The sequence below is a fragment of the Haliotis asinina genome, chromosome 10, assembly GCF_037392515.1.
Source record: "Haliotis asinina isolate JCU_RB_2024 chromosome 10, JCU_Hal_asi_v2, whole genome shotgun sequence".
Taxonomy (NCBI): domain Eukaryota; kingdom Metazoa; phylum Mollusca; class Gastropoda; order Lepetellida; family Haliotidae; genus Haliotis; species Haliotis asinina.
In genome coordinates this window covers 39328763-39472941 of record NC_090289.1, presented here as the reverse complement: position 1 = coordinate 39472941, position 144179 = coordinate 39328763, and the positions used below count along the sequence as shown (strand labels likewise).

At 39.4% G+C, this 144179-nt stretch overlaps 4 protein-coding genes and 1 pseudogene across 5 annotated transcripts; 1 reads left to right on the top strand and 4 right to left on the bottom strand.

Annotated features, from left to right (window-relative positions):
• Positions 1–28109: 28109 nt before the first annotated feature.
• LOC137298683 (complement C1q tumor necrosis factor-related protein 3-like) lies at positions 28110–30900 on the bottom strand (annotated as a pseudogene).
• Positions 30901–32483: 1583 nt separating this feature from the next.
• Positions 32484–35253, bottom strand: LOC137298682 (uncharacterized). The gene is made up of 2 exons (XM_067830964.1): positions 34980–35253; positions 32484–32887 (listed from the first exon to the last, which is right to left on the bottom strand). The coding sequence occupies exons 1-2, from the start codon at positions 35197–35199 to the stop codon at positions 32484–32486; spliced, it is 624 nt and encodes a 207-aa protein (XP_067687065.1). The 5' UTR covers positions 35200–35253.
• Positions 35254–43149: 7896 nt separating this feature from the next.
• On the bottom strand, positions 43150–45851 carry LOC137298681 (complement C1q-like protein 3). The gene is made up of 2 exons (XM_067830963.1): positions 45632–45851; positions 43150–43553 (listed from the first exon to the last, which is right to left on the bottom strand). Exons 1-2 carry the CDS (start codon positions 45849–45851, stop codon positions 43150–43152), a joined length of 624 nt encoding a protein of 207 aa, XP_067687064.1.
• A 9139-nt stretch (positions 45852–54990) lies between these two features.
• Positions 54991–58479, bottom strand: LOC137298495 (caprin-2-like). Its single transcript, XM_067830783.1, has 2 exons — positions 58220–58479; positions 54991–55460 (listed from the first exon to the last, which is right to left on the bottom strand). Exons 1-2 carry the CDS (start codon positions 58437–58439, stop codon positions 55057–55059), a joined length of 624 nt encoding a protein of 207 aa, XP_067686884.1. The 5' UTR covers positions 58440–58479; the 3' UTR covers positions 54991–55056.
• A 10114-nt stretch (positions 58480–68593) lies between these two features.
• On the top strand, positions 68594–142252 carry LOC137298147 (cys-loop ligand-gated ion channel-like). 2 transcript variants are annotated; one of them, XM_067830260.1, is made up of 10 exons: positions 68594–68636; positions 74000–74480; positions 117961–118089; positions 123794–123991; positions 129982–130239; positions 130998–131153; positions 132089–132268; positions 132890–132937; positions 135126–135187; positions 139595–142252. In XM_067830260.1, exons 2-9 carry the CDS (start codon positions 74292–74294, stop codon positions 135144–135146), a joined length of 1179 nt encoding a protein of 392 aa, XP_067686361.1. In that variant the 5' UTR covers positions 68594–68636; positions 74000–74291; the 3' UTR covers positions 135147–135187; positions 139595–142252. The 2 variants fall into 2 exon arrangements, with proteins under 2 accessions (XP_067686361.1, XP_067686360.1); XM_067830259.1 differs by lacking the exon at positions 135126–135187.
• The last annotated feature ends 1927 nt before the right edge of the window (positions 142253–144179 follow it).

The following is a 144179-nucleotide window of genomic DNA, read 5'->3' as shown; positions in this document are numbered from 1 at the left end:
GGTGTAGCCAGCTGAAATTGCTGAAATACTGCCAAAGCGCCGAAACTCCCAGCTCACTCACTCACTCACTCACTCATTCACTCACTCAATGTCAACAGTGCATCCAAAGTCTTGACGTTGAATTCCTTCAATAGTTCAATAATAGTTCAACAAGGACCTGTGTATTATCTGAAACTTCAACGTCAGTGAATCGTCAGTCTTTATTATCTAACGAAACAGATTCTATCTTGTAATAGCAGGAAAGGTAGTATGAACGGAAAATTCATCATAACATCCTCGGTTTGAGAAGTAGCCCAGTCCCATCCAGCCGGCGGCACACAGCCGTAAATTCTTCCATATGAATCAGTGTGTGTTTCCTGACATCGGACCAATACATATATCTTGCCACTGTCAAGGCTATCCGGGACGTTTCCCGTTTTAATTTGACTTGAGCAGTTGACTTGTCTTTACGTGTATTTTGCTGGGTGTTCTTCCTTACATCGGTACAATGTGTGAAGCCCGTTTCTGGTGTACCCCTCCGTGATAATGCTGAGATTTCGCATATCTCAGATATTTTTAACTCCTAATAAAAAGTATGATTAATTGAATTGACAGATATCATTTCCCTCCCTGAACAGAATATATGGTAAGTTGGTTGATTGTTCAAAGCTGCTCTCCAGCTATCTCACGGTGGTCTGTAAATGATCGAGTTTGGAACAGACAATCCACTGATCAAAACCTGAGCTTCGATTTTGGCAAATGGGACAAAATGACATGTGTTCAGCCAAGTCGCCTCTTACGCCAAACGAGACATATTCAAAGCGGGATCTTTGCGGGTCATATGTGATAAGTAGCATATTACGTAGGGATTAATATAATAAGCTGTTCACATTCACAAGGGACTACATTTGAACGTTTTGTTGAAATTTATTCATTGGAATGCGAGGTAAACCTTATATTTTTAGTGTGGTTACAATCATCATTTTCAATCCCATAATAACTAAAGTTTCTGTAATTACAACGAAAATAAGATAAAACAGTCTAAAGAAGTAAACAAACACGTCTAGTGGTCTCTCGTGTGTGTAAACAAATGTGGAGTCGCCCGTAAAAGTCATGACTGCACATAAACTCACAACATTAATTGATTAGCGGCGCTCTTGTATCTCGATCAATGCCACTGTCAGTCGCACCCTCTCGCGTCCTCCCACACAAACGTACTACTGCTAACCATGCCTACCGTGGGTTCTTAAGTAGGGGTAAAAAAACACTTAGTCTGAACACAATAGCCTTGAAATCGTCTTCATTCGAGGTTGTCGGCTGTGTTTTCAGGACCAATTTTTCGGTGGAGTCTTGAACATAAACCTCGAATCTCGACAAGTGGGATTTCCAAGCCGAGATGAACAGGCGTCACTGGCATCCTGCGCAAAGTGTCGCAGTGTTGTTTACAGTAACTCGTCCTCCGATTAAGCTCTACTATTTGAGACGTACAGATCCCTGTTATTCACCTTCATCTTTCCTGTCGTGAGTGCCGCTGATAATTAAATGCTCCCTATTATCTTCTTCTTTGTGAACACTTCTCAACATGACGACTAGCCCGACAGTGATAGCCGACTGACGTTCAGTCAAGATTTAGGTCACGTAGTCAAGTTCAAAATATTTACACTTCACAAGTGTTTAGATGAAATACATTATTGTATTTGGAACCAAATCCTCAATTGAAAAGAATAAAAGTTTGATTTCGACTTGATTCTGTCTTATTTTGTTATTTTCTTGATGAGTTATAGGAAATATATTGTCTCTACGCCGCGTACGTTTCCTGGAGTGAGGCGTTTGACAAATATCATGTACTGATCCGCGTTCTGCGGTTCTATATATAGGAAAGCAAAATATTGCTTTATTTTAACGATATTTTCATTTTTTAGAAGGTGGGTAATTAATAGGATACAAAACTCGTTCCCCTTTCATATCAACTTTATGTCCCTCGTGAAATATGTGGCACCCGTGAAGAGCCACCTCCTCGTGGTGGGCGCTGGGTAACGCTAAGAGTTCTTGAAACCCCCCGTGTGGACCCGGGTCGACTACGAGGGTTGGCTGAAAAGTTCTCAGCCTGAGTGGTTTTTCCCCACCAGGTAGAGACAGGTGTTTGCCACCAATGAGGACAAGAACTACAAACGTACTAATAGTTTTATCTCAACTACAGCTCTTTTGGTAAACCTACCCTCTGAAATCATCAGAAATGGACAAAACTGAATACAGGGCAGTCATCAAGTACTTGCAAAAGAAAGGGATGTCCCCAACACAGATACATGCTACCATGGTCTCCACTCTAGGGGATGATGCGCCTTCATTTTCCACAGTAAAGAAGTGGGCTGCAGAATTTAAGCGTGGCAGACAAAGCCTTGATGATGACCCACGCTCAGGAAGGCCTTCAACAGCAACCACTCCAGAAAACATCACGCGAGTGCTCGATATGTTGATGGATGATCGCCGATTGACTACTCGACATATTGCTAGTGTAGTGGGCATCTCTCATGAGAGGGTTGAGCATATTATCACCAACGAATTAGGAATGACTAAAGTTTCTGCAAGATGGGTGCCAAAGCTCTTGACAGCAGAACAGAAACGTGTCAGGTTCCAGACGTCCCTTGACAATTTGCGTCGTTTTGAAGCAGATCCCGGTGATCCGTTTGTAACCATGGATGAGACCTGGATGCATCACTTTCAACCAGAAACAAAACTACAGTCAAAACAGTGGAAGCATCCTGATTCACCAGCTCCGAAGAAAGCCAAGTCTGTTCCTTCAGCTGGAAAGGTGATGGCATCAGTCTTTTGGGATTCCAGGGGTATTCTGCTCATTGATTATCTTGAAAAAGGTCATACTATCAACGGCAGATACTATGCTGATCTACTGAACCAGTTGCGAGAAGCAATCAAAGCCAAATGACGAGGGATGATCGCTAAAGGTGTCCTCTTCCACCAAGACAATGCGCCTGTTCACAAATCGGTGGTGGCCATGTCAACAATCCGCGATTGTGGCTTTGAACTCATTGACCATCCTCCTTATTCACCTGATTTGGCTCCTTCTGACTTCCACCTGTTCCCCAAAATGACAAAGGAACTCGCCGGTCGCCATTTTGCAAGTAATGATGACGTCATTTCCGCTGTGACTGATTTTTTTAGGGTAGCTGAAGAAGATTTCTTCCTGACCGGGATTCGGGCCTTGCAGCATCGCTGGCAAAAGTGTATGAACTTGGAAGGGGACTATGTAGAAAAATAAATTACAAACGTGGACTTTGTAACTTTTTTTCCACAGTGAGGCTTAGAACTTTTCAGCCAACCCTCGTAGGTGCATAGCACCTCATTGCTGGTCGCAAGGATCGACCGAACTGGGCAACCTGTTTGCCGTGGGTTGCGCCCCGTGTCGGTGGAGGAAGGGATCCTGGTGGTTGAGGGCAATAGGACCTTGAAACCATTTTCGTGTTGCCTAACACACCACTTTGGCCCTGACTTTACCTAGACGGGTGGTAGAACTGGTCCGGTTGGTGACGATTTTTGCACATTATACTTGTTATTGGGTTTTGCCAATTATGATTTACTTTGTGTACCTTTCTGATTATTGTACATTGTACTTGTTATTCGGCATTGGCAATTCTGATATCTACTGTGCACCTTATTGGTTATATTATGCTGCCTAGAGTCCTAGAGGCGGTGCCTGATGATCCAATCTGGTAAACCTTTTTTGTAATGGCTTTACTTGAGTATACTCCCCTGGTATCCCCGGTGTCGCATGTTGGAGATCCACAGGCGTAAGGCACCGTCCTTGTTGACACTCCGTGGTGGGTGGGGACCTAGAGGAATGAATCAAAATCACTACAACCATGAAACCCCCAATGAAAAAACGTTCACACGAATCTCATGATTTGTATGATACCGATGAACCGCGAACGCCTCCTGTGACAATTGAAAATTGGCCCAGAATTTTTATTATCACTTCAGCCGACGGTAATCCACTGAAACTAAATCCTTTTGCTGTGAAAAGGCTATTCAAGGAATCACTGACGATGTTGAAGATGCCAAAAGGTTGCGTAGTGGGTGTCTATTGATAAAACGTAGACGACAAAAGCAAGCTGTTAGTCTCCTTTCTATTAAGACCCTGGCAAATATTCCAGTGGTGGTTCCCCCGCATCGGTACCTGAACAGCTGTAAAGGGATAGTGCGTGATAATGGTCGTCTCTTTGCTGACATGACAGAGGATGACCTTTTGGAAGAACTGAAAAGCCAACATGTTGTAGCTGTGAAACGCATTTCTTCAAAACGGCATGGTGAAATCCTTAAGACCAACACATACCTTTTCACGTTTGGTCTTCCGAAAATTCCTAATTCAATTAAAGCAGGATATTGTAGTATCAAAGTGGATATGTGCATTCCTAATCCACTGAGATGCTACAAGTGTCAACGCTTTGGCCATGGATCCAGCACATGTACTAAACCAGCCGCTTGCCATTGTTGTGGTGGTAGTTGTGCAAATAGTAGCGAGTGTAGGAAAAATGCTTCATGTGTTAATTGCGGCGGTGATCATATGTCATCTTCAAAGGAATGCCTAACATGGAAGCGTGAGTCAAAAATAATTAAAATCAAATATGAAAGGAACATCTCATTTCAAGATGAGAAAAAGATTGTTCTAGATGAAGAACAATCCACACACATTTCCTATTCTGCAGCAGTGTCACGATCAACTTCACAGTCTTTTCAGTACCCTGCTCGTCAGCATCTTTCATGTAAAGCTGTAGGATGTCAAACAGTTTACACATGGACAACAACAGAGTCTCCTCAACGAATCCTCACTACCAATTCAACTGTTATCGTCGAATCTACCTCCTCTCGAACGACAAGTCAAAACGTACTGCCATCTCAGCCATCTCAGTCAACGTCATCAGAAACAAATGGAAAACACGTTACAACAAGCAAAACCAAACCCAGGACGGAATCGACCCAAAAGTCACGATCCCCAATTAATCCCCACAAAAGGTGATGTCTTCGCACATATTACAGTAGAACTGTAGAGGATTACGAAACAATTTTACAGACTTACAGCTTTCGGTTCAGAATTTGAGACCATCTGCTCTATGTTTACAAGAGACGTATCTGAAATCCACAGATACATTCGATTTAAAGAATTATGACTTATCATCGGCATTCTTCAACTGGTGATAGGGCCACTGGAGGCACTTCTATTTTGGTGAGTAGGGGCACGATTCATAGTCCTATTTCACTTGGTACCCATCTTCAAGCTGTGTCTGTCCGCGTGGCTCTACTCTATATCCCACAAACAACCTCTATACAGCAACGTGATATTCAAATGCTTTATGACCAGCTGCCAAAACCTTGCATTATCATGGGTGAATTCAATGGCCGTAACCCACTTTTGGGTAGTAACACCACAAACGCAAAAGGAAAGATACCTGAGGATTTCTTTTCCAATAATGAGTTGTGTACTTTCAATGATGGTTCTAAAATATATCTTCTCCCGGCAACTGGCTCCTGCTCTTCTCTGAATCTCTCGGTTGTGGAGTCTACTTTATATAAAGAATGTGAATGGTCAGTCTACGATGACCTTTGTGGAAGTGACCATCCGTCTCTGGATGTTTCTGATACTGTACAAGGTTTTTTTCTGACGAATTGACTATGATTGCTGAAGATTGTATTCCAAAGTCCTCTGTGGTTCCACATATTCGCAAACCATGGCTTAACAGTGATTGCAAGCAAGCTAGAAAGGCCAGGAAGAAGGCGAAAAGATATTTCCGACGACATCCATAACTTAAAACAATTTAAGATTTCAAATGCCAAGGCTCGTCGCACATTTAAAATAAATTAACGCCAGTCTTGGCAAAATTATGTTTCTAACATTAACACACGAACACCTCTTTCTAAGGTATGGAATATGGTGCAGAAGATTAAAGGCAAAGGGTCTAACAGTTGTGTTTACCATCTTCAGGAGGGTGATACTCTTCCAACAGATAAATCTGACATTGCTAATAAGATTGGTAAAACGTTAGCTAAAAATTCCTCTTCGTCCAATTATTTACCAACCTTTCAGAAATTTAAGGATCAGCAAGAAGAAAAGATAATTCAGACAACGGGGAAGATTATAATGAGGTCTTTTCTATTCATCAACTCCATACAGCTCTTGGGCAAGCTCATGACACTGCTTCAGGGCTTGATAATATCCATTATCAGCTTCTTAAACATCTACCTAAATCGTGTTTAGAAACATTGCGGAATATATTTGACAATATTTGGACTTCTGGGAATTTCCCATCGTCATGGCGAAAATCCATTGTCATTCCTATTCCTAAACCGGACTGGGATCACTCAGATCCATGTCATTACAGACCAATATCCTTAACTAGCTGTGTGTTGAAGACAATGGAACGTATGGTTAATAATCGTGTACCTGGAAACCAACAACCTTATCACTGACATTCAATGTGGTTTCCGCAAAACTCGAAGTACCATTGACCATTTAGTACGTTTAGAATCTTTCCTTAAAAATTCCATGATAAATAAACAACATGCTGTATCGATATTTTTCGATCCTGAATAGGCATACGATACGACATGGAAGTACGGCATTTTGAAAGATCTTCATGATTTTGGTTTAAGGGGTCGCCTACCCCAATACATATCACAGTTTTTAGAAGACAGACAGTTTCAAGTCCGAGTGGGTACAACCCTATCTGATCATTACAAACAGGATCAGGGAGCTCCACAAGGCAGTATTTTGTCTGTCACCTTATTTAATATCAACATCAACAGTTTATCCAAGGTTTCACGTGAATCAATCGATGGACCACTTTGTGCGGATGATTTTAATATTTCTTGTCGCGGTAAGAATATGCATACCATTGAACGGCAACTGCAGATGTGCTTAAACAAAATAGATAAATGATGTCTTGAAAACGGCTTTATATTTTCTAAATCCAAAACTAATTGTATACATTTCTGCCGTAAATATAAACCTCAGAACTGTTTTTAAATGGCACTCCCATCAAAGTTGTCAAGGAGGCCAAATTCTTGGGTCTGATTTTCGACTCCCATTTAACCTTTCTTCCGCATATCAAATCCTTAAAACCTAAATGCCCGAAGGCACTTGATTTATTGAAAGTTGTGTCTAATTTAAAGTGGGGAGGGGATGAAACTACCCTTCTACACCTATATAGATCACTTGTCCGTTCGAAGCTTGATTATGGCTCAGTTGTATATAGGGAGTTTTTCGAAACGCCCTAGACCACTCCTCCTAAAAGTCACAAGTGAAAAAATAATTGCTCTGAAATGTCGTGACAAAATGAAAATGGAGGGATATGGAATTTCTTGTGATCTCACTCACTATCTAAGAAAAACCATCTCCGATCTCAAGCAGCAGAATAAACATGGTTATTAGAAGAAGGGCAAGTTGATCGTGGTCGACCGTCGCCCGGCTGGGGGTACACAGGATGAAAGGAACAACGAGCCTACACATGAGGAGGAGGACACGCCTTCCAGGGGGGGGATTCACCCCTTCGGACCATAGTGACGGCAACTCCACACGGACATAGGGGTGGGGCCGACCCATGACACTACGCCCGGATGTAAACACTGTGATAAACTGTCTTTTTTTGGAATATAGCAGGATTTCAGAATAAAAGTGGTGATAATAATTTTCCAGCATTTCTCAAAAATTATAATATCATTGGTCTTTCAGAAACCTGAACTGTAGGATTTGATTACTCATCAATATTTCATGATTATAAGTGTTATTGTGTTGACGCTGTGAAAACTTCCATTACAGGCAGACCTTCTGGTGGTGTTGTGCTTCTAATCAGATCCAACTTAATCAAATATGTGAAATTTGATAAAAGCACTGATAATACTGTTTTTTTACTACTAGATAAGTCCATGTTTGGCTTTGATAAAGATGTCCTTTTGTCAACTGTGTATGTTAATCCACCTGGTTCATCATGGTATAACCATAAACCATTCTCTTGCGGATTGTCATTTTATTTTGAAATCCCTATTGTGTGATTTGGAAGATCCATATGTTATCATAGGTGGTGACTTTAATGCAAGAACAGGACAACCTGACAGTGTTGAAGATAGTGGTAGTATCGCTGAAATCATTGGAGATGAACACTTTAGTATAGAGTCTGACATAATAAATACAACACGTAAATGATGTGACAACATTGTTAATGAATCAGGCAAGAAACGTCTAAGATGGTGTGCTGCTTTAAACCTGTTCATTATGAATGGCCGTTGTGGACAGGATGAACTTGGCGATTTTACATTTATAAGTCATTCTGGAAGGAGTGTCATTGACTATGTTATTGCCTCACCGTTTGTACTCCAAAACTGTAAGCAATTCGGCATTCCCTCTCGTGCAGAGTGTGATCACCTACCGTTATCTTGCCAATTTCAACCACGTGATATCCATGTAGAAAACATGCATGATGAAGAAGCAGGCACAGCTCGTGCTAATCAATATCGTTATGTCTGGAATGATAGCAAAGCTGAACTCTTTCGTGAATATCTATTGTCAGAAAAAAATGTAAAAAAGATGACTGATTGTTTAGATCTCATGTTTGATAATGTTTTTGATGCTGTTGAACTATTTTCTACTGCGATTTGTGAAGCTGGTATATGTATGGAACGTAAAGTTTCTCCTGGTTTTACCACTTCTAAACCATGGCATGACTCTGAATGTCGCTATTATCGCGCTGAGAGGGAAAGGCTTTTACGTGTCTTCAGAAGATGTAGAGATGATGAGTCCCTGAGAGATTATTTAAATATGAAAAAATAAGTTTACGTCTGTCACGAGAAATAAGCAACGCTCCTACCACGATAAAGTCGTACAGGCTCTGAATGATAGCCTCAATAATAGCAAGACATATTGGAATGTCTTGAAAAGGTTTCCTAATCCGGCCCGTATTAGCCCCAATATTCCACTCCGGGAATGGTATGATTATTTTTCTGGTATTTTCATGGCTTCCAATTCTAATAATATAGATGAACCTTTTTATGCATCTGAGATTTGTGATGATAATGCTACATCTATTCTGGATTCCCCTATTTCAGTTGATGAAGTGTTAAAAGCAATTGATGCCCTTAAAAATTCGAAATCGGCTGGTGATGATAAGATAATTGCAGAGTTTTTCAAGCACTCGTGTGATGTGGTGGCCCCTATAATAACTACTCTCTTTAACATTCTATTTGATAAAGGTACTTTTCCTGAAAACTGGTCTGTCGGTATAATTGTTCCCATACATAAGAAGGGTGACGTAAATGATGTCTCCAAATCACTGTTCTCAGTGTTTTTAGTAGTTATACATTTCAATCATTAAGGAAAGGCTGCAATTTTGGTCTGATGCTATTGGTAACATTTCTGAGTCGCAAGCTGGATTTAGAGCTGGGTACTCCACTGTTGACAATGTTTTTATTTTATATAATATTGCAGAAAGAATTCTTTCCAAAAAACAAAAATTGTATGTTTTTTCGTAGACTTTTCCAAGGCTTTTGATAGGTCAAAGTTATGGTTGAATTTGAATAAAAAGGGTCTGTCTCCTAAAATGGCAAGGTCTATCAAGTCTGTTTATTATAGCGTCAAATCTTGTGTCAAAGCAAATATGTTTACAGAAAGGTTTAAGTGTAACACTGGTGTACGTCAAGGTTGTGTGCTAAGCCCATTTCTTTTTTCCATATTCATTAACGAGTTGGTAGAAAATAGTGAAGCCGTGTGTTATCCAGACATCCAAATGCACCCCGAGTTGACACAGTTATTTCTCCTACTTTTTGCTGATGATGTACATGTTGTCCTCTTCTCTGACACAATATATGTCTACAAAAGCGTTTAAATGTTTTAAATCAGCATTGTATTGATTATGACCTTACTATGAATTTAGATAAATAAAAAATCCTAGTATTTAGACACGGTGGCAAACTTTCAAAAAAAGAAAAATGGTTTCTTGGAGATATCCGCATTGATTGTGTATCTTCTTACAAGTATTTGGGTATTCAATTTTCGCAAACATTAGTTTGGTATAAATATTTTGATAACTCAGCTTTACAAGCTAAAAAGGCTTTGTTTATTATACTCAGATCTATTTCCAAATTGCAATCTTCTAATAGTCACTTCTTTTTTAAAATCTTTGATTCTAAAGTTATGCCTATTCTGCTTTATGGCGCTGAGGTATGGGGTCTAGACTGTGATCTCAGTTCTCCGATCGAGACTGTCCATACTTTGGCTTGTCAAAAAGTATTAGGTGTTAAAACTACCACCTCTAACCAGGTTGCTAGGGGGGAATGTGGAAGATTTCCTGTATATATCCTTGCGTATAAGCGCTGTACTAAATTTTGGCACAAGTTGTTGGAAATGCCATCATCACGTTTTCCCAGAAAATGTTATAATTTAATGTTATTGGATGTATCCAATGGTAAAACTAACTGGGCTGCAAAACTTAGAATGTTGTTATATAAGATGGGGTTTGGGTATGTGTGGGGAAGACAATGCATTAATAATATTGATGGATTTTTATAAGAATTCGTGATGAGGGCGCAAAATATGTACATCCAGGGTTGGTATGAATCCCTGTCATCAAGTTCTAAAAGTTATTCTTATTCACTATATAAACAAGTATTTAGACAAGAACTTTATTTACAGTGTATACAGGTGAAGAAATTCCGTTTTGCTCTTGGTCGCTTTCGTTGCAGTTCTCACCAGTTAGCCATTGAAAATGGTAGATATCATAATATACCTAGATATCTCAGATATTGTAATATGTGCTCAGGTAACCATATTGAAAATGAATACCACTTTCTCTTAATTTGTCCAGCTTATAATCATCTACGCACTCTTTATGTTCCTCAATATTATTATAACCCTCCTACTCTGTTTAAATTCAATGCATTGATGACTGTAGACAACCCAATGGGATTAAGAAATCTTGCAATGTATGTCTTTCATGCAAATGAACTGCATAAAAGCCGTTTGTTGGCTGCAAAATAACTCATACAATGCTATGTATTATGGGCCGATGGCCTACATACTCCTGAATAAAAGAGAGTTCTATATGGTGGAGCCTGCATAAGTAACCTAAAACTATTAGATTCTGTCCATCACCAAGGTCTAAGACTTTGCCTTGGGTCGTTTCGAACTTTACCTGTTGACAGCCTGTACGTCGAACCCGATGAACCATCTCTTGAGCAGCGACATATAAAATTAGCTCTACAGTATACGACAAAACTATATTCTAGTGAGTCAAACCCTGCATATAGCTGTGTCTTCAATCCTCTCTATGATGATTTATACAATAAGAAATCTTCTTTTGTTCCGCCTCCTGGTTTAAGAATAAAACCACTTATTTCTGCTGCCGGCTTTGAGCTGAGTAATATAGCCCATTCCCGTCTCCTTTCTTCTCCTCCTATTCATTTGTATTTTCATAATTACTCGTTCTCGTCACGATATGGCTGCAATATTGCCGATGTGACGTTAAATATTAACTCACTCACTCACACTTCTCCTCCTTGATAATTGGTTAGGCCCCAAGTGGACTTAACCTTGACCACATTTAAAAAATCAGAAGCTAATGAACTGCTGTATAAACAAGAATTTAATAAATAACGTACTATATATAATACATATAAATCTTTATTTAAAAATGGATCCAAGGATGGTGGCGATGTAGCTTGTGCCACTGTCATTGGATCCAGAACAATATCTTCCTGACTGCCTGATAACAACTCTATTTTCACGGCGGAAGCAAACGCCAGATTAACAGTCTTAAAATATACATATCAATAGGCATCCTAAGTGTAAACTATAATCTTTTCTGACTCTCTTTCTTGCCTTCAGGCTATTAAAATCGTATCATGTAAACATTCCACTTTTGATAGAAATTATTGAATTGTGTGATGATCTTGCTACTGGCAATACGACATCGTCTTCTGTTGGTTACCCAGCCATATAGGAATCTCTGGTAACACACTGGATGACCTTGTTGCTAAAGCAGCACTCAGCAAATCTGTGACACCATTTCTTATTCCTTACACTGATTATAAATCTACCATTAGATCTTATATCCGTTATCTGATGCAAAAATGTGGGACACCCAAGTGGGCATTAATAAATTACATGCAATAAAACCTTATATTGGTTATACCTACTTGGGTTGTCAGTCGAGATTTGAAGAGGCCATCCACAGGCAAAGTGTAGCGCAAAATGGGTTGCGCAGCAGAACGAAACTGACCAGTCTTCGTATATGCGAGCGAAGCGAGCGAAGCGAGCAAAGGTTGGCAACAGGTTAGGTAACTCTGAAAACACTTGTCGAGTCGCATGTCCTCCGCAAAGTTCGCAGATATGACAGTCGTCGTGCATATTAACCATGAATGAGGAGCAAAGGAACTGCATTGCTGTTGCTGAGGCAGGCCACAATCTCCTTATAACAGGACAATGCGGGACAGGAAAGACATTTACTTTGAGGTATGGATGTTTTGTTTTTAAATTTCAAGTCATCAAGTGGATTTGTCGTGAGGTGTCACGGTTTTCGTTTACAGTGAAAACGATCTTTTGCTTTGTAATAGAACTATTTTGTATTGATAAGAATTGATCAAGAAATGAAAAGAATAGCTTTTCGTCAAATCGGTACTTAGATCACATGGAACACTTTTTCTTAACAAGAAAAGAAATAAGTTTAATTTTACTTCATATTACGTACCAGCTGACGGCATCTGTCCCAGCGTATGGCCACATTTTACTGTGTTTGTATTTCCCTCAAAAATAACTACTTGCGCAATTACCTCCCTTGCATTCATCCACTCGCTACGTCAGGAGGAGCCTTTTTAGAATAACTGTTACTAAAATTCTAACAATAACCACACCATATCAGATAAATAATCTGGAACAGTTTAATGAGAAATTTGGGCAATATGATGTGTCCTCTTAATTTCTGCTTATTCTTGTTCCTTCATTCCGCTGAACCGGAAGCTGGCAGGGGTAATGGAGGCGAAGAACGCTCTGTGAGAGCACCAGCGGCGCTTAAAACGTTGATTGAAATATATTTCACGTGAGTAATTGTTAAGTATGAGGTTGGAAATCTGAGAGCACAACCCTGTGAGTAAATGTGTGTCTATATTTGATGGTGGCGATATTTTATTTTGACATGAAAAATATTTTTCGGACCGAAGCGAGGGAAGTTTGTTGCCAACCTTTGCTCGCTTCGCTCGCATATACGAAGACTGGTCAGTTTCGTTCTGCTGCGCAACCCATTTTGCGCTACACTTTGCCTGTGGGCCATCATGCGGCGATGTCGTATTGGCCATACAAGATATACTCATGAATACTTATTGAAAGGTGAGGATCCTCCGTTCTGCATCCCTTGTGATGCAATAATCACGGTCAAGCATATCTTTATTATTGTCCTCCTGAGAGGGTACGCAAGTCTCAAAACATTTGAAGACAAATTTAGCCTTTTTTGTTTTACTCGTAGTATGTCTGTCATTTTAATTTGTAACTAATCTTGCAGACAATCGCCAGCACCTGAGGGGATGATGTAAATCCAGCTAGGGTCCATGCAGGTAGCAGAAGTACTGTAAGTCCCCATGGCCTCTAGTAAGGTGATCTACCTGCCGTTATTGGTGATCTATAGCCTTTTTCATATTGTATTGTCTCAATAGTGATGTTAGCTTTAATATGTCACGCTAGTTTTAATTCTTATTGTGATACTCTAGTTGTTTTACTGCCCATCGTCGACAGGTCGACATAAATTGCTTTTTTTTTCTAAAATGTTCTCGTCACAATATGGCTGCAAAATTGCCAACGTGACGTTAAATATTAACTCACTCACTCACTCACTCACTCGTGAAATATGTTTGGTTTGTCACTTGGGACATAAACTAAAGCTGGTGACAAACCTAAAGTATGCCCCATGAAGTGAAATGTCAGCGCAGTGATTGGATTTAAAGTTGATTTGTTATATAAAAGTATATTGTTTTTCGACTCGTTATTTTAATCATAGCGAAGCGCACGTAGAATCTCCTAAACGTGCCCGCAAATCACTGCAGAAGACACTCAATTACAAACAGGAGAGCCGTTACGTAATCACACGCATGCGGATTTTCCATATTAAAACATCACAAAAGGCAACACAGTTCCATTATCTACGTTCTTTGTACTTTCAGTATAACGGCATCAGGTTATTCATCATTTTGTGAATATTGATATAACGTCATAAACGAGTTAAATACTCGGCATTATTTTTATGAAAGCACCCTGATTATTACGCGCGTTCTGGTTAGTTTGTCGTATTTTCTCACATACCAGGCAGCGAGACGGGGACGCCCCTTTCTGTATCCTCCAAGAGTAGAACCATTCATGACCCTCTTGTGTTATTCCGGGAGAGGCCGAATAGGGACTTGTGCTCCTCTGGAAGGATTTCATATTGGCGTAAGGACATCAGGACGACTTCAAACAGGACCGATAACTCTATGCCTGTTTCATTCCAATGATATTTAATATCACCAAAGTACTCATTTTTTGGATTGCTGTCTTTGTGCGTGTTTTTTTTTCTTCTTTTTTCGCTTATTTATTTCAAAGAATTAAACATCCGTGATACAGCTAAAAAGAAGGAGAAAAATGTTTTTCTTAAAGACATAAACATAATGCTATACTAAACGTATGAAACAAGACGTCGCAAACTATACTTGAAGTATGGAACTGACTGGATGTATCGTCCTAGGTTGCGACCTGTGGCACAAATGCAATTCCTCACCCACGAAAAATGTATTTTCCGAAGATCACCTTTTTAAACATGTTTATATTTTATAATTCATTATCACAAAACTATGTAAAACTGTCCATGCAAAACACAAAACTATGTAAAACACGACAATGACCTGTAACCTACAATGCACATAACCCTTTTACACTAAGTTAGAACAGGTCCGTCAGCAACCCACGCTTGCCATTAAAGGCGACTATATTATGCTTATCGTAAGAGGCGACTAACGGGATCGTGTTGTCCTCCTCGCTGACTTGGTTGACATACGTCATTGCATTATAGTTTCGCAGACTGATGCTCCTACAGTTGATCACTGGATTGTCTGGTCCAGACCCGACTACTTATTGACCACCGCCATGTAGCTGGACTATTGTTGAGTGCGGCATAAAACTAAACTCACTCATCCACTCACTTACCCTTCACAAAATGTCTCTCTATTCATTTCTCAAAAGAAATCATCATCTTCCCTTGATGACGCGTGTTATTTATTGCATAACAGTAATTTAGTCATGTTATCAATGTTTGACCTTTGTACTGTACACTAGAATTCCCTCACGGGTAAGAAGTATTATCAAAGTCACCGTGTCGTGGCATCTCTTCTGAGACGGTCAGTTTCTGGACTGGACTAAGGAAACAGCCATGGCAGACATTGTTCTGCCTCTTAATTGTATCGATTCCTTTCATTGTAGCAACTAAATATTTCCCTCCTGCTGATGTGACGTCTCACGCATCGGCCCTTTGAGGAAATGAGCGTTGCCCTCGTGAGTGAGTGAGTGAGTGAGTGAGTTGAGTTTTACGCAGCACTCAGCAATATTAACGCTATATGGCGGCGGGAACCGATGACATGTGTCAACCAAGTCAGCGAGCCGGACCACCCGATCCCGTCGGCTGCCTCTTACGACAAGTATAGTCGTCTTTTGTGGCAAGCATGGGGTGCTGAAAACCAGATCATCATGGACTGCGTTGCCCTGAAAGAGGGGTAATGTAACGACCCAAATTAAAACATCAGTATCACCAAACAGGCGACCTGCTGTCATGACTAACTTTAGATATTTGAAAACGTCAGGGACATTGTTCCCTAATGAAAGTCAAAGGTCTTTCCAGGTGTGTCGAGGGCATCGTGAAATCTCTCCTGAAATGGTCATTTTCTGGACTGGATTCAAGAATCAGCCGGCTAGGGAAGTACATCTTGTTCAACAAAATTAGCTACAACACATGTGCATCGTGCATCCGAGCATTATGCTCCTGCGGTGTGAGTTTACGAAATGAAAATAGCCTTGAACGATGTCATCCTAGAAGGGTACGCGTGAACACAAACCCATCAATAATGATGATTTGTGTTCTCCATTGACTTGTGGTTGTCTCCAATCCATTACACTTAACACACTGAACTGACGAGTAGACAGTAATGAGCCTAAAACAAATTCACTTTGTCATACATTTCCGTACGACATTGAGTATCGAAAGGATTGAGTTTAACCTGTGTTTAGCTTGTGCAACCATCGGAGTTGTTCGCAAGAAACCTTGACTCGTATGTGAACAATGGGCTGCCTTCTGAATGTCACCACCAAACTGACAATGTGACGATGATTCCCAGTTGGTCATGTCTCTGGATACCGGGTTGGAATGGGATGCTCCTTCTGCCGGGTGTGTACAGTTCTGCCACAAGTCGGTGTCACCCTTGGTACCTTATCGGAGCTGATATTGAAAGTAAGGTATCTGTTCTGAAATTTATGCTACCCGTGAAGAATCCCATGCTTGCCATATAAGGCGACTGTGCTTGTCGTAAGAGGCGACTAACGGGATCGGGTGGTCACTCGCTGACGTGGTCAACACAGGTCATCGGTGCCCAATTGCGCAGATCGATCCTCATACTGTTGAACACTGGATTGTCTGGTCCAGACTTGACTTTTTACAGACCTGTGCTATATAGCTGGAATATTGCTGAGTGCGGCGTAAAACTCAACTATATCTTTCTATTTCCTAGAAAGATGACTTTATGGAACATATATTATTTTGTAGCTACTGTTTAAAATCTGACTATGATTATGATTACTGGGCTTTTATTTGTATGCACTTTTTGTGTATCATGGGTATGTATCATGGATTTTTTAGTGTTCATAAATGTATACCAGAGGGGTAAACTAGCTCAGATTTATCTGATGGCACTTTCATTTGTTACGAGTGTGTATTTTCTGTATATTTCTGCTATTAATTAAGTAATTATTATCATTGGGTCACAACATTTAGTGTTTTGAATATCAAATATGATGGGTCACATTTCTGGTCAACACTTTTAGCATTCTGGTTTTCCGGAATTTATCTGCTCCTAGTTTTCTATGTGTCTACTTCCGGGAGACTTATTCGAGGGCATTCTGCAGTGTTGACGATGTTCGTTTGTGCCCGAACTTTCGGGAAATGACTTAGTAAATATATATATAAAGGCTGGTTGCCGTGCGGAGGGTGACACACACTCACACTCATTCATATTTGCTTGAGGTACTGACACGCTTACCCGTCAACGCCAGACCTACATTATCTGCTGTCGCACCGATCGCTATGTTGACATTCTGCCATGGTTGATTCTCTCTCACACTAAGACTTTGGTGAGTTTGCTATATTGTATTTTGTGACTCAGTGACTTAGATGTTGTCCCTCTTGAATTGTACCTGAAATCTGCATTGTTATATTGACTGGTGACTTTGTATACCTTGCTCTCGTTGCATAATAATAATATCTGAATATTTTAAACTGGTCTTTGTTCTCTTTTGCTGGTCCACAAGGAGATTTCTTACATTGTTGTCACGATAAATTCTTAACCGTAACAAATTTGAAACTAATAACAAAATATGATATGTATTTTCCAGAATCGCAGAAACTTGCTTAGTGGTTTGCATCATTAGACATTATTGATCGCAAATTCTCTCCCCTTATAAACTAGCGGTTAGGTACTTTGCGATGCGCTCACATCGTCACACAGAGAGCGAGAGTGTATATTGGCTCAAAATTTCCTTGCGGAGAAATCACTCTTCAGGTAGGAAATATTACGCTTCTTGTAAAATGTTCACAATGGTTTAATGACTTCTATTTCATTAATACTTGCAACTTATGGAATACTTCATTTCTCATTTCAAATGTCTTCACGTGCACGCTTTGAAGACTGTAGTGATCGAATTTGAGTAACTTTTGGAAGAGACCACTTATATATTAGGGTATATGCTTTATCGGGTGTTATCTAGGCACATTGAAGTGGTTTATCATTATATTAATGCTAATATTCTTTTCTGCTCATATTATTTTGTAGCATTACTGGTCTAAAGTATTATTTACATTATGTGGAGAGTACTGTTTCCCACATGGAAAAGTTCAATATTGAATTTTAGATTCGGTGTAAATCTTGGATTTCAGGTATGTTTACGTTTCATGTAAATATCTGATATTCATAGGTGCATATGTGTCTATTATGAAGACATAGTAGAACTATGTACAACTATGTACTTATGTACATTGTAGAACTATGTACTTATTTTCTGCATTTCATTCTTGCAGGATATGCCTTGAGGTCTACATTAAAAGGATATTATAAGACTTCGCATTTAGTCATTGTTCATTTCAAACAGTACCGATTCCTTTAATTGTACCAACTAAATCTCGGGGTTTTTTACTCGCATCGGCCTTGTCCCGGCGAGGAAAATCCCTGGTGTGGATTACATCTACACTGAATTATTTTCCGACGAGTCATACCATATCTTCCAACTTCGTTCAGTAGCATTTCATTCCACTGTAGTATTGTGTCAGCTAAGCAAGCAGGGAGGGCCTTTCCGTTTCAAGAGCGCGCGTGTGTCATGGCCCAGCAAGCATGCACACGTTAAACTTACATCTGAATCACGACTTTAAACGTGTAATAAATTGTGCAATATGTAATTTCATAATGAATTATTGTCATACATTAACAGTTATCTTTTCTATAAGTAAATATAATGCGACATATAATTTTGGCCAGGTATGCTTGAAAACGATATAAGAATCCATACCGAAACGTTGCCATTGTCCACTAAAGAAGTCCATCCATAAAGTCTTGTCATCTCAATACCGCCGACTTCTTGAATGACATTCAAACAAATCATTAGCCAGGAGAATATGGAACTATATCCAAAGTTGACTATACTCTCATACCATTGTTGTATACAGTAGACTGACTGGGAAATACGATTGTGTTCCTATTTAACTTGAAGCTCTGAAAAAACACTTAACTCGAAACACTCTGTTGTTAGTACAGTAACTTCATTCCAAACAAAATGAAAGAGAACTTTACTCCTGAAACCACCCCCAAGTTTGTTTTGTACAACTGTTATCTGTAAATCTATCTTAACATTCTCATCATGTTAACCATTATTCTAAGTCGGTACGCAATATGACGGATGTTTTCCTTTTGGTGTATATACCTCTTTGGTATATATTTTTCAGTGACACAAAGTAATATTGAAACATATGAAGTTGTCCTTATTTTTTAAATGTACTAACACATGTTAAAAGAAACAACTCCGGAAGTACCCATCACACCGTCGTGTAAGAAGTGCCATACCTGCGTCGCAAGGTGACGTAATCAATAACTGTTTCATAGAACGTCTTTTCTTACTGTAATCAATAAAATAGTGTAATCAATACTTCATTATTTGTTTGGATGGGTGTTTCCTAAAAACTACTCAAAAAAGAAACGCATAGGTAGTATTTTTCCAGGTAACTTTTCGAATTTGAATCATTGGTGTCTATATAATCAGTATATCTATGGTGGACGCTATCTGCAAACATTTCCGAGTTTGAATCCATTGTCATTGAGCACAACTAGCCTGAACGTATCGAAATCTGGTTTCCTCAATAAATGCAATAAATTGTGAACGTGAAGAAATGCATTTTGCACGCACATTCCATGCATCATTTCGGGGATTCAATGCTATTGAGACAGTTGACAATCTTACATTAGGTGTTAAAGTCATGCCTAGACTTACTGAGGCTCAGCACAACAATGCGATCGGTCATTTGGAGGCTGGGGAGTCTCAGTCTGCGATTGCAAGGCAACTGAATGTTTCACAGAGTACCATAGCAAGACTTTGGCATCGCTACCAGCAGCATGGGTCAACAAGTGATCACCACAAGTCAGGTCGACCCCGTGTGACCCCGCCCGCACAGGACAGGTTTATCCGGCTTTGACATTTGTGGAACAGGTTCACCAAAGCATCCTCCACAACATTGGCAGTGACAGGATGCAGAACAATTTCTGATCAGACTGGAAGGAATCGTTTACTGGTATTCGTTCAAAAAGACCTTTGCAAGGACCTGTCCTTACACGTCAACATCGGCAACAACACCAAATGTAAGATTGCCAACTGTCGCATCAGCATGGAAACCCCCCGACTTTTATTGGAAATGATGCATGGAATGTGCGTACAAAAGGAACCGCATGATTTTCTTCCCGTTCACAATTTATTGCATTTATTGAGGAAAACAGATTTTGATGCGTTTTGGCGAGTTGTCCTCAGTGACAATGGATTCAATTTCGGAAATGTTTGCAGACAGCGTTCACCATAGGTATACTGATTATGTAAACACCAGTGAATCAAATTCGAAACGTCACATGAAAAAATACTACCTATGCGTTTCCTTTCTTTTCTTTTTTTGCGTAGTTTATTACGCACGTACCATGGTTGATAATATCTAGTGAAACAACAAGGTGTTACAGTCTGATCAAACACTGATGCAAGTGCCACAGACACTTCTTCCCATTTTCATCATCATGACATCTGTTGCTCCATCTCACCTGTTCTCTTGTTATATGTGTTATTCCATCAACAACTATATTTGAAAAATAACTAGCTCGTACGAACTGCATCTGTTGCTAGATTCGCCCTATGTATATCGAATAGAATTAAACTACAACCAAAGCAAACAATAAACATAGAAAACGTATCAAAGTTATACAGTATGATTTATATAATTGTAAAAATGTGGTTATGTTTAAATGAAAACAGAACAGCCATGAAACGAACAAAGTAAAAATATACTATTAAAAAAGAACGCATAACCCATTGTTTTCTAACGAAATGTTGTGTATTCAGTCATAAGTAACAGAGTCAGAATTGATTTCAAATACTATTTTTACACTCGATTAGGTGAGTTCAATGTCTGCACAATGAGATCAAGAACATGAGTTTACTCCTTCACATTATTCGCCATCCTTAAATGGAATGTCAGTATCTGTTATGGCCACCACGTGCACGAATGACAGCTCTCACACACCGAGTCATGGAAAGTTTGAGTCTTTGGGGATCCCCTTTGCAAAAAGGCAGAACATTATTTCCGTCGCCATCCCATTGTGCATAATTTATATAAATCTAAAATTTTAAATGCTAAAGCGCGGCGTACTTTTAAACAGAACAAACGCCAATCTTGGCAAAATTATGTATCCAAAATAAATTCGCGGACACCCATGTCCAAGGTATGGAACATGGTCCAGAAAATCAAAGGTAAAGGTACAATATCTACTGTCCATCATCTTAAACATGGAGATCAATAACTTACTGATAAATTAGATATTGCGAATAAACTGGGCGAAACTCTCGCCAAACATTCTTCCTCTTCTAACCATTTACCTAAATTTCAGCAATATCAAAAACAACAAGAAAAGAAAACTATTAATTTCAATTCTGATAATGGGGAAGATTATAATGAAACGTTTTTTATTCATGAACTCCATACTGCTCTTGATCAAGCTCATGACACTGCTACTGGAGCTGATAACATCCATTATCAGCTCCTGAAGCACTTACTAGAATCCTGTTTAGAGATGCTCTTGTCAATTTTTGATGATATTTGGACTTCCGGGAAATTTCCTTCGCCATGGCGTGAGGCTATAGTAGTACCAGTACCTAAACCTGGACGTGATCATACGGATCCATCCAATTATCGTCCGATTTCATTAACTAGGTGTGTTTGCAAGACCATGGAACGCATGATAAAAAATCGACTTGTTTGGTACTTGGAAACAAATAACCTTATCACAGATATACAATGTGGTTTCCGTAAGAACAGAAGTACTGTCGATCATTTAGTGCGTTTAGAATCATTTGTGAAAAACGCGCTGATTAATAAACAACATGATGTGTCTATCTTTTTTTATCTTGAGAAGGCATATGACACAACCTGGAAGTATGGCATTCTGAGAGATTTACATGATTTCGGTTTGCGAGGTCATTTGCCTGAATTCATAGGCAAATTTTTAAATAACAGACAATTTCAAGTCCGCGTGGGTTCTATCCTGTCTGATCATTACAATCAGGATCAGGGTGTTCCAAAAGGCAGTATTTTGTCAGTCACACCATTTTAGTATAAAGATAAACAGTTTATCAAAAGTTGTAAACGATTCAATTGATGGATCGTTATTTGTGGATGATTTTAATATTTCTTGTCGTGGTAAAATATGCATACCTTTGAACGGCAACTACAGTTGTGTTTAAACAAGATTAATAAATGATGTCTTGAAACCGGCTTTAAATTTTCTAAATCGAAAACTAACTGTAATCATTTTTGTCGTCGTAAATATAAACCACATAAAGACCCCGAACTATCTCTAGATGGCACACCAATTAAAGTTGTGAAGGAGCTACGTTCTTGGGTCTCATTTTGACTCACACTTAACGATTTTATCGCATATTAAATCACTTCATTGTCTATGGTGGAGCCTGCAAAAGCAACTTAAAACTATTAGATTCAGTCCATCGTCAAGGTCTAAGACTTTGTCTTGGCTCCTTTAGAACTTCACCTGTTGACAGCCTGTATGTCGAGGCTGATGAACCATCTCTTGAGCAGCGACGTATAAAATAAGCTTTACAGTATGTAACAAAACTATATTCAAATGAGTCAAACCCTGCATATAACTGTGTTTTCAATCCCCTGTATGAGGATTTATACAATAAGAAATCTTCTCTTCTTCCGCCTCTTGGTTTAAGAATAAAACCACTTATTTCTGCTGCCAGCATTGAGCTGGAAAACATAGCTCCCTCCCGTCTTCTTTCTTCTCCTCCTTGACAATTGGTTAGGCCACAAGTTGACCTAACATTAACGACATTTAAAAAATCAGAAACGAATGAATTACAGTATAAACAAGAATATAATCAACTGAAACATAAATATAGCAATTATAAATCTTTATTTACAGATGGGTCCAAGGACGGTGGCGCAGTGGCTTTTGCCACTGTCATTGGATCCAGAACAATATCGTCTAGATTACCAGATAAGAGTTTCTTGTCTTCAGGCTATTAAAAATATCTCTTGTAAACATCCATGTTTAATTGAAATTATTGAATTGTATAATAATCTTGCCACTGGCCAATACGACACCGTCTTTTGTTGGTTACCCAGTCACGTAGGTATTTCCGGTAACGCAATGGCCGATCTTGCTACCAAGGCAGCACTCATCAAATCTGTGACACCACTTCTTATTCCATACTCTGATTATAAAACTAGCATTAGAACTTACATCCGTGATCTGATGCAGAAGAAGTGGGACACCCAAGTAGGTATAAATAAATTACATGAAATAAAACCGTATTTTGGTTACACTTACTTGGGTTGTCAGTCCAGATTTGAAGAGGTTATTGTACGACGATGTCGTATTGGCCATACTAGATATACTCATGTGTACCTTTTGAAAGGCGAGGATCCTCCGTTTTGTATCCCTTGTGATGAGTGCGTCACGGTCAAGCATATTCTGCTTGACTGTGTTGAATTCTCCATCACAAGGGATAAGTATTTTACAGTTAAAACAATGAAGGATCTTTGTACTAGCGTTAATTCATATTTAATTATTGGTTTTTTAAAAGAGATTGATTTTTGGTGGAATTTTGAATGTTATGTTGTGTAGATAGATGTATTTTAATGATTGGTAGTTTGGATTAGTAACTTGAATCGTTGGTGGCTGTACCCTCAAAGGGGGTTGAAGTATCGTAAAATTATTGTCCTCCTGAGAGGGTACGTACATTCACAGTAAATTTAAGTCTACCAGGATTTTTATCGTAGTATTCATGTGATTTTAATTTCGGCTAACGTTTCGTACAATCGCCAGCAGCTGAAGGGATGGTGTAAACCCAACTAGGGTCCATGTAGGTAGCAAAGGTACTGTAAGCCCCCATGGTTCCTAGTATGGTGATGTACCTTCTGTTGTTGGCGATCTATAGTCTGTTTTTATATTGTATTCTCTAAATAGTGCTATTAGTTTTAACTTTCCATGCTAGTTTTAATTGAAATTGTGATATTCTAGTTGTTTTACTGTCCTTCGTTGACGGGTTTTTATGATGTATATATGCTCTTTTTCATTGTTGAATGTTCTCGTCACGATATGGCTGAGATATTGCCGATGTGACGTTAAATATTAACTCACTCACTCACTTTTGTGATTGTTTGAAATGAATTCAATCAATCATTAAGCATACACTTATATATAAGCATCTATCTAAGTGCAGTATGTTGTCCCACCCACACACCAATGCATGTTTTTAGCTGCCGGTCTCCTGGAATAGGCACGCTCATGAGATTCAGTTTAAATGAAAATGTGAGTAAAAATTGGTCAATGTCTTTCTTAGCTGAGGGATGAGATATTTTTGAATGTGTATAGAGAGCTTATATAATCACTAGCATTCCCGTGTTTGCCACAAAACTATATATGCAACGTGGTTCACATATCGTTAATTCACCTAAGTTGGTCGGGATAAGTGGCCTAGTGATGAACACATTGGGAGAATGGGTTCACCCAGTAGTCAGTGTGGGCGCAAAGTAAATATGCCTAAATAATAGACTCAGCCTGAATGGCTTTTGTAGTTATGTGTAAGATTTTTAAGATCTATGTAAGATCTATGGTTCAAAAGCGGACCGATGAATTGCACAGTAACTCGACTACTAATAAACATAACATACTCAATGAAACATAATCTAATGACACAACACTCAATGACTATAATCTAAACATCACTCTGACAGTCTGATTCTGATTGGCCCTGTTTGGAGATGTCCTTTTAAACCAAATGCATTGGGACAAAGTCGAATATTTTTGTGGTTTCAGATAAGGTTTCTGGATAGCCCGTTGAAACTGGCCCAAGAATCTTTTTACTGTCTCACCATAGTCTTGATGTTTGTAATGCAAATTCTGGTTCTCTGAGAGATTACGATTAGTTCTGTGAAAAGACCTGTAATGCGTCAGAAGGGACGCCTTGAAGATATTCAACATAGAGATAAAAACAGTTTTAAATGGTGTTATACAGTGGCTTCCGTAGTTTGTAGAACTATATAATACGTACAGGAAAAGGTTTAATGTTCATCCATTTTAGAATCGGGTTTACTATGAATGTTTTCCCACAGAAGATTGGCCATGAGACGACGATGGTAATAGCCTAAATTCTTCGAAAGACTGGATAGCCCTTTCTGACGAATGTTGTGGCACTAGTTGCTGCCCGTCTGTGTTGATTTCTGAGATGTCTAAGTATGGCATCCCTTATTGAAAAGATCTGATTGCACATGGGACACGTTGTTGTTGGCTGCATGTACCGATTTCAAATACAATACAAATCAGACAATATCTTAGGCAATGGGTCAAAATGGGTCATTTCCTGAAAGCTCGAGCATATACGACCATCACCACTCACGTGGAATGCCCTCGGAAAGTCTTAGTGGTCTCGTGTTATTGTTTATCAAAAGGAGATACCTCCCAAGTACTTCCGGAAAAGCCTGCTGCCCAAATCCTACGAGTGCTGACCATCTATTATACGAAATGTGACCCATCATAATTATTATTCAAAACACTAAACGTTGTGTCCCAATAATAATTATTACTTAATTAATAACAAAATATACAGAAAATACACACTCGTTGTACAACATGAACCACAAAACCCATTAGTGAGAATTATCCTTTAAATCTTTAAATTTGGAATGTTAATGTCATACTTTGTTTATGCAGTACTTAAGTGGAAATGCATTTGAACACATAAAGTCTATTTACACTATATCATTACTCCATAGACCACCTATGGTTAGACCTCAACAACGTTTAAAGCCCCGTTCCCTCGGACACAAGCACACACAATCATGCACACTCACTGAAGAAAAGATATAATAAAGACAAAAATGTTATGTTTTGGTGTCGTTCACATTCCAAATTCGAGCAATAGTTTGCTTAGCATAAACCTTGAAACATTAATGTCGTGATCCTCTGCAAGGATGTGTTTTAACTTTCACGCGGACAAGTGTTCATTTCTGGCAAATAAACTGCGAATGACATCCCTCATGACCCTGATGTTAAAAGAATCTAACTTTGGATGCCTACCTTTTTGTACAAGGTTTTGTTTATTGGTTGCTGGTTTATATCTGACAATTTTTAGCACGATGTTCTTTTTCATTCCAAGAGCAAAAGTTGTACGTTTCATGTAATCTGACATCTTAATATAAAGTCTGCGTTCTGCTGTTTATTTTGTTGACAGTTACATAGACAGATTCTTTTATACAAATGCATAAAATCCGTGATGTACATTGTGATTATGTTGTCTGACAACTTGCAAAGTTTGAGATCGATTGGATCATTGGATGAAGAGTTATTTACAGGTCTGCCGTAGACATGTTGCAACAACCGTCGACTGAACGTACCTGTGTAGGTACAGACGGACCACAGAAAGGACGAACCAAGAAGTGGAAGACCGTTTACTGACGGCAATGTCATCAGTGGCGAATTCCCTTGATCAAAGTGTCGATACACGGTGGCTGGACATCTTCGGGCACCAGGTAACAGAACCTACAGGCCCTTCAAAGGACAGGTGTTGACCCTAAAGACAGACGTCACAGATTGCGATTGACCAGAAAACCTATAGAGGTCTGTTAGATATACACGTGTATACTATCGTAGAGATGAACGTTTGGCTGCTTATTGTTTCTAAGGGCCAATATTGTCGCATGTGGCGTGCCCGTGCCCAGTGCCTGTACTGATGCAAATAAACTATTTACAGGATGCAAAGTAGGGGCAATGGCCATTTATTTTGTGTAATTTGCACATGTCTGACACCTGCTGTTCGAATAAGCATTACCAGTCTATCTGTATGCATAATAATGTGTATGGGCCTTGCCTGACATAGGGCCAGTGTTCCTGCCTAGTCATTATGAAGGATATCCGAAGGGATACCGATTTTCATTTCATTTGAACACTTGACGTGGTTTCTCGTGTATTTGTGCAGGATGCAAACAGGCTACGATCATCTATTGGAAATACTACAGCTTGTCTGATCAAGTCAATACAACTGCACTACGTGACCGTATCACAAATTGTTGGGTCTGTTATTGTGAAGGGTTGCACCGTTGTCATTTTATTGTCGACATGTAACAGCCGAGACGAGGTTGCCGTTTAACATTCTCTTGTTCCCCTACTTAACAAAGGGGACCCGACCTGCCGTTTGTGCCAATTGGCATACCACGTCATGCATATGTAGAATAGCTCAGGTGAAGCTGAACAAGCTGTATGCATTTGTACTGCGTTACATTTAATAATTTGCAGTGACAAGATGTGTAAGAAATCCTCTCAGAACCAGCAAAATATAACACTTACAAGTCTAAAATATTCTGTAATATGCATTGACCAAAGAGCACGATACAAAGATTCAGTGGTTTCTAGTACAATGCAGCTGAGTCAAATCTAAAGTACTGGGTCACAAATATAATATCAAATCACCAAAGTCTTGGTATTCAGCGAGAAACGTAATCAATAACAATAAAAAATTACAGAAAATACACTCTCGTTACAACTGCTTCACTAAATCTGAAACCATACATGAGAACCAGAATCGTACATTCCACTCTTCTTTTAGCAGTAATATCTCACGAATATGAGTTTTGAGCATTCATTCATGTATAGCTACAGATTAAACTTTATGTCGTCTCGAACTATTTTAAATCAAGTCAATTGAGTGAGTGAATGAGTATGAGTTTATGTCGTTTTTCGCAATATTCCGGCAACATCACGGCGGGGGATACCAGAAATGGGCTTCATATATATTTCCCAAGTAGGGAATCGAACCCGTTGACAAGTTGACTCTTCACCCATCAGGATACACCACAGCCTCAGTCACCTTTTGACACTTTGTGGCATACAACGACGTAACTGTATTTAACAAACACCTTTTCATTCGTATTTTTTATGATACGCATGACTGAAAATAAAAAAGCTTAAAAAGAACTAAATCTGCAGTTCTTTATTCATGTATTCGAATCACTGTACAGAATACATCGAAATCCCGCATCCATTATTGGGCACGAATAAGTATTCCTCCATAACTTGAATATTTGTCTCCGCGGAGAGGAATGGTGGACGAACCGATTTGAGCATCCATCCAGACCTTGTCTCCTTGGCACAAGTAGGTAGTGGTGACGATAGATGCTACACCGAATAGCTGGTAATTGATATACCCACGACCAATCACCGTGTTTCCTTTGAAGTTGCGAATGGTCATGTAAGTAGTCGATCTTATCATCACATTTGCCCAGAAGACGTAGGTGCCAGACACGGGGGCTGTGAACATACCAGTGGTCTTGTTGTAAGCATTGCCCTTGTTGTAATCGACGGTGTCAAATGTAAGAGGTTTTTTGCAGTTTGTTGGATGTTTAACTGTAGAGACACACTGTAGGCCACATCAGTCACTTGAACCGCTAAAAACAAAGCATTTATGCTATTTAACCCATGCATTAGTTTATAACTTATTTCTACTTCATGCATGCTAAATACCAACATTGGATATATACTAAGATTACCTATATTCTATTCTAAAATATTTATCAGTTATATTTACAATAATGTCCACATTACACGAAATATACCTTCAAGCTGAAATAGTCAAATGTATCAGGAACAAACATTGATGAATTACTAGTGTTCGTTGTGACGTATCTTAGTCGAAGGAACATTATATTTGTTCAAGGACACTGGTACTGTTTACACAAACACATTCTTTAAAACTAGGGGATCAACAGCCCATGTTTTATGTAGCAAAAAAAGTGTTGATGACAACCTATTAAAGAACAAGTATGTTTTTAACTCTTGATCACATGAAAACAAGAAATCTCACCTCTCAATCGATCACGTCTGTATTCAAGTGTGAAGGCCATCGGGCTTAGAAATATTCATGCGAGAACTATTACTGAGCGTAATGTGATATTCTTCCACAAGACTACTTTTACATATGGTTCTAGTCCTCAGAACTGGATTAATGTTATGACATTTGCCTTCGTTTTCAGCCCTATTAACCATCCTCTAAATTCAAAGAGGCATTTGACTAATTAAAATCGACCTCTTCAAGATGATATTTTTCAGGTGTCAAAAGACGCTTGCCAATGAGTCCTCCATATGAACCACAATGTGATATATTTTCGAGTGTTGATCTCCATATTTTGCTCATAAAGACTGAGCGAGTTTTAAGGTAAGTATAAAGAAAACACGTTTCCAACAATTTGTGATAGACAGACAAAACCGAATTAAGGAGAAATACGTGTCTGATTTTCGAAGCTCATGTTAGAAAACCAATACTATCCATAATAACAGCAAATCATAAGCTTTCATGAAATCAGTCAAATTCATCAACAGAATTTTCAACCAAGACGTAATACAGCAAACAACGGAATTGTAAAAAACGGGACCATAGGCTCTAGCATTCCGGCGTTTCGAAATAATTTACAAGTAACCAGAAGTATTGTTCATATTCTCTGAATCCCCATACCTCCGAAGCACATACTAAATTCAAATTTCATTGTATTTGGATGTCGAACGCGTCAAGTGACAATGTTCCAATTTGTCTGAGGTTAACACTAAGTTCGCTTGATGGTTTTACCACGCCAAGAGAGGAGTCATTCCCATGCTAAAATTGCACGTCTTTAAATAACGTTTATTTTACATCTGTCCTTTTTTTCTAACAATAACTATAGCCAAAGTAACTTGTAAAACCCATGTGTTTCTGAACATGAGGCTAAAGTCGACATCGAAAATCATTAACGGGAACAAACATTCCATGTTTTCCAGTTAAAAAGGTTCCGTTTATGAACATGAAAAATAGCATTTGGTACACGCTTCGTTGTAGGGCATTTACAGTGAAGTGTGTGAAAAGCAATATTTACGGATGTTAACGTCCACACTATCCAGATGAACAATATATACCTTTTAATGTTTACATAATACGTTAAAAAAACAATGATCAATCAGCTAAAGCCTGCTTGACTTTCTGATATGTTGTTCATTATGTCTGGGCATTGTGTTAAACGTTCATTCAATATACTGCTATATGATTTCCTTAAGACTCTCAGTAATGAAATGACACTGCAAATACCTTAATTTTGAACGTTCCCCTTTTGGGCAAATAATAGTAATTTCTTTTCTCCATGAATCGGAAAAAAAGCTGACACTATTCAAAGATTGTTGACAAAATGACATTTCGCTCGCTCCAATGTTTATATCTCAACTGTTAAAACATTTTCATTTAAGGGCGACGTACAATTTTTTATCCGTTTCTCCGCAAATATGAGATTCCAATATATCAACATCGCTCATTTCGACAGTTACAGGAAACTTCAAGTCCGTAGTACAACTCTCTAGACTCATTCTGTGGATTTTATATTTGCATTTTCTACGTTTAAAAGGTTAACTTTGATGAGCTCATTCCAATCTTAGTGGAAACATGACTATACTTACCAAGGGGTCGTGTAATATTAGCGAGCAGTGCGTCCTTGTCCTGTAGGGTGGATTGTATTGTTTCCTGGTTTGATTTCATGGACCTCAGTTCTGTTGACAGATTTTCCACAGTCCGTTCCAGTTGAAGAATGTGGGTGAACAAAGTGCCCACAGAATGTGGGTGAGCAAAGTGCCCACAACAGAATTCTCTCTTTTGTTCAATTCAGGCAAGTTGCCGGCAAAGACAGCAAGAACAAACAGCGGCAACACAAGCAGACAAAGCATCATGATCACTGGTCATGGAACGTATAGTCCAACACCGAGCGGTACGTGTTTTATAACCTGGTTTCCTTTTGGCTTGTCAGTCATTTTTCTGATTTAGGGGCATTGTTGGTCGATCTGAGGGAGGGTTGTCTTCCAAGCTGTCTCTAAAATTCATGCATCCTACCTTTTAATGGGGTGGTGGTGAAGCCTGGTGGTTAAAGAGTTCGCTCATCACACCGAAGCCCATTTCTGGTGTCCCCTGACGTGATATTGTTGGCGTATTGGCGTATTGTTGGGCGTCACTCTTTTTAACTGTGGTATATCATGGCAAGCCTATTCATAAATAACATCTACATGTCACTGACACTCCTCTGTCAGCACTTCCATGATAACGTTATACTTCATTTGTCTATTTCCATAGTTCAGAGTAGAGTCGCCGTGAGGAAGCACGCCCACTTGCGAAAAATAACTCGAAAAACACAGGGGAATAGTATACAAATACTGAAGTTAGTAACAACCTGTGAATGCCAGGTTTGTATTAGAATACACACAAATATGGAAATAATAATAATTGTGAAGATTAGTTCATGCACAAGAGTTAACAAAGTTGAATCTCATCTGTTTGCACTGACAGTTATAATGCGTGTGTCATTGATTGTCATTTGATGAGAAACATGGGAGGTTGGTGATATTGTATCTAAACACGACCTGTACTCACGACCTGTACTCACTTAAGAAAATTTCTGTTGATACTGAACATATTTACCTTTTGGCAGCACCAATTTATATCACTGAAACATTATACTGCCATTTCCCAGCAAATTCATTTTATATCCAGTCTATATTGTACCCCTTTATTTTTACAGATAAGTAGTAAGCTACACATTATAGTTCTTTTAGATGTCGCCGGGATGATGGAAATATGTTGTTATTTGGAATAACCCGTAAAAGTCCGGCTTTAAATTGGTGTTCAGCAATTCACGCTTTTCGTAAGATGAACGGGAGTGTGATTCGACGATTTTCCAACACAAGTCTATGCGCTCTGTCAATGTTTTCCTAACTAGTGCTTGTTGTTGGGCGACCTGGACGGGGGTCATCGTCAAGACTCTCTCTACCATGTTTAAATTCATTGACCCATAGTTTGATGGTAGCAGATGAAGGGGAAGACTTCCCATAAACTGCTGAAAGCCTTTCTTCAATGTTCTTCGCCGAGTTTCCTTCAAGAACTCAAAACTTAATTACTGCTCCATACTCAATTTTATTCATTTTTACTGCCGTGAGGGGGGTCTCTTTCTGTCAATGTGAGCTGTTCAGTAATTTCTGAAAGTAGGAAACCAAAACTTATATATCACATCAGCTACACCCCAAGGGTCAATGTCGTACCATAGGCTGTGACACCTGGGTATGAGAAATGCTCATGGCTCAAAACTTATTGACATCCCCTCGTATGACTGTGATACTAACGTCAAATATCTAACCCCTACCTTTGAGAACAGGTTAAAAAATAGCACCCTTGCCCCTTGAAAAGCTTCCTCACTTTAACTTTGGTCAGTGACAGATTAAATGTTATTCACTTTTAAGCTGACAAAGAATGAAGGAACTGCATTAAACATACACATACTCATTAACTATTCTTCTGGATAACCATAATAAGGACATAAACAGAGTACAACGATATCACGGATCCATTAATGGGCACGAATAAGTGTTCCACCATAACTTGAATGTTTGCCTCCGCGGAGAGGCATGGTGGACGAAGCGAGATAAGCATCCATCCAAACCTTGTCTTCTTGGCTCAAGTAGGTAGTGGTGACGATAGATGCTACACCGTGTACATGGCCAGTGGTATACCCAAGACCGATCTCCGTGCCTCCTTTGATGATGCGAAGGGTCATGTCGCCAGTCGATCTTGACATCACATTTGCCCAGAAGACGTAGGTGCCAGACACGGGGGCTGTGAACATACCAGTGGCGCTGTTGTAAGCATTCCCTTCGTTGTAATCGACGGTGTCAAATGTGAAGGGTTCTTGACCACTCTGTAGGATGTTTGACTGTAGAGAGACGCTGTAGGCCACATCAGTCACTTGAGCCGCTTGAAAACAATTTGAAAACATTTATGCAATTTAACACATGTTTAGTTTATACTCGTGTATGATTACTTGTTTGTATTTCATGCACGGTAACTATCAGTATATACATATGAGGAGAGGGGTTAATACACAGGTAGACTATAACTCTTGAGCACCGTGTCGTGCGTAAGGTGACCATGGCACAATGGCCGCCAGGAGAAGGGAAACTGAGCTATCGCTACTTGAGTTAAAACGGAAAATAGTCACTATTATCTGTTGGCTAAACTGCCGGTGTTTCTGTCAGTGTTACGCCGAATCAATCGATTCGACATATTTTGGTCATTCACAATGTGTACATTTTCAGCTTGCATTTAAAGCTGCGAATAGTGTTGCTAGGGTATTTGTCAGTTGTGTTAAGCTTACAGTCCAAAACCGCAGTTGTAATTGTAAACATAAGGCATCTGGCGTAAGAAGTAGGACGTTTAATTGTAAATATACTCGGCACCATAAATGAAGGTCCAGGCATTGGAAACGTTATTTCTTAAACGTTGTAACATCTTCGTTTTTGCTTGAAATCTATACGCCTAAGTGTTTTACAAAACACATGCAATGTCATACTTTCACTCTTTAACGTCCGATATGTTCTGTTGTAAATGGCACATTTTTTATTCAGATTGTTGCTATAGAAATCCACCTGCCACCCAATGTCAATGATTTGTACGCGCAAGTCGCTCTGTCCATGTAAATTGGTGGACGATAAACATGCACTGAAACATTTTTACTGTCGTTCACTGGTCAGGAAACTGTTTGAAAACGCATCTGAAAATGAGACGCATTTTGACACTAGTTGAAAAAGGTCATTCTATATCCTTCTTGGGCACGTCCGCTATGATGTGAGTCAGAACGCTACTGGTAGAACAGACAGTGGCAGTAAATTGAAGCCAATGGGTATGTTGGATATCAGTGTCGACCAGTCACAACAGTCTGAAATGATAGGTACATGATTAACACTGTGTTACGTAACAGGTTCCTTAACGCAGCAGGACCCCCTTCCACAAAACTCTCATAAGCCTAAGATATCGTAACTTTTCTCGAGATTGGTTTCGTATACTCTTCACAGATGAAAGCGGATTCAGTTTCTCATCTCATGATGGTCGGCACAGGATTTATCATCGTAATGGTGAGTGAACCACAGACACAAATGTGGCCACGCATGACCAATTTGACGGGAATCGCTCACGGTTTGGGCAGGGATAACTCCCACCGAACGTTTTCCACTGTAGGTGGTCAGCGGTAATGTTACCGGATAGTGTTATCTGGACAGGATTCTGGATCCTATAGCAATACCATTCGTACAAGCCATGCGTGGCTTTTATACCTATCAAACAGCACCAGTGAATCTCACAGTACTCCGCTGAGCTCTAGTAGAGGAATGGAATGCGATTCCGCAAGCTTTCTTTATCAACATGATGAGGAGCATGAGAACAAGGTGCATCTGTGTCTTGAACGCGCAAGGAGAATACACAAGATATTGAATGACCGAGTGTTTCATGTTTGTCATTTTCAGTATAGTGGATTAATTAGTCTATACAACTGATGATTGCTCATGCTCTGTGAACCTTTTTCTCTGAATGTCACGATGTGTCACATTTGTGAACACATTACACAGAATGATGACACTCTTTCTTCTATCGTTTCTGAGAAACGCTACTTTACATGTGCTATATATCATTTGGCCCTTTATTAATGACGCCTAGTATATAACATTCTATTTACTTTTTACACATTGTGTAACAATTCATTAAGTAACATCTCTATGCGTTTTTTCCACAGCAAGTAAGGTTGTCCTCATTAGCTGACGATCAGCATAGGACTGCTAGTACAAATGCAGATATACATCAGTCTTTTAACGGGTGGTGGGGTAGCAAAGTGGTTTAAGCGTTCGCTCGTAACGCCGGAGATCCGGGTTTGATTTCCCACATAGATACAATGTATGAAGTTCATTTCTGATGTCACCTGGTGTAGCATTGCTGTAATATTGCTTAAAGCGTCGTAAAACCATATCCACTCAAACACTAATTAAATTCGACATAAAGTCGACATTTCGGTACTTACCAAGTGATAGAGAAATATTAGCGAGCAGAGTGGACTTCATTAATTCTTGCTTTGTTGCCATGGACTTTAGTTCTGTTGACAGACTAGCCACAGTCCGTTCCAGGTGAAGAATATGGGTGAACAAAGTGCCCACAACACAATTCTGTGTGTTGTCCAATTCAGGCATGTTGCTGGCACAGGCAGCAAGAACAAACAACGCTGACACAAGCAGTAAACGCATCCTGATCACTGGTCATGGAAAGTATATAGTACACAGCCTGGCGTGCTTTATAACCTCGTTTGAAAGTGCCAGTATTACATCTGATATCATTTGTCCGTTTTCACGTTGACGTACATCCGCTTGTATTTGTCTCTTCCTGTTTAGAGTTGAGTAGCCACTTAAAATATAATTATGAAGTATGTGTTTTCAAAACATGCACTTGTTACATAATTAACCCGACTTGCCATGTCAAGGTTCAAAGGAAACAAATATGAAGCACTTCCCCTATCCTTGTTTCAAAGATTCAGATTACCGCTTAGAATGATGACTTGTCTGCGGAGGGTTATTCCCTGGCGGTGTTATTCCACAGTGCTTGAACTTGTTTCTGTAGGGCGCAATCAAGTATTGTCGGAGTTTAGGAGCATATTGTCTACAGTAGGGGTTGTAGGGTAGCCCAGTAGCTAAAGCGTTCGCTATTCACTCTGAAGCCTTGGGTTCGATTCCCTTCATGGGTACAATGTGTGAAGCCCATTTCTGGTGTAACCCGCTGAAATTGCTGAAATATTGCTAAAGCGTCGAAACTCCCAGCTCACTCATTCACTCACTCACTCATTCACTCAATGTCTACAGTAAATCTAAGAGTCTTGACGTTGAATTCCTTCAATAGTTCATTAATGTAACAAGGATGTGTGTATTATCTCAAACTTCAACGTCAGCGAATGGTCAGTCTTCATTATCTCACGAAACAGATCACATCTTGTAATAGCAGGAAAGATAATATGAACAGGGCACAGGAAAATGCGTCATAACATCCTCGGTTTGAGAAGTAGGGCAGTCCCATCCAACCGGCGGCACACGTCGTTACATTTCCATATGAATCAGTGTGTCTGTTTCCTGACATCGGACAAATACATTTATCATGTGACTCTCAAGGCTATCCGAGACGATTCCCGTTTTCATTTGACTTGAACAGTTGACTTGTCTTCACGTGTATTTTGCTGGGTGTTCTTCCCTACATGCGTACAATATGTGAAGCCCATTTCTGGTATACCCCGCCGTGACAATACTGCGATTTCTTAAATCTCAGATATATTTAACTCCTAATAAAACATGTCAATATCATTTCCCTCCCTGAACAGAATATATGGTAAGTTGGTTTGTTGATCAACGATGCACTCCAGCTATCTCACGGCGGTCTGTAAATGATCGAGTGTGGAACAGACAATCCAGTGATCAAAACCTGAACTTCGATTTTGGCAAATGGGACAAAATGACATGTGTCAACCAAGTCGCCTCTTACGACTTATTCAAAAGGGGACTTTGCGGCTCATATCTGGTACGTGCTATTTTCCCGCAGGTGCTGTATTGTGTAATTTCCACGGTGTAATCTCCATTCTTAATATTCACAAGGGACTACATTTGAACGTTTTGTTGAAATCTATTCTTTCGAATTCGAGGCAAAACGTTTCGTAGCCAACGCCAGGTTTTGGAGATGACACAAGAAAGTTTAGACTTATCTCCTTTATATCTATTTGCATTCGCAAAACATCGGTAATTTAGTGTGGTTACAAGCATCATGTTCAATCCTATAATAACTCAAGTTTCTGTAATTAAAACGATAAGAAGATAAAACAATCTAAATAAATAAACAAATACGTCTAGTAGCTCTCCTCTGAGTGTAAACAAATAAAAGTTATTGATTTTTTGGTCACAATTGACGGACAATTGGTTGGAAGAGTTGTGAATATAATCAGAATGAATACCTTCAGCGTGTATGTTGTCAGGACTGCACAGAAACTCACAACACTAAAAGATATATCTTGATAACTGCCACTGTCAGCCGTATCCTCTCGCGTCCTTCCACACAAACGTATTGCCACAGCCATGCTTCGCGTGGGTTCTTATCCAGAGGTCAAAAGCACTTTAAGATTGAAATCGTCTTTATTCGAGGTTGTCGGCCCTGTTTTCAGGCCGACAGGAGTCTTGAACATAAACGTCGAATCTCGACAAGTCGGATTTCCAAGCCGAGATGAACAGGCGTCAATGGCATCCTGAGCAAAGCGTCGCCGTGATATTTTCAGTAAGTCGTCCTCCGATTAAGCTCAACTATTTCAGACATACAGATCCCTGTTATTCACATTCATCTTTGCTGTTGTGTGTGCCGCTCCTAATTAAATGCTCCCTATTATCTTCTTCTTTGTGAACACTTCTCAACATGACGGCTAGCTCGACAGTGATGGCCGACTGACGTTCAGGCAAGATTTAGGTCACGTAGTCAAGTTCAAAATATTTACCCTTCACAAGTGTTTTCATGAAGAACATTATTGCATTTGAAACCAAATCCTCAATACAAAAGAATTAAATTTTATTCCGACTTGATTCTGTCTTAATTTTCTATATTTTCTTGATAAGTTATAGGACATATATTGCCTCTACACAGCGTACGTTTCCTGGAGTGAAGCGGTTGACTTTCCAATCACCATTATGATGTATTAATCCGCGTTGTGCGGTTCTATATAGGAGAGCCAAATATTGCTTTATTTTAACGTTATTTCCAATTTTTAGAACATGGATAATAAATAAAATACAAAACGCGTTCCCCTTTCATATCAAGTTTATGTCCCTCGTGAAATAATTTTGGTTTGTCACGAACTTTAGCTAAAAGCTCGTGACAAACCAAAAGTTTTTCACTTGGGACATAGACTAAAGATCGTGACAAACCTAAAATATGTCCCATGAAGTGAAATGTCACCGCAGTGATTGGATTTAAAGCTGGTTACTTATATAAAATTGTATTGTTTTACGACTCGTTATTATAATCACATTTACTAAAAATGCCAGAAGCGCACAATCTTTAAAACATGCCCGCAAATCACCCGAGAAAACACTCAATTTCATATACGAGAGCCGTTACGTAATCAAACGCATGCGTGTATTTGAATCTCTCACCGCCCATGGCATTTTCCGTAGTAAAAACATCACAAGAGTCAACCCAAATCCATTATCTACGTTCTTTGCACTTTCGTATTTTCGCACATGCCAGGCATCGAGACGGGGACGAGTCATCTCATTTGTCACCATTCGCCCCCTTCCGTATCCTTCAAGAGTAGAACCATTCGTGACCGACTCGAGTTATTCTGGAACAAGCCGTATAGTGACTTGTGATCCCCTGGAAGAATTCCATATTGGCGTAAGGACATCAGGACGACTTCAAACAGGACCGATAACTCTATGTCTGTTTGAATCAAATGATGTTTAATGTCACGGAAGTACTCATATTTTGGATTGCTGTTTTTGTTTTTGCTTATTTATTTCAAAGAACTAAACATCCGTGATACAGCTAAAAAGAAGGAGAAAAATGTTTTTCTTAAAGACATAAACATAATGCTATACTAAACGTATGAAACGAGACGTCGCAAACTATACTTAAACTATGGAACTGACTGGATGTATCGTGGTAGGTTGCGACCTGTGGCAGAAATGTAATCCCTCACCCACGAAAAAAGAATTTTCCGAGGACCGCCTTTTTAAACATGTTTATATTTTCTAATTCATTATCACAAAACTATGTAAAACTCTCAATGTAAAAGGCAAAACTATATAGTTACAACACATGTGCATCGTGCATCCGAGCACTGTGCTCCTGCGATGTGAGTTTACAAAATGCAAATAGCCTTGAACGATGTCATCCTAGAAGCGTACGCGTAAACACAAACCCATCAATAATGATGCTTTGTGTTCTCCATTGACTTGTGATTGTCTCCAATCCATTACACTTACCACACCGAACTGACGAGGAGACAATAAGTCCTATGTAGGAGATAATGGGCCTAAAACAAATTCACTGTGTCATAAATTTCCGTACAACGTTGCATTTGAGTATCAAAAGTTTAGCCTGTGTCACCTTGTGCAACCATCGAAGTTGTTCACAAGACACCTTGAATCATATGTGGACAAAGGGCTGCCTTCTGAATGTCAGCACCAAACTGACATTGTGACGATGATGCCCATGGCCCATCAAAATATAGTTCTTTTTCCTGTGACTTCTCTTGTATCGGCCTTATATCCGGCGAGGAATATCCCTGGTGTTGAATACATCTACACTGAATTGTTTACCATACCATATCTTCCAACTTCAATTCCACCGGATCGTAATACTGTGTCAGCTAAGCAGGCAGCGAGGGTCTTTCCGTTTCAAGAGAGCACGTGTGAGTGTCATGACCCAGGAAGCATGCACACTTGAAACTTTAAAAGTGGAATATTAATTACGTAATATATAATCGGAATTTGCTTTGTCTGTTAGTCCGGTAGGTGAGGTTTCACTTGCCACAAGGCCGGTGCATGGCGTTCTGTACTCTTAGGTGAGACACACTTGACCTTGGAAGTGTATTTTTCTGCGCGACTCTCTGCTAATTCATTAATAATGTGTTTTTCATCAGTTCGTTATTTTCCATATTGTCTTTGGTGGGAAGTGTTTGCTGTACATCTTTCGGAAACAGGATTTTCATTTTCTAATGACATATTACTATCCTACTAACAAATCTTTGTTTCAAACGAGTTACTTTCACCACGCCACTGTCACCATAAGTCATAAAAATGTATTATTGTACAGCGGAGAAAAAATTGCCTAGGATGGCACGCGTCTGAAGAAATGATCTTTGAAATGATGTTGCTGACTTAAATGAATCATATCTAATGATAATTTATCGATATTACATACTGAATGTCATATTAAATATCATGATCAGCGCTTCCTGCTTCGTAACTTTAGGCCCTATAGAGCTGTGTGACATCTTTGCCATATTGACAATGCTATAGTGTGGCGTGGGGCATCCAGAGCTTATTGATAGCCTTGTATGGGACAGTATTGAAGACCCCATAACCGGTATGTAACTTTCAGTGTTGTCACACACCCTAGTGTATAGTACACAGTCCTGATCACTTAAAAGGACCCACGAATCCGTTGGTAACTGACCAGATGGTGGCCACAGGAATACGTGAAAACACCTAGTTGCGGGTACAGCAGCGTTCAGTAAACTTGGACAAAGTGCTGTGACTGTGTCTACCAGTCAACCCAGCTGGGGGTGGGTACCTCGTTAGGACGTTAAAGCCTCATTAACTCAGTGCGCCTGGTGGCTGCAAGAGTAGCATGTACCCATGAAGTTGAGATTGATAATATGACGTGCCCGTGCTGTTCACATTGACTTCCAGTAATCAAGGGAAAAACATCGGCGCTTCACAAATGTTAGTATAATAATTATGTAGAACCTCTGACTTGTGTAAGCAAATGTTTAAAAGAATAAACTTATAAAGCACGATTTTTTCCCACTACCTGTCCTCAATATCAACCGGTTATATCGATTATTTCCGAGTTTACGCTCTAAACTGGTTGGTGTGATGAAAAGAATCTATGATTCTTGAGCCCTAAGCCCTTCCACATTATATGGTTTCGTAACTAGTTAGGTTTGTGTTTAGGTCGGAGCACACTTTTACCATGTATGGATGGAAGAAAATCAAGAAATTTGTTTTAATGTGCATTTAACGTGTTTGCTATTTTAATGACGATACCATATCATGAGTGTTCTCTCGAAGAGGTTAGTTTATCCTTCCGCTCTGGTTCCGATCATAGCGAGTAACTGCAAGGCCAGAAAATTTGCTCACCTAATAAAATACCGAAAAAAATGTTAATGTTAAAAAGAAATTTGCATCAGATATCTATTTCGTCACCTATGTGTCCAGCTTTGAATTTAAGCTACACATGAAACTTATCAGAAGCTTTAATGCTACCTTCAGTGTCATGAATGGATAGCAGAAAATAAAACATGATTGTTTTTGTGTGTGTCCAGTTAGAAATATAATCAATAAAGAATAAAGTGTTGACACACTTTGACATGTTCATCTTGACCGACTATACAACTTACTTATTCCTCATCACTTTGTTACATGCATTATTTAACCCGTATTTATCTAGAGGGGTTGTTTATTCATTATTCTTCCCTCAAGGGTTAATATATCAAATCTTGTTCCCGATTAAGTTCGTTTGTTCCACCCGGTTCTGTAGTGGAGTCAAGGGGTCCAAGTGGATCCTGCGTACGATGTTGCAATGTGTGTCGTTTGGTGAGCCGCCATGGCCACTTTTGGTCCCCCACTGATGTTGTTCATAGGCATGACTAATATATTGCTATAAACATAAGATAGTTTGATCGTCTCAGTAGATGCGAGTTTATGCCATAAGGACAACATGTTGACATGAATTCTTATATTTAATATGGCTCTACCAAATTCGCCCTAAACCATAAAGTTTGGGCGGGGTTTTCTCAGACCACCACAAGATCATCAAGGTGGCGCTGAAGAAATGATCGTGGAAACATTGCCTACACAGACCATGTCTTTGAACTTCTCACATTGTCTTAAACTCGAAAACAGATTGACAGAAATGTGATTTACCATGGATAATGGCAATTTAATGTCCAATTCAATAAAATGTATAATGAAAAATAGACGTGAAAATGTATAAATAACTTTATTTTATTGTTATATGTGCCAAAATGAAAGAGCGTCCAATCCTGCTTTCTTTGTAATTTGTCAGAGTTTCCGAGTGGGGCGCGCCGCGTTCCATTCTGCCATAACATTTGCATACGAAGTACCGCGAAGTCTACGCTTATTGAACCGAGAAGCCTTCCCCGCCATTGAACCCCACAGACACCTCTTCCCATTTCCATCATCAAGGCATCTATCGCCCTATCTCACCTGTCCTTGTATGTGTTATTCCACCAATAACTGTATCTGAAAACAACCTCGGTCGTCAGAACTGCATCTGTTACTACGATGATATCTGTGCACGGTCTACTGACTCAGTCTATCAAAAACCTAGAATTTCCTATTGGAAACTTTTGAAAACAAAGTCACTTGTTATCAGAAATACGTCGTTACGATAACTCAATACATGTGCATGATTTACGAAACCATTGTATTAAAACACTAGATTCGTCCCATATATATCGAATCGAATTAAAATAAAACCAAAACAAACAATAAACATAGGAAACGTATCAAAGTGATACATTATGATATATATAACTGCAAGAGTGTGGTTATGTTTAAATGAAAACGGAATAGCCATGAAACTAACTAATTATATTAACTACCGGGCAAAAGAATGTCATCACTTTAAATGTATTAAAAAAGCTAGTACAAAAAACAGAAGGAGAAAAAATAGACTTTGGCACTGGAACGCTTCCGTAGATTACGTAGCTGTCCGAACATTTCATACAACTCATGCGCTTTTAAAAACGCGAAAAACGTAATTGTGCAACAGTGGTTTAAAAGCACGTGCACTATTGAACCAAAAATACCGATGTTGGACAGAAGAAGCTTACAGTAACCATAAAAGGTGTTTGTTAAATACAGTTACGTCGTTGTATGCCACAAAGTGTCAAAAGGTGACTGGGACAGTGGCGTATCCTGATGGTCAAAGCGTCCACTTGTCACGCCGAAGACTCGGCACTGGGTAAGTCTGTCTTCGCATTTAGTGCCGTTGGAATAGCGAAAGTCTAGTGATTAAAGCGTTGGCTCGTTTTCATAAAGACACGTTTCCCCACGTGGGTACAATGTATCAAGTCTATTTCTGGTTCACCCCTATGATGTTTTTGGAAAAGTGCTAAAAGCGGCGTACAACTATACTCACTCAGATGATCGGGGCCCGTTTGCATCCAGCACAAATACACGTGAAACCACAATCACTCGTTCAAAGTCGCATCATATATAAAGAAGTTGTTATCCATAAGGAATCTTACCCTCTTATTACTCACCAGCTTCTAATAATGACAAACAAACAAATCAAACACCTTTTCATTCCTATTTTTTACGATAAGCATGACTGAAAATAAAAAGCAGAACAAGAACTAAATCTGCATTTCTCTATTCATGTATTCGAAACACTGTACAGGATACATCGAAATCCCGGCTCCATTATTGGGCACGAATGAGTGTTCCGCCATAACTTGAACATTTGCTTCCGCGGAGAGGAAAGGTGGACGGAGCGGTACCAGCATCCATCCAAACCTGGTCTCCTTGGCCCAAGTAGGTAGTGGTGATGATGGATGCTACACCGTGCCCTTGGGTAGTGATATACCCACGAGCAATCATCGTGAGTTCTTTCATGATGCGGATGGTCATGTGAGTAGTCGATCTTATCATCACATTTGCCCAGAAGACGTAGGTGCCAGACACGGGGGCTGTGAACATACCAGTGGTCTTGTTGTAAGCATTGCCCTTGTTGTAATCGACGGTGTCAAATGTAAGAGGTTTTTGACCAATCTGCTGGATGTTTGACTGTAGAGACACGCTGTAGGCCACATCAGTCACTTGAGTCGCTAAAAACAAAGCATTTATGCACATGCATTAGTTTATGACTTGTTTGTATTTCGTGTATGCTAAATACCAACACTTTTGGTCAAGTGACACTGGGGACAACCTTCTTTTGCCCAGTAGTTTTATTTTGGCTTATGATATGGTTCCAATACTCACTATGCATGTATGCATGCATAACACCCTCGCACATCTTGTAGGATTATCTATATTCTATTCTAAAATAATTATCAGGTATATTCACAATAATGTCCACATTACACGAAACATACCCTCAAGCTGAAATAGTCAAATGTATCAGGGACAAATATTGATGAATTACTAGTGTTCGTTGTGACGTATCTTAGTCGAGGTAGCATTATATTTGTTCAAGGACACTGGTACTGTATACACAAACACACTCTTTAAAACTAGGGGATCAAAAGCAAAGAAAGCGTTGATGACAGCCTAAGCAAGAACACTTATGTTTTTAACTCTTCATTACATGAAAACAAGATATCTCATTGGCCGCTCTCAATCGATCAATTCTGTAGGCCATTGGGCTTATATTAATTAATTATACGACAACTATTACTGAGCGTAATGTGATATTCTTCCGCAAGACTACTTTGACATATAGGGCTAGTCCTCAGAACTGTATTTATCGTATGACATTTCCCTTCGTTGTATTTCAACCCTATTAACCATCCTCAAAATTTAAAGAGTCATTTGACTGAATAAATTCGACCTCTTCAAGAGGATATTTTCCAGGTGTCAAAAGACGCTTGAACCCTCCATATGAACCACAGAGTGACATATTTTCGAGTGTTGATCTGTTTTTAGCTTAAAAATATCGACTGAGCGAGTTTTAAAGTAAGGATAAACAAAACACGTTTCAAAACAATTTGTGATAGACAGACAAAACCGAATTAAGGAGAAATATGTAACAATCGAAGCCCATGTTAGAAAACCAATATTGTCCATAATTAACAGCAAATCGTACGGCTTAGTTGTAAAGAAACGGGAACTGACCTCATTGACCACAGGCTATAGCATTTGACGTTTCGAAATAATTTACAAGTTACCAGAAGTATTGTTCATATTCTCTAAATCCCCATACCTCCGAAGCACATACATTAATTCCTTGTATTTGGAAGTCGAGTATCTTAAAAATCACATCAAGTGACAATGTCCCAGTTTGTCTCAGGTTAACACTAAGTTTCCCTGGTGGTATGACGGCGCCAAGAGAGGTGTCTTTCCAGTGCTAAAATTGCACTTGAATACAAAACCTCGACGGTAAAGAACTATGGACTACATTTGAAAAACGGCCATTAAATAACGTTTATTGCACATCTACCCCTTTTTATAACGATAAGTATATCCAAATTGACTACTAAAACCTATGTTTCTGAATATGAGGCTATAGTCGACATCGAAAAGCAGTCCCGGAATTTCTAGTATTAGCGAGAACAATTGCATTCCATGAACATTAAAAATAGCATTGGGCCTCACGTACACGCTTCGTTGAAGGGCATTTAAAAGTGAAGTGTGGGAAAAGCAATATTTATTAATGGTAATGTCCACAAGATACAGATGAACCATATATGCCTTTTAATGTTTGTATAATACGTTAAAAAATAATCAGTCAACTAATGATTGACTTTCTGATATGTTGTTCATTATGTCTGGGCATTGTGTTAAACGTTCATTCAATATACTGCTATATGATTTACTTAAGACTCTTAATAGTGCCCCTTTAAATATCCCCCTTTTGTGCAAATTATATTAATCCCTTTTCTCCGGAAGAAAACTGACGCTATTCAAAGATTGTTGACGAAATGACATTTCGCACGCTCCAATGTTTTTATCTCAACTGTTAAAACATTTTCAATTCAGGGCGATGTACCACTTTTTATCCGTTTCTTCACAAATATGAGATTCCAATACGTCAACTTCGCTCATTTCGATAGTTACAGAAAACTTCAATTCTGTAGTGCAGCTCTCTAGACTTATTTTGTTGATTATATTTTTGCCTTTTTCTATGTTTAAAAAGTTAACTCTGATGAGTCCATTCCAATCTTAATGGAAACATGTCTATACTTACCAAGGTATCGTGTAATATTAGCGAGCAGTGCGTCCTTGTCCTGTAGGGTGGATTTCATGGACCTCAGTTCTGTTGACAGATTTTCCACAGTCCGTCCCAGTTGAAGAACGCGGTTGACCAAACTGCTCACAACACAATTCTCTCTTTTGTTCAATTCGGGCTCGTTGTCGGCACAGGCAGCAAGAACAAACATCGGCAACACAAGCAGATAACGCATCATGATCACTGGTCATGGAACGAAAAGTGCAACACCGAACCATACGTGTTTTATAACCTCGTTTGAGTGTGTAACTACAATATCATTCGCCCGTTTCCCAATGACATACATCCTGTATCATATGTTTTATCGCGGTGTCATTTGTCATTATCATCGATTTTCATAACGAAACAGCCCATCATAGATTTGTATTTTTATTAGTTTGTATATATGTGCGTTTGTTTTTAATGTTATGATTGTTTGTCTGGTTGTTATTCTATGTTTATTCATTTTTACGTTTTAGCTAGTCATTTTTATGGTTGAGGGATGTTGCTGGTCGACCTGAGGGAGGGCTATCTTCCAAGCTGTCTGTAATCTTTTGCATCCTAGCTTTGCATGGGGCGGTGGTGTAACCTGGTGGTTAAAGAGTTCGCTCATCACACCGAAGCCCATTTCTGGTGTTCCCTGTCGTGATAGTGTTGGAATATTGCTCGAGGCGGCGTGACATTAAACTCACGCACTCTTTTTAAGTGTGGTATATGATGGCAAGCCTATACATAAATAATATGTACCTGTGACTGATACTCCCCTGTCAGCACTTCCATGACAACGGTGTGTACTACATTTTGTCTATTTCCATAATACAGAGTAGAGTCGCCGTGAGGAAGCACGACCAGTTGTGAAAAATAACTCGAAAACCATAGGGGAATAGTAACAACCTGTGAATGCCAGGTTTGTATTGGAATACACACAAATATGGAAATAAAATTCTAGTCAGAATATTACTTTCTGAGGGCTGTGACTAAGCAAGTTTGTTGGCATCGATGGTGGCATGAGTACAACGCATGCGACTCGAACATTGTCTTCGAGTGATACTGCCGAGTTTATCGTGAGATTAGTTCATGCACAAGAGTTAACAAAGTTGAATCTCATCTGTTTTCACTGACAGTTTGCTTGAGACATGTTGCGCTTTCACACATGTTCATAGAGGTATAATTGTAACAGCATTGTCTCCCTTGTCTCACCGTACTACATTTTACCACATAAGGATGTCCCTTACAGTATTCCATCCTATCTCCCTTGTTCACCGTACTACATTTTACCACATAAGGATGTCCCTTACAGTATTCCATCCTATCTCCCTTGTTCACCGTACTACATTGTACCACATACGGATGTCCCTTACAGTATTCCATCCTATCTCCCTTGTTCACCGTACTACATTTTACCACATAAGGATGTCCCTTAAAGTATTCCATCCTATCTCCCTTGTTCACCGTACTACATTTTACCACATAAGGATGTCCCTTACAGTATTCCATCCTATCTCCCTTGTTCACCGTACTACATTTTACCACATAAGGATGTCCCTTACAGTATTCCATCCTATCTCCCTTGTTCACCGTACCACCTTTTATCACATGAAGAAGTCGCCTTTTTAACATTTAAGAAGTGGTGTAGTATGTGGAGGTCAGGCTCCATGACGTTTCACGTTTGACACGTGACGAAACGTCTTACCATTTACGTCAGTTTACACGTTAAAGATATTGACATGCGTATTTCTAGCTACTCATCCAAACTACAGCCATCATTGTCCATGAAGGTCAGGGCCAAATGTCTGACCATGAGTTCTTTTGTTTCCTGTGTTTCTGGGACCATGGATGAATGCTGCTTTATCTGAGGGGCAAATGAAAATACCTTTCAGTTGGTTTTTAACATGCGTTTGTCATTGATTGTCATTTGAAAAGTATGTGAGGTTGATGATATTGTATCTGAAACACGACCTGACTCGCGATATAAGTTGCCACTAAAGAATATTTCTGTTGATACTGAACATATTTACCTTCAGTCAACACCCATTTATTACACTGAAACATTATACTGCCGTTTCCCCGCAAATTCTTTTTACATCCATTCTTTATTGTACCCCTTTAGTTTTAGACATAATTATTAAGCTAGTGATTATATTTTTTTTAAATGTCGCCGGAATGATCCATGGTTAATGGAAATTCAAATTTAATGGCAGTTCTTTTATAATTTTAACAGCATAAAAACCTAACTCAGTATAGATTCTATTTAACCTCTGTCACGTTGTGTCAGAGTGAGTGAGTGAGTTAATATGTAACGTCACATTGGCAATATTGCAGCCATATCGTGACGAGAACATTCTTGGAAAAAGGAATTTATGCATATGGTAAAAACCTGTCAACGAACGAGAGTAAAACAACTAGAGTATCACAATGAGAATTAAAACTAGCGTGAAAAGGTAAAACCAATATCACTATTCGGACAGTACAATATAAAAACAGGCTATAGATCACCAACATCTGAAGGTAGATCACCATACTACAGGGGACTTACAGTACTTCTGCTACCTGCATGGTCCCTAGATGGATTTACACCATCCCTTCAGCTGCTGGCGATTGTATGCAAGATTCGCCACAAATTAAAATGACAGAAAGACTACGGCTTAAAAATGGAAGACTAAATTTGACTTCAAATGTTTTGGGACTTACGTACCCTCTCAGGAGGACAATTTTACAATACTTCAACCCCCCTCGAGGATACAGCCACTAACAATCTCAGTTACTAATTCATCTTCCAATCACGAAATACTTATTTATTTACATGTCAGTCAATAAATTCAATTCTTTTAAAAATGCAATAATTAAATGAGAACGTACGTTACTAAAAAGGTCCTTCATACTTCTTGATTTAAAATAATTCTCACTTTTGACGGAATATTCAATACAGTCAAGCAAAACATGCTTGACTGTGATTATTTCATCACAAGGGATGCAGAACGGAGGATCCTCACCTTTCAAAAGATATTCATGCGTATACCTGGTGTGGCCAATGCGGCATCGTCGTATAATGAGCTCTTCAAATCTGGACCGACAACCCAAGTAGGTGTAACTAACATATGCTTTTATTGCATGTAATTTATCAATACCTACTTGGGTGTCCCACTTCTTCTGCATCAGATCACGGATGTAAGATCTAATGGTAGCTTTATAATCAGTATAGGGAATATGAAGTGGTGTCACAGATTTGTTTAGCGCTACCTTAGCAGCAAGGTCAGCCAAAGTGTTACCAGAGATTCCAACATGGCTGGGTAACCAACAGAAGACGATGTCGTATTGGCCAGTCGCAAGATAATTAAAAAGTTCAATAATTTCTATTAAAATGGATGTTTACATGCTAGGTTTTTAATAGCCTGAAGGCACGAAAAAGAGTCAGAAAAGATTATGTATTGTTTATGTATAGGATGTCTTTCAATATATTTAAGAGATGTTAATATGGCGTTAGCTTCTGCTGTAAAAATAGAACTAATATCTGGTAATCTAGAAGATATTGTTCTGGATCCAATGACAGTGGCACAAGCCACTGCGCCACCGTCCTTGGACCCATCTGTAAATAAGGATTTATAATTGCTATATTTATGTTTCAATTGATTATATTCTTGTTTATATTGTAATTCATTCGTTTCTGATTTTTTAAATGTAGTTAATATTAGGTCGACTTGTGGCCTAACCAGTGCCAAGGAGGAGAAGAAAGAAGACGGGAAGGAGCTATGTTTTCCAGTCAATGTCGGTCGAAGAAAGAAAGGGTTTAATTCTGTGACCGAGGGGTGGAACAAGAGAAGACGTTTTGCTGTACAAGTCCTCGTAGAGAGGATTGAAAACACAGTTGTATGCAGGGTTAGATTCGTTAGAGTATAGCTTTGTTATATATTGTAAAGATATTTTTATACGGCGTTGTGTAAGAGATGGTTCAACGGCTCCAACATATAGACTGTCAACAGGAGAGGTTCTAAAGGACCCAAGACAAAGTCTTAGACCTTGATGATGAACAGAAGCTAATAATTTTAAGTTGCTGTTGCAGGCTCCACCATATACGATGGAGCCATAGTCAAGTTTAGAAAGGACAAGTGATCGATATAGATGGAGGAGGGTAGCTTGATCACCTCCCCATTTAGAATTTGATACCACTTTCAACAAATCAAGTGATTTCAGGCACTTAGTTTTCAGAGATTTAAGATGAGGCAGAAACGTTAGGTGTGAGTCAAAAATTAATCCCAAGAACTTGGCCTCCTTGACAGCTTTAATGGGAGTGCCATTTAGAGATAGTTCAGGGTCTTTATGTGGTTTGTATTTACGACAAAAATGTATGCAATTAGTTTTCGATTTAGAAAATTGAAAGCCGTTTTCAAGACAACATTTATTTATTTTGCTTAAACACAACGTTTAACTGCAACTGCCACTCTATGGTATTCATATTTTTACCACGGCAAGAAATATTAAAATCATCCCCAAATAACGAACCATCAATTGCATCATTTAAAACTTTCGATAAACTATTTATCTTTATACTAAAGAGTGTGACAGACAAAATACTGCCTTGTGGGACACCCTGATCCTGACTGTAATGATCAGACAGGGTAGAACCTACGCGGACTTGAAATTGTCTATCATTTAAAGAGTTGGCTATGAATTGAGGCAAACGACTTCGCAAACCGAAGCCATGTAAGTCTCTTAAAATACCATATTTCCAGGTTGTGTCATATGCTTTTTCTAGATCAAAAAGGATAGACACAGTGTGTTGTTTATTAATTAGTGCGTTTTTAACAAATGATTCCAAACGCACTAGGTGATCGACAGTACTTCTATTTTTACGGAAACCACACTGTATATCTGTTATGAGGTTATTAGTTTTCAAGTACCAAACAAGTCGATTATTTATCATGCGTTCCATGGTCTTGCAAACACAGCTAGTTAGTGAAATAGGTCAATAATTGGACGAATCGATATGACCACGTCCAGGTTTAGGTATTGGTACTACTATAGCGTCACGCCATGAAGACGGAAATTTACCTGAAGTCCAAATATCATCAAAAATAGATAATAGTGAATATAAACAGGACTCTGGTAAGTGCTTCAGGAGCTGATAATGGATGTTATCAGCTCCTGTAGCAGTGTCATGAGCTTGATCAAGAGCAGTATGGAGTTCATGAATAGAAAATGTTTCATTATAATCTTCTCTATTGTCTGAGTTGAAATTAATAGTTCTTTTTTCTTGTTGTCTTTTATACTGCTGGAACTTAGGTCAGAAGAGGAAGAGTGTTTAGCGAGAGTTTCACCCAGTGTATTTGCAATAACTGATTTATCAGTAAGTAACTGATCTCCATGTTTAAGGTGATGGACACTATATTTAGTACCTTTACCCTTAATCTTCTGGACCATGTTCCATACCTTGGACATGGGTGTCCGAGAATTTATTTTGGATACATAATTTTGCCAAGACTGTCGTTTGTTGTGTTTAAAAGTACGCCGCGTACTTTAGCATTTAAAATTTTGAATTTATTTAAATTATGCACCATAGGATGGCGACGGAAATCATGTTTGGCGTTTTTCCTTGCCTTCCTAGCTTTTCTGCATTCATCACTGAACCATGGTTTCAGGATATGTGGAACTGCAGAGGACTTTGGTATACACTCATCAGCTATGGAGTTCAGTTCATCAGAAAAGCATTTAATAGCACCAGGAACGTCAATAAAAAGTTCAACACACGTTTCATATAAAGCCCGGTTAGCCTTTTTAAAATTCTGCCTTGATGATGGAGGAACATCAGATGGAGATACAGATTTTAGTATAGTAGGAAAATGGTCACTTTCACAGAGGTCATCGTGGACTGACCATTCGAATTCATTTAGTAGTTCTGAATTTGTGACAAGTCGAGAGCAGAATAGGTTCCTGTACAACGATGTAAATATGTGAGTGAGTTAAGTTTTACGCCGCTTTTAGCAATATTCCAGCAATATCACGGCGAGGGACACCAGAAATGGGTTTCACACATTGTACCTATGTGGGGAATCGAACCCGGGTCTTCGGCGTGACGAGCGAACGCTTTAACCACTAGGCTACCCCACCGCCCCTGTAAATATGTATTGGAGCTATCATTATAAATACATAAATCATTATCTGAACAAATTTCCTCCAGTACTTTACCGTTACCATTTATTGTTGCACTACCCCAGATTGGGTTGTGCCTATTTAAATCTCCCATAATAATGCAGGGCTTTGGGAGTTGATCATATAGAGTTTGTGAAACGTTGAAGACGGAGAAACATAGAGAGAACAGAATGTAAACGCAACGTGCAAAGTTAGTCGCACTGCAACAGCCTGAAGATTAGTAGTAAGTGTAACTGGGCTATGGATAACGTTCTGTTTAACTAGAATGGAAGATCCTCCAGTGGCCCTGTCACCCTTAGGCGAAAAACAATCGTATGCACTGAACGTAAGTTAAGAACATCTGTCTCTTTCAAATATGTCTCCTGCAGACAGAACGCTGAGGGTGATAAATCTTGGATTAAAAGTTGTAATTCATGGAAATTAGTCCTTAGTCCCCTACAATTCTACTGTATAAAAGTATTATGATAAGCTATCTTTTGGGAGGATTTATTGAGGATATTCCCCGTACTTTTTTGGTGGGCGACAAGCTGTGTGCCCTAGAGCGGACGTTTTCAGTCACGTCCATGTCCTCAAGGGACCCATATTTGTTGTATAAATGGATTTTATTGTCTGACCCTTTGGGGGCTCTGCCACTAAGTTTTTTCAAAGAATCTGGCTTTGTACCTTTGCCTTTAGAGAGTTTAGATTTTGTAGGCTGAGATGATGTGTTAAGATCAGAGGATGTTTCACATTGGCTTTGAGATGTACTAGGAACTGATTCTGTTGTTTGGGTCGATATTGCAGGTGAGAATATCAGAGGATCAGTGGTCTGTCCCACTCTTATTTCACACCCCAATTACCTCATTAATTATTTCGAGGGGTCAAACTGTAATTAGCCTTTGGGATTTATTAGGTGTGAATTTGAGGCCTTGCGGACCATTTTACCATCACCCACCAGTTATCTCCCCTTGTGGATCTTTACAAATAATATTGTAAATGTCTTGTAACCCAGGTCAGGTTTCTCTGACAGCATACAGATGACGTTGTTGTTTTAACGGTTACTGCTTCTGACGGTGTTCTGGTGATAGAACCATAGCTCTCCTGATGTTCTGAGCTTTGAACTAGCTTCCGCAAAACTAACGTTTCGAGTGAATTTTATTCTATTTATCTCCATTTGATATTTCCAAACAGGACAACTTTTAGAGTAAGAGGAGTGGTCACCCGCACATTTTGTACATTTTTTAACATTGCTGTCACAATCTTCTGTTGTATGTGTCTTTTCGCCACAGTGAGCACATACAACAGACAATGTGCAAGTATTGACGCCATGACCGAACTTTTGACATTTAAAACACCTCAGAGGGTTTGGAATGTACGTGTCCACATTGATGTTACAATAACCTGCTTTAAGAGATTTTGGAGCAGTTGGTGAGGAAAAGGAGAACAGATAAGTATTGGTGTTTGTAACATCATCATTCTTCCGGATTTTGAAACGTTTTACATTGAGAACGCCCTGATCTTTCATCTCAGAGATGATGTCAAGCTCTGTCATATCCTCAAACAATCGGTCACGATCTCTGATGATTCCCTTGCTCGTATTGAGTGTTTTATGAGTTGTAACCGTGACTGGAACGCCAACAAACAATTCTGTGCTCATTAGGTTTGTGTCTTGTTGCCTTTTCCCACATTCAACCAACAAAGCACCGGAACGCAAACGTCTAATATTCTTGACATCACCTGTATACCCTTGGATATGGCAAAAGGGTTCAACTTTATATGGAGTCTTGTCAACAGTTTCAATTACATGAAATCGTGGCCAGTATTCATTGGACGTGGGCAGTCTTTGATCAGTATCAATTGGATCAGTGTCTAGTTGTCGTTTGGTTTTGGGGGGAAGTTTTCATAAGCCATGGTTAATTTTCAATAGTTAGTCACCCGAGGTGCCCACCCACCACGGAGTATCACAAGGATAATGCTACAAACAAGTGGGTCCCCAACTTGCAGCACCAAGGATACTCGGATGATATACTCCAGCAGAAGAGTTATTAATAACACATCTACCAGATTGGCCCATGAGCCACCGCCTTCTGGCATAAGACTCTAGGCAAAGTGCAAAACATCATACATCAAAATAAACATGTTTAGAGAACAATTCGGCCAAGATCACAAGTAACACATTTTCCAAACAGATTAGTGTAATGGCAAAAATCTAAGTCCATACACAGGGCTTGGCGTGACCAGCCGATTGATAGAATCGGGCCGATTCTACCACCCGTCTAGGTGAAGTAAGGGCCAAAGTGGTGTGTTGAGCAAAAAAAACACTGTTCAAGCTCCCATTGCCCTCAACCACCAGACTACCGTCCTCCACCGACACGGGACGCAACCCACGGCAAACAGGTTGCCCAATTTAGTCGCCTCTTACGACAAGCAATGGGGTGCTGTGGACACATTCTGTCCCGGGTCCACACGGGACTGTGTGTCAGAAGTGTGAAATGGCGTCTGTTTCGGTGATGGAAATATGTTGTTACTTGTGGAATAGCCCGTGAAAATTCGACTTTGAATTGGCCTTCAGCGACCAACGCTTGTCGTAAGATGCTACCAACGGGATCGGGTGGTCAAGCTCGCTGACTTGGTAAACGCATGTCATCGTATCCCATTTGTGTATGTCGTTGCTCATGGTGTTAATCACTGGATTGTCTGATCCGGGCTCGATTATTTACGGATCGCCACCACATATCTGGAATATTGCTGGGTGCGACGTTAAACAACAAATCAACCAAGCAACTAACTTGTATTACATGTGCAGGTTGTCCGGACCCTAGCCGGACGATTTTCCCAAAACAATACTAATTACTGCAAAGAAGTAGTAAATTAAGAAACATCACACAATTCAATGACAGAATGACTCATAATAGAAGAAGTAATAGAAATTGAGTCAATAATAAACATTTTCACCTGGCATCATCAGTGATCAAGTTTTAACTGACTGTGATACTTACTTCAAATATCTAACCCCTTTAATTGATAACAGGTGAAAACATAGCATCCTTTCCCCTTGTAAAGCATCCTAATTGTAACCTTGGTCGGTGACAGTATCTCCGATTAAATGTTATTCCTTTTTACGCTGATAAAAAATGAAGTAACTGCATTAAACATACACATACCCATTAACTATTCTACTGGATAACCATAATAAAAACAGCCACAAAAAATTAATTCAGGTTTTTATTTCGACATTGTTTACAGTGCACAGAATACATTAAAAAAAACCGGCTCCATTAACGGGCACGGATGAGTGTTCCGCCATAACTTGAATATTTCTCTCCGCGGAGAGGAATGATGGGCGAAGAGACATGAGCATTCATCCAAACCTGGTCTCCTAGGCCCAAGTAGGTAGTGGTGACGATGGATGCTACACCGTGTACATGGCCAGTGATATACCCACGACCAATCTCCGTGCTTCCTTTCATGATGCAGATGGTCATGTAAGTACTCGATCTTGTCATCACATTTGCCCAGAAGACGTAGGTGCCAGACACGGGGGCTGTGAACATACCAGTGCCCTTGTTGTAAGCATTGCCCTTGTTGTAATCGACGGTGTCAAATGTGAGAGGTTTTTGATCAATCTGCTGGATGTCTGACTGTAGAGACACGCTGTAGGTCACGTCAGGTGCTTGAGGCGCTTAAAAACAAAGCATTTCAGCTATTTAACACATGATTAGTTTATATGTCATTACTTGTTTATATTTCATGCACTGTAAATATCAATATATACACATGACGAGAGGGGTTAATACACATGTACAGACTGTTGGCACAATGGACTCCAGAAGAAGGGAAATTGAACATTCACTACGTGAGTTAAAGCGGAGATTAGAGTTATCTGTTAATTAAAGTGTCAGCGATTCTGTCAATATTACATTGAATCAATCGATGCGACATTTTTTTTGTCATTTACAATGTGTACATTTTCAACTTGCATTTCAAGCAACGAATAGTGTGTTTCAGAGTATTTGTCAGTTGTGTTAAGCTTTCAACCAAACACCACAATTCATGGTAAATTGAAAATATAAGGCACCTGAACAGAAATAAACAGTATTACGTGAAATTGTAAATATACTCGGCGTCATAAATGAAGGTTCAGGCATTGGAAACATTATTACCTACGAGTTGTAACATCTTCGTTTTTGCTTGAAATCTATGGAACAAAATGTCTTACCAACTTTCTTAACAGTATGGAAAAACACATGAAATGTCATAGTTTCGTTCTTTAACGTCCGATACCTTCTGTTGTAAATGGCATATTTTTTATTCAGATTCTTGATATGGAAATCCACCTGCAACCAAATGTCAGTGATTTGCACATGCAAGTCGCTCTATCCATGAACATTGGTGGACGTTAAACATGCATTGATACATTTTCACTGTCGTACACTGGGCAGGAAACTGTTTGAAATCGCAGCTAAAAATGAGACGCGTTTTGACACTAGCTGAAAAAGGTCAGACTACAGGTTTTTTGGACAGGTTGCTGTCCGCTATGATGTGAGTCAGAGCGCTACTGGTATAACCTAAGGTCTCGCAACCTTTCTTGCAGCATTCGTACCTCATATACTTAAGATCTGTAACCTTTCTCGTATCATTCGTACCTCATATATTTAAGATAGGAGGTACGAATGCTGCGAGAAAAGTTACGAGACCTTAGGCTTACGAGAGTTTCGTGAAACGGGGCCCCGATCTTCCAGCAGAACATTTCAATGTTAACAATGGAAGGTTGTCCAGGAGCACCGTTCGTCGCCAGCCAAACCCTTCTGTATGCCACCTGCAGTTCGTGAACCAATAACACCACGTCCTAGACAGGTGCACTTGACAATGGTTTCGTGTGTTCTTCCCAAATAAAAGCGGATTCAGATTTTCCTCTCATGGTGGTCAGCACAGAAGTTATCGTCCTAATGGGGAGCGAACCACAGATACAAATGTGTTCACGCATGACCGATTTGGCGGGTGTCGGTCACGGCTTGGACAGGTATAACTTCCACTGGACGCCGCAGAGCTCTAGTAGAGGAATGGAATGCGATTCCGCAAGCTTTCTTTATCAACATGACGAGGAGCATGAGAACAAGGTGCACCCGTGTCTTGAACGCACGAGGAGAATACACAAGATATTTAATGACCGAGCGTTCCATGTTTGTCATTTTCAATTTAGTGGGTTAGTCTACACAACTAATGTTTGCTCGTGCTGTGTGAACGTTTTTCTCTATATTTTCCCACAGCACATATTGCTGTCCTCATTACCTGGCCATCAGCATAGGACTGCTAATTCAAAAACAGGTTTTCCATGATTTGCGATATGGTAAGCTGCGTTTTGACATTGCCTCTTACCATGCATGTGGCACACGTTACCAACAGTCAGGTTACTTCATGCAGCATGTCAAGGGACCTATATATACATATTAGAAATTCACCAATATTTGCAGCAAAGAAGTCTCGTAAAAATGAAGATGTAAACACCAAACTTCAAATTTAAAACATTTGTCTGAAAACCACCATAAACCTAAACCTAACCAAATTAGAGAGACGGAGATTATTAACAGGTCATAGGTTCCCGTCTACATAAAATAAAATAATAAATACCACATAGTCAAACAAAACTGCAACGAAACAGAACCGCCCAAACACGCCCCATTACACTGCATGCACCAAAAACAAGATGGGAAGGTGCTCCAGAGGTAACTGGGCACAAACACTCACCTGACACTACGAATACGTCCAACTCCACTAAATAACACCCAAGATTTAAAGCCTTAGGTGTATTACTTATCAAATCTGGCCTTCTAGTTCGCATGGAATCCCTTACAACCAATATGTCTTTAAGTTAAAAAAATACAAAACATAAAAATATACAAAACAAGTACCAACCAAACCATCACGGAGTTCATCCCCTCACACCTTTGGCAAATTCCGAATTCAAACAAATTTCAATCACATTCAACGATAACGCTATTCGTCACGCGTGTGTGTCTTGTTGCCTCGTGTGACACGGGACTCAAACGCGCTGCACACCCTTGTCACATATTTATTACAACGTGTGTGTTAGAATGAACTTTTAGGCAATAGTGTACTTCTAGCAAATGAATCAGATGCTTTCTGATTAAAACGGACAGGTACCGATGGTTAGCACATGTTATAAGCACACGTCAACTATAGTAGCACATTGAATAAGTTTAGCTCTAATGAGTTCATTCAGTTCTAGGGGTGGTGGGGTAGCCAAGTGGTAAAAGCGTTCTGTCGTAACGCCGGAGGGCCGGGTTCGATTCCCCACATGAATACAATGTGTGAAGCCCCATTTCTGAGGTCACTCGCTGTAGCATTGCCTAAGGCACACTAAAACCATACTCACTCGAACACTAATTAGATTCTAAAAGTCGACATTTCGGTACTTACCAAGTGATAGAGAAATATTAGCAAGCAGAGCGGACTTCATTAATTCTTGTTTTGTTGCCATTGACTTCAGTTCTGTTGACAGACTAGCCACAGTCCGTTCCAGTTGAAGAATATGGGTGAACAAAGTGCCCACAACACAATTCTGTGTGTTGTCCAATTCAGGCATGTTGCTGGCACAGACAGCAAGAACAAACAGCGCCGACACAAGCAGTAAACGCATCCTGATCACTGGTCATGGAAAGTATACAGTACACAGCCGGGCGTGCTTTATAACCTTGTTTGAAAGTGCCAGTATTACATCTGATATCATTTGTCCGTTTTCACGTTGACGTGCATCCGCTTGTATTTGTATCTTCCTGTTTAAAGTAGAGTAGCCACTTGAAATATAATTATGAAGTGAGTGTTTTCAAAATATGCACTTGTGACATAATTAACCCGACTTGCTTTGCCAAGGTTCAAAGGAAACAAAAAAGAAGCACTCCCCCTATCCTTGTTTCAAAGATTCAGAGTACTTCTCAGAATGATGACTCGTCTAAGGAGGGTTGTTTTCTGGCGGTGTTATTCCAAAGTGCTTGAACATTGTTTTTCGTGACATTCAGCACGGCGCAATCAAGTATTGGCAGAGTTTAGGAGGATATCGTCTACAATAGGGGCGGTGGCGTAGCCTAGTGCCTAAAGCGTTCGCTCTTCAAGCTGAAGCCCTTGGTTCGATTCCCTACATGGGTACAATGTGTGAAGCCCATTTCTGGTGTAGCCCGCCGTGATACTGCTGAAATATTGCTAAAGCACCGAAACACCCAACTCACTCACTCAGTGTCTACAGTGCATCTAAAGTCTTGACGCTGAATTCCTTCAATAGTTCAATAACGTAACAAGGATTTGTGTATTATCTGAAACTTCAACGTTAGCGAATGGTCAGTCTTCATCATCTAACGAAACAGATCACATCTTGTAATAGCAGGAAAGGTAATATGAATGGGTCACTGAAAATTAGTCATAACACCATAATTGAGAGGTAGACCTATCCAACCGGAGACACGCCGTTAAATCTTCATATGAATCAGTGTGTCTGTTTCCTGACATCGGACAAATACATATATCATGTGACTGTCAAGGCTATCTGAAACGATTCCCGTTTTCATTTGACTTGAACAGTTGACTTGTCTTCACGTGTATTTTGCTAGGTGTTCTTCCCTACATGCGTACAATGTGTGAAGCCCATTTCTGGTGTACCCCGCCGTGATAATGCTGAGTTTTCGCATGTCTCAGATATTTTAACTCCTAATAGAACATATCAATAACTGGATTGAGAGATATCATTTCCCTCCCTGAACAGAATATATGGTAAGTTGGTTGTTCAAAGCAGCATTCCAGCTGTCTCACGGAGGTCTGTAAATGATCGAGTGTGGAACATACAATCCAGTGATCAAAACCTGAGCTTCGATTTTGGCAAATGGGACACAATGACATGTATACAGCCAAGTCGCCTCTTACGACAACGAGACATATTCAAAGCGGGATCTTTGCGGGTCATATGCAGTAAGTAGCATATTACGTAGGGATTAATATAATAAGCTGTTCACTGGTCACGAGAGTGGCTGGGAACATAAACAAACCTCGAGGGTACATCAACCCAAGGGCCCCGAAGCACCAGTGAACAATGTATTCATCTTACCAACACCTCAGTGTCAATTCTGAACTGTTTGAAGCATGGGTATCGGATCCTACGCTTCAGCCAACCTGTGTCAGTCAATCCATTGGAATCTCCCATCTTGCTATTTTCCCGCAGGTACTCTGTTGTGTAATTTCCGCGGTGTAATCTCCATTCTTAACATTCACAAGGGACTACATTTGAACGTTTTGTTGAAATTTATACATTGGAATGCTAGGCAAAACTTTTCATACCCAACGCCTCATGCGTGATTCAATGCTATTCGAGATAAAGAAGTATTACTACGAAGTACCGAATGAGTTGTCATTGGCAGCTTGTAGAGAGGCACATTGAAAATATTAGAAGGGCGTTAGTCAATCAGAAAAAGGCATTTATGTGTGAGGTAAGAACGAAAATAATTTTAAAACGTCGCTCCAATTTATCTGATTAATGTCAGAATATGTTTATCAAAGTTGCAAGCAAAAATCATAGCTTGACAGCGAATGCAAACTGAAAGAGAGTTCCAGAAAAGGGAAGCCACTCTTGTAGACTTGGAGTACATTTAGTTATAGAAGTACCATAAAAACGTCCATGGTCGATAAAAGCTGCCCGGCGTGAGATTTTCGAAAATTCGAAATAAGAATATATACCATTGATAAATGTTGGGGACATTCTTTTTGGCGAGCGTACCACTAGCTGATGTCACTGCACATGAGAAAAAGTAACGTAATATATAGCCATACAGGTTAAACATTTCCCAAGGAATGGAATGAATTGCCACATTTCCCCTAATTTCTCTTCATCATCTGTTTCCTCCCTGACTTTCAGTTATTTACATGTTATCCATCTTGAGCCACGACGATGTCCCTGGTTTCCATGTATGGACGCCGAGCTCTGATACCTGCTGCAGGTAGATGTCATATCTCTGAACGTCGACTGGTGACATGTCTTAGAGTCGTTGCCGCTGTTTCCGCTGCCGAGATGAACCGGTTGCGTAGATGAAGAGTGCGCAGATGACGGTCTTCCTCATTGTGGCCTGTCTCTGGTGCTGTCAGTCTGATAGTCTGTCGTAGAGAACCTGAAGCAAGTGTATCCATTTAAGTCTAGAAAATGTGGAAAGTCTAGATTCCCAGGACTTCATTTCATTATATTATATTTTTACTATGAAGTTTTTTACAGTAAAATATGTTCATTTCAGAGACTAGTTGTTAGTCTACCAGTCTGACTGTAACGTTGAAACGACCCGATGATGGTACCATATGTATAGTTCAGGGTCCTGGCTATATGGCTGTTCCTGGCCCCCATCTGCATCATACATATGTCCCTCTCTCTCTCTCTCTTGCGCTGTTAACCATGGCATAACTTCGGCTGTTTTCTGTCAGCTGGGATGTGTGGCCACCGATTCGCTACCTTTTTATATCATTTCTCGACAAGCATTTTGCAAATTCTCTTGGATGCCCATTTGCCATTTTTCTAAAATTCACTGCCTCCACATAGTCAACATGCTGCGATTGGGAAAATGATTAGTAAGTGCCTGGTCGGACTGTCTCGGCCTAAAATGACTGTACTAACTTGGATAACTTTACCAAAAAAAAAGTCAAAATAGAAAGTGTGATTCTAAATTTTAACTCACTCAAAATAGAAAGTGTTCCCAATAGTCTGTTTTGCAGTGAAAACGTACCGATGAATTTCACTTTCAACAACAGAGTAAATCGAATAAAATGAAATTAAGATTGCGAATCCTCAAAGTTTTACCTTTCCATAACATTCAAAACTCAGAATTGTATTCAGCATAGGATAAAATTTGTTTAACAAACGGTCATAGTTTCAAATCAGTATTATTGGTTTGTACCACAGAGAACAAGTAGGGTTCGTGTAAGATCACGTTTATAACGTGCCGCAAGTGTATTTGTTTCACTGTTCCAACTACTGCGCTTACACCCTGTACTACAAACTAAAAATAGCGATTTGAATCTAAACGACATAAGTAGTGGCTCATCATATCAACCTCTGGGTTCCCTGTTCTGGTTTCGACCACGTACATAGCTTTATATTGCGCTAGCATACCACAACATTCAACCAATCGCTGAATTACCTGATGTATGTCCCATGTGTTCAAGGGTTATATTTCGGTGCAATGTCCTCTTAACCCTCTGCCAGGTTTGCACGATGACATGTACAGACAGCCTTTAATAGGGACAAGTGATGTTGCTCGAATGACGGTAGACATTTGAAACAAATTATGTGTCTGCCGTCAGATCATCTATCTCAGACATACATAATCCAACACAAGCTGTCATATTGGCGCTAGGTAACATCGTATTACGTCATCCCACATGTGTTTCCATGACAACGTCACATCTATATGCAGAGGGCCAAAGATTAGTCGTTTAGTTCATCATCAAGTGGTCGGAGACTTACTAAACAGAGGTCAGAGGTTAGAATAACGCCATTGTGATTTGTAAGGTAATTTCTTAGGGCATGTTCCTTCTAGTTTCGGATCATGTGCACCATATATATCCAAAATATATTATGGACTTCTTTGTTCTCTCCCAGACAACGTTTCGGGATCATTGCAGATCACGTCACCTGATGAAGGGGTGTGTTGGAAAGAATATAGAAGGTTAAATCCATAGGATATCCTTGGGCAACTTTAGCGGTAATAGCACTGCAGTCACACACATACAAAATATGACGAGTATTGTCTGGTATATGGAGTGAGAGAGTGAGTTTAGTTTTACACCGCACTCAGCAATATTCCAGCTATATGGGGGCGGTGTGTACATAATCGAGTCTGGACCAGACAATCCAGTGACCAACAACATGAGTATCAGTCTGTGCAATTGGGAACTGATGACATGTGTCAACTAAGTCAAAGAGCCTGACCACCCGATCCCGTTAGTCGCCTCTGACGACAAGTATTGTCGCCTTTCATAGCAAACATGGCTTGCTGACGGCCTATTCTAACCCGGGACCTTCACGGGTTTCTATCATATGGAAGCAGGAGCATGCTTGGAATTGAGGGCTGTTGAGACATCTTTTGTGAATGTAAGCATCTCCAGGCACATATTTCTCTACATTACTTTCATATACCTTTCATAAAACTGGTTACAGCGTTTACTCGTCACGGCTAAAACACGGGTTCGATTTCCCACATGTGTACAATGTGTGAAACCCTTTTCTGGCGTCCCTCGTTGTGATATTCCTTGGATATTGTGAAAAGCGGCGTAACACCTCACTCACTCATTTACTACGATATGATGTTCAAATCGAAATATTTCTATAACTCACCCGGGTCGCGGTGGGCAAACGATATAAAGCACCAGGCTCGATATAAGGTGCCGGGATCGAGCCCACCCGAGACCGGGTGATAGAACTTGGTAGATAAACTTGGCTGCAGACTTTTTCAGTATTGTCACAACCTTTGTGTACAGAACATGGGTCACTGTGGTATTAATTTTAATTACATACCCATACCCTAGAAAATACTGAAACAATGTTCCCTTGATCCTCGAAAAGATTCCTTAATGTATTCTTGGTCATAATGTGTTACTCTATCTGATGATTGATTCAAATAACAGTTTACCGACTGTGGTTGTAGCTGTTATAATGTATCACCAGTAGTGATGAGAGACCCAATAATGTACCATTGACTGTGATAGTAAATCCAGTATTGTACCACTGGCTGTGATAGTAAATCCAATAATGTACCACTTGCTGTGACAGTAAATCCTATATTGTACCACTGGCTGTGATAGTAAATCCAATAATGTACCATTGACTGTGATAGTAAATCCAATAATGTACCACTGGCTGTGATAGTAAATCCAACAATCTACCACTGGCTGTGAAAGTAAAATCAATAATGTGCCACTGGCTGTGATTATAAATCCAATAATCTACTACTTGCTGTGACAGTAAATCCTATATTGTACCACTGGCTGTGATAGTAAATCCAATAATGTATCACTGACTGTGACAGTAAATCCAATAATCTACCACTGGCTGTGATAGTAAAATCAATAATGTGCCACTGGCTGTGATTATAAATCCAATAATCTACCACTGGTTGTGATAGTAAAATCAATAATGTGCCACTGGCTGTGATTATAAATCCAATAATCTACCACTTGCTGTGACAGTAAATCCTATATTGTACCACTGGCTGTGATAGTAAATCCAATAATGTATCACTGACTGAGAATGTACCACTGGCTGTGATAGTAAATCCAATAATGTATCACTGACTGAGAATGTACCACTGGCTGTGATTACAGATCCAATCATGTGCCACTGGGTATTATGTCTATCCAATCATGTGTTGACAGACCCATTCATGTATGACTGATTGTGATGATAGATGATAACTTTTCATAATGTACCACTGATTGTGATAGCATATCCTATTATGTAGGATTAGTCAGGGAGTACTCTGCTGGTCTATCTAGAAAATAGACCCATGAAGGTCCCGGGATAGAATAGGCCTTCAGCAACACATGCTTGCCGTAAAATGCGACTATGCTTGTCGTAAGAGACGACTAACGGGTGGTCAGGCTCTTTGACTTGGTTGACATATGTCATCGGTTCCCAATTGCGCAGACCGATGCTCATATTGTTGGTCACTGGATTGCCTGGTCCAGACTCGATTATTCACAGACCGCCCCCATATAGCTGGAATACTGCTGAGTGCGGCGTAAAACTAAACTCACTCACTCACTTTCTAGAAAATAGTTGTTAACATCATTATATGTTCCATATCGGGCCTTGGCATACAGGCAATATGCTTTGCCCAACGGCTGTGCAAATTATTTTATGTCCGATGTAAAATAGTACTAGCTATTACTTCAATACAAAAAAGCATGTTTCACCAATACGCCTGATATATTCCTTTTCCCACAATGCTTGTTTTCACATCAAATTAGTGGATGCCGAGCTTGCACTCCACAGGGAGAACCATGAGGATCCGGGTTAAAACTGATCTCCAGCGACCCATGCTTGTCGTCAGAGGTGACTAACTGGATCGGGTGGTCAGACTTGGTCGGTTCCCAGTTGCGTAGATCGATGCTCATGCTGTTGATCACTGGCTTGACTGATCCAGACTTATTTACAGACCGCCGCCATGTGCTAGAATATTGATGGGTGCGGCGTAAAACTAAACTCGCTCAGTCACTCATTCACTCACTCTACGGGGAGATGAACATGTACAGTTCCTCCCGAAACAATTCACATTTACATCTCTTTGATGCATATTATCCAAGTCAGGTAATTCACATGCGTACCATTACTCGTATTATCATTTCAAAGCGCCTCAACCAGACAAGGCACAACATCTGACGTAAATAAACGTAGAGACCTAAAATAATTAACCTTAAGTTAACCAAAGTCCATTTCTGAACATTCCCAACGCGTATCAAGGAAATTTGTTTTTGGGGAATGAGCTTCTGTTGTAGATACGCTGACACTGTCTCAGAGGTTATGTGATGCTATAAATGCATTCCATTTGAACTGAGGGACATACATTCATTCTGGCTAGTTATCGTAGACTCTGTGAAAGCCTGAAGCTAAGGGGTTGGCGCGGAGTCTGAATCAGTTCCCAGGACAGTTAACACGTAATATTTACTTTCTCTGTTATCGTCCTCAGTGTTGTAACGTACAAAATAACTTATTTTCAGCCATATCGATTTTACCATTTTCCAGTCTAGCAACTAATTATTGAGGTGAAGACTGCATATCAATCACTAAAACAATATATGTTCAGCTACTCTTTGGCGACTGCAGGGGATGGGGTTGGAGTAACGATCTTAACTAATGTATTCATGTGTCAAAGGTGCAGTATGCAAGGCTGGCTTTTGGAGTTGTTTTATGTCCCCACTGTACATGGTCACGTGATGAATACTTGCGCGGCCATCAGGATATGATCTGTCTGGCTCTGATACATCAGACGCTCCCCTGACTCTGTCTAACTTTGCCTGAGGGAGGATATGGTGTTAAATTATCTGTTGATGCATATTAGTCTGTAAATAAGAGAGTGTTGGCCAAGCAAACTAGTGCGTGATAACATGAACACCGACACTCATTCTATCGCACACTCCAGTTGCAAACTAATTCACCGTTAAAAATAGAACACAATGTGTAACTAAGGATATACTTTCGATACATTCGTCGCCAATGGGGCCGAAATGTCGGATTGCACACCAAACATATTTAAGGAATCTAATCGAAGTGCCATTGTGTCAGAGAACTCATTTCGGGAAACAAAATCATTCTGTCAGGCCTGATCTCGATATTATCCGAGCATCATTTCCGGTTTATTATAGTAAGAACCTTAATCTACTCTAAGAAAATGAACAACCGTTAGATTTATATCCCCATTAAACAGAGACTCTAAAATATCTATAGTTCATGCTCTGAACGTTAATGAAAAAAAGAATGGAACATAATACAGATTTGGTCTATCTGTTGTAAATTATTGAAAATATCATTAAATGGCTGCTCCACTGCAGCAAATGTTGTATGTTATGCTTCATCTACAGTTATCCGGATGAGATTGATGGCATGGTGGGGACCATGGGATTTCTGCTTGTTCCTGCTTGGAATGGAAGGGATGAGGTTCCCCGAGTCTGTTCCAAGGTTATGGTTCTTGTAGATTTGTGCAGCGACAGTCGCAGACAGATATCGATCTGCTATACAGGCCCGGGTCATGCAGGTTTCGATTCAGATGGACCAGACACTCAATCCTTGCTATTTCCAATTTTCTCTATTTTAGTCATTGTGCTGGAGAATCTTGTTCGACATTGATAAAGGTATCTGAAGTGAAAAGAATCACGCGGATTCCTGTGTCGGAACTGATAAATCCGAGTGAAATATTTACTTAATCGGTTGAAAGAATGTCGGCGTGCCCTAAGCGGCGGAGGAGAGTCCAACATTTCATTGATCACATTCTTTCTTATCGGAGATCTTCAGACTGAGAAACAGAAACTCATTATACGAAGCACAACGAGCATTTGTCCTCTTGTAAAGTCTTCTCTGTCAATTTATTTTATATTTGAAAATCCATCGTGATGTGATGATATGCGCTGAATAAGCAAACAAAAGAAAAACGTGTAAATACGGGAAACCCAAATAAGCCCGCTTGCCCAGGTATCCTTGAAATGATCATCTGAATTTGAAAAAGTGAAATTAATTCAATATTTATTCCAAATCCTGACATATTTTAAATCGGAAATGAGTGGTTAAGACATTTCCTGAACAAATGGCTATATGAGAGGTGGTTCCGTTTATATGTTGATACTCTCCCTAAAAATGGATCTGCAACCATCACGTAAGTAATAGATCGTAAAACATGGAGAAACAACAGCAAATATTTTAGCTTCCATTGTAACTATTGATGTTTTGGTTATATTATATGATGTTTATAAACAAAGCTTTCATCAGCTGCGCGTCCACAAAAACCGCTCTAATATATAATTATAAGGAAAATGTCACTGGGAATTAGCGCCAGTTGCCGCCAGTCATGCTTCTGTCAGTGACCTTGGTATTTGCATAATTGGAGCGTCCTGCATACCACAGACATTTTCTCGGATTTAGAAACAGTACCAACCCACGTGAAGTGTTCGTGTCTTAAAACGCTTAGACGTTCCTAAGCCTCTACTCACCGAAACAGTTAGTTTAAAACTTCACAAACTGCATGACGTCATATGTCAGTGGAAGCGGTGAACCACGTCAGTCATGTCACGTGATCAAAGAGTCGTCTGCTACACAGATCAAAATGGCGGCAGAGCGGTGGTGAAGAGTATGGAGCGACACGGAGCAGCTTGCAAATTAGGATCCCGTTGTCTTATTTTTGGCATATCTTTTCCTGGCTTTGCTTGGCGCGTGTCAGGTTTCCGAGTGGAGTTGCATCTCGCAAGCGATGCATGTGGGTTTTGACAATGCACAAGCATCTGAAGTGAGGAATCGGTGTGAGATGGAGTTAAGGATGAATATAACGGACTCTCCGTCACCTGAATAGCAATTACTGGTCTTTTACACCAGTGGTGCCGATTTCCTCTCCTTGATTGTTTAATCAATGATGCATGTGAGACTCGTACCAAACGTGAGTATATGGGTGCAGTGTTGTCGGAACCATCTCTTCCTTGTTTCCGGAATACAGCTTCCCAGCCCTTTTTCATTAAGCAACAACTATACATGACTTTGGGACGCGGCTTAACAGATGTACGATGTTTTATGTTCTAACTACATGTAACAATTTCTATTTTTCACGCAATGAAAAATATATCAACCACTTAACAAACGTTTCAAGATCAGGTTTTGGACGCTTGGACCGTTTCGAATATTCAGATGATGTGAGATGTAATTTTAATCATTACCGATTCAGTCGTTGAACACTGTGGGGATATTTCTTCAATGTTTCAAAGCTGCACATAAGTGTAAATCTATTTGAGTTACTGTGACTTGAGGATCAATCGTTGGATCTGATCGACATAAGACAGTTGTTTGAGCTGTCTCGAGAGTCTACGGGATAGCACCCGCGCCCAAACATCTCTCTAACACACCATCACGGATAAGTATTGAGAAAACAGAAGAGTTTAGCGTATGCGGAATATTTTGGAAGCACTTATCTGAAGGTAGAATGCTCTTGGAACCAGGCCAAAGAAGTTGATGGATTCTTGCTCCTCTAGTTGAAATTTACATTTCATACTTCAATCCATGCTTAACGTCCATTAAGAACTGTACACGACGAGATCTGGATTTCAAGGATTAAAGGTAGGACATGTTTTGGGAGCTTCCTGGAATACGTTGTATGGGGCAAGTAACTGTTCCGTCTAGCGTTTTGTAGTTATGTACATAAATGTTGCCTACGATACATGTCAGGTAGTCAGGCGGTTCTGATTTCATACGGAACACAGCGAGGATGTTGTTATATCGTGTGCAATTTTTGCGTGTATGAAGTCCTGCGTAACCTAACCGTAATTCATTCAACCTTTAAAATACAACCTGTAGAACCTACATTGATAAATATAACATAAGCATTCCTTTACCTGATTCTAGCTGTTTACTTTTGAAAACTGAAAATTTAAAATCTGGATAATATTTGGTACCGTAAATTCCTCGTTAATTGATACACGCGTTATGGTAAATGGCTTTCCACGATTCAGTTTGTGAAATTTATGGTATTTATTTGGTTTAGTTCATTTTCTCTATTTCATAATAAGTTTAGAATGTTTTTCTTCCTAACTAGCATTATTATCATAGTTTATAATTTGGTTGCGTTATTTTGAACATCTGTACTTAGTACGTTATTATGCAGGAAGCAAATGTATTGTAAGTCCCCATGGTCCCTAGTATGGTATCTACCTTCTGTCGTTGGTGATATATAGTCACGATATGGCTGAAATATTGCCGATGTGACGTTAAATAAAAACTCACTCACTCACTCACTCACTCACTAGTACGTTATTTGTATGTGAATTCGTTTCCATTCACATATGATTCAATCAGAATTCCTTGATAATATTTGCGAAACGTTTGTCTAATAACCCACGAAAACTTTCTTAGTCTATTTGTATGCTTCTGATTTCCGAATGTTATATTATAAACGGTTCAAATAATTATGCAACAATATCCTTTCAATTGACATATTCAGTTTTTAAATGAGCGTTATTAAGAAAATTAATTCAGTTTATCTGGAATCATACAAATATCCATTAAAAAGTAATTCATGTCTAAGACCGATAATATAAAACGAACAAACAAAGACTGACAAGAGAAAATTGATAATTTTCCATAACAAAATCCCTAATGTGGCTAATTTACCTGCAGTGGGAAGGGGTAAAAGAGCAAATATTGTAGCACCACCTGCATTTAATTACAACCTTTGGCCGAGGAGGAATAATTATCCCCAGTCCCCCGTGACCCCACTCGCGAAGTGGTTGTTACGTGCCGTCAGAGCTCAGAAATATGTGGGGTGATACTCTCTATATTCTTGCTTGGAGGATCATTAGATGTTTCGATTATACCCCTGGGATCTTGGGCGGCAAGGGACACCTGTTATATATTACTTTGGGAAGGCGGTTGGGTAGCCTAGAGGTTAAAGCGTTTCTTCGTCACACCCAAGATCCGGGTTCGATTCCCCACTATGTGGAGTCAATTTGTGATGTCCCCGGTGGATATTGCTAGAATATTGACAAAAGTTACGTAAAATAAAAACTCACGCATTCATTATTACTTTGATGTATTGCTTGCTTCTTCAACTGTTCCACGGTTGGATAAGGGCTAAATCACTGTTACTACTCACTATTGGTAAGCATTAGCCTTTGGGTTGCATTTGGTGAGCATTGCTCTTGGGTGTCCCCTGCTGTGATATTTGCTGGAATGTTGTTGTCTTGCAAGTCTAGTGACCCATAGCGATGTCTTCTGCTTGAATCGCGCTTGTGTAATGTATGTGAAGTTATGTCATTTAAACCTGGAAATGTATAATGTAACCTTGGTACATTCGTGACTGTGAACTTGTATTTTACTGTAATTTCCTTATTCTTTGTCTACAGTTTTGCCACAAATATATCCCAATTACTGATGGAGGCGTACGTTTTATTTTGTATTGCAAGTGATCTCTGGTGGGTTTACTTTTTCTTACGTTAATTTTGATGTTTCATTCAATCTGTGTTTTTTCACCAACCGAGATTCGCTAACATGTATGGAGCAAGCTGTTTCAGTCGGAATGACGCCACTTCTATCATAATGGCATGTTAGCGTTAATTATACCGAGACACACAATTATAGTACCCCAGTGTGATTCTGTATGGCAACAAAAGAAAATCAAATCTCCATGCTAGCAAGACGCTGTAACGCTAATGTAAATGTAAAACACCAGTGCAAAAAAAGCTAGTGTTGACAATCCCCAGAAACCGATTCCATTTGGTGTAAAGGGCACGATAGATGTGTATGTGTTATAAATGGGCCAGTGTTCACATGCACGATATTTGCACATGTGTTTCAGCAATTCGATGCATGATCCTCGAGCCGTTCATTTGCAGAGGCAGTTGGTTGACCTAACTTAGTGGAGAAATTCATCTTTGATGTAACTACACATATATCCATAAGATAGACATTCTGTGAGATTAGTATATGATAAACCCTGGGACACACTCAACAAAGATGGCACATCGAATCCCCCCTTAAAATATCTGTCCCAGTGTCACATGGTGGGCATCAGCATGCCAGATTGACAACAGCATGGAAGTACACTGGAAACATGCCAGATTGACAACAGCGTGGCAGTACACTAGAAACATGGCAGATTGAAAACAGTATAGCATAATGACAGTACATTTGTAGCATGGTACATTCAGTATAGCTGTGCATGGATTGCGCATTTATAGCATGACACAGTGACAGTACACTTGCAACATGGTAGATTGACAACAGCATGACATGATGACAGTGCATTTATAGAATGCCAAGTTGAAAACAACATAGCAGATTGACAGTACATTGGCAAAATGGCCGATTGAGAGTACATTTGTAAAATGATAAATTCACAACTCCATGGTAGTGCATTGATTGCGCAGTTATAGCATGACACAGTGACAGTACCCCTGCAACATGGCAGGTTGACAACAGCATGACATGATGACAGTGCATTTATAGAATGCCAAGTTGAAAACAACATAGCAGATTGACAGTACATTGGCAAAATGGCCGATTGAGAGTACATTTGTAAAATGATAAATTCACAACTCCATGGTAGTGCATTGATTGCGCAGTTATAGCATGACACAGTGACAGTACCCCTGCAACATGGCAGGTTGACAACAGCATGACATGATGACAGTGCATTTATAGAATGCCAAGTTGAAAACAACACAGCAGATTGACAGTACATTGTCAAAATGGCCGATTGAGAGTACATTGGCGAAATGGCAAATTGACAGTACATTTGTTAAACGGTAAATGCACAGCAGCATGGCAGTGATGCACTGATAGCGCATTTATAGCATGACTGATTGACAGTACATTTATAACATAGCAGATTATATATTGACAGTACACTGGAACAGGTGGTATTCAGTCGGTAACGGTTATGCATATATGAATAAATTAAGGAATTATGTTAAATCAGTGTTCATATCGTTTTCCATATTAAATATATTCGCATGTTTTAGTCATTGGTATTGGTCATTATCTTAATGGGAAATACATTCCACTGAAATAGTGAAAAAGGATAACTTTCATTCCTTTTTTGAAATAGTTCAAAAATGCAACTAAGACCTTTATCATTTGCTGTGAACGTTGAATACAAGTTATTTATGACTGCTTTACAAATTCAAACGTCAATGATCTGTTTATGATCTTTGTATGAATTTAAGCTAGACAGTAACTGAATAACATGACATACGTCTTTTGAAACGTTAACCCAAAACATAATAAAGGCGTTTTCTATGAGCAATTATATGAAAATGTAATGAGAGGTACCAACTGAGAAAACAATATTTGAATGGGATGAAAACGTGGTTTCAAATTGCTTCCCTGGCTGTAATTGCATTACAGAAAACACTTACATAATAACCTTACAGAGACCAATATTGTGCTGCCTGTAACCTGCCTCTTGAGAACCATATGGCTGACAGACCTTCTTTACTTTTTGTTAAAGAGGCGCTGTTGTTGCGTGTGATGAAAGCTGCTAAGGACCCTTATGCCTTCCAGGTGTGTAACGCACACACACTGCTATCTCCAACACTACACAATGTGTACAAACACACACCAGTCGAGATATCTCAGGAATCCCCCTGCTCCCAATGTGTAGTCTAACACATCTTTATCCGAGGACGCTACATTGGCGTGTATGGAAAATACGGAAGCATCCTATCCCCTGGATGGGATAATGTCATGAATGTACTGTTGCGAATATACTGAAACAATGTTAAGTCGCTACGTTGAGATTTCTTAGAATGTCCATGCAGTTTTCCAGGGCGTGCTTTAGTTCTGGCAAAACGACGTTGTGGTTGCATAGTGTGAATAATTCCTTTTCCTTTAGGCAGTTAATTCTGGAATTTACGTAATATTTGGAACATACATCCATAATAATAACGTTGAGTGAGTTTAATTTTACGTTTCTTGTAGCATTATTCCAGCAATACCACGGCAGGGGACACCAGAAATGGGCCCCAGGCCCTGTACCCACATGGGGAATCAAACCCGTGTATTCGGCGTAACGAGCGAACGCTTTAATCACAAGGCTGCCCCACTGCTCCTAATAATAGCATCTGTAATTGTCATTTGAATTATGTCTTCAAACTGTTTCGTACATTTGTCTTAAATCGGTGAAATAATAGAAGTATACACACTCGGAAAAAGCAGATAATTGATGTTACGTGTCTGTAGCGTCTCAGAGTAGCATTGAAAACTGAGCCTCTAAATGCACACAGACATATTGTAATTTCTCAGTATTCATTCTGAACCGGTGAGCATGATGTGGTATTTTACAGTTTTACAGATACTAGATGTTTTCCAGAATCTGTAACTTCCACGATTCCAAAGAATTGTAATTTGTAAATTGATAATTAGTTCCATTCATATAATTTTCGCCATATAAGTTTCATCATACATTTTTCACCAAAGCAGCACCTTTCACAAGAAGAGGAATCAGCTTCTACAGACAATGGGATTGATAGTCCTCAGTCGTTGGGCATTATTCTGCATTTATCTCAGATGCACGATATTCAGAACCTGTCGACGCAGTTAGCCATTAAACATTCATACTTCGCCGGCGTGTGACATTTCAAAAAGAGTTTTACTGTAAAATAAAATGTCACTGGTAACCCTATACGGAGACCTTTCTTTTTGGTCATAATGCATACGTGTTGCCATCTGAAATATCGGTGCGTTTTTGCTTGTGGTGTCGAGTTGTCACGGGAGAGACGCAATGTGAAAGCAGGGATTTCTTTGTATCGACGACTTATATGTAAGCATATTGTAGATGTACGTCTGAGATCGACTGTCGAGTGCATGTAAGGAACTTCCTTCTGTGTGCATACTCATGTCTTCCACGCTGGTTCATTGTCATCTATGGCTGTATGAATAATTCACAATCACTGTTTTCTTGATATTAATTATGTCGTATATTTCAGATTATACGCAAAACCTTTGTGATATGAAAATATCACTGGGAACGGGGATACTTTGAAGAACGACATACGAATAATACTCCTTTTATCTGTGAATAAGTGCATATTCAGTATATGGATACCGGGGATACAAGCTTCATATTTGACGTTGACCTTCGGATTCGTCCTTGAGCGGAAACTCGAATCAAAGCTGGCGACCATTGTGCAACGACATTGTAAGTCGGACGGTCACGTGACATCTCCTGACATCCAAATCGTCCGTGTATGTACGGCGTTGTACTTAGTAAGCACAGTCATGGCAAGCGTGGCCTATAACTTTATGACAGTGGATTCAAACGCCCACCACCGTCGTTACAGCAACTCCGGCCATGACACCGGCGTGAGCGTTGACGTTTTAAGCGAGACGTCATCAATACCAAGATCTGCCAAGAAACGAACCCGTAAGAAGTCTTCTGCTTCTGTTGTTCAAACCAACCACAAGAAGGTAAGCACGACCTGCATGTAAATAATGTTTGTGTGTGTGTTGGCGGGGGGGGGGGGGGTCCTTAAACAGTTGCATATTTGATTCGTTTGCAGCGTTCACACAACGTCATCGACGTCTAATCAGGAGCTAGTGTACGACGTTTGGAAACATCTGACTAGGACATACATGAACCTCAGGCACTGACACATCGTAGAATTGTATTTTCATTCTGTTCTAATTGTATTTTCATTCTGTGGTTGGATTAGTATCGTACTTGGTTATTAAAACTGCATGTTAATGTGGGTTTACATATTTGATGGACCTGCAAACATTTTATCATTAGTTGAGATTAAATCTAATGTTTTCTATTGCAGTCAAAAATAGTTTAAAACATTTATTGTGAACGACTTCCTGACTATTAGAACAACAACGACCAACAACCATACACACTTAGACCATGATCATGTCCTTCGTACAACGTTTCGGCTTTATTAGCAGGGCCTAGATTTTCGAAGCTCTCTTAGCGCTAAGATAGTCGTAGGTGCCATACATTAACATTAACTTACGACTATCATAGCGCCTAGAGAGTTTCAAAAATCTAAGCCCTGGACTATTGTAATGTTAAACTGCGATTTGGCTGGTGTGGTAATTTGTAAACATATACATTTTGTCAGATGCAATATTATGTAGAAAGTGTGGTGTAGCGACTTTGCAGGACCAGAAGTTTACTAACGGGCCTCTATGGCCAACATTCAACAATTACCCAGGTGTGCTCTAATGTCCTATGTCCTAGTTTCTCCCAGTATTCATTCCCGGTGTGTCATGTGTACAGTATTCTTCAGTGTGCATCTATTAGCTCTACAAGTACACCTTAAGATGTATTTTACCCTATATGTCCCACTATTTCCAACGCTATGTTCATCTCAAACTGGCTCGTTATTCCCCTGTGTGCATAAATTTGATTACATGTCTTGTGTTGTCTTTGTATCTGAAAATATCGGTTAAAAAAGTCTCCGGAATGTTTCTTTTTCTTAGAAATATATAAATTGAATGTTAAAAAAACCTTTCCTTAAAGCCGATTTCATGAATGCCAGTTTACCAGTCTAGCGCACTTAGTAAAAACTAGAATAACTGACAACGCCGATAAGTAGCTGTCCTACAGATGCCCTATTGTGACCCACTGAATCCGCTCATTCCATTTGATAGAAATGGCTGTCATATAGGACGTTGGTAGACCTGACCGGACGGAACTACGACACCGATTCCTCGGGAAGCTGTTCTCTGTTATATTTACCTGTATGAATTTCTCACGTTTTTCTGCCTTTTATACTATATGTTATATCTAATGAAGAGAGTGACACGAGTGAATCAATGGTCTAAGTAGCCGCAGATCACTGTGCACAGCTGCGTCCCTATGGGCGTGCCAGGATCCTTGGTCGTATGTTTGAAAATTGCCATTGACTTGACGAGCCATGGCATAACTGAAACAATGTTTAAAACGGCAGTAAACATTACTCTCTGTGATAACGTTTGAAATAATCTCAATCATGGAAGAACTGTGATTCATAAGGTTAAGAGCACCACATATGTATTCCTACTTGCATACAGTTTTGATCCTTTACGTCCTCAAGTTCAGTCACCAAAATTCATAGTAAGCACTAAAGCAATACTGACCTTGAGTCATCCTTGGCAACAGTTCAACATTTTTTTAAATTAACTTTGTATCGGTTGGTCAGTCGTCTACGGGACATGGTTACCTTCCTTAGACGTCTAAGGATCCATTCCTTGGGATCGAATCTCAGATTCACCCTGATGATGATCCTTTTTTTAACAGTATTAAAGACGTGCACGTGGGTTTTACTAAAGTTATTAATGTCCACGACTGCGATAACTTTGCTCTTATCTAACGTGTCGTGATATGACTGAAATATCGTTCACAGCGGCATTAAACCAAACTCACTCACTCACTCTCTTGTATATATATTAACCCTATCCTTTGAATAATTTCAGTTCTACGGTTTCTGCAGTTGTTGCGAAAATCGTCCCCTCACATGTTGCGTCAAGGTGTGTCACTAGTGATATTCCTCTCAATATAAATTATGTTTATGTTCAGTTGCGTCCCTTGCCTGTGTCAGGATCCGATGGTCGTAGTTGGATTCTACCTGATTTCGACCCATGGTCTGTTAGGACGATACCCTTAGCTAAGGGTTAACCAGTTTTGCAATCTTCTCCTTAACGATAAGACTCCGTGATAATATAGAATATAATGTTCAAATTAGCGTTAAAGCCCAACTCGCTCACTCGCTCACTCGCTCACTCACTCACTCACGGACATGTCAACTTCAGCCATCTGTCTTATATTTTATGTAATGAGACACAGGCAGTATTAGTGTATGCTGATTAATGTACGCTACACCTATGATATTATTTGTTTCCTGGAATATGGTAACTCTAAGAATAACCAGTCTCCGTGTGTTGAGATAAAAAGAACAGTTATCTTGCACTGAGGATGATATGAAAAATGATTACGTGCATGCTGCTGCTATTTTCGTTCTAGAGCATTAAAACATACAATGCTCTTGTTTCACCTCAGAAAAATCACTGCCATGTTTACAGCGTTTTCACAAGGAGGCTCTACCTTCTAGAAACAAAATGACACAATTCTGCATTGCACTGAAAACGGTCTTGGTTCTGAATTAACATTAGTGAATTAGTCATAGTATAGCATAACACGCCACGCCACGCCACGCCACGCCACGTCACGTCACGTCACGCCACGCCATCCCACGCCATGCCATGCTTGCATCGTACCATACAGGCATGTATCGTTTTGTATCGTTTTCTATGCAACGTATTGCCTTGCATCAGGTTCCAACAGATGGGGAATCGATAAAGTATACATTATGTTTTTATATTACGGGATATTTAAAATCCATGTACATATCAAGCAGTACCTCTTCAATGTAACTATGAATGTAATATAAAGATGCAATGTACTAAAATTTCGATATGCATCCCTTGATCTCTGCATTGAGAGTGGGTGATATACAAAATTCAGAGATCAGAACATTTATTTGAAAAGTGTAACAATCAAGCTATAGATATCACTAAAACCGCGTATGTCCATTTTACTCCACAACCATGTATTCCTACATACTACTTAGAGGACACAAGTATTCCCGCATCTGTAAAACAGTGAGGGTAGATTAACAAGACAAAACCGTGCATGCATACACGACACGCGTTGTGGTAATGAGCCCACTTTCTAAACAAAAGTTAAAATTACGTTCCACCTATCCACACGTACGATAGGTCTGTGGCCTGATTGGGATTGTGAATGCGTAAAATCGTAATACTCAGTTGTATGACCTGACCCCAGTTCGCCACAAGCCCAGGAAACACATACACCCAACAATGTCGCTGTACACACGCCATGAAGTTGTGCTGCCGAACCGCAACTCACGTGTGAAGGCCAGTTCAAGGTGCGTGTAGCTACCTCGTCTGTCTCACAGTGCCCGATCCACATTATTTCCCATACCATCTAGCCCTCCCTGCAGTGCTAAGCCGTAACTGAAGTCAAGTTTTTCTTTCTCAATTCACTGGCTCTCCCCAAGTCTTCTTATCAATTCAAATAGGTTTATTAGTTACTATCAAGATGTATGTGTATTCAGGGACAACGCGTAAGTCTAGCTGCTACGTAGCAATAGAAATGTAAGCCACGAAAACGCCACTGATCTGGCTTTTTGTGGTACAGTGCCCAAACGTTCTTTCCTATAAAAATAATCTTTATGTCATTGATCAAACCATTTGTTTAACTAAGGTAGCAAAAACTGTCAAGTATTTAAAAGTCAAATTAGATTGACTTCATCGGAGGTAACGCAAATTAACAAACATTGAAATTTCAAATGACCTGACTTCATCGATTACAACACAAACTGACATGCTTTAAGACTTCAAATTGGTATGACGTCATGTTTTACGACACAAATTTACAAGCGTTCAAAATTCAAATTGGCCTGTGTTTACTGATGGGAACAGTAAACACGAAATGCATTCAAACTACAAGTTAGACGTGTTCAAGGAATTACTCTAGTGCTCGTTTCCATTTGGTCCATTCTTTTCTGTTTATTCTATGAATGTTTGACACGATTTGGCAGCGTTACATTCCATTTCTCAAAGGTGTTCTTAGAAGCCAAGTTAATTGATAAGTGGGTCTGTTTATATTTAGCCTAGATGTGTATGCCTCCACAGAAACGGCAATAGGTGCCGACTAGCTGTTCACCTATAAACTCTTGTACCACGGGGGAATTCGTGCCTGCATCCGCGCGTCTGTGCAACGAGGCGTACCCTGATCTATCACACATGTAGGGAAGTTGGTGGTAGAGATGCCTTTATAAAATATATGCAAAAGATACCATCAGTAAAAAGTGTGCATCTACAGCTGATTATACCTATGAACGGCTGAAACGACAGTATGTTTATTTGGCGTTGTAAAAAACAATATTAAGGAGTTATAATTTTTGTATGTACCGTGTACCTTGGCAATACTCACGCTATCAGTTCTGATAAATGTAAGTTCAGTTTTGATACCCTTTTCATGCAGTAATCTGTTCTAAAATATTTTTATAATGTGGATGTTTGATAATATATCTTTCTTATGCCTAGAGCATTCTTCAGAATTTTAAAACGAAGAAGTTCGATAATTTTACCGAGGGCAGAGTTCGTCCACATACTGAGGCAGTGCCGAGTACATCAGACTTTGTAACCTTACAGTGAGATAATACCCACGAGCATCTGATCAGGGAAAACACTTACTGACATTAAACTGTGCTTAAGATAAAACGGACCCTTGTAAAAGTGGTGTAAAATTAGGCAGAACTGACGGCTGAGCATGATAGGAATATATCTGGTAGTGGAAGGAGCCAAGTCACTGATTTGACGTAAACAGGAAACGAGTGTATTCTGCGCAATCGCACGATCGTAAGCATAATTGTTCTGTATTTGTTTCCTCGATATTATACAAGCTGGTTTAATAATGCGATCCATGAGGTATACAGAACAGAACTGGACGTCCTCAGTACACCGCGCACCGTGTATATTTATTAGTATTACTATTAGACCATTAGCTATTTTGAAAGGGTTAGGGATGGGAAAGGATCACCAGCGCTACTGGCATCTTCCATTGCCCAGAAAGCTATATTTAAGTGATCTATTTGTGGTTCAATGCACTGTATGGTACTTGCCCTGTGTAACAAGCTTTTTTCGAATTGTGGGCTAGTTCGCCTAGAAAATAACTCACTGGTTCCTATTTCTAACACGTAACCCACGTTGCAGACATGTTCAATTGTGTATTGCACTGCTTTTCGTGAGCATAATTGGTGTCGGCGACTGACTGATGACCGACTGACAATGAGGAAGGGATGGCCATCCTGACTGACGTATATGAACGTCATTTGTGTTGGGGACTAACTCAACTGAAAGTGAGGAAGGGAGTGTCACCTTAACTGACGTATATGATCATCATTTGTGTTGGTGGCCAACTGATGACCAACTGAAATGATAAATATCATTTGTGAATTGTCTTCATGGGCCGATAATTGTCATCGACGAGTTAAGTATCTCGCTTAGGGTGCACAGCGTGCTGTCTTTTGTAATATTGCTGACTGGGATGCACATGTGCTGTGTGTTTTCAGTGTGTAAGAGATAACACTGACGTCCACCATTGACGCCACAGCACATGTATATACAAAGCGAGCGTCTGAATATATGAACTGTTATATATGTACATAAAAGTTGTACTCGGGTTGTGAAACATTACACTCATAGACACAGGATTGTGTAATAACAGACATGTACAGAATACGAACCTAACCGATCTCTGAACATAATCCTATGGTATACTTGTACTGTTAATTACAGACTAAATCAGAAGTATAAATGAATAGAGTAATTTCATACAGAGAAATGACAGAGAAAACAGAAATGTAACGTTTCCTCAGTCTTGATCCGCTATTGCTCTGTTGTTACGTAACTGTTCCAAAGACAAACCCCTGCATCATCCTGTCTCTAATGGAAACAATTCAAGCATCGAGTTACCAGTCAACGACATATCATTGCAAATGTACTTTGATCATGTTTGTTTCTTTGTGTACGAACGAATTTCACTGTTTGTGTATGTTGATTTGTAAGGGAAACTCGTCAGAGTCAATGATAAACCCATATTTGTACAAAAATACTTGCTTTGGTGATGGGAACATATAATGTAATTGACGTGACATATATCTACAATTGTCTTACCTAAGGAGTAAGCAAAGCGATGGGACTGAATTTGATTTTGTTTCTTTATATCATGTTTTATTTCAGTGAACGGAATGTCCGTGGTATTGTTTTATTAACATCGTTAAGTTCATCTCATGAACGAATCTCGCACTTTTGATCAATAATTTCAGAAAGTGAGTCATGATGACTCAAAGATGTCCACGTAAAGCCGGATCCAGGAATAGAACAGACTGATCATTGAACACTGAGCAATTTCTTCCAGTGTAGGGATACGTGTGAAAAAGAAAACGCCATGCATAGAAACATCACTGCAATACGGTCTTGAACAGAATGACAATACAACATTTTACAGGTATTAAAACACATCACTGTAAACTATGATCATGTAAAAGTAGGTAAAAACGTTAAAGTTGCGTAAACGAAAAAACATTGTGTAAACGTCAAGGTACGAAATTATAAGAATTGAATGTCAAACTCTCGTGTGAACAACGCTTTGACATCAATCATTTTTCAATGATAACACACAAACTGACATTCAGTTCTTTAAAAAACTGGTCTATAGAGACGTCTATATTTAATGTTGTATGCCTTAAAAACTGGGTCCGTAGGTAGATGGACCCTGGTTCGATTCTCCACGTGGATTGTTTGAAGTCCATTTCTAGCGTCCACCGCCGTGATAATGCTGGAAATTTGCTAAGTGTGTCGTGAAACTAACTTCACTCACTCAAATGGGAAATTAAATTAAGACTTAATCAAATATGAACAAAAGTGATGACAAACACCGTGCTGTGGCAAAAATACCAAACATGACCAGGGTCACGATGCATGCATCATACAGCTTACAGTAATATAACATCAATACGCATCATACAACACATATCCGCATTTTACTACGTCCATATACAGCATAGAGCCAACGCACTCACTGTACAGCTTCTTACGAGTAACACAATCTCAAGACGCACGATATTTATCCGTATCTCATACAGCCAACGCATTCACTGTATAGCTTCTTACGAGTAACAAAACCTCATAACGTACCATACATCATATACCCCGCAACTCAGTGTCCGTACGCATCTTGTAGCCAACGCACGCATCACGTAGCTTCTTACGAGTAACATAACCTCATAACGTACCATATAGCATATACCCCGCAACTCAGTGTCCGTACGCATCTTGTAGCCAACGCACTCATCACGTAGCTTCTTACGAGTAACATAACCTCAAAACGCACCATGTAGCATATATCTGCATCTCACGGCGCCCTGTCGCATCTTAAAATTGTCTTACAGTACCTAAACCATAACATTTTCCCAAGTGACTCCTGATCATTTTTAACTGGTTTATATGTTGCCGTCGAAATTCAGATTCTCAGAGAGCTTTAGTCTGATACGCATCATACAACCAACACCCGCATCGTTATAGATTATTACGGGTAACATAACATCAAAACGCATTACGTAACATATACCCTTATCCCACAACGTCCATGCGCTAACACACGCATCGTACATCATCTCACAACGCTTCACATTTGGGTATCAGCTGTTGCTTCACATTGATATAATTCAAGGTTATGCTCACATATGACGGCTGCAGTGATTCATAAATGCAAGCGCGTATCATCCTATCTTTTCAACTTCTTATTTAGGATTCCTGTGAAGATAAAAATTTCCGGTTGGTTTGGCCACCGTAATTAGGATATTGATAGGTGTATTCTTGGTAGTCCATGGTGGTATTTATCACCCAGAGACAGAGACTGCGTTTAGATGTCAATGTTTAAAGGACCAATTCAGTTGTTATTAACCGCTACCGACGTCTGGGGTAATAAGTTCGTATACTGTCTCTCGTCTTCAAGCTGAAGACCTTAACGATAACGACCTGTGGGTCTCTTAAGCTACGCACAAGGAGAATATTATACCACTTAAAAATTGTTCTCCTCTATATGCACTTAGTTATATTTGACTTATCTACATGGACATATTGCAAGGAATTATACCCTTCTTGTCAGTGTGGCATAAGCTTAACGACATTCCATACATATGATTTACCAGTTCCTCGAAAAATATAGATACAGTGTCAATATTCATGAAATATTCATGATATGGTACAAGGAGATTGCTCTTACTCGTTGTAAATTAGGTAAATTAGTAAATTATTACTCGCCCGTTGAAGATACTGCAGTGTAATATTTTTTACGGCATTTTGCAGTAGTGTAATACCGCTTGACGTATGACGTCAAATTGGTTCAAAGATGTGACGTCACAATGCTAATGCCGATGTCGCAATTTTACTAGCCCTTGCTTGACTCGCGGAAGGCTGAGAGTGATCACACTGTAGGGAATTTCAAGGCAGTTTCTTCCAATTTATGTTAGCGAGTAATAAACAGAATACTAAACTCGCTTCCGTGAAATATGATTTTTATTAAACTCGTTTAAGATTTAGTATCAAACTCGCTTTCGCTCGTTTAATACCAAATCATTAACTCGTTTAATAAAAATGTTATTACACGGAAGGTCGTTTAGTATCCTCTATATACGGCATATTTTCATTTGCAGCATCATCACTTATGCAAAAAAATAACCTTGCAGCAATACATGTGATACAATGCAATTTACAAAGTTAATTTTGTTAGAGAACGTAGTTTTAACCTCACTTTGATTTTGTTTGTTTGTTTGTTTGTTTGTTGTTTATCATCGCACTCAGCAATATCTTGCTATATGGCGGTGGTCCGTAAATAATCGATCGCATCAGACAACCAAGTGATCAACATCATGAGCATTGATCTACATTATTAGTTGTAAAATAAAGTCAACGTGTTTTCAAGGTTGTGTTCCAGCATTATGCTTAATGAAGTCACGTTGTATTATAGTAAGGAAGTCTCTTCTATCTTCTTTTCTTAATCGTGTGATTATGTTCTAAGTGTGAATTTATAGGTTTCCCAGAAGTGGGATAACTTGATACAAAAAAAATGTTTAAACTAAAATGACACATGCAAATATACAGACATAATCAGAGCACAGTAGCGTCCATCCTAATAAAAAGCAGAACATTCAGTTCCTTATTGATGAGAAAGACTACCTTTGAGTGTCCCGACCTCTGTCAGACACCAGGTTTTGGTTATTTACGATGGGTATACGTCATTAAGTAAGCTATGTTACGTACAAAAAACGCTTTTCAGTGTCCCATGCTGAAAACGCATGGCTCGTAAAGACCACAGGAGATGACATAGTATATCACGTGATATACTCATCACACGCGTCCTAACCAACCAATCACAGTGATGGAAAGATTTTTTCCGGTGAGGAGATGCAAAGCAGATGTGTGTTGCTGTATTCGTCTTGTGGCTAAAGGTCGCCAAGCTAACGCTGTTGTCATCATCCCGGTGAACATGACACTGAAGAGGTAAATATGGTGCTTTAATGCAATTTGTTCCTAATCCACAAGTGTCGTCCTTATCGTCTATAGCAACACATATCCTATTTATCCTATCTTATATGGGGGCGGTTGGGTAGCCCAATGATTAAAGCTTTCGCTCGTCACACCGAAGATCCGAGTTCGAGGTCCTGCATGGGTACAATGTGTGGAGCCCATTTCTGGGGTCCCCCGTCGTGAATGTTGCTACAAACCCATCGTAAAACCCAGCTCACTCAACATCATATGGACCAGTGAAGGTCCAGGGTAGAAATGGTCTTCAGCAACCCATGCTTGCCATGAAAAGCGACTATGCTTGTCGTAAGAGGCGACTAACGGAATCGGGTGGTCAGGCTCGCTCACCTGGTTTACACTTGTCATCCGTTCCCAATTGCGCAGATCGATGCTCATGCTGTTGATCGCTGGATTGTCTCGTCCAGACTCCATTATTTACAGACCGCCGCCATATGGCTGGGATATTGTTGAGTGTGGCGTAAAACACCATCGTATGTGATTTTATCAAAGTGATAAATATAGAAACTACAATATATTAATCATTAGCTTTTCCAGTGACGGGTCGCAAAAGGAGGGGTCTATGTTGAAGGCTGCACCAGTGGTCAGACATTTATCTATTTGGGGTTTAAGACATACGTTTTATATGAGATGACCAAAGCCTAACAAGACATGTATACACAATTTACAGTCGATGGCTTCTGTCTTGAATGTCAGCACTGTGAACCCAGACAGTAAGTTTAGAAACTGATCTGAAAAGGATGCTCCTGGATTATGCAATAACATGTTCGTGAATACTGACAGCATTAACCTAAACAGTTGTCCTTGACGAAGGTCTCAACTATACGCCACTGGATTCTGTAATAACGCGAATAGGCACAGCATTTCCTTACACCGGGTATTTTGACGTAGGTCTCAAGAATATGCCCTTGGATTCTGTAATATCGTGAATACTGACAGAATTACCGTAAAGTCTATTTCTTGACGAAGGCGTGATTATATCATATCGTAAACACTGACAGCATCAACTCAAACAGTTTTTTTCTTGACAAAGGTCACAAGAATATTCCCTAGGATTACCTTAACCCGGCTTTTTTCGTCATGAATACTGACGTCATTAACCTAATCCTTGTTTCTTGATGTAGATCTCAAGAATATGCCTTTAGATTATATAATGTCATGAATACTACACGCATTAACCAAAACTGTTTATCTTGACGAAGGTCTGAAGAATGTGTTTCTGGCCTCTAAAGTATGCCAGAAGAATTTGCACTAAAGTAAAATCCGACATCATGTATACAAACTGTGGCTTTAGAAACATGTCTCAGGGGGATGCCTTTCAAAATTGTGCCTGTGGATTCTGCAATTTCATGAAAACTACGTCATGATCTGAAACACTATTTCTGGACACGAGCATCAAAAGGGTGACTTTTGATTCTATAACAGCATCAATACCCACATCCTGAATGCGAGCAGCATCTCTAGGCGCAAGTCACATGAGGATGTCTTCTAGTGTTTTAGAATTCAGTATACCCACTGTGAATAAGCGCATGGTAAAATCGTTGGTGTGTTTTGCCACATAAAACATGCAGATATATCTCGACGCCTGCAGCACCTATATTCTCTTTACAATTGTTAAAGTCGTTATGTTCTGTATTTTAAAAAAGTGCTGGTGTTGTTACATTGAAGTGTTGCTCAGTCTCCCATTCAGGTCTGACAGTAATAACAGTACGACATAGGGGTGGGGAATAACATGTGACCGACGAGCAGTTGACATCATGATAGAAGTTTCACGTAGATTCCGCATCTCGACAACGACAGCATGCTGAATGTAACGCTGCTGGCGTCTCAGCTCACATCTTGACGTCACGTACGAAGATGATACATATTTCAGCCTTATCTCGTTTATATAAGTCTATTTATTTTGGAACTGTGACTGTAAGTAGTTTCGCACAAGGTGTTACGTGCCGTAAAGGTTGGAAATGTGTTTATGTAACAAGTATGGGTAGACTGTTTGTTTAACTGAATAGGTTGTGTTGCAATCTGTATTCGTTCGGATCGGATGTTTTGGCGTCATTGTTACGGACACGTGGTGCGGTTTACACATATACCTAGGTTCTTTATTGCATGTTATTCATGTTGGTAGGGAAATAGTCTCTACATGGCCCCATCGAGATGACTGAGCTTGGTCTTACCACCTGACGTAGGTGTCAGCACCGAAACTATGTCAGTATAACAAATCGTCTCCATACAGCAGTAATGTTGCTGATTCAGCGTTAACAACAAACAAACACAGGCTCATTGTATTTTGTGATTGTTCCACAAATTGTGCATTTAGCAAACAGTTAGAGAACCTTTATGGATGTGCCCCGGTTTTGTCCTTTTATTTAGATTAAAAAACTGTCATCGTATCGCATGGTGACAATCACTGGATTGTCTTGCCCATACGCGTTGTATGTAAAAACAGCATAACACAGCTGTAAAACTGCTGAAATACATATATGCTCAGAGTGACAACTATACAGTTGTATGCTTTTAACAGAGATTTCCAATAAATATAGAAAGAGTTTTGGCGCTTGTTTACACTGGTTTCACCTATATATTCATAACCACAGCCAGTTGCCATATTCACTTCAACGTGGAGGCATCTACTTCACCAAGCTAGCTATGATAATACAATGCGACCAGTCGGAATAGATAACGAACCAGTCAAAATGGCAATAATACTGGCTAGACTACTTCCAAATACCATTATCTTCAGAATCAGAATACAGGAAGGGTTGGTCCAAACAGAGGCATCAATGTACTTTTGAAACTCGGTTTGGTTGCAATGAATTTTACAAAATCTATATTGGCTGTGATGCCATAGTTGACACACCTCTACAGTATGTTTGGATTATACATGGTAGGTGTAAGATCTAGCTGGTGAAATATTGCTAAAAGCGGCGTAAAACTCGCTCAAGTCACTCACCCACTCACTCACTCAGTTGTGCACATTTCGACTAGAATATACCGTATGTGACCTGATGAATGTTGTCCTGTATTTCCGTCGGTTCGTATAATATTGATTTTCTTAAACGCACTTAACTGTATATCTATGCTGTATAAGGTGTTGTCGTTTTGGTTCAAAGGGCCTACGTATAGTGGATTCAAGTAGACAGTATAGTCCTGAAAATATAGAATATACAAAAGCACATGATATACCTTCTCAAATGTAAACATAAAGGATATACGTGCCTCCCCAATTAATAATATGATAGCTACAGGAATACGCAGGATATCATATTGTATTATTTATTGTTTTACCCATTATGAGTTGAGGATAATGTGACCCGTGCAGATCAGGGGTAGAAAAGGTCTTTAGCAACCCATGCTTGCCACAAAAAGCCGGCTATGCTTGTCGGAAGAGGCGACGAACAGGATCGGATGGTCAAGCTTGCTGATTTGATTGACACATGTCATCGGTTCCCAATTGTTGAGATCGATGCTCGTGCTATTGATCACTTGATTGTCTGGACCAGACTCGATTATTCACAATCCCCGCCATATAGCCGCCATGTAGCCATATATTGTGAGTCGTGAAGCTAAAATCACTCACTCACTCATTTAATAATGGCCTAGCTGGAATATTGTGGCTCGTAAAGCTAAACTCGCTCGCTCGCTCACTCAGAGGATAATGTCCGGATGGACTCAGGTCCATTATTTTTAAGGAATGGAGAGTTACGAGGATATTTCCCCACTTACATTGCATTCAACACATTAGTAACTATTTATATTTATCAAAATTGAATGGCAAAATATTAAAATGAAGTCTTAAACTTTAAAATCGGTACACACCGTTCCATTCCTGAAAAGTATCTGTACGACCAGAAAATGGAATGACGTCACAAATGCTGGGAAGACAAGACAACGATAGACACTTTTGTAGCCCATGTAATATGACCGTTCTTGTTACTTTATCCCATGTATCGTCAGGCCTTATTGCATGTCATTCGACCACAATGTTATTTAGAACATGACATTAAATCTAGCAGCATGCAACCCCTTCATATGGATGACAGGCGAAAACGTAATATGCATTTAAACAGTTCCCTAGCGTGAAATACAATGAGGACCGTCACATGCAATAAAACAACCCTCTCACGTGCACGACACGGAGAATCATAACATGCATTTAAACTGCTTCCCCAACGTTCATTACTGTAAGAAGTGTAACATGCATTAAAACCACTCCCTAACGTGTGTTACAGAAAGAACCGTAACATGCACTACACACACATCCAGCAAATAAAACTCCGAGCACAAGAACGAATGAACATCAGATGGCTCGTTGTTATTGAATAAGCTCTGGTCAGAACATACAACCTGAGAAGAAGATGTCATATCTGATAGGTATTTTAACAACAACGAATTGCATGGATTAATTCAAGCACCCGGTCTCCTACACCAGAAGCTGGTTCGAGCCATAAGTGGCATTGCCTTGGCATGCTATGTCAAGCTGTGGCACAGATGTAAGTTGTTTCGTAGGATCCTCCCGAGGGTTACCAACTGAACATGCAGAGGCCTGGTTACATCTGGGATCCATTACTGTGTCACCATGTCACTATGGGAAACGTACATGACAGCAGCTATAACCGGAAGACGCTCAGGGGAAGGGGGAGCGATAGTCGTCAGGTGTCCATAGCAGGAGGGTGGAGTGGTACAGGGTCTTAGATAGTATTGACTTCTTCAGGTGGCATTAAAAAGTTGGTGTGATGAACAACGTGGAGAGTTCTAGGGGTATACAACTACTTTATTATAAATATGAGCTACGTTTCTATGCATAGAAACGTCGCCCATTTTCATAATACAAAGGGGCGATGGGGTAGCTGAGTGGTAAACGCGTTCGCTGTTCTCTACCTGGATGAAACCCATTTCTGGTGTCCCTCACCGTAATATTGCTGGGATATTGCTAAAAGCGGAGTAAAATTGAATTCACTCATTTAATAAAATAAAGAAGTTGTATATTCATAGAACTCTCCCCGTTGCTGTATTCTGCCTGCTTACGTCATGGTGTTATTCATGGTCATATTTAGATAAATAGATTGGATATTTATATAGCGCACTTATCCACGCACTAGTGAATGTTCAAGGCGCTGAGCCGCAGGACATTCTGTATATATTTAATTACCTTGGTTACAACTGGGACATTAATCTCGTTCAGAGTTACTGACGGTCTTAAATAATCATTATAACATTCTATGTCATTTGATGGCAAAACCAACCCGATTAGCATAAATTGGACCACTTTTTAGACGAGACAAATCTTAATTCCTGCGAGGAACATGTGTTGACTTCCTGTGCCTTCATCTGGTTTAGATCCATGACCAACTTGATTTGAATGAGTGCCAGGTAGAGCTTAATATACACACTTAATTGAATTTATCTGTTTAAGGCTTGTAGGTAAACAGCAACTTAGCGTCTGTATGGTCAAGGTGCTTGGATCTGCTCAATACACGAACACGTGGCGAACCTGCAAAAACTGTTATGGGTCTGGGAAGACTCAGAAAGATAAATAATGTTTCTTTCGATTCATGATAACGCCTTTTTCACTTCTCTCACACTGGGCCACATACCAAGTTAAATATGTGTATCATATTTATCTTTATGATCAGCTAGTAAGCTTTGATCTCTTTTCTGACATGTGCTTGAGACTTCATATGAATGAAAGCACGGGCGATAAAGACTAACTGAAAATGTTATGTTATCCAGATAAAAAGGAATTCTTCAATCCATGTGTTGAAGTCGGTTTATTGCACAATATAGGGCATTTTGTGGAGGTTATGACTTTGAAACAGGTAAAACGTTATCGAAAAACGAAATTTTTAGAAAACTTGGTCTCGTTGACTTTGGGAAATCTTAGAATTGTTATCATTTACAAGCAGTATAAAATTGAAAGGTTGTGTTTTACAAGCTGCATATCTTGAAACTGATGGTAACCAAGAGTTGAACAGGGAAAGTCTTTTACATCAAAACCAGATTTTGCTTCGAATAATTGTAACATACAAGCGGCATATTGTCAAATAGTTGCATAATATTTATTGTTATTGGAATAGTTGTCAGTATATGGTGAATTTCACTCAAGTACCTACTGATATCAATTATATCAACACTCGTTGAAAGAGATAAAAATATTTGATATTTTTAAATTTATCAACGAGTGTTGATATAATTGATATCAGTAGACACGAGGTTAAGATTCTATTTATCATTAAAAATCTTCATTAGTTTTCAATGAAAAATGTACATCTCATAACACTCTACTGCCATTAGATTTACAGTGCAGCAATGTCATAGTATTGTGAAGTCATCAAGGTCATGACGTCATAGCACTGTCAGGGCATTGTACAGAATGTACTTCCAAATCGATGTCTCCTAGGAGGTATCCTTTGATCTCACACAAACAAAACAGTTTTGGATGATAAATGTTAAATACATGCAATATGGAATAGTTGTCATATACCCGCAATATATTCTGGTCACCTATGATATCATCATATCATATTGGAAGAGCTTTAATAAAAAGTAAATTAAATTGTAATAGTTGATATATCCAAGCAGATTATATAATTAGATTATGTAATAGGTGTAGGATATGCAATTCAAACATGCTGGAGAAGTATATATTGAATACAATTAATATATTGAATACAATGTTGATACAATTAAGCAGGTTATTGTGTTAAAGCTTTTCTTTCCATTATGAACGATTGGTTTATCAAATCAAGTGTTCTTGGAATGGTTGCTTTATGCAAGCATCAAAACCTGGAATGGTTATTACATGCAAACAGCATTTTATCATACAATGGATAGTGTTCTCGGCAGGAAAAAGCCAACTGATGTTTTCGGTACCCGTTTGGGTCAAGTACGGTTATCGATGCAAATTAGAGAGGTTGTGTCCCTAAACACACTCGCGTGATAACCTATTTATCTTGGACTTACTGTTATGTGTAAGCAGCATATCCTGAAATGGTTGTTACAAGCAAGCAGCATATCTTGAAATTGTTGTTACAAGCAAGCAGCATATCTTGAAATTGTTGTTACAAGCAAGCAGCATATCTTGAAATTGTTGTTACAAGCAAGCAGCATATCTTAGAATGGTTGCTTTATGCACGCAGCATATCTTGGAATGTTGTTACATGCGAGCTGGATATCTTGAAATGGTTGGTATAAGCAAACGGCATACTTTTGGAATGGTTGTTACATGAAAGCAGCATATCTTGGAGAGTTTGTTGTATGCCAGCAGCGTAACGTTGATGGCTGTTAGGTACAATCGGAATGCCATGAAATGGTTGTTTACATGTCGACGAAATGTCTACCTGTTTACATGAATGTCAGGAAATTCTTAGGTCATGGTAATAGGTGCCGAGATATCAAATGGACCCAAATGCGATCGCAGACGCGATTTCTTAAATCAAACATGTTAACATGAATCAAACATAGTTGAACACTTTTGTTGACGAAATATTATACATATCATATAGAACGGCGTGAGAGTCACATTTTTAATTTGCATCCCAAATCGTTCTTTCAACGTTATCGTTTTGTAAACAGTTGTAAACAGTGTATTGAGTACAGGACACGTAACTAGCTTTAATAGCACCGTGATGTCATTTGATTGTTCTGGTCTGTAAAGCTCTGTGATGCAATTTCATTGGAGCAGTGCCTCCAAGATGATAAATGAGCAATATCTGACGCTTAAGCATGTTTAGGCTGCTCTAGATATGTTATTATGCAATAAGACTGTGAATATAGACATACATCAAGTTCCTGTCGATACATCGATAGACAACCTCGCTCATGGGAAATCAGTACAGGTGACTAGTGTCTTGTGTCTTAGGTGGCTCATTTGTCCGAGCTCTATTGATTCAGTGCCATTGCTCAAAGACATTGTTCACGAGATGAAGATCTGGTTTGCCAGACACCGCTCCACAAATACACAGGCCTTTGTACAGATACAGATCCAATACTGCTTACTGTGACTACATTCTCGCACTCAGTATTGACTACAAAGTTGAAATGAAAATTGTTACGAGACTCTAAAGACGCTGATCCGCTTTCGCATCCGTGGAATTTCTTTTACGATTTAAGATGAATGAATGGCAAGTATACAATATGTTCTATTTCTCACAGAGCAGGCGTACCAATCACTTATAGTTTGTAAACAAGTCTGGAAAAGGGCTTATTTGTTATTGTTAACCATATTCAAGAATCTTTCCAGAGTCTGTCCTCATATTGTCGAACATTAATATGACGCAAAACTTCAATAAAACCAAGACTGGTAATATTGTTATAGCGATCCCTCAGTACATGGACATTGTAGGTGAGCGATTGTCCTTTCTCTCGCCCTGCACTAACCTTGGCTCTTGTTCGTTGGTTCAAAAATCGTAAGTTACAGGCCGACGTATCTGTAATTGGTGTAACAAAATTTTCGCTACCATACACACGCTGGCTAAAAGTTTTATGGTAGATATGTGAGGGTAATTTCGAAATTTGATGCATTAGTGACAAAAATTATGTCCGATGCAAGTCTTTAGTTTGACTTGTACCCTACGTTCTGAATTATTCCAGGTGAACACATGACTTATGTGTTCACCTGACTTGCAGCATATGTTTATGACAGGTGTCCCCCAGTGGGGCAGGATACGCTCACCTTTATCATACGAACACCTGGTATCATAGCTATTTCACAGCGGTTAATAAACACATTGTGTGTCATCCTATAGCATCGTGACAATCACTGGATTGTCTGGTTCAGACCCGATGTGTTTACAGACATCACACAACTGTTACACTCTTGAATCAAGTATCTGCTCATGATATAGTCGCAGTTGTACAGCCGACTCTCTTGTGGGAGATTTGTTGCTTCTGTCTAAACATTTGGCAATACGATGACAATGAAAACGTAACACATCCATCGAGCTGTTTTGATCAGCAGTTACACTGGGAATATATCATAAACAGTTTCAATCAAAATTAACTACAGTTGAGCGGCAACGACTGAGTATTATCTAGATAGATATCTATACATAAATCAATAGACTAAATCAATGGTCAACTTGATAGAGCTTCTGAAAAACGGAATGGTCGCTGGTTGGATCTCCTGCCTACTCCTTAGCAAAAGAGGTTAAAAGATAACGCACACACACGCGCACACGCGCACACACGCACACACGCGCGCGCACACACACACACACACACACAAGCACACACATACGTTTCAAAGGAACTAATGTGAACAACTGCGATGGTTTACAATTATACGGTTGTTACTTCACGGTGACAATTTCCTAGCTTTGAGTCGTCAATTTATATTAATGATGGTTTCTTGGGTCTCTTTACTCAAAAATTGAACAGCGCAACATAACACCACACTACGTTGCATAATAAATGTTGGGCGCTAGACAGGAAAAACACATTTGGTTATCTGAGTTTGTTAATTAGGCATTTATCCATTTATCCGTGAAATTCATGAAAGAAAGTAATTGAATACATGTAATTAAAGCAGGAAAGGCAATTACACAAATCCATTAATGTTTTTGTTTTTTTGTTGGTTCACATTATTGTACGTCAATACAATTAATTCTACACCACACAGAATTAGAGGTTTCTTTAATTGATCATTGACATTTGTTAGTTGCATCTGCAACATCGACGCTCCTTCTTCAAGGAAGATGTGCCATTAATGTTTAGACTCTTGTGAGAAGAGACAATGTCCAGTATTACTGGGGCATCCTATTTGAAATGGGCCACGTTGATCCGGTGTTGAGCAGGGTGAGTGAGTGAGTGAGTCGCATTTAACGACGTTCTTAGCATTATTATAGTATTACCAGGGCAAGGGACAACCAACGTGTTTGTATGTAGTATTCGATGTGGAGAATCAAACCAAAATCTTCCCTGAGTGCGAACGCTTTAACCACTGGGCTACACTACCTTTACGCGTATAATTCACTGTGTTCGACACTGCAGGTACACATAATCAAACAGAACAAAATTAAAAGTTTTGCTGTGGTGAATGGCAGAACTATAAGAATTAGAATTGCTTGCTCATACTTTTGTAAATTCGTCCACGAGATCGGTTTGAGTAATTCTGACTTGAAGTAATTCACAAGCACATGCTCCTACCATTGAAAAGTTGATACATTAGGCTGGAAACTCACACATTGCTAATTAACCGAGGAAAATGTTATTAAACTCCCTTCTGTCAACCCGGGCGCCTCCAACAGACCCGGATGTAGTTAACAGCCGTTAAAAACGTTTAAACCTAATCTCGACATTAAAGGATGCCAGACTGATTCCATTACGTAGGTAAACACGTGAAAATATGCCAATTAGGATCAATTTAACCCGTGTTAGGCGCAGCCCGTATACATTCTGGCTAATTCAGATCTCTTATCTGTTAAATTTAATTATATTTCCACTTTGCGTTCCAGCAGAACATGTGTTGACCTATGAGGGAGGTTTTATAGATTTGTCTTCTCAACTCCTGTTGCGTACAAGATTTGATATTTCAACAGCTTATTTTGTTCTGTTTTATTGATGCTATCGATGTGTGTTGATCTTAGCGTTTAATCGTATCATGTTACCTAAAGCTGAAGGAAAGGCTGTTTGTATGTTTGTTCTGTTAAACTGTGACTCTGAGTACCCTCTGTTCTTTCTCGTCTGATTACCGTCTGTTCTACCTTGTATTCTATTCTACCTTGTCTTCTGATTACCTTCTACCTTGTGCTCTGAATACCTTCTGTTCTATCTGCCCTCTGCTCTACCTTGTCTTCTGGTTTCCTTGAATTCTACCTCGTCCTCTGAATACCTTCTATCTTGCTTTGTCTCCCGAATACCGTTTGTTCTACCTGTCTTCTGTTCTACCTTAAATTCTGAATACTTTCTGTTCTGCATTGTCCTCCAAATATCTTCAGTTCTACCTTGTCTTCGGCTTACCTTCAGTACTATGTTCTCTTCTGAGTATCTACTGTTATGCCTTGTCCTCTGAGGTCTATGTTGTCTTCTGAGAACCTTTAGTTCTACTTTTCCTTTTGGGCATTTTCTGTTCTACCTTTTCTTCTGTTCTGCATTCTATTCTGCCTCGTCTCCTAAGTACAATCTGTCCTGCCTTGTCTTCCGGTCTACCTTCTGTTCTACCTTGTCTTTTGAGTACTTTGTATTCTACCTTCTCTTCTGAATACCTTCTGTTCTACATTGTCTTGTCTTCTGTTCTATCTTATTCCTTGGGTGTTTCTGCTCTACTTTGTCTTGTATGTACCCTTTGGTCTACTGTTTATAACAGCCCCTGTTCTTCCCTTCACTGTTAGTACCATCTCTTCTACCGCGTCTTTTGAGTACTTTCTGTTTCTGATTAGGCTCTTTTCCACACTGTTCTACCATGCCTCCTGAACGCTTTCGTTCTGAATCGTAAGTACCTTTTTCTATCGTGCTTCTCAGTATATCCCATTTTTGTCTCCTGAGTGCTTCGTCGTCTTTCCTTTCTTCAGAGTATGTTCTGTCCAACCTGCCATCTGAGAAAGCTGAGTGATGTTTGAGTCCACGCTCTCCCAAATCTAACCTCAGAACATCAGATGGGTATTGTTGGATAGTGCCATAGATTGTGGCCGGTTGAACGAAGAATGTATTTAGGCATGAACCAATAGCATGTAACATTTTAAGACTATTGACATAAACAACAATTGATGTGAATCAACAGTATTAGAAAGGCGGCATATCTTACAGTATTTCTTCATTCTTAAACGGGTAACGTGTCCTGGCCACGTGTCCCAGGGTAATTACAACTACGTAGTCCGGATTTCAGAGCACTTTTATAGCACTTTCATTGTCAGACTTTCATTTTAGTTTGTAATCCGTAATTGATAAATTAAGCACATTTTTGCCGGGACTCAGCTCATTCCACTCTGTGTCTGGCACAGTTCTCAGCTGTCGAAGATTCCCATCGAGTTCAGCAAAGAATGAAAATCCATTTCTATTTCTATCCCCCATGATCTCCCAAGTTCTTTTCAATATTCTGTATTACTGTGCAAGGGAAAGAAACACGTCATTGTATTAGATTCCTTCAGCATTGCAAAATCTGACTGAGGTGGAAATAGAGCCATGACGTCGAGTGCACACAACAGATTCTGGTGTAAGGCCATGACGTACAATAAAAGGTCAAGGTCAGACTGCCATGCTGTGCAAGCTTGTACTGAAAAATATACAGAATGTTGGACTAGTGACCACATGTCAATTAAAGTATCATTTTGAACCAAATAGTATACACAACAAGAACTAATGCGAATTAGGCATCGCCTTGAATGTTTGTGATTATGACGTATCACGCACGTGTTACAACGTATTTGCCATGGTACCATATCTTGACGTCGTGATTTCGTCTTATCCTGCTTTGTTTCGTACGTCATTGATTCCTTATTGAATCTCACTCTGACGTTGCACTCGTGTTTCTCCGCGACGTTGTGAGGTAGAATACTTACACGACTCAACTTGTGTCATAAGAACATGGAAACAAAGTAATGATGTATGTAGTTTCTTCCCCTTTACGTACAAGCCTGCGTAAAGGATATTAATGGAATCGCTAAGGTAAATAACCTGTTTTATTTCAGGCGGTAACTGCTTGCCAGGGTTAAAATAGACATGTAACTGTAATCGATGTGCAGAATGGCTGGAAGAAGGCCATTTGTAATATGACGCAGGAAACCGTTTTGTCGTATGTACGCTTAGATCTGATTGGTGGTAATAAGCCTTGCTTCTCTCTGATTCGATAAACATGATAGTGACGTCATTGCGGTTTACTAGAACTTGCTCGTGCGCAGTTTATATCGACGCGAGAGACTTCGCCTCTTGAAGTGTAATTCATTTTCCATTTGCATGGTCGCGTTTCGTTTTTAGTTTGTGCTCGATTTTTGTGACATGTAATATGCTTTCCGTTAGGTTCTTGGAGAACAGAATTAGAAGTCTGCAAGGATCGCGCCCTTGTGCATTCAGAAAGACATTTTTGACGTAGTGCAGTCTTAGATTAACACAGACATCGTTATATATTCATCACTGAATTGTATAACTGGTTTTGTATGGCTCTGATGCATGTTTTACATGTAGCCAGCGGAGGACACAAGCCGATCATAAGCCCTAAGCAGTTGGGTGCAAAGTTGGCTGATGCCATACTGTTTCGTTGTGACCATATGGTTTAGCAAGTGTTTTTACTCTTGTGCTTCTCCGTCAAGAAGCCCGATGACAAATTTATGTATTTAAACAACTGAACTTGTAAACATGTATATACATGTTAATGAATCAGTTTATTCTCTGATGCGCGCTAGCATAAGCATTTCCAAAACCCAAATGCCCACCCGAGCCTACTAAATGAGTACTGGTAGACTGGTAGACAACACCATTTCCTTTATTTAGAGTGAGTGAGTTTAATTTTTCAGCTTTATGGCGGTGGTCTGTAACCAGACAATCCAGTGATCAACAGCATGAGCATCGGTCTGCGACATGTGTCAACCAAGTCAGCGAGCCTGACCACCGATCCCGTTAGTCGCCTGTTACGAGAAGCATAGGTTCTACCCCGGGTTCTTGGGTTCCATTATTTAGAAATAGTTTACATGTTCTCGAACACCTTTTATCATTACTATGTGATATAAAATCACAAACGCACGCTCGTGTTATAGAACGAGTGGTGTAGAATCGACTGTTTGTTCAGCAGATATGACTTCGAATTATGAAAAAGAATCTTGAGGCTTTTATCCCATAAATAAGTAAAGGAAGATTCCAGGTTTGAACGAAAGGTAGAGCTCATCCCGTCGCACCGGAGGCACCCGTCGCAACTGGCTGCAAACAAATTTCAGTTCTTCACCAGACAAAGAGGTATAGTATTCCCAGAAATTATTGAGAATCATGTTGCGTCATGTAACTCATTACGTTTATTATCTTCCGGCGATTTACTTACATAAACATGTTAAAACATCATCCTTTTACAGTCTCAGTCTTGTTTTAGTACTTTGTTAGACCTCCTCGCTCAGCAATGCGTGCCTGAATACGGCTAGGCACACTACCCATCAAAGTTTGTAGGTAATCGTGTGACAGGGTATCCCAATATTGGACCACCTCGGCCTTCATATCTTCAATATTTCTCAGTCCCTTTTGGTTTATTCTGTCCTTCATGACTCCCCACACATTCTTAATTTGGTTTAGGTCTGGGCTGTAACTGGGCCAGTCTAAAACTTGAACATTTTCGCCCGACAACCACTGTTTTGTGTAGCGCGCAGTGTGTTTTGGGTCATTATCATGCTGGAAAATCCAATCATCTTCATACAATGTTTGTGCTGTCGGAAGAAGGTGACCATTTAGAATGTCAACGTATCTTTCTTTTGTCAAGTTTCCCGTGAAAACGCACAATGGCGTCACTCCGCGAGCCGATATGCCACCTCACATGTGAAACTTCGGGCTATGTTTTGGTCGCTGGTAGATAGGTTTGACAGTATCTTTGGTCCAAATTTTCACACAATTAGGGAAAAGCCAAACAGAACTTTCATCCGAAAAGAAAACATTATCCCAATCTTGATTTTCATGAGCCCGACACCAGTTTAAACGGTTTTCCTTTTGTGCATCTTTCATCAACGGCGAGGGAATTCCACGTTTTTTCACCCAATTAAGTCTCTGTAATTCCTGCCTAACTGTTTCATTGCATACCTGAGGACTTCCTCTGCTAATCATTTCATTTCTGATGTTCTCAACACTTTTCAATTTGCCCCTACTCACAATCTGCCCAAGTCTTCGGCGATCTACAACACTGAATTTCCTAGGCCGACCTGCCCCTGCTTTGTGCTCTATCCCGGTACCTGTTTGAATATTCTTCAAAGTTCTGTATACTGTAGACAGAGGAATACCATGTCTACAAGCTAACACTTTAGCATCAGCCTCACCCCTTTCAAAATCATCTAGAATGAGCTTTCTTTTCTCTCTTGCTGTAAATTCTGCCATGTCAACACAGGAAGCCGTCTGCTCAGACAAGGGAGATAACTCTTGACGTAATGAGCTGCCTTCTAAGCCTTCAAGAGTTGTCTCCCTTATTTAGTATGCTTAGTGCATAGTGAAAGCCCTTTTTCCAATCTTAGCATCATTAGGAAAAAAACAAAGATTTTCTCAATAATTTCTGGGAACACTGTACATGTCTAAATGGAGAATTGCATCGACATCATTTTGTTACCGATGTGTCCAGTGTAGAAATTTTCTTCATCCACAGACCGTTTGAGGGAGGTTTATTAGGGCTTTGGGTGATATACCCTTGCTTGAGTATTATCTCTATTTGTTACCGTCTTGCGTCTGTCTTCTGAAAGAACATTTATTTTCGTTCAAATCGCCCCAAGTGCACGTATTTGTACGTGCAGCAATAGCACTCCACGAGGAAGGCTTCTTTCATAGAGAGGGTTGTCATAGGCATCGATTCCTTTGCCTCTTCCAATCAATCTTTAGTAACAGCAGGAGGTGGAAACATTGATTGATTTCTTTAACATTGACATTTTGGCGGTAAAGAAACGCAGACCACGATATGATCTTCCAACACGTCCATGGCGTATATACTTCAAATATACAAACATTTCTGAGATTTGGAAACCGTCATACCGAAGAACCTAGTCGCCTAACGAGATTGGTTTGCTTTTTATACATGGTTTGACGTAAAGGAGATCTGTATCGCGATCGCTGTTTAACTCCCGCTTTGACAAGGGTAAAGAATGCTTAGTCTGCAAGTACCTCGCTCAGACCAAAGATATTGGCTCGACTACATTTCGATAAAGGATGAGAAAGACGGATGGTGGGAAATTGATGGACGACGCAGGCTTTGACTTATCGAACTAGATAGCAGTCGATAAATGCACCATGGGATATTTCTGGACTGAAGCAGGACGATGGGCTGTTGGCGCCAATCCTGGACTTCCTTTTGTTGTTTCTGTACATGTAGCCAGATCACAGCATTGGCACTGACCATTAAAGCATGCGACTTTATGGATAACGATTTCTTGTTTATTGCATTGGGCATTAGCTTGATTAATTAATTGTACTTTATTGCATGTTTTAGCTCTGTGCATTAAACAGGAAGCTGTTATCGTGTCCTGTATCATTCACACCCAAACTTCAAGAATGCCTAGCAAACAATTCGTACTGCCATTAAAACGTTTTGTTTAACCGGTATTTCAGCATTGAAATTTACCTCACTAAGTCAACTAGGGTACTGTTACAAGAGGAGTTGATCCTCTCTCTCACTTACTCGCTCAATCCTTCACACGCTCACTCGCTCTCTCATTCTCTCAAATTGTCTTCTTTAAATATGCTTTTCTTTGTCAAATGGTTCCATGAAGAACCGGGTTAGAATTGGTCTTCAGCAATCTATTCTTGTCGTAAAAGGCAACCAGCGAATCGGGTGGTCAGACTTTATGACTTGGTTGATACATCTCATCACATCCCCCGACCCATGAAGGTCCCGGGGTAGAACAGGCCTTCAGCAACCCATGCTTGCCATAAAAGGCGACTCAGCTTGTCGTAAGAGGCGACTAACGGGATCGGGTGGTCAGGCTCGCTGACTTGGTTCCCAATTGCGCAGATCGATGCTCCTGTTGTTGATCACTGGATTGTCTGGTGCAGACTCGATTATTTACAGACCGCCGCCATATAGCTGGAATATTGCTAAGTGCGGTGTAAAACTAAATTCTCTCACTCACTCATCACATCCCACTTACGTAGATCGATGCTCGCGATGTTGATCACCTGACTGTCACGCTAAGACTCGATTATTTAGAGACCTCCACCATGTACCTGGAACTTTGCCAAATGTCTGTAGGCACTGCTGATTTAACACTGTTTTCCCTGTGATTTATACAGTGTGCTGACTGGGGCATCACCTCTTTATTCTTACCTGTTGTAGATACAACCTTTTCTAAGCCGCCATCTGTTTTATTCATTATGTAAAAACCGCTACTGTCAGTAATACATTTTGCCAATAAAAGAGGTAGCAATGTGCAAGCTACACACGAGGCCTACTTGGTGCCCAGACAGATCGGTTTCACTCCATACTTCTTGACTTGCATTGAAACACCACCCATGCACTACCACAGTAACCATCCTCCAACTCTGAAATGTAGTACAACTTTGATTTTTAAGCAGTGGGAAAATATGATCACACTGCACCTGTGAAGATCCGGGTTAGAACTGATCTTCAGCAACCCATGCTAGGCGACAAAGGGGATCCGTCTCGCTGACTTGGTTGATACATGTCATCATATCCCAAATGCGAAGAGCGATGCCCACGATTTTGATCATTGGATTAAGGATCAGTTCCTGACAAGATTATTTACAGACCCCCGCCATAAAGCTGGAATATTCGGTGAAGCAACCAATCACCAAACCATACACCAGCACAGTAACCATTGTGTGTATCCAGGCATCAAACGTTGATTTTAAACGGATGGAAATTTGAAAAAGGTGTTATTCTATTATTGTTTCGCACGTTGTGGTAATGTAACAGCATCATGTTCATTACTATAGCACTTGTGATCATCATGATCATCTTTTTGCACGTGACCTTTCGACAAATCCACCTCCGTTAAATAAGATTCATACTTTAATGTCATTCGATAAACCACGTGTTCAATGTTTTGGAGATATCGTTGTTCTAATTTTTGGGGTCTTGTGTAAACTGATTAATTCACCAAGTTCGTGATGCATACCGCGCAGCGTGACTGGATTGTCTTGCCGTATAAAACGAGTCTTAAGATATGACCTTCGTCTGACCTTTGAGAGAAGATTCTTCACTTCAGGGATGGTTTACTGATAATTGTAAACTGCATAAAGTTTTTCCATTTTATCGATCTTGGAGAAAGCAGTTTGCATCACCGCTGTTTTGTATTTTCAGGAGTTCGTTTTCCCAGTGTTGAACGTTTTAAGAAATAAAAGTCTTCGTTTACTTGAGAACAATGAACAGTTTCCACCCTTCGTCGTTACATGACTTGTATATACATGTAACTGTTTCTGTTCCACATAGAAGGTACGTACCTGTTATAACAACGGTACAATAATCACCGCAGTGCGGAATTTTCCTGTTACAAGTGGAATGTATTTGAAATAGGGTTTACATCATACTGCCTTGCCAAAATGTATGTCCACGTTTAGAAGTTTTGGGTTTTGTGTAATGAGAACATATTTTCTGTATATCCTGTAACAGTCTGAAAGATCTTGAACGAATGCTGTTTGGCATAGTACTCACGAAATATAATTGTTTAACTAAATTTAGTGTGGTAGTCATATTATTTTGATGTGATATGGTGGTGACCTGTTATTCTTTCTCAGTTGACTACAACTGTGCATTGCCGAGTGACACAGTGGTACACGGTAACCTCAATCACATAGACAGATTAAGTGGTTATCCCGAAAGGGTTTCGAAGACCGATTCGAGACATTATAAATCTTGTTTTGTTACTTTCAAACCTCAGAAAATTTAGCGTCTTTGTGTTTGACTACCATATAACGTGGCCATGCCAGGGATGACTAAAATACTGTTTAAAGGGCGCAATACTTCCACCATTTACACAGTTTAAATCGATAAGACTTGCAATATTGACGCCTCGGGTTCAGCGGTGTTACATGAATCAATTTAACGCTCCAATATCAAGGGAAGTTTTAGGTCGAGCAATCGTTAGTCCTTAAATAGATTAGATGTGCCTCGACCGACCCGGCTGGAGCAATGTATTTGATCTGTACAGATACGCCTGTGTGTCAAAATTATGTTTACGAAGTAACGCATTTGTTTTGCTGATTAGAGAAGCTAAATACAACAGACAGTTGCATGCAAGCAAACTATCTAAATGATAAGAGAACAACAAAGTTGGTGCTGGATTAAGAATTTCAACAGTTCCATCATCAAATATGACTTGTTTATTTGATGGTCCGCCATCTTGTCCACTTTTCACTCAACTAACACGATTAAGAACATTGAAGAAATGTTAGATTTATGTTTTGATTCCCGACAAATTGTGATAACAAGCAGTGCTTAAAAGTCCTTAAACAACCTCCTTAGTCAAGTAGATAAAGCATCAATTTGGAGAGCTGATGATCGGTTGTTCTATCCTTTATTCATTAAATGACGTTATTTTATGTCACGCTGCCTGGTGCTCGGCATTAAAGAGTCTAAGTCTAAGTAAATTATACTTTTGTTAGACGTAAAAGTGCGATAAGAGATTATAGTGGCATTAAAACCACACGCAACTCAAAGTAATGGTCACGCGTGTCGCTACAATCCAGTACACTTTCAAGTGACGTTTCTCCTCACCTACCATCGCAACAATACATAAAGGTACATTTCTGAAACAGGTTATATCTACAGAATATGACGACGCAAGATAAAGAGGAGGTCAAAGTACACACTCCATCTGACGCAACACACTATTACGTGTGCGTATGTACATCTTGTGGTACACCCAGTTGTAAACCGGCTGACCTATGCGTAGTAATTCTAAAGGTCAAGTTCAGAAGGGAATACCTCTCAACAAATACATCTTTGTAGTGCCTTCGAAGCGAGGTATTGTAAAGGTTGCCTGTAAACATAGAACCAGTGTTGATGCATCTGTACAATCGGTGACAGGGCTATTCTACATAGCAGTAGGGTAAAATCGGCTGAGTCAGCAGAAAAAGAAAGCTCAAATAGACGATGCATTTAATATGCCAAATGCTAAAAGATGCGTGACCCTCCTACCTTCATGAATACTTACTTAAAAACTATCAAAGATATATTAGAGTATTACTTTACAAGAACGCATAACAACACAGCTTTAAGCAAAAATGTCTCAAACGCATTCATATTTAGGTGAAATGCATCTTTTACGGATGAGTCAAATTGTCCTATAAACCAGTAACTGTGGTGTCCAAAAGAAACGATCCGTTGGAATAAAATTCTGCACTGACTAAGATGAACCATATAAAGTCGCCATTTTTCAACTATCACAGCATAAATATAACAACTGGTGTGGAATGTGTAAATTTGTAAAAGAATCCTTCCTATGATTTCAGTCTGTCAAAACATGTCCTGCTTATTTTGCATTGATGAAAACAAGGTCAACGTTTATTTGTTAAAAAGTATTCAGGAACAACTAAAATTACCTTTGTCAACATTCTTGCTTACGAAGTAACATATGTCCATATTCTGTTTATACGCAGCAATATCAATCGTAGCAATATTCAGTGCAGTACAGTATTCAGTACAGTACAGTATTCAGTACAGTACAGTATTCAGTACAGTACAGTACAGTATTCAGTACAATACAGTATTCAGTGCAGTATTCAGTACAGTACAGTATTCAGTACAGTACAGTATTCAGTACAGTACAGTATTTGCATCAATTCCACGTCTAGAATGATTCCACAAGGTGTAAAGAGAATCTGGAATGTATGGTATGATACACACGAGAAATATCCCACGATAGCTGAAGGAAGCGAAAGAACCATAGAGATATTGTTGATGGGGTCGTTATGCAATGCTGTCGCCATACAATGCTGTCGCCAACGCCCCCGGCTATAAGACTTATACAGCGGTACAGACAGACTGGGGTCACCATGGACAGAAGAAGGGGACGTCCACACATCACAATGCAGCGGAAAGTTTCATCCTCACTTGAGGAGATTTTAAGAAATTAAGGATCTTAACGTTTCTTTTGGTGTTTTGTATACTTATATTCTATTTATTATAAATCCATGTGGGTTGAAAGTGAGTGAGTGAGTGAGTTTAGTTTTACGCCGCATTCATAATAATCCAACTGCGGTCTGTAAATAATCGAGTCTGGACCAGACAATCCAGTGATCAACAGCATGAGCACAGATCCACGGTCCTTTTTCCCTTAATTTCTCTTTTTCATCTGTTTTTTCCTTGGTCTCATCATTTGCTTTGTATCAATCTTGTAAATCCAGTATTTTTTAATGGTACATTATCAATTTCATTGTGAAACATTCAGGTAAAAAAATTGAAGATGTTTCAGATTTTTGTATTGTTTTCCCGAAATGTGCTGTGACCAGAAGGCTTTTCTCTTCTGACAAGAGTCAAGAAGTTAGATTTATACGTTAAATGTTCAGTATTTAGTAAAGTATACGCTAAATATATTTTACTCTGCCTCCGTGCGTTGTCAAAAATAACAGAATCGATTTTTAATTTTTGTAAAGGTCGAATGTTCCTTAAAACAACTCAAAATAGAATCAAATGTTCAATAAGATAAGTATTTTCAAACACTGATTTTAGATTATTGTTCAGATGTCAGGGTAATAACATCAGCTTCTTTTGAATCTCCTCAAGGTCAGACTCAAATGCATCGTTAAGTGAATTCTAGCCGCAAATTATACTCGCGTGTTGGGGTTTAGTATATGTAAATATTGGATGTAAACACTTCAAATTTGAGGCACATTAGCAATAAATGCGTCGTTATAAAAATGATTGAAATTCCATTGTATTTGTCATACTGTGCCCATCAAATACAAACGTGAAGACTTTTATCAATGGATATGCTCAGTAACGGTAGGTTACCCCGAGTCATGCATGAACATGTGTAGAGTACTAATGTAATTTCTACCCGGATACACCTACTATTATCCTACCCTACCTTGACATCCATTGTGTAATTTTGGACATCAACTTTGTAACAACTGGCAGTATATCCTTCGCCTCGAATGCTAGAATTTTTAGTTTTTCAATATCTGAACAATGCATTATATACAAAACAGGTGGCTGTTCAAAACTTACGTTCAAAACTTCAAGTGAGTGAGTTTAGTTTTACGCCACACTCAGCAATATTCCAGCTATATGGCGGCTGTCTGTAAATAATCGAGTCGGGACCAGACAACCCAGTGATCAACAGCATGAGCACCAATCTGCGCAATTGGAAACCGATGACATGTGTCAATAAAGTCAGAGAGCCTGTTAGTCGCCTCTTACGACAAGCATAGTCGCCTTTAATGGCAAGCATGGGTTGTTGAAGGTCAATTCTACCCCGGCCCGTCACGGGTGTTCAAAACGTCAAAGCCAGTACAACCTTTTAATCATGAAAGGATATCACAATGTGAGTCACATGATCTTAAAGGGATCTGAGTATTGAGACGGGTACCCGGGTCCAACGCAATACCCACCCGTCCCGGGTAATCGGGTTATCCGGCCCAGCTCTACAGGAAATACCTACCCTATCCTTAGATACGTGATGTCATCGCTGATTTCCAGTGATCATTCCAAATTGTCATAAATGCTGCCTACATGCTTCCTCGAATGATATTTTATTGTTAAATGATCAAATTATGTTATTCCGAAGTACACCTTTCACCCACTCACGAAGGAGCTGTGGAGAATCTTCCTTGACATGAACCAAAGCTTACGGCACACATAGTTTGATTGTTCTATACCAGAATCTCAGCAAACATGCAAAATTAAAGTAGTAATAATGATGATTGTGCTCCCTGAATGTTTGCATTGTAGTAATCTGGATATATGTGACACTGACTCATTGCGGTGTTTTTGTCTGTATTGTCGTAGTCGCTTTTCATTGATAAAAAACATGTATTCATGTTTCCTTCGAAGCTATCATTTACAAATGATGTGGCATGTATTTGCACAGGCCACGCAGTCCTTTTTCTGAGACCTTGGAATGTTTTGCATAAATACTTACATTCCAGCTTCGAATGCTGCCAGATCTTCCTGGAAGGTAGATTTGGTGACCATATGTTCACCAAAGTCACTGGAACTAGGTTGCTCTGTTCCTCGCTTGGCGTTACTTTACGTGAGCTTGCGAGATGATCACCACCACTGTATACCTCTAACAGCTTCTAGAATCGTACCAGGAAATAACTTCAGTCCCTGAAGTCCAATATTGTCTCAGTGTTCCTTCTACCCTCGATGGCGTCTTGGTTGTGAAAGTCCCCTTTGTGGGCACTGACTGAGTGTATGGGACAATCATTTCTCTGGATACTCGCCGATGGAGTAGTATACATGGTAGGTGTAGACTAGCTGCTTCACATATTTGCAGTATGTTTCCGCAAAGGTCATCCTGACTTGCTGAATACATAAGGTATTGGAGGTGTCTTATGGCAGGCGTTATATTCCCATGTATAATGCATTAATGACACCGCAAGCAGATCCGTTTGAATTCGAAACTGTTTTTGCCACCAGGAGGATCTGCCATATAACATTGTAACAGTTCTAGAAATATCAAGTCTTACCGGGCTCTATCTAATCTCTGAATTTAAAAGGTGATTGCTGTATCAACGGAACATTAATATATCTGTTTCTACCTTAAAGCTATTAGTCATACAGTATTGTGTTATATGTCTTCACAAATGCTTTTCTCCAGGTATTTAAACAGCTCTGTTGCTATTTGCGTATACGTAACCCAATATATCTTATCTTGATTGGCATCTGTTAATGAATAATACAGATATGTGCCCTTCATGCAGTTCTAACTTCTGTTAGACTCACACAGACGTTAACAGGTCAAGGACATGTTCAAGATTGCATCAAGAAAATGCACATCAGCTCTTTGTCGTGATCCGCTTTCTTAGTGTGCACCCTCAAAGCATGGAATAGAGTACTATTTTGTGAAATGAATCATTTCTTTGAAAGTTTTATCAAATCACTTATATATAATGACAACAATGCAATTAAAAAATCGACATATAACCTATATGTTGACGCAGGAAGGAATGAGAAAAAAGCTTGTCGGTATCATAATAGTTCGGTGTGACTATGAATGTATTCCTTTGAAGTGACTTCTAAAAGCCCATAAACATCAACACAGCATATATATATATCTTTTCGGGGGATTCAGCAAGTGCACCACCAAATCCCTGTCTCGAAGATTAACCAAAATCCTTTATGCAATCGAGGTATGATTTGTTTAAGAAAATAAGAACTGGTATCATTTTCATTCTCAAAACTCAAGAAAGCTCATAAATAAACATGCTTAATTGCTGACAGTATTCTCTGTGATATTTGGCGAAAGAATATAAAGAAAAGAAGACAACATCCGCATGCACGACAACTACAATACCTTCAAACTAAACCCTCACTGAATCCAGTTACTGAATTTTAAAACACATTGGGTCGACATGGACCCCTTTTCAACTTAAAACGGGTTTCTGCGTTTAACTCATATATTTTCGACTTTCTCCTTGTTGACATGTGTCTTTCTGGTGTCTCTTCAAATCGATTAATTCAAAACATGACCAAGAATTCAATCTGAAACTAACGATATATGGGTGATTTGACATCATTTCAACTGTAGTCCTATGAATATCAACTTTGCATCCTTGTTGAGCCATTTCGGTTTGCATACAAGTCGAAGTGCCACAAACCAATTTGTAATGAAATTGTCATCTATTACCCATCAGTGAGTGTGGATGTGAACCTCTTTATTCATACAGTTCGAGTATATGCTTAGTCCTTCATCATATTAATAAATGCAAGGATGCAGAGACCATATAAAGTGACTCAGTGAGTGAGTATGGGTTTATACCTAAATATTTAATGACTACCTGATCCAAGGTGGCAGTATGGCCTAAATATGTAGTGACTGTCTGATGCAATATGGCACTAAAGCCTAAATATTTAATGACTGCCTCATCTAAGGTGGCAGTATGGCCTTAATATGTAGTGATTGCCTTTTGCAATATGGCCTCAATCTGTCATGATTCTTTGATACACCGTAGCACTTTAGATATCCACTCCAGATATTTTGCTAAAATAATTACTTTGTGAGACACATCACGCTATCGTCAGATAAGAAAAAACACTCTCCTTTATCTACCCCATTCCAGTGGACGTAAAACAGTGGTGAAAATATAACGGTGAGATAAACCGATTCCACTAGACACTTAACATAACCTGCACGGAATCCACACGCAATAACATATATTTTTCAAATAAGATCAAAGGAATCATAACGGGATAGTAGAAATGATTCAAGGAAGTATTTATTTAGGCTTTATAAACCCAGGGTACAGACAGAACGAATACTGAAGTTGATGAAAGCCCATTAAAACATACTTTTTATTTCATAAATTATAAAATTAATGTTTTCATATTTTGTTGCTTCATTCCAGTTGATTTTTGAAGATAGAAAATTGAGAAAATATTTTTTCACTAATTCTTTTGGAAGAGATTTGGAATTATTCTCGGCTGTTATTCGGATAACATTTCATGTGTTATACGATCTATTTGCTTTTTTCTACCAAGAATGTCTATCCAACTGTGTCTATCAGCTTATGAATTATATAAACTGTAGCTGAAGTACCTTTGTATAATCGATATGTACATTCATACTTAGCGGAGATCCATATAAAATTGCGATCATTTACCGTTCTTAGATATAAATACGCACTGGTTTTAGAAAAAAATCTATCGGCGTTCGTTTCGGTGGGTAATCATATTTTCCTTGCTTTAGGAATTTTAGTAAGTATAGTTTTACACCGCTTTTAGATATTATCCAGTAAGACCACATCAGGAGACACCAGAAATAGGATTCGGACATTGTATCCCAACACTTCTACAGCTAGGCTGTCAAACCACCCCTCGCGGAATAAGAAAGGTCATATTTAGCTAATGAACAGGCGTGGATCCAGGATTTTGGAGACTGGTGGGAGTGTGGGAAGTTGCCAGTGAATCATGAAGTCCTCCTCAGGAAAAACATCTGGGGAGAGGGAATGTGCACGCACGCACGCACGCACGCACGTGCACGCGCCTCAAGATCCGCCCCATGTTCAATCAAAACTATTTTGTATAACATATAACGAAAATACCAAGAGATAAATCGTCTAGGCTATTCCCCGAAAATGATTTAATTTGACGCACAGGATATCAATAGTGGCTAAAAATATATGAATTGATGAGTGAGCACTGTTAAAGATAATAGTGAAATAGTGAGTATATCCTGCTCCATCACTAGTAACTCTTTGTTTGTTTGACATTATCATGCAACGTCTTCAAAGATGCCGCGGGGACGGTAGGGTAGCCTAGTGGTTAAAGCTCATCACACCGAACATCCGGGTTCGATTCCCCAAAGGTGACAATGTGTGAAGCCCATTTCTGGTATTTCCTGTTGTGATATTTGCTTAAATATTACTAAAGGTGGCGTAAAACTAAATTCACTAACATATACCGCTTCCAATAAACGTAGAAATCATGTCTGGTAAAACAACCATCTAGATATTCTAAGAGCAACCTACTCCATCTTATTGCAACATGGCAACATGCATTGTCGCCCCATGGCTACAATTGTGAATACTCTGACTGCAATGCTAGATACGGCAGGTTGTACATGTTCTGTTAAAATAATTACGTAAGTACCACGTTCTAAAATTAACCAACAAGCAGTTGGACAGGTATTTCTGTGATGTCAAATCAGCGGAAGATGTTGGACTATTTCCAGAATATTTTGGCACCGGTAGTGTTGTACCAGGGACACTCTCCAGCATCCAGACTAACTGCATAAGCTTAATCAATAACTGAAGATTATACATATAACTATTATATGCTGTCCTTAGTCGAGGAACATTTTACTCTGAATATTAAAATCACAGTTATTAAAACTATAATGAAACCATTTACTCCAAACTGGCACTTTAGGAACGTTTGAAACCAAACACTAGAAGTAGTTTAGAGGTCATATCCCTGCTTTCGAAGTATCCCTTCTCCTAGTTGAAGGTTACTGTCCCCGTTTGCACGACTAAACCTGCGAAGCGGCTTACTATTCTAGTTTTACATTGAAAAGTATGGACTTACGTTCATATGTTTATCCTACACTGTCGATGGATCGATTTTTCCAATTCAACGAAACTTTTCAGACATAAGCCGCCAGACATGTTAAGAGAGAGGCTTTAAGTGTCTCAACGGCAATGGCTTAATTACCCCTACGCACATGAGTATGAAATTAAACTTCGTTCGCCTTAGCTGCTTGGGGATTGATTATAATTGTCATTTGCTGTTTGCTCCGTTTTTCACCATGAACTGATAGGAACAGTTACACCAATATGTCGATATGTGGCATTATCAGATCAGGGATGCCCATGTTAAATTGTGTAACCTGCTCCAAACTGAATAACAGCTCTACCGTTTAGGATGCCGCCAACAGCATCCCTAAGTAAGTTGGTGGCGATGAAACATCTTTTGTCGAAATCATTCATGGAAATCCTCACATATTGAAGAAACAGTTCAAGATAATGGCACGTCTGTCAAAGATTTCGTCATTTTGTGCCGAGGGTTACAACAGTCAGTACCGAACTAAATCTTTGACAATCCAGGGTTGACATTTCCAAACGTCAACGATGACAAAAAATGAAACTTTAAATGATAACTTGTTTCATATTTGCGTGTTTGGTCAGACGAATTCTTGGCCTAGTTTTACGTGTGTTTGTGAAGGATGAAACAGACAGAACAGCTGGATCACAACTTGATAGATATTCATAGCTTATGGTACTGTCGTAAGCGGGGAATGGTGTTGTTTCGGACTGCATTAATGCAGTCATACACACACAGAAGCTATTAAATGACCAAGTGTCTGTTAGGAATCAGTTTTCACACTACTGTACTTAAAACATGTCAGCTCCGGTATTCATTGTCACTTAACATTTGTTTTCACTCACTCAATCGTGAGATACAAATCATTCAAAGATTGTTCATATACGCTTACCTCTGAATCTAATATATATATCATTCCCTACAAGTTATTTGACCATCAGGTAAATATAATAAATATTTAGTGTCACATATTCTTCTTCCCTTTGCACACAGTCTCCTTAGACCCAGTGCTTCTCTTCCTGAGCAGAGGTAACACTGGCAACACAATTAATGTCTCTTAAAGCATGCAGTTATTTTTATGGTTCCGCTTCTCTGAAATAGTTGTCCATCATGCATGTTTTGCTCGTAAAGATGCGGTTTAGAACTGATCCTCAGTAAAACACCTTGTTTGAAAGAGGCCACTAACGGGATCATGCGGTCAGGCTCGCTGACTTGGTTCACGCATGTCATCGTATCCCCCTGTAAATCAATGTTCATGCGGTTGATCACTGGGTTGTCTGGTCTTGACTCAATCAGCTCGCACATACTTGGAATAATGCTGTGTTCTTACACACAATCATTCAACATGTCAATGAACTCCTGTGCAACATACAGCCAAATGTCCTCTCCTTTGCTCTCACCTTGCAATGACTGTTTCCTGATTTGAGTGACAAATATTTTGCTGAGGGCATATGTAAATAGGTTACCAAGCCGTTGTTATACTGAAACTGCTTCTTCAAAAAGGTAGAGACTGCACCAGGAGCCCCTCATTACATAATCGTCGATCACACTCTCCTCAGTTTGCCATATTGTAATGTATCTGCCTCGTGGTGCACTGCCTTAGCTGTAGTGTATCCACGCACAGGTCTTGTCTGTATCCATGAGGGATGCTATGTTCCTCATCTATAACGCCTGCAATTTGTCATACCATTCATTGCATATCGGATATACTTGTCATCTCAGGGAACATGCATACTGTAACGATGACCCTATATCCTCATATTCACTCCATATAATATGGGAGACTCGATGGCAGTGTAAAAGCTGAAGAAACACGTGTTCTGCACCTTCCAGTCCAAGCTTTCATTTTTTCCTCTTTCCATTTCTAGCTACTACACTTGTCATTTCTTCACTACCGTAAAGGAATCTTCTTCCTATATCACATTTTCTATCTGTCTGACTACAACACTTCCATTGTATCAATCTATATCACCACATGCGTAGTGAAGTGGGTAGAGCTTCAGCTCCAAGGGCGTAAAATCAATGGTTCGAACTCCTGGTCGGGTAGGACCATTACACGTTTGAAGATATGTAATACCCTGGTCGGTGTTACCGTTCGGTATTAATGAGTGAGTGAGTTTAGTTTTACGCCGCACTCAGCAATATTCCAGCTATATGGCGGCGGTCTGTAAATAATCGAGTGTGGACCAGACAACCCAGTGACCAACAACATGAGCATCGATCTGCGCAACTGGGAACCGATGACATGTATCAACCAAGTCAGCGAGCCTGACCACCCGATCCCGTTAGTCTCCTCTTACGACAAGCTGAGTCGCCTTTTATGGCAAGCATGGGTTGCTGAAGGTCTCGGTATTAATGAGGTAACATGAAAAGTGTGTGTGTGTGTGTGTGTGTGTGTGTGTGTGTGTGTGTGTGTGTGTGTGTGTGTGTGTGTGTGCATGTGTGTGTGTGAGCGAGAGAGAGAGTCTCAGTCTCTCTCATTCTCTCATTATACCAAAACACACTCTCTCTCTGTCTCTCTGTCTCACTCTCTCTGTCTCTCTCTCTCTCTCTCTCTCACACACACACACACACACACACACACACACACACACACCATCATATGTAACTTTATGACTCCAGAACGTCATGTTCCTTTTCTGGTACCAGACATCATCCTGAAAGACGTTCCATATGTTCGCTATCCTCGACTGTTCCTCTGGTATTTCAAATCAATAAGAATGGTGATGTTAACGACAACACTCGGTGCACGTGTCTTAGCACGCCAGGCGAGTTAGCTATCATCTGACCCCTGAGCAAGACAACTCGATACAGACGTCGTGACTCCTGTGTGTGAACATCAACATCACCTTATCATACTGTCAGCTTGTTCTGCCCGGTATCATGTGCTGTTGCATTTGGCACAAAAACAACCTATTTTGTTATCATACGTGTGTTACGATGTGTGCTTTGAGGGTAGGCCAGTGCTTATGTTCTTTATCAGTATTTGGAAACTTTATTGATACACGAAACTGTTGAAAGTGCCGTTATTATTCTGTCCGAAGTATTATCCCGAATCTGTTTGAAGCATTGATATTCATTTTCTTTATAACCATCAGTGCCAAATAGAGCCGTTTTCTCGATTCATCAGAGTTCATTACCTCATTTCAGACTAGCAGTGCACTGGCCTGTAACCTAACCAGAACCTAACCAACAGTAAATGCATAATGTCACCAATTTGGGTGGTTGGATAAAACTTACTGAATTTGAAGTTACGTTTTTCAGCTATGAATGTGTATTTGCTTTGAAGGGTCTTCAGTTTCAATACGCCGTGACACACGAAAATTGGTGAAACGCAGTAGCACCAATTCTATGTGGTGGGTTGGGTAAAGTTATTGAACCTGAAGTTAAGTTGTTCAAATGTGAATGTGTAATCGCTTTGATCAGTCTTCAGTTACTCACGGCGTGTCAGGACAATACTGGATGAAGTCGGTAGCAGGTCACTGACACTTGCTAAAACCAACGTGCAGCATTAGGTGTGTACCATGTGGTCTGCGGCGTCTTGTCCACACTTTGGATTAGAAAACTATGAACAGACCCTTACGGCACAAGGATGCTACTCTTTCGCAACGTGCATTGGTGTTATTAGTGTTTTGGTGTTATGTCACTCTGCGAGCTATCGCAAGCAATTCCGTATTGTTCAAACTGGTCTTGTCCAAGCTGCCATCTTGCTCGCTGTGTGTTCATGGTTTGGGTTTATTGCTCACTACCTGTGTCAAAACTAATACTTACTTTGTTGTTCGAATTCTCCTTTCCAGAAACAAAACAGTAAGTCGTACACGGGAAAAGTAAATAAAACATGACAAAAAAATGACATGATGTCTGCTTTATCTCTGAAGGTATTAGATATCTACGACATATTATATGAGTGCCCATGGCATACTATGTTTACCACATGAGTGTCTAAATGTTGGTATTCCCCGAGCCTGCGAGCCATATACCGATGTTTAGACACGAGTGTCGTAAACATAATATGATATGGGCACGAATATAATATTCTGTTGATGAACCGAAATGAAATTAAGGAAAATAAATCCAAATCTTCTTTCACACTTAGGCTGGTTACCCGCCGTCGCCGCTTGTAGAATGCAACGTCATAGATGAAACGTGACTTGCTCAAGACGTCACTTCACCACGACAAAGGGACATTTTGCGACATTGTATAAATAATATGAACCACGGTATTTTCGCCCTCGAAATAGGTAATAAATAGTGCCTTTTAGTGATAATGTTAGAACATCCTGCAACAATGGTGATCATGAGTTTATCCTCTTTGAAAGTCATGCTGAGGCACTCATAGCTACAACCCTGATGTTAGCTTTAATTATATGACACTCATTGAAACTTTCGTACAGCGGGCTCGTTCGATTCTACCCAAGAAGACAAGCGTAGACGCCAACGGCTGGAGTTCTTGGAACCCAGCTCGACATGGGGAAGACTCTTGGAAAGCTGAAGTCATCCCTCTTCTTATACATTCTTGCGGATACTTACGCACCACACTGAGTGGTTATGCTTAGATTTACATATGAAACAAATTAACCTGTTGCACTCAGTCTTGTTTCTTCTATATACACTTCAAGTGAGTACAGTGGGTTAACTGCTTCTTTGACAATGACTGGGGATATCATGACATCAATATATAATTATCAAGCACGCTGGTCAAATTCCTGCACATTTACCAATACGTGTATGCGTAACGAAACAGACAGCAAGGATGGGGTAACTAATGGTGTTTTGAGGACGTATTCTTCTTGTATTCTTGCTTAAGGGGTTTGCCGAAATGTTTAGCACTTCTTAAGATATGATGTTTAGTGTTGTCATATATGTTTGGATGTACATTTGTTTTGTCTTTGCCTGTGCTTGTCATGGTTACCATTGACGAGGCAGGATAAGCTCAAACAGTTTACGTGAATACATGCCACCATCGTTTACCTATAGTGATTCATAACAAATGGTTTATGATATACTCGGAATTGTAACACGGACATAACAGAAATTTCTGAAGAAAAACATAGAACGCCCTTGACCTTTGCTGCTGTATTTAAGGATTGTTTTACTTTTCGTGCATTTATCGAAAGAAAACAGTCACAAACTGAACAAAATTGCATTGCTGTCATATATACTTGGTAATTTTTACCTCTTTGGGTGTGGTATGAAAACATGATCCCATACTCTCCATACTCTCTGGCTCTAGGATGTAATGGTACATCTACCGTCATTGGTACCTATTATGTATTCCGTGCTCGTTGAGCTCCCTGAACGGAATATATGCAAGCACCAGAGTGATGTATTATTACATGATGCTACCAGACGTTTTCTTCTGCCGTGTCTGGCAGCCACATGACAGTTATGCCTGTCACAACCTGTTTAGAGGGTAGATGCGATCTACGTCAGCAGAATATGTGAAAAATGTGGTGATATATGCACCATTCACCGCACGCACACTCACCGCTATCAAGCTTAAGAACTCCCCACACAGAAGGGAGCGTATCTGCACTTTTTCGTATGATGTGGCGTGACTGAAAATACATACATGACATGGCCTTGTTTTAGTACCATATATAATAACGCTTTCGTCCAAAAAGCCGACGCCTTTGACATTAACCTTGAACAGTTTCATATGTGTTAAATGCGGGGAACAATTGATCAAACATTATATTCTAAATGTTCTCGGCAGGTAATGAATTCTATGGGGTTGTTCTGTACAAATATTGATTGTTATACTATGTCTGTGTGTATTATTCATACAAACTGATGCGGGGGTAAGCAAGAAAACAATAATAGACCAGAATTAAAGATTTAGGAACAGCATTTGTTTTATCAGATATATTATGACATTGGTAGTTATCGAGATTCTTAGTCTGGTTCATTCATCACGCCGAAGACTCGGGTTCGATTCCCCACATGGGTGCATTGTGTGATGCCCGTTTGTATTGCTGAAATATTGCTTAAGGTAGCATAAAACTAAACTATGTCATTGTAAGAAAAATAGAATGCTATATGAGGTTGTAGAATGCTTACATGTACATAAATGGGCATTTGGTACTCTCCAGAAAATATTAATAGCTTATTTAATCTGTGCATACTAAACACTGCAAAATCAGTCTGAATGTACAAAAAAAAAGTCATGTATATTTGAAACGAGTTGTAATTGTTTTAATTATTTGACTTCAGTTTGTTTTGTTTGGGGTTATTTTGTATGGGAAAAATGAATATTTGAGGATATGGTATTCATTTGAATCCAAGTCGTTTTCTAATGACACATTTTCAATCCGTTTGCATGCATTCCTTGTATTTACCCGATGTTTCACCTTACTCGTCCGCTAAAGTACTGGTGTCCAACAAACAAGCCCAAATAATTCCTGCACAACTGAAACGAACTGAATTTCGATTTTGTCGGAAATATTTTCAATTTATATTGACGTGAGTGTAGCCCAGTTGTTCGTGTCGTCTCTGATCAGGCCGAAATGTTTAGTTTGATTTTCCACATGAGTAGTTTTCTAAATCCAAAATATTTGTTCAGGATGTTACTGTGGCAACACGGTTGCCTCAGAATGCAAACCGGCTACAACATAGCTAAGAAACGGCTACAATTTGGCTCAAAAAACGAACGCGACTGCCAAACAGCCACAGCAGGATTTTCTCGAATGCTATACTACACAGTTGTGTACTGTCCAAAATATTGTTTCAAAACGGCTACAGCATGTCTTGCAAACGGCTGCAACAGTAGTTACGTCACTATTATTATTACAGTACGTCTGCAACATATTCATTGCGCAAAATGCTGGAACATCTGCAAAATACTGCAAAACAGCTGCAAAACGGCTGCAATAATGTCATCCGCGGCGAGCAATTTACTCACACAACTAACAAATATACAAGTAACCGCAACATTTTGCTTGATTGCAGGTGAAAGTACAAGTGTGCGTGCAGTTTTTCAAAGTCGGCGAGATCGACACACTCAAGGAACAATACACGGCTGACGTCATCGTACGGGCAAGATGGCGGGAGCCAAGTTTGGATGGACAAATTCAGTCGGTGAGTGAGTGAGTGAGTGCAGTAAAATACATATAAATGGCAAAGTATCGATATTGAAATATATATTTCTAGAGGATTTCCTCACAATAAAACAACAAGCAAACTTTTCATTATAAATCTGTTAGTGTTATGGCTATGAAAAAATGTATGAAAAGAATAGTTCCAGTAAAAACTAGTTCAGAAAAGATCAAACACATTCCTTGAAAGTCATTTCCCCTTAAAACCCCGCCACTGTGGCTGGTGGTTAATATAATGCTTAGTTAAATGTTCCACCAACCTGAATGTCACGTCATGAAATGAAACCTTATTCCCTCAGGCCTCCTAAAACATGTCAGAAATAAGTACACCTCCAAGGCAGATCATCATCGGAAGGAAGATACTCTGTGACCTGTCACTCAAAGCAGCAAATCGGGACATTCTTTATCGTTCTTTCTCCTTTTTATGTCATCTCGTTGACTTAAGGGATCACTGAAAATCTGTTTTAGCAATTTCATATTTGGTAATTCCTCCATACACCAAAGGTTTTTTGGAAAATAACCCGTAAACCCGGTGATAAAGCCAAAATGGCCAGGTAATATTTTAAACACACATCTTCACCTGGAAGGCCAGTAGCATCCCAGTCTCTTTCATCCCTGGAATCTGTTACATGTGCCTTTATCCTGGTTTTCTCTGGTGTGTATGTTACAGTAAGATTGTGAAATTAGCCCTTTCGTTTAATGATTAAAGTTTCATGCAATTTGCGTCATTTTGTGTAACAACAAGCCATGCAAGCAATTTCATGAAATTTCATTTCTTCTACAAATGGTAGACAGGGGTTTGTGAGGTGAGGCTGCTCTGGACAAAGCAAGTGTCAAACAGGTGTAAATGCTTCAAGGCCAAGCTGAAGTGCAACAGTCGCTGCCACAATACTGTTAGTGACAATAGGTGATGTTGAAATTGTGATCAACGTTTGTAGATTAAGTTATTAAGTGAACTTCAAGAACTGACTGAAGTATATTGATTGTTCAAATGGGACAAATAGTATGGACAACAGCTTCTTTATTGCGTGAGTGCGACGTTTCGATACAGATTCTTGTACAGCAGGAGTGATGACAACGGTACAAGAGTCTGTATCGAAACATCGCACTCATCCAATAAAGAAGTTGTTATCCTTACTTTTTGTCCTATTTGTACACCTCAACTTCGAAAATGTCACTCAAACATGTTTATTAATTGTTGTTTCACAACGTGAAGCCAACGATGACACAACGATTGGGCCTGGGTGATCTACCTTTAACCTGGATGTTCCTCACAATTAATGATATTTTCTTACTTAAAAATCCGTACACTCTATTTAACAACGAAATGCCTATGTAATATTTATAACACGCTGAGAATTAGGGCAGTAATATTCTGTAGTAAGACACCCCATTAGCACGATTTTCTTTTGTATATATCTTACTACGGTAACAAAAGTGTATGTATGGCTATTGTAAACTAATTGTTTATTTTCAAAGGTTGTTTAAAACCTGCTTCGTATACCATCCTCCATCGCTGGGAAGAAGCCTTTCCCATCTGTATCAGTTAAGATTTCCCCCCAAACCTGGATTTCAACAGTGTTGTTCTCATTACAGTAACTCGTGTTGCCAAGTTTTGTCTGCTTCTCAGCATACATCTACAGCATGATATAGGCCCCACTCTATACTAAGTACTAACAGGTGGTTGCACCATAGATCGTCAGCTATCACACAAACACTTTACCGTTCCTCCCACTCGTTGGAACAACAAAGACTCTGTACTGTTCTCTGAAGGGGAGGATTAGATTGTGTTCTCCTGGACCTACAACATGATACTGACACACCTACCGGAATCTATTAACGGATGTTCGACCATGCTAGTTCAGCACTCCTTGGGTTTCGTGGGTACATGTAGACAGGAATGTATCTATCTGTCTCTTTCACTTAAATACTTCATTGTTTCCTCTCGTCTTTATCTACTTGAGATCTCCAATCAGTACCCAGGCGCTTCCGCGAACCGCGATGACCCATATAGCTTGAGTATCCGAGTCATTAAGCTGCCACACCTAATTGAAATTCAAGAAAACCGTTCCAACATACGTATTGTAAACATGCATTAATCTTTGTGAGTTCTTTAACACGTTTTGCATATTATCTCAGCTTTTCGCCCACGCTGTTTGGTTTGGTACCACACTCTGGTTACTGAGTCCATATAGACTTTCTAAGGATGTTGTATTTGCAAATGTCATACTAATTAGTGTGCGTGCGAGCGTGCGTGTTGTCATCTCATTGGTGAAAATATTGTTTCGGATTTTTCAATGCGTAAAAATAATCATAGTCGCCTGGCATTTTCTCAATACCATTTTAAAGAAAGCCTTGATCGGTTTGGCGAAATAGATACCACGAGGATATGTTATTAATTTTGATATTTATTTAACGAAATTACGTCGATGTTGTTCTCTAATACCACGGCCTACAGGGCTATTCATCATGAAAACCTTGGGCTCTTTCGTTGAATTATGATGTCATCGCTTTCCAAATCAAGCCGGTCTTGCTAGACAATCAGTTCCAAGATGAAACCACCCGAGCTTCGGATACACAAGAAAACAGCAAATCAAAACAAAACATTCAGCTAATGTATACATCTAACAAATACAAGAATAATCCTCAAATACTGATTTTGTGACAGTTTGTTGTACGATACACCACAATGAACCCGAAACATAATAAACAACACATGTGCATCATCGATGCAATTAATGGACATAAACAGTTCTCAGTTAAGAGTTGTTCTCACCTCTTCAATATTCACATGCATGTTCAATATTCTTTCTATTCTAGTTCATAACAAGTGGTAAACGATTACTTTTCAATGGGTAGCTTTTAGTGACGGTGAAATCAGTAATCTGTACCGCCAGCGAGGAGTTTTATCAGTTATCTTGCGTCATGTCAAGATTGTATTTTAAAAAACAACAACAAACAACATGGTCGCAAAAATGCCAATACGATTAACCAGTGATCAAAAGCGTTATTTTCGCTAATGATTAAACCTGTCATGTCGACCTCTGGTCATAAACATATGGTATTATACACCAGGAGATTTGCCGTAGGCGTTGCACCCAGTCTGGTGTTTATCCGCGGAATTTCAAACTGTCAAAATCCGTTCTGGGTGAGTATGGTTTGAGACCAAGTTGGCGATATCAACCTGAGACGTTATACCCAGGGTGCAGTACAGGATATAGATGGAACTGAAAGCAGAGAGTTTACCCATACGGACATCGTTTAGAAAGATCAACAGGAAGAGAGGACGAAAATCAATGGTTTAGCAAAAACATAACGAAACTTCAACTGACACGAAAAGTAAAGTACGTGCTTTTTTAATGTGTTTGTGAAGTACAAGCCAACACAGTGTGTCTCCGTCACACTTCAGGAGAGTTCCTCATTAAACAATTTACTTCTATGTAGCCAGGCTTCACCATACATCGTTCAACAGACATTGTGATATGCATGAAGTGATGGATGGCAGTGGTGTAGAGGATGTAAGTGAGCTTAGAACATTTTGTGAACGTTTAAGTAGGATAGGGCGCATTTTCTGCAGGATTCAGGCTCAAAAAACTAATTTTAACATTTCGTAAATATTTTCAAGATGTGCGACCGTTCGTCATCCGTCAAGTCTTTTCAAATATTTTCTGTATTGGCAACAAAAATGAGGGTTTAGAAAGACTACAAAAATGGGGGTTGAGGAAAACAACTAAAATGAGGATTCAGGAAGACCACAAAATAGGAGTTTAGGAACACGGCAAACATGGAGGGTTAGGAAGACAACAAACATGCTGGTTCACGATGACTAGAACAATTAAGATTTAGAAAGAAAATGAATATGCGGGTTTATAAGATTAGAAAATCAACGAGAGAGAATTTGCTGTTGACTATTGTACGGAGCGCAAAATGGAAAAAAGCTGCAGAAAGCAGTTATTCCAAACGTTTTGCTTATATGTTTTCCAAATGGCCTTCTGTGGCAAGTGAAACTCTCATATAACTAACAGCTGAGCACTGTGTTCACTTGAAGCACCTCAAATCATCTTTATTCCCGGTTAATGGATGGTTTGAAATGACCGGGAACATTAACTGAACAGCAAAAGAAACGCAATTCTGTTTTTGTCAAGTTTTTAAACAGAAGACATAAACCTGAACGCTTACGTTTATGATATTTCGTTTTTTCCAAAATTGCGTCTAACTTTCTTTTGCTCTCAGTATATTATAAATTTTCAAAACAAAGTGTGAAGAAAAGATTACTGTGAGCATCCGTTACTTGATTGGCCATGGCATAACGACGTCACGGCAGTATGTTTATTGAGGAATTAGAGCATGTTTAACAACAAGATTGGTTATCAAAACAGTATCTCAAACGTAAGGTTTAGAAAGATGTAATAAATATTTGTCAAAGTATTTCCTTACTCTGTGATACTTCGAACAGTCAGCGAATTCTTTTTATCGAGAACATACACTGAGATATAATATGAAAATAACCACAAATCTATTTTCTATCGCAACATGTGCTGATCTTTTCGCCTGGATACCGGAAGTCCCAAGGCGTGTGGTCTAGGCGGAAGTACAACTGTACACCAAGCCGTATGCACGTGGCTGAATACGTTGCCCGATCAATGGTAGCGTGGCACAATACATCCTGACATTTCCAAACTTACGTGTCTGAATGGACATTTACAGTGCAAGGAAGCGCTGGAACCTTAATCATTATCAACATACAACACACAAGTAAAGTAAATGTGCAGTAAACTGATCAAAATTTTAGTCTGTTAACGTATTAATACGTCCATTGCCTGCGATAATATCACACCGCTACTTACGTGGGTTGCATGTATAAAATATTACTTTTATTCTCTTATTGTAATGATAATTCATTATTCATGACATTTTCACACCATTGACGTATCTCTTACATTTAGTATTTGATATCTTGCGGATGTATATTCCACCTGTGATGTTCAGTGTCGTTACCTATAATTCTTTAAAAACCTCACAGCTCTTATTATTGTAAAAACGTATTGAATATGTTTCATCCTTAGTGCTCGGGTGTCATGGGAACTTAGAAGAGTTCTAATAAAGTAACGTGTGTTCGCCTATCCGTTTGTTTGATGCATTGCCCAGTAATAAAGTAGACATATATGCTTACCCATGAAAGGTAGGTGAATATCGAGATTCTTTGCAAACATCGTGTTAAAAGGGTAATTTTGCCTGCTGGGATCATGGAATTACATCGAGATTGCCGATATATCGAGACATCCGTGTCAAGATTAAAGGTTGAGGGGTGGTGCAAGGGATGACAGAATTTGTCATAGTGAAAGGCCACAGTCAAATGATAATGGTAGCATGTTTAGAATTTTAGTTTGTTATTTTCTCTTTAACTATGATATGTAATTATGTGAAAACGTTTCTCTCTCTGTTATGTATACTCAGAACTTGAAATAATGGGTTAAGCATGGTCCTATTGTTCAGGGCAGCCCTAGCAGTATCCGCTGACAGTAGTATCAAACCCAGTGCTTTACCCAAGAGGATGTGTCATAGGTCACCAGAATGCCATGCCGAGTCAAGGTGACATTTCAGTTCATTAAACTGACACGTATAAATGAAGTCAAAATAAAATCAATTCATAATTTGCCGATATCTTTAATAATTCACTATTTCAGGCAGGCGATATCCAGGATTTTCAGAAGTACTGGAACCCCAAACTATACATCGAAAACACGATAGGAGACCCTAAGGAGATCTTGCGCCACCGTCTCACATTCAACAACAGAGGGGAATGTTTTGTCTCTGAGAAGAGAATCATCAAGGGGACGTTCATGGAGAACCTGGAACTCGACAACTTTCCATTTGATGTACAGGTAACTTGGCTGTCCAATTTCAAGCACCAGAGAATTACCAAATGTAAATTAGGCGTCAGTTTAAGAACTTGCCATTTGACGTGCAGGTAAATGAGGTTCCTTTTCAAGAACTTGACAACTTTTCATTTGGTATACAGGTAAATTAGATATCCATTTTCAACAGCTGGTGCCATGTAAAGCCACATAGCTACGCCACATTCCTTTCCTTATCGTGGTATTTGTAACCTTAACGGTTTTTGTTCTTGCCATTGATTGTTGCATTAAAGTTGCCAGTATCATTTCAGACCTCCAGTGGTGCTGGTACACAGTGATTCACTGCGGAGTATTTATGCATGACCTACCTTAGTGGTGAACGCGTTTGCTCTGAGTTCGATTCCCCACTTAAGTGAATAAAAGCGACAAAACTTATTGCATGTTCTTAAGAAATCTTTGTTTGAAGGAGAATCAATTGTGCAATTCCGACTAAATAAGGTTTGCTTGTTGAGTGACACACAGCAACATTATATGACTATTGTCTGGTCCAGGCAATCTGGTGATTAACGTCATGAAATACGAAAACAGAACATACGTTTATGAATCTCTATAAGAGCTGTTTGCGAAACGACGAAGTTATCATTCCCCCATGTATGGTGTCCCCCACCATTATATTGCTGGAAAATTTCTAATTGTGTTTAAAACCTCACTCACTCACTACTCTGTCACTTACGTACGAGGTGCTTCCATTTTGTACGGATTCTATTACTGTGGCTTCGTGTTGTCGCCGGGAAATTTCCACTTGTGGAAATAAAAGGCAATATCGTCAACATTCTGGAAATATACATATCATACAAACATCGACAACAACATTGACAGGAGTCTTCATCTCAGATGTGGGTACAGTTACACTGGCACCCAAGAAAACATACGGTCATGATTTCGAATCTATCAGTCTAAATGTAATAATATCTAATTGTAACCAGATATTACTATACATAAGCAGCAAGACGATGTGATGTGTCTGTAAAATATGGTTTATGTATGCTCAATAGCTCTGATGTACCACCAACTAGTGCATCACGCGATATATGTTTCTTTCACGACAGACATTTCACTTCTGTGGTTTAAGACATAGTACGACTATCCTATTCCCTATGCGGGTATCTTTGTTCATTTCCGCACGACAAATTAAAGGTACACATAGTGTGTAACTATTGACTGAAACAAGCTTGTCGACACTGAATATTTTATAACTCCATTCCTCCTTTCATCCTCCCAATCCCATCCCCTCTGATCGGATTTATTGCAGTGTTAACGGTAAATCCATCTTCATCAGTGGTCATTAAGTCCAACATCTGGTTCTTTACTGTACTGACCCACTGGCCACAGGAATATAAAGCCAGAATGAAATATATGTGATCATGTGTGGCCATCTCGTTGGGTGAAAACAGTGATTGAATGAGTTTCGAAGATCGGTTAATATTGGACATTTGGCGGAGCATTTACTGTTTTTATTAATTATGTTCCGTTTCTAGGTCAAAAATAAAACCCACAAGGGACGAAAATGAACATGTGTCATACCTTCCCGTACATTCCAGCTGTTCTCTCTTTGACATTTAAAGTCATAAGACAGCACTATGTTTCAAGGTTGTCTTCATTGAAATATCTCTGTGCGTTTGACATTTCATGAAGTTCTCTTCATTGTCTTCATTGTGCCTTTCCAGTAACCTGGTGGTATTTGATTGTCAGAAACGCATGGAAATCGGAAAACATATCACGGTTACATTCTATCAATCAGCTAAGGGCCACTAGTTCCTTCATCAACCTTGTCAGCTTTGTATTATCTTCTAGGAGAGTGCGTGAGTTTATCAGAGAGCATCTAACGACTTACTGAAACATACTTTGTGACTGAATCAATTGTTTTCTTTTCGGTAGTTATACTTATATTTTCTGTATGGCTCAACAAAAAGAAAAAAAATAAACTGCAACCTAGGGCAGTCACAGGTATATTTCATTACGGATTTAGACAAATAAAGTAAATAATCTGATATTTTGTGTGAACGGTATTAGTTTTACAAATGATATTCACAGAGATATTCTTAATAAAGTCAATCCACATATCAAACTCCATTATTACAATTCTGGGGGCAAATATAGACAAAATGTACTCATTTTCATATAGTACTATTTCCTCTAACGAATTATACCTATCAGACTCAGTTTTAAGGTTTGTGGCAAATTGTGGCAAAGATGTTGTACAGTACAAGACGTTAATGAGTCTTGACGTCACGACGTACTATTTTGGGGCATCACTGAGTGATATAACTTTATATGAGATTAATTTCGATAATCTCCGAGACAACACATGCGGAGGTGTATGTATCAGAACATTAGTGCACTCGTTTTATCCGACTATGATCAGGATAAGTTTTTTTAGATTTTCATGGCCGACTGCCTCTACCACACACCCAGCGCGATGCAAATTCTCACCTTTTGTGGGAATATCATATATGATATATATATATGCACATATTTGTTAGCGCGTATATCCAGACTGAAATGTCTCTTCCCTCACATGTTTAACAAAAATGAATGAAAATCTATGAAATTATTTTCGTGTCAGACAGTCTTGTACGACCTGTACCGTGGAAATGCAGCTTTCCTTACAAAGGCTGACTGAAACGCCGAAGCTCATTCCACTGGTAGGATCCTTGGTTACTGTGTGAGAGTGAAGTCTTTGTGAGTTTTGCGACTAAAACTTTATGATTTATGACAGTGTCTTTGTGATTTAAGGGAGTTAAGGGAATTAATTTCAAGTTTATTTCAATGGTATGTTCCTTCAGGAAAAGAAGAAACCCTTAAAGATCCGGGTTATAATTGGTCGCACAAGGTGACTAACGGGATCGGATGGTCAGGCTCGCTGACTTGGTCGACTCATGTCCTCGATTTCCAATGCCTAGATCGATGAAACTGTCTTGTCCAGATTCGACCATTTGCAAACCGCTGTCACAGAACTGGAATATTGCTGAGTGCAGGCGTTAAACAACAAACAACAAACACGCAGCACCTGCTCTGTGCCCTTTTTAGCATGTGAGATAAGAACTGCAAGACAATTCTACAAATTAAAACCCTTCCAAGAACGTCAATTTGTTGCACGTCTCGTTATTAGGAAGGCAACGCCTTCTTTTGTTGTAAATTTAGACTAACGAGACATGGAGAAGCACTAATCAGCTGTCCTGACTGACTCTGTATGTTCTCTGCCTTTGTGTAAGGCAACTGACGTTATTTGGAAACACCACCACGCTTACAGTTGTGTTATGTGAGATGTATGTTGGTGATGGTTGCCAAAAGGCGGAGAACAGATGTCTACCCGTTTCAGTATCCCTCTGGAAACGAACAGTTAATATTTCCATTCTATCTCATTACTGCATTGATACTACGTCATTTTGTTTAGTTAAGTCCCATATGATTGACTTTTGTTTTCACTTATCTATCTTCTCAGAATTCTGTCCAGTAATGAAATAGACCCACATTCGAAGGGTAAAACATCAACGTTTTGTGGTCGCCTCATAGAGAGACTATTGCTATTAGGCAAAAAAACAATGTTTTATGCCGCACGATTTGTTATTTTTCGTGGACGCCATATTTTCACTATGAGAGGGGAAATGAGCTGGGCAATTTAATAACGAACGAATATCATATTGTTTAGTTAAGTCAGTCTGAAACAAAATATTGTTTTGAAAAAAAACAGTCCCTATTTGGATGTGTGTATATTATTGTGACACGGCACACAACAGACACCAACTTTCGTATTCTGTCAGGTGCAAAGCCGGAACGCAAAGGTTCGCGTTACCTGTGGGCAAAAACAACATTGGCAAAAGATTAGATGTTTTAAGACTGTGTCTACTTGTAAATTGGCGAGCAGAAGTTGTTTTTAAGATAACGCGACAGTTATTTTCGCACAAAAACAACATCCACTTGCATTCCATCGATAACAATCTAACCCATATTACAAAGTCGTGAACACTGACCCGTGAGCATCAGTGATCTACTTAGTTAAACAATAAACAATGGTCGGGGTTCTTTACCGGCCTGCACAGTTGAGCAGCTGACGGTATCTGATGAAGAGACATGTTATAACATAACTGTCGCCAACAAAATAGATATATAAATAAACGTTGATATATGAACTCGGGTCGTCAGTGCATTTGTATGTTGTGGAGCCCTGGCATTACCAAACTGAAGGGTAAAAAGGTATACACCCGTTTTTAATTTGATAACGACTGAATGAAACTAAAATGAGAGAGTGAGTTAAAATGAGAGCTTTTAGCAATATTTCAGCAATATCAGTGCGAGAGACACCAGAAATGGGCTCCACTTATTGTACCAATGCGGGGTATCGAACCCAGATCTTCGGCGTGACGAGCGGACGCTTTAACCATTAGACAATCCAACCACCGCAAGTAACCAGAAATGGTTGTTTGTAACCATGTGATATTGGGTAGCATACGTACGCTAGCTGAGATTTGTGCCTCACGTTCATATAGTGTTCAAACGACTGTTCAAGGCAAGGGACGATTTGATAGGTTCATGAAATTCTGCCAAATCCAATTTTCAAATATTCTTTTTTCCGTCAGTGTAGACATGTTCAATATTATGTGTTCCTTCTTAATGTGTTAGCTTGAAAGTTTCGTTTTTGTGGAAATACACCGACTGATAGGACACTTGCCACCTAACAATAAGTGCAGCAACTGACCAGTGAAAGAGCCCCATCTGTTTCATGCTTAGACCTGTGCACAGATTTAGAATGACACATATCTGTGCACAGATTTAGAATAACAAAAAAATATACTTTAACTCTTCGATAACATCAGGGATGACTTCCACTTTTCCTTCTTGCCGAGCAGTATTCCAGCAGCTAAGGCATTTGGTGTCTACGTTTCAAAACTTTCTGGTACAATCGAACATACTCCTTTTGCAAACGTGTTAATGTTGCAACGTTCAAGACCTCGACAAGTCTTCCAATCAACTTGTTAACGTGTTTATCGATATCTAAATTTTTAACGTATGTGACGAAACATGGTACACGATGCAATGCTTTAAGTTTACTTGTACCATAGTTTAATCTCGTATTGTGTTTGGTGAAGTGACTTGTCTTTGCATGTGTCTGTTATTGGTGCTATGGAAACGCCCACCCTTTCAAAACACACGTTGTCATCCGTGTTTGATGGTCATTTAGTTCATAGTTCTTATGACAATGAAAAGATTTTTGTCTGGGTGTTGGTCATAGTTCTAAATCTGAATGTGACATGTTGCTGTGTTCAAAATGCAACGGGCAATGTATACATCCTGTCAAAGGTTTAGACTCACTTAGAACACTCCCTCTATATTATGTGTATACATAGGGTTACATCGAAGATTGATTTCTCCTCTAACTTAGGACAACCAAGTACAAACCTCATGCAGATGAAATGCACGAGCATCATGCATCACATTGCTGAGGGCATGTGCAAATATCTTGATTGTGATTGTTGCCTTTTGGTGTAAACTTTAATCAGGAATTCGCCAATTTTCACAGAGTTTGTAATTTGTTGAACACATGACAATAAAATTTGTAATGTTACGAATTTGTTTTACAATGCATCAATTCATGTTTAAACAGTACCTTTAAACAGTAGGGAATATTTTGCAAAATCTAACTTAGAACTGTTGACTGAGGGAAGTGGCTGCTTTTATACGCTAGTGAGTGTAAACCTTTCATGGGTAGTATAGTTACTTTTGCACCCGTGAAGATAAGGGTTAGAATTTATCTTCAGTAGCCCATGCTGGTCGTAAGAGGCGACTATAACGGGATCGAGTGTTTGCCAAAACTTGTTAAGAAAAGTTGCCATCAGTAAGTGTCATTTACTCTACACGTCCCTTTGATGGGAAGTATAAACGCATAATGTCCCTGGTGAAGATGTCCCTCTGATGAGACGTTTATAACTGAAACGCTTTGTTGTTTTTTTCCAAAGGATTTGACTGTTACTGTGGCATCCGAGTTTCCCTCATATGAGGTGGAGATTGTTGAGGACTCTGAGAACAGACATATGGTGAACAGACAAAGCTTCGTGGACGAGCAAGAGTGGCATCTATATGTGCACACGGAGTGTGAGAAGAAAGCCATAGTTATTGACCAAGCGGACAATAGTGTAAAGAGATCGGCAGTTTCCGTCAAGTGCCGAGCAGCGAGACGGCCCGGTTACTTTGTATGGAATATATTTATGGTGACGGTAAGGTTGTTGTGTGGAACATGCGTATTCTTGGATGAAGTATTAGAGTCGTGATATCTTGTCATTTCTTTCCTCCCGATGGGAATCCGGGTTAGACAACCTTTGTTGGTCAGGTTTGGTGTTCTGCTTCATTGGCATCGTGGACTATTGCTCACAATATCAATCACTGGATTCAATCATCTTGTCAGAGTGTGTAACGTAAATGTTTTGATAAATAACCAGGACACGTATGTATGCAACTTTTTAAAACATATAACCGTGAAGATCCGGGTTAGAATTGATCTTCAGTAAAGTTTACCTGTCGAATTCGACTAAAGGGATCGGGTGGTCAGGCTCGCTGACTAGGTTGACACATGTCACCGTATCCCAAATGCATAGACAGATGCTTGCGCTGTTGATCACTGGATTATCTGGTTCAGACTAGATTATGTACAATCTTATGTACAGATTATGTACATGTAGCTGGAATATTGCAGAGTGCGGCGTAAAACTAAACTCACTCACACTCACTGTTAAAACACAAACAATGTCTGTAGTATTATTAATTTTAGAATATTTATATATTCCTGAAATTCTTGCCTTGCCAGGAACCTATGAGTTCCAGATTCGCAGCCATTAATATACTTGGTTTGTCAACTCACTGTTCAACAAACTGGTATACATCTATGACATGGGGTTTCTTCACACTCATTATTCAAAGGGGTGTTACAGTCGATCGGCATTATTAGGTCCGCCTCACGTGTTTGCATTTCTTTCAGTTCCTTATCTGCAGCCTGGCATTCGCCACCTTCAGTGTTGAGAAGGATCTACCCCAGAACCGACTTCAGCTGTCCTTCACGCTTGTCCTCACCGCGGTCGCATTCAAGTCAGTCGTCAACCAGAGTCTACCACGTATATCCTATCTTACATATATGGTACGTGACATCAGTGTACATTCATGGCAGTGGTCAGCCAAAGTCTACCGTTGATTACCTATCTTACATGTATGGTACGTGGTATCAGTGTACATTCTGGGCAGTGGTGAACCAAAGTTTACCGTTGATATCCTATCTTACATACTCGTAGATGGTACATGATATCAGTCGTACATATATGGTTTGTGACACATGTCCAGCGGACAAATCCAGCCTCTCTTTACGGGAGTTTATTGTTGCCTGAGTTTAAACTGGTGTCATGCGGGTGTATAAAATCTTGGTAACCACCTCCAAAATCTCAGAGTACTTTCTTGACAATACAGTTACGTTGTTGGTGAATCTGCATGGATAATTCGGATATACGCAATGTAGCTCAAATCTGTAATAAGAAGAATAAAGGTGGGAATAGTGTCACTGAAGAAACGATTTGTGGTTGCAAGTAAAATTTCCCATGTTAGCACTTGGTCATAAGCCAATCAGGCAGTGCAGGCCGATAAAGCTTTAAAAAGCTACAAAGTGTTATTTATATGTGTCTAATTGAAACTAAGGGGCGGTGGGGTAGCTTTGTGGTCAAAGCGTTCGCTCGTCAAGCTGATGACCCAGGTTCGATTCCCCACATGGGTATAATGTCCGAGGCTCATTTCTGATGTCCCCCGTCGTGATACAGCTGGAACATTGTTAAGAGCGGAGTAAAACTAAACACACTCGATAGTTTTCAGTCCTTCAATCCTTTTACTGTACACGAGAGGCAAAGTTGATGCACTCTAGATAACTTCTTCTAACAATGGCACATTTTCAGGATAAATAGTCACTTATCTTACCAGCGAGCTTAACAACGTGCTTTGTTCTCAAGTGATAGGTATCGCACTCAAAAGCTGGTATTTCAGCGACGCACTCCAAATGTCCATATGTTGTTGACAATTGTATGTTTTCAGGATAAATATTTACTAACGTCAATGGTGATGCTGTCGACGGTGTGTGCTTGGCATGGCATCGTCACGACGTTGTTGAAGGACCGCGAGCACGCGGACAAGGTGGAGGTGATAGTACTGTCTGTACTGGTGGCCCTCTACATCCTCTACAACGCCGGCTTCATGCTGGCAATATATGTAGTAGTAAGTAAACCTATACATTACTACAGCCACACACGATTTAATATCTAAGGCGCCTGAAACCGATGACACGAGTTCCGTCCCCTAACCATGCCAGGAGCCGCATGTCCTAGTGCTAATGTAGTCGTAAGTGTCAATGCATGCCACTTACGACTATCGTAACGCTAAGTGAGCTTCTAAAATCTATGCCCAGGTTCTTCAGCCATAACTATTTGTCTGTCTATAGTTCCAAATCTCATGACCAAATGTGTCCCTACGTGTTTAAATCATGAGCCAATGTCCTTTGCATAGAGCGTAATATCAGTGGTTCCTATTCTGTGTTAATATATGGTGCTTGTTGTTTACCTGCCTTTCGCCCGCCATTCAGGGGATAGAACAGGTATTGGTCAGTGCTGAGTTACTTCTGTTCAAGGTCTTTCAAGGTATTCAGTCTCAATGGGGCAGCACTGTAAAACGGAAAATGCTAAACACACACATTCGTGCATGCAGTCGCCATATTAGGGAATTTACCTTGAACGCAACGTTTTCACCGTTTCGATGCACCTAGACGCCTGCAGCATAGACAGGGTGAAACAGCTATTAACCAGTCATAGTAATTTGAGACTGTCTCTCATTCTGTTCCAGCCTTACAAGAAACGACGAATAATGGCCCAGAAGGATAGGGAGTATAAAGTATGTATGTCACATGCACGCCGACTCCATTTCACACTTACAAAGATATTTTTTTAATCAAAGTGACATATAATAGCACACATATTTATAGCATGGCTGTATCTTCGTCACATTTCGTTTTCTTATCATTCCGGATCCTGATTACTGGTTCGAATCCAGTATGCTTAGATTCATCCAGAGTGAAACAATTCTACGACCGATGTTGCCATAGTTTTCACACGTTTTTCATGGTTAAAACTCTGTTTCGTGATTCTAATGCTATTAAGGGCGATAAACCAAGTAACGCAAACATTATCATACCATGTTATGCTTTGCTGGATTATATTATCTTCGTACACCGCAGCTAGCATCGTTAACTGCACTCTTGATTTTTATGTTATCTTTATTGTGCTTGTTTCTGATATCAGTCGTTGCCCTCACCTCAACACCTGAGCATTATTATGTTCCATATGTTCGTTATAGTGCAATATCTGGCTAGGTGTAAATTGCTGGTCTGGTTAGAAAGCAACATTCTAATGAACATTTTATTGGGCTGGGCGGGTAGAGTACTTAGTGGCGAAGTTGTGTTAACATCACCGGTCAACCTTCTTCCCGTCCTGCTTAGGCTGAATATTTTACATCCGTTTCCAATGGAACTGATCCCGCACCTTGGGAACGCCGTGTTTCAGGGTTCCGCTGTTCAAAGAAATCTTAGCGCTAAGGTGACCGTAACTCCCATGGCTTAACATAGTCTTAAGGTGGTCTTAGCACTAAGGTTTTTTGTACAAAGTCACCCAGGATGCTGGAACAGTTTTGTTTTCGAAAGTGCAGACAGTTTAGTAACAAAGTCAAACTAAAGAGTTTTAAGTCATCCAATATCGGTTTCAACATTTAGAAATGAAGGGAAATACCCTTATTAAGTTTATATCTAAGTATAACAACTGTGTATGATCTAGCAGGGGTGAAACTCGAGAACAACTTAACTACGTGAAGACAATTTAATTAATTATACATAACTTTTGTTATCAATCGTCACCTTATGCAATGATTATATACAATACAGTAACGTCACACCTATAAACGTATTATCATATTACCAACCGCCCCTGAGTAGCTATCTTGATTACGATATACAATATGTATCGTCATTCTGTAATCAATGTTCGAAACGAATTCTTCCCATTTAAGCATGTCTTTAAACACACGCGATTGTTCCACGACTATTCACTGCCTATCTATATCTTTCTTTGTCTATGCATACTTTGGAATACTTAACATTTATTGTTTGGACATTTACTTGTGTGTTTAATAATTATGTTTTCTCTACGATTCTATTATCTATGTATACACAGAAAATGTAGCTTAAAGTTCATTACTTCTTCGTCGGAGTCTTCAGAGTGCTGTCTACGGTTTGGAATATTTAAATAAGTTTTGTAACTTTATCTGAACTCGTATATTCACCATCGGCCGTGCTTCACTTAACATGTATTAATGTTCATTGATTTCAGTCTATTTTGTAAGCCTTATAAGATAACATTTTGGTCATATGTACTAAACGTGAGCCTCACTTGATATGAACTGTGTGATATCGAGTTTTCCTGTTGTGGAAATCATAGAGGCATATCAACAGACATGTGGGTCAGTTAAGCAAGGAGAGTATTCAACAAGGGCATTTGGCCTTTGTAAAACGAAACGTGCAGTGATCGGCTTACAACAGATTCCACTATTCCAGTTTCGTCTTAGTAAGGCTTAAAGCGTTGAACGCTCGTTCTGGTTGAGTGTAAAAGTAAGTCAGCCACTATCGAATTGAATTGCATTTTGATCGTTTTTATTTTAGTTTATTATTTGGGATTCCGACGAACAAGTAGTTACGTTACTGTGTCCTGTGCATTTTCATATCAAATGTATTTGTTATTAAGGACATATATGCAATATTTAAGGAAATATATACAATATGGCTCTATGAAATATTAATATGTAAAATTACATACTGATAATAAGATTATGATTTCAATACATATTTACATTTATATCCATTATTGTTGTTAACTGACTTACCTTTGATTACCTTCACATATATTGATACTAACTGCACACTAACACTATAAAGCATCCGATTTATCCCCTGTGACGTCATGAATTAGGGGAGATAACCATGAAGAGTTAGAGGGAATTGAAGTCACGTGGATAATGCTTATTTTCCTTGTAGATACTCCATAAGTCTCCGTAAGTGAGGGAATCCCACAGAAATCTGCGAAACACGGAAAATGGGTCAGTCTTATGTTTAAAGATTCGAACCCCAGCTTATGCTTCAGTGATTTAGTCGAGTAGTGACCCTGTGTAAATCTTTATGAGCCGCTTGTATAGACTTAAAACCGTTTACTAACACCCCTGTACACATATATGGAGTTCTCTGAATGGTAGTCGTGCCTTTTCGCTATTGCTTTTTCCCATGCTTTCGTTTATTTTCGTCTGTTCCAGTCAGCGTGTCCATTTTCCACGGAAATTCCCGAGCTGTGCAGAGTGTTGTTTTTTTAACAAGTTCTTTTCATCGTTTAAGTCTCTTAAATATTACGATCACGAAAACGAACGAGGCGTGATGAATATTCATTATATTACTAGTCCATCCAAAATGTGTATGTTTTGTAACATTAATATGCATGTGTGTGTGTGTGTGTGTGTGTGTGTGTTTGTGTGTTTGTGTGTGTGTTTGTGTGTATGTATAATTTCCCTAATTACATAGTTTCTTTTGTGTTGGAATGCTTTACCAATATATGTTTTATGATACCGGAGATTTGCAAGTTCGTGTTTGTGTATGACTAATCCTTTCGCTTCATACGATTCATGATCCATTTAGCTCACACTTTAGATTTTACTGTTTTTATTCTGGAATCATTATTGCAAGGTATAACACTCTTTTTATGCAAACAGTTTGTTTTAGGTTCTTGTGAATACGACGTATTATACTGTGTGAACTCTTTGTCTTTGTACGCATGAACATATTCTTGGTTCATAAGTGTATTGTTCTTAAGGGTACTGCGCACTTTCTCTGCATTTTAAACTCTACATCGAGGGTGACAGGTAGCCTAATGGGTAAAGTGTTTGCTTGTCACGCCTACAAGAAAGTTCGATTGCCCAAATGGGAACAGCGTGTGACATACCCCGTATCTCCCGAAGTGATATTGCTCCTGTCAGACTCCACTCACACTCACTAACCCATGTCTGCAAACAATGAATAACAATGGGCAACTTGTGTTGGATTTTTGCTGGATCCGCTAAACATGGGTTCGATTCCCAAATTCGTGCCGATAACGATACTGGTCTATCGTAGATAGGACTTAACACGACACGGCGTGATGTAACAAAATAATATGGTGCAATACCAAACTTACCCATAAACTGCTTGTGAAAAATGTAATCCTTTGTTTGCTTGGGCACATTGGTATCTACTGGTCCTAGTCCATTATTCATTAATATAATTATACACAAAATAATCATGTGTGTATAAAATAACATTTCATGCTCAGAGCAGAGCATCTCTTGCCCACGACAGAGAACGCACGACACGCTAGAATAATACTATTCTTATACTTATTTAATGTGACTCTGAAGGCATAAGGTTAAAATAAGTATCTAGGCACTATCTCACACTCCCCTCCCTCTCTCTCACACACATGCACACGCACGCACACACGCACGCGCGCACACACGCACACAAACACACAATTCATCATTCATGTGCACAAATCTTAATTAAAACACTGCTTCCGGTCATGCAACGCACAATAACCCATCTCCCATCGGACAGCTCCTCTGTCAGACAAAGCACAAGTCCTCGGCCAGACGTCCCATAATCCTTCAGACAGAACTCTCACAATCCTTCAGTCAGACCTCCCACTATACTTCACTCACACCTTCCACTATACTTCACTCACACCTCCCATAATCCTTCACTCACACCTCCCACAATCAAAGTGTTTTATTTAACGCATAAGCCACAGCACTCCCTAAGATCAACAAACCTGCTGGTATCAGCCTTCGCCAAAAAGATTTTGTTAGAACCGCTTAGAACGTCACTACTGGTAAACATTTAATAAGGCCTAATTCAAATCCTTTCTGTCACAGTAGATACTAAAATTTACATATTTCTCCTGACAATAGGAAATGCGTCTGTTTGTATAGGTGACCTTTTTATCATTTTATTTTGTTTTTGTTTTGTTTGCTGTAAACAATCGAGTTTAGACCAGACAATCCAGTGATCAACATCATGAACATTCGTGACAATAGTACATGCATCAACCAATTCAGCGAGCCTGATCACCTGATCCACTTAGTCACCTCTTACGACAAGCACGGATTGCTGAAGACCAATTCCATCTTGGATCTTCACGGGTCTGTTTATGATCATATATAAAATCATTTAAAGAACCGATCTATGCAATCTATTTCGGATCTAAACGTATGATGAGTCGGGGAGAACAATGGGGAGATTGTCATATAAGCAAGAGATGATGAAAAGAATTCTGGCTTGACTACAGATGTGATTTGACAGTAGTAATATCGATAGCCAGTCACAGGGTGCTCAAATGCAATAACCCCCATTAATGTTACAATTTTGTCTTGTAATACCCTCGTTTATTGTGACGTTAGTTTCGTACAAAATGTCAGAACAGTTACGCATGGCATTAATGTTTCGCAATTACACTCGTGTAGCGACACGTCACACAATTAGCTGAATCAGAAAAGGAAACAACGAATTGATGTTTGTTCAACGGAGTTGGGATGTTTTGTTGATTTCTCGTCAGAATTGGTTCCAAGAAACCTATGTTTATCGTAAGAGATGCAATGGATCTGGTCGTAATACTTGTACACGAGTCAGCGATCGAGTGTCATTGTATCGATGCTGATCGATGTGTCTGACTGATGCTCGTAGTATCAATCACTCGCTTGTCTAGGACACTAGTCTAGCAATTATTCATTTGGGTGTTTAGCATATTACTTAAATGTTACTCCCTTGGGGGATTATGAGAAATATATAAACATAAGCCATTGATACCACAAGGAGTTTATGTATAGGTTTTATGCGATAATATACAATCGACAAAAGATATTTTGATGATTAAGTTCTTCGTGATGTAGTGGAAATTTCATTCTTAACAAATACACGTTTTTAGATAAATATGAACATACATTAATATTTCGTATCCTACGACCAAATAATGGATTTGTAGTGGCCTACCAGCAAACAAGCTTATAGTGATTTTCTATTGTCGTAGAAGCCACGTATCATATTTTATTTATGTATGCACATACATAGAGCTTATGTTTATACATGATGTCTTGTATGAAATCATTTCAGTGGTGGTCATTGTATCTGTCACAAATGTCTCCAGGAATATCCGTGGCAATGTTCTGACTCATCACATCCCACATGAGAAATCACACCTTACATTACACATTACAACCTACATTAGACACTATATCCTACATTAGACATCACATCCTAGATTAGATATCATATCCTACATCAGACAGCACATTCTACATTAGATATCACATCCTAAATCAGGCATCGCATACTACATTAGACATCACACCCTACATCGGACAACACATCCTAAATAGGACATTACATCCTACGAAACACATAGCATCCTAAATTACACATCATCCTACATTAGACATCGCATCCTACATCAGACATCACATCCAACATTAGACATCACATCTTAAATTAGACATCACATCCTACATTAGACATCAGATACTACACCAGACAACACGTCCTAAATTAGACATCAAATCCTTCATCAGACAACACATTCTACATTAGCCATCACATCGTACATTTGACAATACACCCCACATTAGACATCAGATACTACATCAGACATCACATCCTAGACTAGAAATCACTACCTACATGAGTCATCGCATCCTACACTAGACATCACACATGTTCCAAAGACACTGGTGAAGGTGTCGACAAAACGAAAATGACCGTGGCAGAATATAAATGTTTCTTTCCATCGTTTTGATTAATAAATACATACACTTGTGGTTTTCTAAATCATCAATGGTATCTCGTTACATCCAATAAAGCATTTTGTTTCAATATCAGTTCATTGAATGTCAGGTTTCTCCGGATATAACAGGGCCGTCGCCCTTCCATGTCTGAACTGTAAAAGGTAAAGGCCAAAAGATCAAGTCATTTATAAAGTACGCACATTTCGACAATTATCTACGTAACATTGGGAACAACATGGTTTGTTATAGATTAGTTATACGAATCATTGGATCAGCCAACTAATCAGACACACAGAATCAGACACTTCAAAGTTTCATAGAAACTTCAAACTCGTTTTCAGCAGAACATGGAAATAGGCACATAGCCAATCCTTGTCAGCACAACTAAGACGAACATTGCAACAGAACCCATCTTTTTATAAGATTACTCAAGATCTATTGACATGTATGCCTCCAGACCCAATTACACAATTTATAACATATATCTGCACCACCCGGGATTATCACATTAACGATATGAAGGCACACATAAGTATGATACAAGTCGTCATCATTTACTTGCATTCTCAATTTACAATTGGTTTAAAGGTTTTTCATTTTTTCAGCGTTCCCAAACGTTTCATTTATAAAGGATCTTACATTTCTTTTCAGGAAGGTTGGCAACATAGAGTGAAGACAAAATACTAGCATCTAAAGGCCTATACCCAAGTCCCTCAATTCTTAACAAGAACTGAAGATGACCTAACCGAAAAACGTTCCCGAAGCGTTCTAGAAACGGTACAGTTGACCTTCTCAGGACCTGTAAGTCTCTACTTCTGCTGAGCAGAGGTCACAGTAGGTCAAGTCATAGGTCAAGGTTGCAGACAAAGGTCGCATTATGAAGACCAAGGTCATCAAACGCCAATGAACAGTCGGCATGTCCGTCGCAGATGTCGGACTTTCACAGAAATCCGCAACCTAGTCATGCGCAAGACTTGTGTCTGAAATCTGTGAATGCCATTCTTCATGAACTTCCCACAGCGAACAGATTCCTCGTGGACAATGTCAGAGGTTGTCCAGACATCCGGCATCTGGAGGACACAAACGTAACACAGGTGCTCCGGAGGATGATGCTCTCCTAGGCATCCACATCGAACGTTGATGCAACTATTTTCTATCCACCTTCAGCATGGTAGGGCCATCAGCACCATGTTTATCTAGTAGAGGTTCGTCCTTCAAGCACGAAAGCCAACCCCTATTCCGTGTTGGGAAAGAAAGGGCCACGGGACTCTCTTCTCCGAGAGACAATATCCTTTATAGTGACTGGAAAACAGTCCTGCCCCGATGCTCAACGGAGCACAAGATCCCTTCTCTCCTGAAGCTCACCTAACTACGATGTGCATAGTGCGTTGATGGATATATTTGTTGTTACAATGACACGAGAGATTAACTCGTGTTGTATCCTACTATCCGAACACCGACTCTATTCAAGGGAGTTAGTGGATGTATGCACCTAGAACTTTGCACCTGTTGGCAAACAGTGTAACAACATGTGATATATATTCACCATAAGCAATAACTTATCATGGTACAGTTTGCACCAGTGTATATATCTCATACCTCTTACCTCGCATAGATGAGCTAATATAGGGAAAAGCTGCATTTGGTGTAGATGTATGTTTAAACAACCCATCCGACAAAGTTTATCGTTAGCTTTATAACGGACATTTAATCTCTAGTGGCATACCTTACAACACGCCACCTGTCGGCAGGCGTAGAAAGAAGCTACGGACCATTCCGAAAAGAACGATCTCAGCGCTACGACTTACGTAAATCTAGATATAGGAATTGGAGTTACGACTTCTAGAGTTACTGGGTCTTAGGACTAAGATCGTTTTGTGGAACTGGGCCCATTTATTGTTCCTATTTTCAATAGATCGTTGTTGATTTCAGTAAAAACTAATTAACTCGAACTCCATTACCTCGACATATCGCTTAAGACGAGGTCACTTTAAGATCATATACCATAAGATCTGTATGATATAGCTATAAAATTCACTGGTCAGTTGCATCAAAATAGTATAGATTCGATTTCATTGTCAATGAGAATCAGTGAAGACGGAAGTGACTCGCTGAATATTCACACTGTTAGCGTGGGGAGCAATGGATAGATTCCCTTCTGTGAGCATTACATATGGCAACATATAGTCATGTTTTGACTGTTTAAATTTACGTTATGCAATGTGCCATAGAAACCCTGGGCACGTCACATTGTCAAGTGTTTCCTAGTCTTACAATTTCCATATCAATTTTCGGTACCCGTGTGTCTTGACATCCGTCTAATTGGATTTGCAAAGATTTCTAGTTTATGAGCGTTCATGCATTTACGTATTACATCAGTGATATATCTTTCAATTAATGTTTGTGTCATATCACCGTCAAAATAATTAATGCATCATTAATACACCTAGAGTGGAAGTATATCATAAATCTGACACGGGCGATTTAAGTAGTTTCTGAATATACGAGCATTAGCTTAGGTGATAAATGTGACCTTATCCCACATAAACTCAACACAGAAAGTATGTTTTAACTTTCAGCAGTATACCCAAGCCAATATTTACTCCATGTCGTCTTTGTATTGAACGTGTATGTATACTTAATATACTAGAGTAAACCATCCTCACTCATTCAAAGACACTGGATAATCTAGCGTGGATGGCACCTAATCTTAGTTCTTGTTTGAGACATTGTGACAGTACAGAACTGGATGAATCCTTGGTTTCTGAATCATCTAATTTTGGCACCCGCTTGTCTCGAAGTATACTGCAAACAACCGGAAGAATAAATTGAAGAACTGGATTTCAACCATATGGTACATTAGCTTTCAAAATGTAATTAGATTGTAATTGCCAAAACACGTATGCATGTAACGAGAGCATCGCCATGCTAACTATTTACTCTTCATTTCACTTCTTTCCACAATCAAACATGGGTTAATAATATCTTTTATCAGGTAACTAATAACTCGATTTTTTCTAATTGTCTTTTTCAACATTGTGTTTACTCGTTATCAAAACCCAATACCCCTTTATACGAAACTACAGCAGTGCTTATGACAGTTATTGTATAGGTGAGGTCTCTTTCTGAAAGATTGAGTTGTGCAGTTGGCGTTAACCTGAATTCCATGTATTCTTCATGGCATGAACTTCTTTGAGTCGCGGAATCTACGTGTCAGGATTTCAGCACGATAAGGAAATCAAATCCGGTATAAGCCGAACAACACAACCTACATGTTTTAGTACCAGTACCAACAGGATAGGGTTTATGCTATTGTCAACGCGTAAGACGAACAACACAATCTACATGTTTTAGTACCAGTACTAACAGGATAGGGTTTATGCTATTGTCAACGCGTAAGACGAACAACACAACCTACATGTTTTAGTACCAGTACTAACAGGATAGGGTTTATGCTATTGTCAACGCGTAAGACGAACAACACAATGACGAAGACGAAGGAATTCGTAGAGTTCAAACTTCTATAGTTGGGTATAGGGTGTATGACAAACAATCATACATCAATGAGGTGAGCGGAGTTCCAGCTCAACCTAGGGGGTCTCCTACGCGTGGCATTATCCTGCTCGCAGTTGACCCTACACAGGCAGATGAATATCGTCTGGTGACAATATTGATACGGATATAAGCAACAGTGGACAGATGAAGAGCAAATACTGGACAGGTACAGAAACAATAGCACTTTCTTGGACCAGTTGGCAGGCACGGCCATTGGCATGACTAATTTAGGCTATAAATGTCATACACAGTAATCAGTGAAAGTGACAGAGTGGTACATTTTGACTGAGTCAAAGTGCAATGCGGTAATGGTAAGTATTAAGACTACATAATTTGGCTTGGCTACATAGTTTTTGGCCTTTGGAAATAATCTAACGACGATTATCCTGAATCAGTCGCTATAACACTATTTAGGAAGAATTCATTTAGTTCACAAGCGATATCTGCTGGAGCGCTGCCTATAGTCGATGTTAGGAAATCAGCTCTGCAACATACAATGCTAACGGTATGTTCAAATCAATATAGGAAACTATTTCATGTCTCGCGTGATGTTATTGGCGGTATATATTAATCCCTATATTGTCTGTGAAGGATCTTTCTCAAGCTATTCGCAGCAGTGCCAGGATCCGCTGATTTCCACGGACTGTCAATATTATTCTCACACCAAGCCCATTGTCCTAAATCTCTATTATTAAGCTGACACGACTTGTTTTGACTGAGATGCTAATGGCCTATCTCTACTGCACCCCATTCCCACTCGAGATAACGAGATTTCACATTTCCTGTAGTCATACTTGGTACCAGTCGCCATAGCTGACAACAACACTTGCTGTGAATCAACGCAACATCTACATGTCTGTAAAGGTGGTCTTGTCACCACATTTATATTTTAACTAGATTGTTTTCAAAAACCACTTTTTATCTGCTAACTCAAAATTGACACTTTGATCAGAGATGAACTAGGTTCAGGCCAGTAGTTATTTTTTTTCTGGACACTGAAGCGCCATGTTTTGCCTGCTATATTTATGATGTATGGCAATCAACAATTAATGAATAATATAAATAGAGAAAATAAACATCCCCACCATGGTTATTATCATTATTACCATCACAAAACCGGGCTTAAAGTCATAAGACACAAGCACTGCGTTAAACACATTGGTGACACTGACTCAAGGAAAACATCGAACAATGGCGACAGGACCATCTTTATTCAGACCATTATCAGTTACCGTGTGCGAAATTAGCAATAACTGGAAGCACATATAAAATCACCAACAGCCATCACAATATTAGAAACAATTCATTTGTATGAGTTTCCATTGCAATTGATCCTGTTGTGTATTATACAATGACCCAATCTCTTTAACCTTTCTTTAGTTTGGTTGACCTTAACCCTGTCTTAGAGGGGAGTGAATAGTTTCTATCTGAACACTGCTCAAGGCATGACAGAAAGACGTTATCTGTCAAATACCGTTGTTTTAGAGGAGGATGCAAAGATGCTATCTTGACAAATAAAGTCCTCATCATGTTTGTACGCCTTTGTTGTTGCAGTTGCAGTTGTTTGTTTTTGTTTTGGGTTGGTTGGTTGGTTGGTTGTTTGTTTGTTTGGTTTGTTTGTTTGTTTGTTTGTTTTGTTTTGTTTTTTTTGGGGGGTAGGTGTTGGGGTTTTTTTGTTTTG

Excerpts from the sequence above, each read along its gene's own strand:
- LOC137298681 (XM_067830963.1), bottom strand. The coding sequence starts at position 45,851 with ATGATGCGTTATCTGCTTGTGTTGCCGATGTTTGTTCTTGCTGCCTGT. Across the intron at positions 43,554-45,631 it reads TAATATTACACGATACCTTG|CGACTCAAGTGACTGATGTG; the intron begins GTAAGTATAGAC and ends CTTTGTTTTTAG.
- LOC137298682 (XM_067830964.1), bottom strand. The coding sequence starts at position 35,199 with ATGCGTTTACTGCTTGTGTCAGCGTTGTTTGTTCTTGCTGCCTGTGCC. Across the intron at positions 32,888-34,979 it reads TAATATTTCTCTATCACTTG|CGGCTCAAGTGACTGATGTG; the intron begins GTAAGTACCGAA and ends ATTGTTTTCAAG.
- LOC137298147 (XM_067830259.1), top strand. The coding sequence starts at position 74,292 with ATGGCAAGCGTGGCCTATAACTTTATGACAGTGGATTCAAACGCCCAC. Across the intron at positions 74,481-117,960 it reads TTCAAACCAACCACAAGAAG|GTGAAAGTACAAGTGTGCGT; the intron begins GTAAGCACGACC and ends GCTTGATTGCAG. Across the intron at positions 123,992-129,981 it reads ACTTTCCATTTGATGTACAG|GATTTGACTGTTACTGTGGC; the intron begins GTAACTTGGCTG and ends TTTTTTCCAAAG.
- LOC137298495 (XM_067830783.1), bottom strand. The coding sequence starts at position 58,439 with ATGCGTTTACTGCTTGTGTCGGCGCTGTTTGTTCTTGCTGTCTGTGCC. Across the intron at positions 55,461-58,219 it reads TAATATTTCTCTATCACTTG|CGCCTCAAGCACCTGACGTG; the intron begins GTAAGTACCGAA and ends TTTGTTTTTAAG.